The following is a 144179-nucleotide window of genomic DNA, read 5'->3' on the forward strand; positions in this document are numbered from 1 at the left end:
CCAATTAAAATAGGCATGGTGATCGGATATAATGAGAGTAGATGATGGAGGGGGGGGGGGGGGGGGGTAAAGCGCAGTACTTAGGGGCAAATCAAAGAATTATACTAAGACCTCACCTCATGTATGTTAGAAATTAAGAAGTTATTATCTTCTTTTGAATTGCAATATATCCCCGCACCTTAATTATAAGTCATGCATGCATGTTATTTGTCATATGTTATATATTTGAAAGATGGTACACGCAGAAACTATTCACCATTATGTCACTGTCATGTACATATTTTCTATGGATATAATTTTTCACGATCTCAACTCTTTACCACATCAGCGTCATGATGGATAAAGTGGAATATTTATTCTTCACCACCCTATACGCTAACTTTTCACCACCCTAGCGTCATATACATTATCTATGGATAACCTGGAGTATTCTTCACCACCCTACGCTAACTTTTCACCACCCTAGCGCCATGTACAGTGTCTATGGATAAACTGGAATATTAATTCTTCACCACCCTACGCTAACTTTTCACCACCCAAGCGTCATGTAACATTGTCTATGGATAAACTGGAATATTAACTCTTCACCACCCTACGCTAACTTTTCACCACCCTAGCGTCATGTACATTGTCTATGGATAAATGGTAATATTAACTCTTCACCACCCTACGCTAACTTTTCACCACCCTAGCGCCATGTACATTATCTATGGATAAACTGGAATATTAATTTTTCACCACCCTACGCTAACTTTTCACCACCCTAGCGTCATTATGTACATTGTCTATGGATAAGCTGGAATATTAACTCTTCACCACCCTACGCAAACTGTTCACCACCCTAGCGCCATGTACATTGTCTATGGATAAATAGTAATATTAACTCTTCACCACCCTACGCTAACTTTTCACCACCCTAGCGCCATGTACATTGTCTATGGATAAACTGGAATATTAATTGTTCACCACCCTACGCTAACTTTTCACCACCCTAGCGTCATGTACATTGTCTATGGATAAGCTGGAATATTAACTCTTCACCACCCTACGCTAACTTTTCACCACCCTAGCGCCATGTACATTGTCTATGGATAAAATGGAATATTAACTCTTCACCACCCTACGCTAACTTTTCACCACCCTAGGCGCCATGTACATTGTCTATGGATCAAGTGGAATATCAATTTTTCACCACCCTACGCTAACTTTTCACCACCCTAGCGTCATGTACATTGTCTATGGATAAACTGGAATATTAACTCTTCACCACCCTACGCTAACTTTTCACCACCCTATAGCGCCATGTACATTGTCTATGGATAAACTGCACTATTAATTTTTCACCACCCTACGCTAACTTTTCACCACCCTATAGCGCCATGTACATTGTCTATAAACTGGAATATTAACTCTTTACCGTGTTAGTTTGTGTTAGTTATGCCTATGCCTTCACGGTGACCATATGGTAGGAATACTCCCCAGCAGAGGCCTCCCTCCTGTGGGGGGGGGGGGGAGTAGGGGCACAGTGCCCCCCCCCCCACTTTTTCAAGCACCCGAAAAGTGCCCCTTTTTACATAGGAATAGTGCTCCTTTTACTCTGATAAGTGCCCCTTTTATTTTGACACGTGCCCCTTTTCCTTCGACAAGTTCCCATTTTCCATTACAATAAGTGTCCATTTTCCATTCTCGTAAGTGCCCTCTTTAATCTCTAGTACTAGGGTAGGTGTGGGGAATTGGAGACCCTTAAGCACATTTCATAATTTACATAAACATGAAAAATGTTACACATACAGAAAGTTTTGTTTTCTCTTTAGTAACTTCTTCTCTTTATTGGGAAACGAAATTGTGGTCATGATGTAACTGATTAATAAGATAAAAATAATTTATGACGTCATCACCAAAGGTCTCTCATTACCAACATGCGTAGGTAATAAGGAACAGTTACAAATCAAGACATTTCAAATCAAGACATCAAGACAAAAATGGGATTGTTATAGTTAGTTCAAACACTTTTTGAAAGAGATACATGCAGCCAATGAACTTACTGTAATTTTGAAACGATTTTGAAAGAAGAAATTAATCCCATGTTATCCGCTTGTTATGCTTTATAATTCATTGATATTACAGTATATAACATATTGCAATTTAGTATGGGCAACCAGCGCCAAAATCAAAATCAACTCTATTTATTTATTGCAAAAGAAAGCCCTTCGTATTATGTACTGGTTCACCATTATTTATCTCACACAAGTCCAATATTTTACAAACTGAAAACCCTTACAGTATTCGACATAATTTCGCTACAATGTTTACTGATCATGTTTAAGTATTTAAAAAATATGCTCCCTCTTTCATTTCAAAACTTTTACACTATGATTAAAGCTATTCACTCTTACCCTACTCGTAATTCCTCAAATTTTCATCTAGTATACCCGAAATAAATCCATAAGACACCATGGTCCTGACCTATGGAACTTTCTCCCAGAATCTATTAAATCATGTTGCTCCCTCTCAGGGCCGTAGCCAGAGTTTGATGTTTAGGGGGGGGGGGGGGGGGGACACATACATGTAATTGATCGACGTTCTGGGGAGGGGTCTAAACAATTTCAATTTTTGGGGGGCACGTGCCCCCCCCCCCCCCCCCCCCCCCGTGGCTACGGGCCTGCTCACTCTGCTCATTTAAGGCCAAAGTTAAAACGATGTTATTATCAGAATACTCAAGGTAGAATTTCTGTGTCAACTCTTTATTGTTTATCATGTCATCTCTTCTTTCATTCGAATCATTATCATCTTCATCATCATCATCATCTTCATCATCATCATCATCCTCATCTGCATTGTCAATATCACCATCATCGAAATTTGTATTTTCAATTACCTATCCGTATCTGCTTAATATGTGTTAATATATTCATGAGTTTTTGTCTGGGGTTGTCGTTTTATCAAGCAATCTGCTTACAATGACAGTCCTTCTTCCGCAAATAATTGTTTAATGTTTTATACTGTTTGAGGAAACTTTAAGTTTCCTCAAACATTATAAAACAAATACTAAGTTAGTATTTATGACATTTTATATATATATATATATATATATGTGTGTGTATTTGCTAATTTATGATTCATTCTCAGAAAAATACTTATTGTACTTTATATTATTATTGTTATCGAAAAACTGAATGATTACACGAATGCAGAAGAAAATATAATCAAATCAAAATATACTTATGTTAATTATCTAAGGTCTTTTCAGTCTTCCGTTATGAAAATGTACTTATAACCCTATCAGGATTGGGTTTTTTCCTCTTTATAAGATGTAATTTTTCGCACTGCGACCTCACAAATCTTAACACTTTTCCTCGCTCGCAAATAAATGTTCAGACCATCACACCCAACTGCAAAGCATGATGCATTATGCAATATCTTGTATGGTGTATAAAGTGAAACAAATATTGAAATCATCCCTGATAATGTAAACACAATGTAGGGTTATATACCGAAGTCTAAACAGTGTCTATTTTCTCTTTGAGATTTCCCTTTGTAGCCTAGGTGCCTTTTTTTCTTCAGAAAGTGTCCTTTTTTTCTTGGTGCCCCGCCCCCCCCCCCCCCCCCACTTTCGAAGTCGCTCGGCCGCCCCTTTTCCCCAGTGAGTGGAGACTACAAACTTGCGATTGATTGGAGGACTTACGATTGATTTGGATCAATCGTAACTCTATAAGACGGGGAAAAGCTCTCATGAAAATCTCACAATGATACACATCTGAAGTTTGAAAACAATATTAAGACTGCGGACACCAGAATATTTCGAAAACTAATAAACATTTATTGAGAAATTACAGGAAATGCCAATGCATACATGACCTTTTTTTCCTTTCAATTCTATTTTCTCTTCTTCGTTCTCGTAGACATAGCCTCTACGGTAATACATGGCAACATTAGAATAACGAATCAGTACTAGTACTATTATAGATCAGGCGCGCCGGAAACAGTTTGGGATGGGGGGGGGGGGGGTTGGGGGTGGCAAACATTCCAGGGGGCTCGCTTTCCAGGGGCAGTGACGTAATGAGTAAAAAAACGTTCGGAAGGTGGGGGGGGGGGGGGGGGGGGCAGACGAAAAAATCTGCATCACCACCAGTCTTACATGTTACATGCAGCTCCCGCGGAACGTTTTTCAAAGTGGAGTATTAACGATCAGGTAGAGCGTATATTGGCGTAGGGTCCAGGGCATGAGTCTCGGTAGGGGGGTCAAGGGGCTGAGCCCCCGGAAGCTCAGGGGTTTCAGGTATTAAATTACGGTTAGATGAGCATCCAGGGGCCCTCTTTAAGGCCATTGACGTGTTCCAGGTGGGGAGCCCCCAGAAGCCCAGAGGTTTTAATATTTAACTACAGTCAGATGAGCATCCAGGGGCCCGCCCTATAGTGGGTCCAGGGGGCAGAGCCCCCGGAAGCTCAGGGGCTTAGGTATTTAATTACGGTCAGATGAGCATCCAGGAGCCCGCCTTAGGGACATTGGTGGGGTCTAGGGGGCATAACCCCCGAAAGCTGGGTTTTTTTAGGTATTTAATTACGGTCAGATGAGCATCCAAAGGACAGAGCCCCCGGAAGCTCAGGGGTTTTAGGTATATTACGGTCAGATGAGCATCAAGGGGGCCGCCTTAAGGCCCTTGGTGGGGTTCGGGGCGGAGCCCCCTTAAGCTCTGGGGTTAAGGCATTTAATTACGGTCAGATGAGCATTTTTTATACCTTATTTGTGACATTGGCAGGTCACTTATTTTTTCTCTCCGTCTTTCTTTCTTTTTCTCTTTAACATACTTTTTCAAAAAGTGAGGTGGGGGGGGGGGGGGCTCGAGCCCAGCCACTTTGCAGACCATGACATAAAGGCTTCTAAATAAGCGTATTTTTCGCTCGACTGAAATTTGGGAATTTCTTATCGTCCAACAAACGTATAAAAAGGTAAGACTTACAAAAAAAAATGGAGAAAAAATACCGGAAAATCATGTCATAACAACAACATTTGTAAATCACTGGTATCGAATAAGAAATACACCCCCATCAGTACGCCAGCGTTCGGGGGCTCATGTCTTCTCACCCCTATAACAAAAAAAAAACAGACACGCTTTCCCATTCTCGCACAATATGTCCATGATAATTATACGCTATTATAAAGACCTCCGTTGATAAATACCGTATAGGTGGCATGCGCAATGTTTATGAAATTTAATTCCTGTGAACGTTTCTTTTCTTTGAATGGAATTGTATATGTGATTTAATTCAGGATTTTATTATTGTTATGTTCTTTTGGGTTAAAAATACAAACCATGTTTACTCCTTTACTGTTTTTTTTTTGGAGGGGGGGGGGGGCGTTTTTTGGGGGGGGGGGGGGGAATGCCTTTTGTCCCCCCCCCCCCTGCCCCCACTTCCGGCGCCTATGATATAGATGGTAATATCAAACTTATCTATTAGATAAGAAAGTTGCGACGAAAGTGCGTCTCTTTGCTCATTTACCAGTCTCCCTTGTGACTATGACATTCATAGTTAGCAACTGGGAAAGTATTACATTCAGATACTGTACAAGATTGTACATTAATTTCAATTTTAAAGAGATCATAATGATGATTGTTAGCCGACACAAACAGCCTTTTTACCATTGCAAATCGGCCTGCATATATGACGTACTATCAAGTACATGATCAGGAAACGTATTAACATGTTAAAGTACAAACACTTTTCCCATAATTATACACGACACAAATAAGATAAAACAATGTTTCAAACAAACAACATCAACAGAAGGAGCTTCCTTACATGCTATAGCATGTGTCAAATGAGCCTGTTGGTTATGGAAAAGGGATTAATGGTATTTGCCCATTTTATTGTATGTCTGTTTACGTTTATATACACAATCATGCATGTACGCTTTTAAACTCTCATACGAGTTTATTTTTCTTACTAGTATATTCAAAATGTTAATTAATTCGTTCAATAACGATTTATCACAATTAACTCCTCCCTCTCCATCTCATGTTTTACCACCGCCCTTGCAGACATTTAACAGGCGCGGATCTACGGGGGGGTTTAGGGGGTTTAAACCCCCCCCCCCCCTTGGGCGGCCCCCCCCCCCCCCCCAAAAAAAAAAGGAAAAAAAAAAGAAAAAAAAGAAAGAAAAAAAGAAAGAAAAAAGAACGCACGCTGGAGAGAAACCCTTTCAAGTGCAAATATTGTGAGAAGATATTCAACTCATCTGGTAACTTAACCAAACACATGATAACTCTGGATATAACTGTGTATTAAACTGTTACTTGATTTAAAAAGACGTTATCATGCACTGCTTTTTATGGTCTCCATTGTGTTAATAGATGCCAGGAAAACATCCCTTACGGGGTTCAAATAAACACCCCAAAAAAAATCGGCTCGCCGCTTCGCGGCTCGTGGACGATGCTCCGCATCGTCATTATTTTGGTCAAACCCCTGTTTAATATAGTGTTCTGTAGACCAAGACAACACAAACTTGTTAACAAATTCGTTGTTATTCACATTCTCTCTAGTATAATTATATGGGAGATAAATTCAATGTTGTACAGTCAGTTTACATCTCAAATGCAGCTGTGCAACATATTTAAAACATTAGACATGGCAACCAAGTCACAATGAAAACCACATATTATTAAAAACATTTACGAGACCAGCTTTGCCTTCGTGCTTCATTATGTTGTCATCCCTTTGGAATCAATGTGGAATTGTGTGGAGGTCCTACATAAACAGCACAACAATTTCGCCGTTCATTTCCGATTCTCTTGAATTCATAACGACTGAAATAAGATCCATTCAAGTTGCAAACTTCAGACGAATCAACAGTTTCCCAGTTGCATGTACCTGCATAAGGTCTTGCGGTACCGCAAAATATTTCGGGAACAAGGTGTAATTGCGCATTTGCCAGGTATATTGACGTTCATTTGTAAAATATATTCCACATATTACAGAATGTTACAATATATGTTTTCTCTACAGTTGTATTAGAAAAAGATATACAGGCTAGTACAATAGAATTTAAATTCTTGACGATAATATTTTGGAGAGTGCAATTTTTATAATTTGTTTGATAGTCTGTTAAATAAAGAGGACTGTTTCATTGTTTAAGGGACTATGTCCCATTTGCAGGCCAAAAAAATGAAAAAGTTAAATTCCAACTGCATTTGAAAGATAATATTAATTTAGAACTTCCCTAAAAAAGGTGGGGCTTGAAAATGTCTTCAAGTGGGAAAATAATGACTATTAGTTCAAATCGACAATAGGGCTATAGAGCCCAAAAGTAATAGTCTTGATTTTCAGACAATTGTACCGAATGGTCAAACGCCTTATGCTGCGCAAAGATTCAATCAGTTTAATCTTGACCATCACAAGAAGTGGGTTATTGATGTAGACAAATGCTCATGTACCATTTACAACTCTTTTCATGTATGTTATTACCAAAGAAGAAAAAAAGCCAGTCAGTCACTCAATAGTGTCTGACAGTGAAGTCTAGCAAGTAAATGGTTTTCCTTGCATAATTTGAATATGAGGACACTGCTAACGTTTAAATTTCACAGATAGGACATAGATGACATATTCATAATTCCTGTAAAGTTCTACAGCATTTGAGGTTGGCTGCAAAAGGGACATATTACCTTTAAAGTATCTCACCCGTCTACATATCAAGCACTATATATATTTTTTAAATTTATATAGGCGACAGAAGGGGATCGCAACTGTTTATTTCAGTTCATCCTCGTGAAGCAATTGCTTATACATAAACCCACCGATCGGAAATAATAAATCTCTTAAAGGTTTTATTTGAACCCCATGATCTCTTTTTCAGCCAACATGAAAGTCTGAAGAACTTTGCAGGAATTGTGAATATGTCACGTATGTCCTATTTGTCAGCAGTGTCCTATAGAATTCAAATTATGCAAGGAAACCTGTTTACTTTTAAGACTTGACCGTCAGACGCTATTGAATGAATGATTGACTTGCTTTGGTAATAAATAGAGCTGTAAGGGGTACATGAGCATTACATGCAGGCACGGATCCAGGATTTCTTAGGGGGGGGGGGGGGCAATTTGAAATCATGCGAGCCAAATATTGGTACGTTATGGTGACCAGCAGTGACGTAATTGGGAGGGGGTGGGTGCAAGTAGGGGCGAGTTTACCCCTCCCCCCTCCGCGAAGCGCGGAAGCTTTGACATTTCAAAAAATTATTAGAGAAAGAAGACGATTCGTTGTACCGTTATCGACTCTTAATCTTCGTCTAACTTCAGTTCCCCCCCCCCCCGTGCAAAGCGCGGAAGCTTTGACATTTCAAAAAATTATTAGAGAAAGAAGACGATTCGTTGAACCGTTATCGACTCTTAATCTTCGTCTAACTTCAGTTCCCCCACCCCTCCCCCCGTGCGAAGCGCGGAAGCTTTTACGTTTCATTAAATCATTTAATCATTAAATCATCAGACGATTCGTTATACCGTTCTCGAAAATAATCCTCGTCGGAATTAGTTCCCCCTATATCCCGCGCGAAGCTCGGAAGGTAACATTAAATCACTAAAGATTCGTATTACCGTTCTCGCCACTGAACACTGAATCCTCGTCTGAATTCAGGTTCCCCCCCCCCCCCCTCCCGCGCGAAGCGCGGAAGCTTTTACGTTTCATTAAATCATTCGAAAGAAGACGATTCGTTGTACAGTTGTCGACTCTTAATCCTCGTCCGAATTCAGGCCCCCCCCTTCCCGCGCTAAGCGCAGAAGTTTTATAATTTTCATTAAATCATTAGAGAAAGAAGACGATTCGTTGTACCGTTCTCGAAAATAATCCTCGGCTACGTGCCTGCAGTCAGATAAACACATTTTGATACCTTGTCCGACCCCGCAAGCTCAGGGGTTTAAGACAATAAATTGCGGTCAGATAAGCATTCAGGGGCCCGCCTTAGGGCCCCTGGTGGGGTCGAGGCGGCTAAGCCGGCTCCGGAAGCTCAGGGGTTTTAGGCGTTTATTTAAGGTCAGATGAGCATTTTTTTTTATACCTTATTATTTTATGACACTGGCAGGTCACTATTTGGCGTGGGTTCCAGGGGGCGGAGCCCCAAAAAATCTGGGATTTTAGGCATTAAATTACCGTCAGATGAGCATCTAAGGGCCCGTCGTAGGGTCCTAGGTGGAATCCAGGGGCAGAGCCCCCGGGAGCTTAGGGGTTTTAGGCATTTAATCACGGTCAGATGAGCATATTTAGATGCCTCATTAATTTTTAACACTGGCAGTTAACTATTTTTTCTTTCTTGCTCTCATTCTATTTTATTTCTCTTTAATATACTTTTTCAAAAAAGTGGGGGGGGGGGGAGGGATCTCAAGAATCATATTTATTGCCTGGCTGTAAATTTAGTAATTTGTCATTCTCCAACAAACACATACAAACGTATTTACTAAAAAGTGAGGAAAAATCTCGGAAATTATGTCATGTCTTTCCCTTTCCTTCCTTCTCTCTTATTTTTTTGATTGGGGGGGAGGGGTCAACAGCCTGGGAGTCAAGGCCCTTTCGGCCCCCGATCTCCTTCTTCCCCCTTTTCTTTTTTTCTTCCTTCTTTCTTTCCCTTCTCTCCTCTTTCCCTTTCCCTTCTTTTCCTTTCTTCTCTCTTTTTTTTTTTTTTTTTTTTTTTTTGCGGGGGGGGGGGGGGGGGGGCCAAGGCCCGCTCGGCTCCCCCCTGGATCCGCGCCTGGTACATGGCGCTAGGGTGGTGAAAAGTTAGCGTAGGGTGGTGAAGAGTTACTATTCCACTTTATCCATAGACAATGTACATGACGCTAGGGTGGTGAAAAGTTAGCGTAGGGTGGTGAAGAATTAATATTACCATTTGTCCATAGACAATGTACATGACGCTAGGGTGGTGAAAAGTTAGCGTAGGGTGGTGAAGAGTTAATATTCCAGCCTATCCATAGACAATGTACATGGCGCTAGGGTGGTGAAAAGTTAGCGTAGGGTGGTGAAGAGTTAATATTCCAGCTTATTCATAGACAATGCACATGACGGTAGGGTGGTGAAAAGTTAGCGTAGGGTAGTGAAGAGTTAATATTCCAGCTTATCCATAGACAATGTACATGGCGCTAGGGTGGTGAAAAGTTAGTGTAGGGTGGTGAAGAGTTAATATTCCAGCTTATCCATAGATAATGTACATGACGGAAGGGTGGTGAAAAGTTAGCGTAGGGTGGTGAAGAGTTAATATTCCAGCCTATCCATAGACAATGTACATGGCGCTAGGGTGGTGAAAAGTTAGCGTAGGGTGGTGAAGAGTTAATATTCCAGCTTATTCATAGACAATGCACATGACGGTAGGGTGGTGAAAAGTTAGTGTAGGGTAGTGAAGAGTTAATATTCCAGCTTATCCATAGACAATGTACATGGCGCTAGGGTGGTGAAAAGTTAGTGTAGGGTGGTGAAGAGTTAATATTCCAGCTTATCCATAGATAATGTACATGACGGAAGGGTGGTGAAAAGTTAGCGTAGGGTGGTGAAGAGTTAATATTCCACTTTATCCATAATTGACAATTTACATGACGCTATAGGGTGGTGAAAAGTTTAGATCGTGAAAAATTATATCCATAGAAAATATGCACATGACGGTGACATAATGGTGCAATAGTTTATGTGATTTGGTATTTAAAGAGTCAATGCCCCCTTTCCCAGAGAAAAGGCATATATATGCATGACATGCTTATAATTATGGTGCGGGGATATATTGCAATTCGAAAGAAGATAATAACGTTTTAATTTCTAACATAAATGAGGTGAGGTCTTAGTATAATTCTTTGATTTGCCCCTAAGTACTGCGCTTTACCCCCCCCCCCCCCCCCCCCCATCATCTACTCTCATTATATCCGACCACCATGCCTATTTTAATTGGTAGCCAGCCATCGTTGCACTGATCATGCCTGATGGATACAATACACAAAGAATATATTGCGTGTGTGTAGTATAGCGGTTGTACGTGTACAATGCGATCCTTACACTTATCAAATTGGCATTTTTTACACATAAGATGGGCTACCTTCATCTCCGATTAGGTGTGTGAAGAAAAGCTTCACCCACAAACTCCAGCTCCACTACTCTGTGTGTAGGCCTAGTCGTTTTACGTTGATATCGTGTGCGGTGTTGATGGCATTATTACTAGCTGGGCTCTCGTGAAATCATCACTTTTACCAACAGATTAACTTTTCTGCAACAGACTAGCGCCGGTACCAGGTAATTTAACGTTTGTAGTCGGTCTCTAATTGGGTCAAATCATCAAATTGCAGGAAGTAATCTAATTTTAAGCTAAACCTAGACCTAGATCTAATCATCATCAGTCTGTCTAATCATCATGTCAATGACAATTATTGTGGGGGTTGGGGCCTGGGCATGGGGTTGGGGTGGGATGCACGTCCGTACATAACACTCCTTTACAAACATATTACTAGCCCGAATTCACAAAGGAGGTTTAAATTCAACTCATGTCTTAAAGTTAAATCTTCATTTACATTTAACCCATGGCCATGGTCTAAAATTAGCGTAAAATAAACTTGAAACAGTCAGATGACATATGACCAATTCTTCTTCTTCTTCAAGATAATCTGCCTCCTTCAATACTGAAGATTCTTGCAAATGCTGTATACTCGGCCTGATTGGGGTGTGCAGGTGGACCATTACACCGGGGTTTCCCCCTACTCTTAGACGAATAGTGCAATGGGTTCTTAACGTGCAAGGGTGGTGACTCTCCTGTACACGGGGCCTCCATTTAACGTCCTATCCAAGGGACGGAGTGTTTTCCACTTGACATAACCTGCGTCTATGAACAAGGGGAGGGGCACGTTAACACACAACGCAGACTTCAGTCATCCACCTGGGTGGGAGTCGAACCCAGAATCTTTGGTTTGACAGGCAGACGCTTTACCGACTGAGCCAACTCGCCTCCTCAATTACTGAATTTGACTTGCACAATCGCAATTTTAGCAGGATTAGGCAAAGTAATAATTACCCTTAATTTGCGCTAATTTTAAACAATGGGTTATGTTAATGAGTTGGGGTTTAAAACTTGGGATAAATTTAAACCTCCTTTGTGAATTTGGGCCAAAGACTTCTCTTTTGCTTTTGGATTTAACAGAAAATATTCACCAAATAGCACTAACCATTCATGAATATTTGTCGTGTATAATAATTAATATTGTCCAACATAATTCTTAGAAGATTTATGAAATATTGCTTGTAAACTTCTTCAAATTGTTGTTATAAAATGTAAATCAACTGTCCGGACAAACAATGTCTGGATTAGACTTAGAAGTTAGACCAAAAGCTTCAGTCTCTGATATCGATGGTTCTTTTGCTGAGACTCTACTACGTCTGGCTCCACTGCTTGTCCGCCTCTATACATAACAAAGCTAGGAAGGTTGACAAGTTTCAGTTTTATTGAAGAATTAGCCATGCCAGATGGCTCCACTGCTTGTCCGCCTCTATACATAACAAAGCTTGGAAGGTTGACAAGTTTCAGTTTTATTGAAGAATTACCGATACCAGACGGTTATTTCTGGCAACGTTTACTCTATGAATACTTATGTGACGGGCCTACACTGTATGTAAGGGTAAACAGAAATAATCGTCTGGTACCCGTATGGGAAATTATTTAATCAAACTGACATTTGCCAACCTTCCTCATAATCAGACAGTGACCCTAGCCGTATGCACAACGAGGACTGATTAGCCGATTTTCACCATAAGTTGGCGAAAATTTATAAGTTTTTCTGTATTTAGAGTTTTTATAGACTTACCAGTTTGATTTCATAGATAAATAAATGATCAAAAAGAATATATATCTAATTTTCATATACTATCAAAATGCCATTAAAAACAATTGTAAAACATTAAAATATAAGGACTTACTTTCACTTTCAGTTAATCTGTCAATTTTTTTGTAAAAACTGTGCGCTATAAACTCATAAACTGTATTGCGTAACCTCCCCTCACTAACCCGTACGATGTACTCTAGTCTCATCAGTGGAGTTGGACGAACTAACATTTCTCTGCGCTTCCAAAGAGCTTTGGAAATTATTACCCTGGCTTAAGCTCCAGCAGCCATTATCAGCGCACAGTGGATTTCAAGAAATAATCCTACCAGGTACCCATTTACCTCACCTGGGTTGATTGTGGCAAATGTAGATTAATGTCTTGCCAAAGGACATTAGTGCAGGACTCAAACCGCGGATCTCATGATCTACAGTCCGGTGACGTATCCACTCAACCACGACACCTCTACAATGGTCTTTGTCTTGAGACTAGTGCTGCACTCAAACCTGTCTTGGTACATTTGGGGTAGGCTAACCATTTACACTAAATCTAAGTGTGCCCGGAGACTAAATTTGGTCCATGGTGGAATCGCTAAAAGGTAAGGTTGGTGTGTTTACACCTAAAATAAAAGGATGTTCGAGACCAATCTTAGGCACCCTGACATACATGTAGGTTTGGATCTTGGTGTAATGGGCATCTAAGACTTTGGGATGTTTCACAAAGATCCTAAGTTGAACTTATCTCTAAGTTGGACTTAACAATTATGGAAAGCCGTTAACATCTATGAAAATATTTTGTAAAAGTTATTTTATAAGGCATAAAGTGTTGATTCAAATCATTCATGTTTTCTATTATCAAGGAGATTTCATGTTCTTGATGTGGAATTTATAAAAAGTCTAAAAAATTTGAATTTTTTTTTTTGCTTTTGAATATATTTTATTTTAAGACTACAAATGGCTCTCCATAATGTTTAAGTCCAACTTAAAGTTAAGTTTGACTTTTAATAGGATCTTTGTGAAACAGGCCCCAGTAATACTCGGGCCTAAAACTCACCCAATGCTCATCCCATATTCTTGGCAGAAAAACTATTCACCATGGCTATGGACGCCCAGGACAGATGCTACAAGAAAGTGGCCTTCACGATCGGAAAAGCCCTCTCCCCTGAAGAAATCCATGACTTCAAATTTCTGTGCAAGGACATTCCAGGTTTCACCCAAACAGACATTGATGAGATATCCACCGGCCTTGCCCTCATAACCAAACTCGAACAGTTAGCCGTCCTCACAAAGGATAAAGTGGATGATGTGATTGAAAACTTGAATTTGGTGAATAGGAAGGATTTGCAAAATGAACTGGAGCAATATAAATTACAATTTATTACAAGATCAACAGATTGGCAAGTAGGGGGGCCAATAGCCCAACCAATGAGTGCACAGTTTCAGCAGAATAACGGATACCAGTCGGCAGGTAAAGTATCATTCTTTATCAAAAACTTTAAGGCTTTGGAAAAAATTGAACCCTATGCCTTTCAAATGGCCCCTATTTTTTAATTAGGGGGGGGGGGAGGGGTCCATGTGATTTGACACTGAATAATCTTACTCTAAATCAATCGTTAACAACTTCTATAAATTCTGCTTCTGAGAAATGTTTTCAAGTTGCCCTAAATGAAAAGCTTAATTCAAGATGGGGATGAATGTGTGCATCTGACACATGAGAATCAAATGTATATACTGCATTTAAAAACATTTTCAAAATGCAGAAATTTGTTATTTTGATTTCATTCCCAAAAGAGCTAAATCCAAACTGGTTTCATTCCAAAAGGATTTAAATCCACTGTGGCAATTACAAATTTGCTCATCTGAACCACATTTCCTAAAGCCAAGTTTCACAATTTTTGTTGTATAAATTGCATTCAGTCTCTGCATTCAGTGCAAAAGAGAAAGCTGGTTGACTTAATTCCATACTTTTGAAAAACTTTTAGTTGGCAATTTAGGAAATTCCTCTAGGTAGTTGCCATCTCAATGCCATAAATTTTTCAACAGTACAACATACTCAAAAGATGTACCATAATTTATAACCAGAAATGTATGTGTGCATGAAATGTCTGAGAATTTCGCAAGTAGTTCAGATTCCCAAAAGTTTCACTATTGACACAAGACTATATATTTTTTTGGAAATGCCATCCTTTACAATTCATGAAAGTTTCATATTAAAATAGTTTCTTGTTTTACAATTTCTGTTCAAGTACATGTGTGTAATTATGATGTCTTTTCATGAAAATATTTTTGGTTGTATGTAATTGTTTATTTTCAATCAATTTTCTCTTCTGTAGCTTACAACGCACAAAATCAGCCGGTTGTAATGGGAGACGGTAAGTTGTAAACATCTTGTGTTTGGTTATTAGGAAAATTAAATAATTGTAATAATGATATTGGATATTTTGTTATGGTGCACATATCCAAACACAGAAGGTTCTCACATCATTCAAGGAATAATTCCTTCCAACTGGTACCCATTTAACACCTGAGTGGAGAGTGGGAATTGTTGATTAAAGGTAATACATAGTTTTGGTATGGGGTCATGAATTTGGTTCGAATGAACATATTGGAAGTATATGCGATCCTACAATATTCAATGATCGTTGTCGTGGTTTAAATCGAGTCTAAAGTTATGAAATTGTAAATAATAAACTATTTATGTTGTATAGCTCCCTCTCAAGATATTAATTAAGCTATAAAACAATGTTTCTTGACTAAAATCGACCGATTAGCTATTCCCGTTTGGAAATTATATATCACAACTACATATTCTGAGCTTTTCATGGTCGCAGCTACCATTGTACGGCCGTAGGCGCTATTTGAAATTTTATCAAAATTTACTGGGAGCAGCACTGGTAAATTTTTATATTCAATTTTTCTCGAAAGCAGAAGTGTTTTAGGAGCTATTTTCTAGTGCTTATAATACATCCACAGGGGCATCCAAATAATAATAATATAATAATATTTAATTTTTATATAGGGCTTAATACAAATGTCTCTAAGCGCTTTACAAATATACTATTACCCCGGTTATTGGATTCAGTGCTTGCCCGCACACAATGTGTGCACAATCTCCACTCCCTGGGGAGCATTCCAGCCGGGTGTTACTTGACGCTCACAAGCTGTTTGACCAACAATGACGGTCACATTCTACCGGGTACCCATTTAAAGAGAAGGTTGAGTTGTGGGAAGAGGTGAAAAATAATTTGTGAGCGTAATAATTCTTATTATGCAAGTGTGGAAGATCATCAGATAGGACATGTTCCCTGAAAAGCGTGGCTCTTCAAATGCCTTTATATTCTAAATATGTCAGTAACATCGTAAAACTCGGGGGGTAGGATTTTTACGCCACGTGTTCGTGTAGTCCTATATACATCTTTCTGTGTACAGAGTTTGTAACTTTACCAAGACTTGGCCAAATTTCTTATCATTTTGATGATTCTAGAACCTTGCAATACACACAAATTCTTATATGCTAGATGATCAACCTTTTCTGGTCGATTCCACACCGTTTCTTTCACAATGCAATCGCATGACCAGAACTCAACTTCATCTTTAACACCTGGGTGGAGTGTAGCAAGTGCAGGTTTATATCTTGCCAAAGGATATTAGTGCCGTGTCGGGATTCGAACCCTCGACCTTCGCATCTCCAGTCAAGCGCCTTAAACCACTCGACCACAACACTCCCACAAATATATCAAAATTGTAAAGAATCACTATCCACCCAATTTTCAAAATTTCCCAAAACTTTTATTACCTTTAATATCTTGCCAAAGGACATTAGGGTTGCATGTTAGTTCTTCATGAACAGCATTTAAAAAGTATTGTAAGGCCTCCATCTTCTCAAATTTACTACATGTACTTGTTAAGGCAAAATTAGTGCTCCAACCATAACAACTTACAGATTTTTAAACATGGAGCAAAGATGGTGCCGGTGAGGGGGTGGGGGGGGGGGGGAGGGGGGGGGGGGTGGATGATTGCCCCATATGATTTTGCTTTTTTTCCCTTTTGCCTGTTAGAGGTATTTCGTTTTAATGCTGTAACAAGTACTCTGTCATACCCCTTGGTTGGGGAGGGGGGGGGGGGAGGGGGGGGGGGGATGATTGCCCCATATGATTTAGCTTTTTTTCCCTTTTGCCTGTTAGAGGTATTTCGTTTTAATGCTGTAACAAGTACTCTGTCATACCCCTTGGTTGGGGAGGGGGGGGGGGGGTTGATTTCATGTAATGAGAAGTTATTCACAGGTTACCTTTTGGGACATATCTTCTGAGCCTTTCATACATCAAGTGTATGGCGGCGGGGCGGGGTACATCTGTTATGCATGCGTAATTGTCCGTAAGCTATTTCTAGGTTCCTCAATTTTTTGATGGCAGCTGTGAAAAACAAGAGAAAGATATTCCAAATCTTATCGACAACCAGATTGATACAATAATAAATAATAATATTCAGCATTTATATAGCGCTTAATACAACTCGGACGTCTCTAAGCGCTTTACAGATATGCAATGGAAGGCCCTTCTCGAAACTTCAAGAAAATGACAGGCTTAACTTACGAATACCCCACCAAAACATGGTATGTTAGTTAGTCGTCCAACGAGCCATCAAACCCTTCATTATAGTTTTCGAGCTTGCCAACAAACACAACCAAAAAAAGTTGACCATAATCATTTCTATGCTTCAACTTGCTTCTGCCCATCGCACATCCAAACATCATATTTTTAGTATGTCTTAGAATATTTTCATACGTTTTTTTCGTAATGATCCACTCCTAAAATTGCTTGAAAATGTTGATTAATTGCTGTGAATACTGTACAAAATAAGATAAAGTACACACACACACACACAATCGACACTGGCATGCACAGCGCAGCCACGCGAAATAGACCAAAAGCAAGTTGGCCACCAAACTATCTCATTGCTACCCCAGAACGGGGGACCTTCACATTTTCAGTGATTTAGTTTGCCTGCCCCATTCCTGGCAACTTGTAAATGCTCATGGGGATCACGATAATGCATTTTTAAAAATGATTTTCATCCTTTGTTTTGTATGATTTGTTCTTCTATGTAATTTATTTGTACACACTTTGTTTTGCCGATTAAATAATAATGATAATAATAATGACAATATTTTTGTCCTTTCCAATCCACTTCTTACAGATCTTAGTACAGAGTTTGACATCATTGTCGAGAACATCGGCCGTGACTGGCGACAGCTAGCAAGACGTCTAGGTCTGAGTGAGGTCGACATCGAGTGCATCACGGAGAGCCATGGAAGGAACCTGAGAGAGCAATCAAGACAGGCCTTGTGGACATGGAAAAACAGGGTGCGCAGGGAGGCCACGAGGCAGGCCCTTATCGGTGCTTTAAGGAAGTGCAGGATGAACTACATCGCTGACATTGTTGAAGGGTTCATCAAGCAGTGAGGATATTGTCAAAGAGTTTGTCAAACTTTGAAGACGTTGTTATGGGTATATTCGTTCGTTCGTTTATGTTTCCGTAGATCAAGATAAGTTCAACGTTCCTAAATTAAATTTTGATCTTCGGAGTTGTTGCTACAACCGCCCGTGTCAGACATGTTGCCCAGGGGTGCGAGATAGGACTCTTGGGTTTATTAGGCAGTAAGACTTATTTATTTTGATGAAGTTGTGAAGGCACTGCGTAGACCTGGAAAGCTTCATCAAGTCATTTGGACCTTGATAAAAGGTTCTTCCAGAAATAAAGATTTTGTCTGATGGAGTCAACAAGCAGTGAGGACATTGTCAAGGAGTTTGTCAAACCTTGAAGACGTTGTTTATGGCTTTATTAGGCAGTAAAGACTTATCAAGAATTTTTTGGTGATGTAATGAAGGCTGGAAAGCTTCATCAAAACATTTGGACCTTGATAAAAGGTTCTTCCAGAAATAAAGATATTGGTTGATGGATTCATCAAGCGGTGAGGACATTGTCAAGGAGTTTGTCAATCCCTGAAGACGTTGTTAATGGGTTTATTAGGCAGGCAGTGAAGAATTATCAAGGATCTTATTTTCATGATGTTGTGAAGGCACTGCGTAGACCTGGAAAGCTTCATCAAGCCATTTGGACCTTGATAAAAAGTTCTTCAAGGAATAGAGATATTGTCTGAAGGATTCATCAAGCAGTGAAGACGTTGTCAAAGAGTTCATCAATGGTTGAAGGCATTGTCAGGATGTTCCTCGAGCCATGAAGTCATTGCTGAATGGTTAATGAGGAGGCACAAGGCATTTCATACAATGCTTAGGAGTTCAGGGAGCAGTGGAAACATTATGAAGGAGGTCATCAAGCTGTCGAGACCTTGATACGGGGTGCTTCAAGCCACAAACGAAGAGAATGATCTATCAGGCTGTAAAGACATGGTCAGCGAGTTTCTTAAGCTTTGAAGACCTTGTTATAGAGTCTATTTAGAACCTGGGGACTCTTATCAAGGGATTCTTATCAAGGGATTCTGTGATGATGTGGTTAAATCACGAAGCTGTGCAGATATTGTGGAAGGCTTCATCAAGCTACAGTGAAACCTGTCTCTGAAGACCATCCAAGGGAGACCAGAAAAGTAGTCTTTATAGACAGATGGTCTTTATGGACAGGTTCCTTCAGTACATGTTTCAATGAGAAACCATTTTCAAGGGAAACAAAAAATGTGGTCTGTGTAGACAGGTGGTCACTTAAGCAGGTTAGACTGTATTTAGACCTTGGTAACTAGTTCTTCAGAAAAAAGAGAAGACATTGTTTGATGGATTCATTAATATTTGTAGACATCATTGAGGGTACATCTTTCATCCAGGCCTTAGACAGCTATAGCTCATCAAGTACTGGTTGACCTTGAAATGAAGGTCAGCTGCCAGGTAATGATTTGGGATACTCGGAGAAAGTGACTATCTGAAAGGATTGGACACACTACAGATCAAGATGTTGATCATAGCTTTATTATAAAGAGTACCTAGAAAATCCTATTTAATTTTCATATTAGATAGATTTGATGAATATGACTTAAGATTTTCAACAGAAAAGGATTTAGCTAATCCATACCGATATTTATGATCAACTCTAAATCAACATTAAAAAACCATCGGTCATCAAATTATATGGCTATTCTAAGTCGATACTGCAGGGATTTTGGCACATTGCAGTGGATGTGCTGTGTCGTCCGATCCAGCGTCTAGCTGTAGTGGCTACCGCAGCGTTCTCTGCCGCACGTTACAAACTTTATAGAAGTTAAATCCAAACTTAATGTTTCACTAAAGATTATTCATCGTTGTGAGGTTTACCAGCATCCTTGAACATGGAGAGATTAATGGAATGCCCATGTTATACTATGAGAGTAAGAATTTATGAATTTACGTGTATTAACAAAAATATTTTTTCTTCGTTGAGAATAGCGATGAGTGCTGACACCGTTCAAAAGTTTACATGTAGCTGTTGATCTTCTGTGTTATGATATCGCAATCTACTCCTTAAAGGCAGGGTATTCTACTGACACTACTTAAAAATTTACGTATACTGCCATCTGCTGCCCACAATGTCCCAATCTGTCGACAGCAATGTCCCATAATGAACCAACTGCATGAGGCTTGCGGAATGATGCTTGGGTACAGGAACCGGAAATCATCATGTGTTCGTCTTTACAGAAAGATTGCGCAATTAAAAATACATGTACATTACAGCAGTGGTAGCGATGTCGGTAAATACCCTGCCTTTGTTGTGGAACAGCAGTTTAAGAACTCAATTTTAATAGAATTTTGACTCTAAACACTAACACTTAAAACCAACACCTAACACCAACACTGTCCCTTGGAAATGATTTTGTAAATTAGATTTGAACTACATTTTGAATTATATTTATCCATTTTTTGTTAACATATGATGTTTAAAGGTAAAGACCAGTTATGGTCATGCGATTGCATTGTGAAAGAAACGTTGTGGAATCGATCAGAAAAGGTTGATCATCTAGCATCTAGCATCTGCAAGCTTCTGGAATCATCAAAATAGTAAGAAATTTGGCCCATTCTTCGTAAAGTTACAAGCACTATACACAGAAAGATGTATATGGGACTACCCTATATCTCTCACAGACCATGAGAGAAACAAATTTACCAAATATATGAATTAGTAGGCGGTTTCCCGGCAAATTTGTTATCATCATGTATTAGTCAAAACATATTCTTTCACATGATTGGTAATGAGAGCTTCCATTTCATTTTTTGAAACTGGGGCGTTTCCAAGACTGGTCTTTACCTTTAATGATAGGTATTCAATCATTTCAATGAATAAGATATTTTGCTAAGTTTGCTTCTAGGCAATTAGTACACTTCTTGTGCACCATAAAAATCGAGCAGAAGACAGCTGAATTTTGTATTCAATGTATGCTTACAAACCATTGTCCTTTTGGATCTACTGTAAATCGAGGGTTCAGTGACACAAAGACGTAACTCTATATTTTGCCAAAATGAGTATTTGATATCAGAATGTTCAGAAAAATGTTGTCTTTCCAGGAAACACAAAGACTTAACTCCACCCAACACCACACTGAAGTCAATCACTAGTGAAACATAGACTTAATGTGCTCAGTGACACATAAACCACCTTTTCTCAAAATGGCCAAAATGGAGTTAGGCCTTTGTGTCACTGTACAAAAGTCTTTTGCATTTTATAGAATATTTTCACATGGTGCCAAATATTTTCTTCATACTAGTATTTAGGAACACATATTTTATCAACATTGTGCTATTTATTTATCTACTTCAATATTCATGCTGGCTTCATTCACAAGTGTCAGCCTTTCCATAAAAATACACCGTAAGAAAAAAAGGGACATTTTGCCTATTTTTAGTAAAATGACACCAAGATCATCAATTTTGGGACAATATATTTTGATTATTTGGCTATTTTTGTGAGGAAATGTCGTTTTCAAAATATGCTTCTTTTGCTTATGTAGTCATGCTTAAAGCAGCAAGACATTTGTGCATGACATCTTTCTATACCATTAGCTGTGTTGAAGAGAGCGGTCATGCATTTGTGGTACCTTTCACCCCTAAATAGTGAATTACTCCAAATGATCTTTGATTGCAATTATAGTATTGCATGCATCCAAATGTTCAAAGATTGTTTATGATATAATCGAGTCAGATAATGTCAACATGTCCATGTTTTCTCATAGGGAATTGCCAACAGCAAAGCATTGCTGTACCGGTAGTTTTATTGTAAGTGAGGCTGTAGTTCAGTTAATCTTTGTTCTGGTGAGGGTTATACAAAATAAATTCCCTTATAGAATCCCAAAAAACTTCAGAACTATGGAATTGTCAAGAGGCATTGATGAAGAAGAAATGTACTTACAACTGTCTCAATTGCTGAGTAATCTGCAAAATATATAGCTTCACCAAAAGCTGTAAAGCATTCAAAGTCTATGTCACCTGTTCAATCGGTTTACATTTCAATGATGTGTGTTACTTTCAACAGCACTTTGACTGCATGACTGGACAATTTTATATTTTTATATTTATTTATTTTTGTTCTTGATTACAATCATATAGTATCTGTGAATCCTTATGGCTATGTATGATAGTTATATGAAGCCTCAACATGCATTCAAATGCATCATTTGTATAATTTCTTGATTTATAATGACTTCACTGTAACGGTTTACTTAGCTCTTTCCACATACAGTACCAAATATTTTTAGATGAAATCTATGGAGATAAAATCTGTCAAGATCCAAATCATGCTTGTTATGTGTAGTAATTATCATAGAGATGTACTAATCTAAGTCTAACCCTTGATTATAATTTTTTTTATTATTATATACCTAACCATTACATTTTTGTATTATTATTTCTTCAAGGGCCTAATCTACTTGGTATTCAATTGTACTTTTTATCTCATGTTTCCACTGTATGGAAATAATGCAGTTATAAAATTGTCCTTTAACTAATACTATATATACTGTTATTGTGTATACCGTTGAGGGTTGTAAATAGGAATGATATACCATGGAGTGTTTTAATATTAAAAATATTGTCACTTTAAAATGTCTGACTAATTGCCTTTTAATTTCAGGGACTAACCATTTTATTTTAGTTCTTTTATTGATAATGTGTTTTATTTCAAGTACTAAATAGTTTATTTGAGAGAGGAAAACTTATAGATTGCAAAAGAGTTATAGGAAATTAATAATAGGAATAGGAAATCATATTGGAATATAAAGAGTAAGGATAATTATAAGAATGGGGAGGGGGAGTTGAGAGAGAGAGAGAGGGAGGGGAGAGAGAGAGAGATGTAGGAGAGGGGGAGACAGATGGGAAGAGAGAGAGAGAGAGAGAGAGAGAGACGGATAGTGAGGTGAGACATATTGCACAGGAGTTAATTTAGATAAAGGGGAAAATCATACTGGAATATAAAGAGTAAGGATAATTATAAGAACGGAGAGGGGGAGACAGAGAGATGGGAAGGGGAGACGGGGAGAGTGAGGTGAGTGAGGTGAGACATACAAAGGAAGAGATGGTAAGAAGATGGGGGATTGACAAAGGAAGAGGAGAGTTAGGGAGAAGTAAGGTATTGATGGTGTGGAGGGAGAGAGAAAGAGAGAGAGACGGGGGTAGAGATCGTCGAGAGAGAAGGGATGGAGAGAGAGAGAGAGAGAAGGGGGTAGAGAGGGAGGGATGGAGAGTGAGAGAGAGATGGGAAGGGGGGGGGGGGGCAGAGGGAGGGTCAGAGACGGAAAGTGGTGGTGGCAGTGGTGGTTATTTTACCTGACTGCTAAGAAAGCATAAATGCTTGCTAGTAAGCAACCAGACGGCCAACGGCTTTAGGTCCTCTCCGAGGGACCTGGTAATGAGGTGAGACTGAGACATACAGAGGAAGAGAAAAGGTAAGAAGGATTGACAAAGGATGAAGAGAGAGTTAGGGGGAGTTTAGGTATTTAGGATGAGGAGGAAGAGAGAGAGAGAGAGAGAGAGAGAGAGAGAGGGGGGGGGGGGAGAGAGGGAGAGGTTTACACCTTTTTTCTACCTCCCTCTTTGGGCTCATATTTTCCAGTTTTTCTCTTTAAAAAACGGTAAAAACAATACACTTTTTTTAAAAGCCAACCGTAGATTTCAAGATTGTTCGGTCAGTCACAAAGGGCAATACAACATCTTTTTTTTTTAGGCCTTAGGCTACACTTAGGTAGGACAATAAAGATGAGATTTTCAAATCGTCCTATAATTCTGCCAAGAGGTGGCGCTATACCTCTAACAGAGAGAGGGGGGGGGGGGTGGGGGTAGAGAGAGAGAGAGAGAGAGAAAGAGAGGGGATGGGGACATTTTTTTTAAAGGTGGGGTAGAGAGAGAGAGAGAGAGAGAGAAAGAGAGGGGGTGGGGAAAAAAAAGGGGGTGGGGTAGAGAGAGAGAGAGAGAGAGAGTGAGAGAGAGAGAGAGAGAGAGAGAGAGAGTGAGAGAGAGAGAGAGAGAGAGAGAGAGAGAGAGAGTGAGAGAGAGAGAGAGAGAGAGAGCGAAAACACGAAGGGATTGGGAATTGAACCAAGTGAAATAGAATTCAAAAGATAGGCCAAGGTAGAGCGAGATACATGAATGCGGTTGGATTATGAAGAGTATATCAAATCGGAATTTCTCTTCGAACCACAAAATCCCTTGCAAATATATTTGTTTAGAGAATAAAAGACCAAACAGTTTTCATGACACGACATTTTAATAGTTTAACGTGACCTTTATTCACGACCAATACAATGAAACATTTAATATACAAAATAAACATGATACATGAATATTCAAAAGATAAATTCTTTAAAAAAGGGAATATTATTATTTATTATTCTTTTTGAAAGAAGAGCGATCATCATTAAATAAACCGTCGGCCCGTGCAACTAGAAAAAAAGGTAATATTTAATCTTCAAACTCTTCATAACACCATCAAATGGAAGTGGTAGTGTGCAAAACTGCATATCAAAAATAATGGTAGCTATTGTAGAAGCCAAAACACTTTATGCAAAATGAAAATCACCCACTTTTTCCAAATAATGTTTTCATGCGCTCTGGTAAAAGACTCGGATCAATGAACTGCCGTACTCAATACTTCCTAAATTCCGATTTTTCCTTCTTTATTCGTACATATAATCAGTCTGCTAAGTATTATCAAGTTCTTTGTATTTTGCAGGTCATGTCACATCATCCCTTTTCACCTTTATTTTATGTCAAAATATATATCTATGTCATTTGCTATGATATCTATCTATAAGTGTCATGTTAAGTTTTCTGTAAAATGTGTGAGCAAATCAAATTTCCATTGGACAATAAAAATGAATTTGAATTAAAATTGAATGAAAATCGAATATCTCATAGAATCATGTTTGTAAGTGAAATACGTCATTGTAAAGTTCGAACGTTGCAAAAGATGATTGGCGGAGCAGAGCCATTAAAATTGTCTTGTTGATTTTTCAAGAGTATATTTTCCAATGCTCCAAAGGGTTGAAATGAGAGGACCAATCATCGAGTTCCTGGCTCATGATGTTCATTAAGTTTCTTGAGGAACCGTTTAGGTTTCTTGGTGGTATCTATAGATAGCTTCTTCATGTGGTTGATGAGTGGTTGGTCTTCGTTTAACTTCTCGACCTTCTCCTCGTCATCACCCCACCGGATGTACCGACACTTCCTCATCTCATCGAACAACTCCCCTTCTTCAAGATTCTCAATGTTGGGGATATCATTCTCCAGGACATTCAGGCTCTCCCTCTTGAACTTTCGGAAGCTTTGAAGGCTCTTGACCTCGCCATGAAGGCTGTTCATACCGGCAACCGCCGCCATGCTGGTCCGCCTGAGCCTCTGACGGAGACCCCGACGCTTACTGGAAGTAGACGTGTCCGCCATGAACCCCACACTTTGGCTTCTTTCGTCGTCTTCGTTTTCCTCGGTGATCGGCGGGCCAGCGGTGCGCGGTCTCTGTTCGGTAGCGTCACCTGTAGTCGATGTCGCCTTTGGTGCGCGCTTCTCCTTCATTGCGGACATCTTTCTCTGTTGCTTCACCATCTGCGTCTTGTACATGTCTAGGAAGTTTGTCCTGAGGACCTTGTTGTTCGGATCCTGCGCTTGTGCGATCATCAAGGCCGTGGCGTTCGGAGTGGACTCGCGTTTCTTGCGCCTGGCTGCGTCTGGTATTGATGTCTTTGGTCGCTCTGGTTGACTAGTTCTACTGCTCGATGAAGCAGGTATGGCCGTGTTAGGTCTTATATTAGTAGGGATAGTCGTGGCCCATTGTTCACCACCTCCACCAACACCGTCAACTTCCTCTTCACCTTCCTTCTCGTGAATAATCTCGCTATAAAGCGGCAATATTTCTTTCTCTCGCATACTCTCCAAGGCTCTGCGGTAATGGATGATATTCAAATCCACTGACTGCATGGAAGACAACCTTCTCCTGGAGAGTTGCTGGTAGTTGCCCGCTGATTGTGTCCTCTCCTTCGCCTTCTTGTTCGGCAAGAGCGAGCTAAGCTCCTGAGGGGTCGGCAGCGTCGCGTGCGCTTGTTTCCCAAGATACGACGGCACCTCCTCCTTGGCGTTGGAATACTTTGGCGCGTGAAGCCCAGCCCCCGTCACCATCCAAATCTTCTCCTGGTCGCGACGGATGCTGACGTCACGACTGGTCGCCAGGCTCTTGACCGCCGAGTCCAGCTGCCGGTCCAAGGTTCGGTTCAGGTTCTGAGCGCGGTTGAAGATTCGGGTCGACCGGGATTTGAACTTGTCGAGGCGTTTCTTGTAGTATGCTTGGGAATCGCCGGAAGCAGACATGGCGGATCTTTGGTTTACTCTGTAAGGGATGTGCAAGGAATATGAATTAGATAGGAAAACGAATATAGTATTGCAAGATTATGTACATGATGAGGAAAAAAACAATAATGGACATGTTATTGAAGAGCGCGACCACTATTTGCACGAGAATATATAATTTCATTTTATTCTTCTTTAATATATTATTTCAATAATCATATCTAGATTCTACATTATTTAATGTTTACAGGCTAAAACCTCTGCATTAAGATGTCAAGTTCCCTTTTATTACATTTCCTCTTTCTTCATCCTTTAAATCTAGCGATTAGGCCTATGTCCATATTTTTTGTAATTGTATTTTCAGTTTCATTCAAACAAGATTGCCTCTTCAATTAAAAAAGAAAGAAATAGAGGGTGAGAATCACTGTCATAATTATTTGAATATGACGAAAAAGACGAGGAAATGATTTCCAAGATGGGCCCAGTCAATGAAGGGCAACTCTTCCATGGGGGGGGGGGGGGGGGGGGGGGGGGGGGGGGGGGGGGGGGAGTAGGTAGGGGCACCAGTATTATTAGGTGCATGAAACATGACCATCGAATGATGAGGAGAGAGCATGTGAGAGCATCATAATGTTATCCTCACGTTGCTTTCCCCACCTGCCTTGATCTTTATTTCTTCTTTATTTTCATTCATTTTTGTTCTTACTTTTCATATCTCTCTCTTTTTATCTCTCAGCAAGTAGGTATACTAATGATTGACAGATCTGGAGCATTATTTTTAGGGTGTAGCTTAGCCGGTCTGAGAAAGAAAGAAAAAATACAATCTATGCAATATATTTGGATGTTTGATTATCAAAGTAGTATGAAGCCCTGCAACAGGAATCAACTTATATTTGGATGTCACCCGACCTTTAAACTGAATTGAATTGAATTGAATTAAATGTGATGATTTTATTATGCGAAAGGTTTGATGGGTGGAGCTGAATAACAAAATAAGAGTTTTATAAATGTAATGCTTCCTGGGAGAAATTTCAATTATTTAAACAGACTTGTTTTTCAATTACAGATCGACGAATCGATCTTATTTACTGGGTGTAAGCCACATATATGTTTAAATAATTAAAATAAGAGTTGTATGCAGCCCTGCACATCTACATGAATACACTTATATTTGGATGTCACCCGACCTTTAAACTGAATTGAATTGAATTAAATTGAATGTGATGATCATTATTATGCGAATGGTTTGATGAACCTGCACGTTGCTATGAGCTGGTGCAAATATAGACAAGGCGGGAGGCATTGCTATTGTTGTACGAACAACGTGGTACCACTCCGAGCATGAACCGTGAGCAGTTTACATACAAATATGAATTATTATCACACCGATAACAATATGCCTTAGATGTCTATTCAAACCAAAGGATGTTTTTACCGGCAGGCATTTCCAATGGACCATTAGACCAATATAGCCTAAATATAATGCATACGTCTTTGTGAAGTGCCTCGATGTGAATCATTGCATTCATCAGTTACCATTAATTGTAATTCAGTAATCAGAATGCGAATTGCATACATTAGTTGTTGCCAGGTAGGACAAATATTATGGCTTGCCCTATACCCAACAACACTTATTATGTGCATTTTGAATTTTGACTATTGAAATAAAATTATTAATGACAGATGAATGAATATATGCATTAAGGCACCTCACAAAGAATTATGCATTAGATTTGGTTACATTACGACAAAGGTCCATTGAAAAGTATATTCGTAGTAAAGAATGAGTCTACCCAAACTGGAACTACATTTAATCTTTATCATATAAGGGCCGCAAGAACATATCTACTTTATTTGTTTATATTTTTGAACAACAAAAGAAAACGAATGTAGCCTATATCTCGATGTATAATTATCAACTGTGAATGAGCTACACACATACATGTAGATATACAATTAATCAAAATGGATATCCATGGAGCAACTATATTTATAAAAAGATATTTGCTGATGGAAATGAGAGATAACAAATGCTTGAATTACTTTTTGAGATAGAACGAGATAGATTTTTATTTTTAATTGTTTGGTAAATGGTGTTGATTTTGGTTCCTATTAGCGATGAATATCTCATTCTTTTCACAGTATTTCAAACGTCATGAAAATCCCTTTCACAAGACAGTATTTAATGATGCTGTTATACTTATTATAGGGAATCTAAATTATAAGCTTTGTTTTAGAAGGTTTCCTCCACAACAGTATTTATTTACTTCCCACTTAAATGATAAATATCATTTATATACTTTAAACTTTATTTGTATCCACAGCATTCTTATTTTTTTCTTCTATTACATGTATAATAATACTAATTTATATCATAACAATTTGTAAAGTGAACGTCTGTGTAAATGTATTTGCTATTATCGTGGAAATACAATGAAATGAACTTCAAAATACACTAGGCTCTACCATAACAATAAGGATTCCATATACTTACTATGATATAATATGTGAAGATGAATATTGCACCTGGTGAAAGCAGCTCGGAAAACATTCTGCCAGGAGCAGAATATTTAGGTCAAGTATCTTCCATTTTCTTTGGATGAACAGTTCACTATATGTTCCTTTGGAAAGTCGACGAATAGTTATTTTAGTGGCGTGGTTGCTCCCTCAGCGATTTTCCCCCACTTTATTTCTAACCTCATCACTGAAAGCGATTCAACGAAGTAACACGTCCAAAGTCATTCTGAGGGGAGTCAAAAACATCCTTAACGGTGGTGTAACTGTTCAAATTTCCTCACTGCATCCATGGCGACAAAGTCATAGACTTGATCTCATCCATAATTAAAATTCGGAAGCTTTACTTTTCTATGAAGAGAAATTTCGAAGGATGTAATCTGTCCAAATTATATTCAATTCGTAGGATACAAAATTGCGACTGAAGAGAGTTGACGTGACACTAAAACCTCAAGTGAAAAGTTAGTTCTGTTGAACGGTTCTCAGTTGGTAACATGGCATGTAACCCTTAGTAAATTGATGATCTTGGAGGTTATCAGTTCATGTTCTCGAACACTCTCGACCGGCAGTCTGTCTTAGCCCCAACCGTTGAGAACTTTAGGAGCCGCCTTTAGCATGTACCACCTGCCATACAAGTTGACGACATACGGAATACCTCAATTTCAGAAGATTTCAGAAGATTCACGTTCGTAATAATCCACTGTCTGCTTGTGTTGGGGACAGCTAGGGGTGTCGTCAGAGTGCCACAGCTTTAGGTATTCTGAATGAGTCTTCATCCAAGCAGAGATGCCAGAAGAGGTCTCTGATCCAAGCCGATGACTGTCTTCATCACATATGCAAGGTCCAATTAACTTGTATGTTCCGATCTGTTTTAAGATGAAACATATGCCCCCTGTCTCGGTGCAAACCGATTGGGGCTAAACCGCTGAAGATTTGGTTATTAGTATAATTCAAATAGTCTAAGTTGGACTTATAATACAACGGTCTAAATTAAGACCCAGGTGAAAATATCAATAAAATAACAGAGCACTACCGATACGTGTGTACCGCGTTGCCTGGCTCTTTTCTCCAGCAGCATGTCAATAACATTACGAACTCCATTCGGCACGATACAATACAAAAATCAATATGATTGGTTTGAAAGAGAGAAGGTTGGAGATTAAAAGACCTGCAACAACGTTGGCTTTGTGGAGGCGCTTGAGAGTCATTGTGAAGAATCGATCAAAATTTTCCCATGTTTTTTGTTTCGCGCGAGGGTAAACGCTTCACCGCTATTGATCCAAGGTTAGGCCCGTCGACGGAAGAATGAAAATGAGTATCATCATGACCATGTCGGGACGGAGGAACAAGGGAGGGTATAGACCCATAGGGGTTCGAGGGCGTGGTCGAGCTTTGTGGACTGGTGGTGGTGTTGGTGGTATTGGTGGTGGTGGTATTGATGTTGTTGGTATGACGCGTGGTGGCGAGGGAGCTGGAATGGAGACAGTGGAGGTGACGGTGAGAGTGATGAGATGGGCGAGAGGACAGGTGATGAATGGTGAGGGTAAGGGCGTGGTCATGAGATGGAAAATAACGAATGGGTGATGATTAAGGGTAACGTTAGAATTATTACCATTGTCGCATGATGATGTGGGTTGATGGTAAAGGAAAAGGGTGGTGGTGAGAGTCATGATGATGAGATGGGTGAGTGCGAGATGAGATATGTTGAGTGGTAAGGGTAAGGGCGTGGTCGATGAAAAACTACGGTTAGAGGGATGATGATAAAGGATGACGAACCTCATCCTGGTGGAGATAAAGCGTGATGCAAAAATAAAGAAAAGCAAAACAGGAGAAGGATGATGGTTTGGATTAATGGTACGAGTGGTTTTAATGGTAAAGGGGGTAGTAGTGCCAGTGCTGCTCCCGATGATGATGATGATGAATAGGTGATGGTTAGAGGAGAGATGATGAGTGGTGAGGGTAAGGGCGTGGTCATGTGATGGGAAATACAGGTTAGAGTGACGACTAAGGATGATCGTAGAAAGGTTTAACATTAAGGGATGATGATATGGGGTGATGGTAAAGGAAAGGGGTGTTGGTAAAAGTCACGACGATGAAATGGGTAATAGTTGGAGATTTGTTGAGAAATAATTTTATTTTGAGGGTAAGGGCTTGGTGATGATGGTGATGATATGAAAAGTAACAGTTGGGTTGATGATATAAGCCGTTTGCTAAAGTAGTCACCTGAACAATCATAAGTCTTTTGAATTAATGCTAACATTCATTTCATTGCGAAGGGGAAGTCTTACCGATCAAATATAACAACTTCCCTCTTCAAAATATAGTAATCATCTCTCAAAAATGTTAATTTTGAGATCCAGATTTTCTGCATTCAGCGGTCCTCCGTATAGAGCGTCAAGATACGTGACGTCGCGTGCTTGACACAGCTAGCAGCAAAAATTGCATTTGAAGTTGCCATGACATCTGTATGATTTTTCAGCAAATTATTCATGTTTTTTCAAGAGAAATCTTTCCATCCATAAATAATTTGGCCATCATTATCAGTTGTCGTGAATTTTCTTCGGGTGACTAGTACTTTAAGGGTCGTGGTGACTCTGATGGAGGTAATGACGCGTGAGTATAAGAAGAACAAAACACCAAGAGAGATGAACGATTTAAGGTAAGTGGTGAAACTCTTTCCTTTCTCTCGCCCCTCTCTATCCTCTCTTCATCACATTCATCCATCTCCCCCATCATTCAATAAGCAACATTCTTTTATTGCTTTTACTAATCGATTCCCCTCTCCCACACAGAATGTATTTCGACCTTATTACACTGTATTCACAGAACGCTCTTCACATTCACTCAACTTATAAATAAACAAACACATTAATCAACGATGATTTATTATTACAAGTGAAACATATTTTTATTAATAATGCATACAAACATCGAACTCCTCTCTATACAATAACAGACATGTTATTTTAACTTCTATCTCCTCCAAATATTTTCATCAATCCAATAATTATTCGTTCAGATCAGTCTTCCTCCAGACAACAAACTTTTTGTCAGTGTTACCTCAGTTGACCAAAAAAAAATCAAAGAGTAAAAACAAAACCAAATCAAACCAAACAAAACACAAAACATAGAAATGGGGAATGACAATGTACATGCTCTAGATTAGTCCTGTTTAAATTTCTGACATAATCTATATTTCAATAATTGTTTCCCTTTTTTGTATAGCACCAACTGAAAATGGTCCGGGGGGGGGGGGGGAGTATTTGCTATATAATTGTATTCAGTTAACTTCGTTTTGCTTTCCCTAGCGTTCCAATGGTTGTATATTCAATTTTACAACAATTCTGATGTTTTTCGCTGCTGAATTAAATAATAAAGATAGAAGTATATCATCATTGGTCATGGCAGTCTCATAACGAGTTGCAAGGATTGCTTTAAAATAAAAAATGTAACCTTGCATCGAATGATTCAAATAATCGATGCCAAACTTCCACATACTCTACTAAATATTAAACTCAAGAGAAAACTTCATGTGCCATGTCATTTTACTTCTTTCTTTTTTTGGAGAAGGAATTTGAGAATTCGTCGCTGTTTTCACGAAGTGACGGTAGTGAAAAAAAATTGCATTCACTTTGCGTTACGATTTTCCTCTCTACCGTCACTTCGTGAAAACAAGGACGAATTGTCCTATTATTTGGGAGAAATTTGTTTTACAGCATTCCAATGTTTTTTAATTATACTGGACTATCAAAGTGAATGCATGTTTCATATTTTGTAATACAAATAAATGATCAAATGTCCTAGCCTTAAACTTTTCTTTTTCAAAAACAAGAGAAAGAAAAAGAGAGAGAGAGATGGAGGGAGGGAGGGAGAGAGGAAAGGAAAGAGAGAGGGAGATAGAGATAGAGAGAGATAGAGAGGTGGCATGCAATTTAGAAGTGGGGCAAGAAACACAAACAAAGCCAACTTGATTAGATCAAAATGTTGTGCATATACATTATCTTTAATCTTGCAACCTTTATTTATCACCATCAATAATCTTATGAATAGACGCAGTAACTGTTCAGAGCCAAAAGAGCACTAACACTCTTAAAGTATATGAGTTAATGCCCTTCTGGCTCCTAACAGACAAATCATCTTGCTTAACCTATCCGAACCACTTGCCTGTTGCAATTGCCTGTATCTTGTGAAATGTCTAACAACAAAAAGCCAGATAAAATCCAACCAAACCGAAAACAAAACAAAATGTGAAACACAAAACTTATAAAAAAAATGGCAAATGTAATCATTAACACAGGCCAACCCTTGCATAACATCATATCGTTCCTGTTTTCACAAAGTGACGGTAGTGAGGAAAATTTGCATGCAAAGTGTATGCGATTTTCATTCACTACCGTCACTTCGTGAAAATAGGGACGATATGTTATCATCAACTGAAAATAAAGAAGGACTATTGTATAATGTAAGAAGCTTTGATCCGGTGTCAACTTGTGTAGTCTCTTGAGACTGTTAAGAAGGGCATTCACTAAACATTCACAGTAATAGGTGGCAATGGCATGCCCATCTGGCTTTCAACATGTGATTTGCTGGGTGAAATGTTATACAGTAAAACCCGTCTATAGCGACCGCCCAAGGGAAACACAAAAAGTGGTCTTTGTAGACAGGTTCCTTTAGTACATGTTTCAATGAGAAACCATTTCCAAGGGGAACAAATAATGTGGCCTTTGAAGACAGGTGGTCACTAAAGCAGGTTTGACTGTACAATGTAGTTCAGAAGGTTGATTTGAATGTCTCTTTCTCTTCCATAATTTTGATACATTTCTACTTTCTAATAATGATAATCCTTTAATAGTGGAAGGGAGTCATGTACTTATGCAGCTAAAAAAGAAAAAAGTACCATTTTTGAAAAGTATATCTTCATTGACAATGGTCATGCGAATGTACTACTGAAGACTGTTGTAGTTTAAAATGATCAAATTTGTCATGCTTGGAATCATGCATAGTAAAAAGTTGTAGTAAAAACATAAAAATAGAAGACAAGTATTAAAGTGGTCACATAACTAGTGCATAATTTACTGATCGAGTAGAAGACCAACTGACATAGTTATAAAGAAAAGTACCTGGTATAAGGAAGTAAGTACTGAATATGAAATATTGTAGTTATGTTTCTTTGGAGATTGATACTGAGGTTTATCAACATGGCATTTAAAAAAAAAATGGTTGAATATCAAAAGGGCGTTAAACTAAAAAAAGATTTGACACCATCTGACTCTCAATTCAAGATTGTTATGCCTACTAAATACATTTGTGTAGGCTTTAACCCATGGCGGACTTACCACCATCTGCCCCTAAATGCTACACATGCGTAGCCCATCTGAGCGTCCTTTTGCCAGGCAACAAGATAAATAGGAATGGGTGTACACACACCTATACAATACACACTCAACTTATAAATCCTTTTCCCAATTAGATATTTATAGGTAAAACCCAAGACCATTTGAAATGTACATCAAATTAGTTTGTAAACAACTCAAATAATGCCTCTGGCTACTTTGTAGCGAAGGCATAAAAATCTACAAATCAAAAACTTGTTTATCAATACCATACATGCTTACAGAACATAGTCTTTCTTAAAAAGTGATTGCAAGAGGGAAAACAAAACCAGGTTTTAAGACTTTGACAGTAGCAGAATAGTTCAATAACTTTTTTCATACTGAACTTGAGCATGTTGGTATGTTACTGAAGATAGAACCTTTCAATATTTTGAAAGAATGTTCACAGACAAATTTGCAATTGCTAAAATCATTGAGAAATTAAGGTTGATACTATCTTTAATTGGTTTCCTTTAGACCCCCTAAGCCTGTATTAAAGTTAGACATAATAAACCAGAACCATGGAAAGTAGGAGATTGGCTTCTTAGGCAACATTAAGCCTTCTGTCATTAACAGAGAATAATTACTTGTAATACCAATCACCCTGTATAGTATATACAGTAGGATTCATTATAAACTTTAAAAGCATATATTAATAGTGTCCTTTGCAAAAAAACAGACTTATCATATATATAAAGACAGATATATATGGAGGAAATACATATATGCACAGAGATAGACTTGAAACATACACAGTTTTCCCATGTCCCAATATCTATCGTTTTATAAAAAATATCATCACCATTCATAAATAGGATCCGCATAGGGGGCGGGCGTACACACAAATTACCAACTTAAAGAAACCCCCACACTGATATAAATCTATAATCATATTTCACGTAGATTAAAGTGGGTACACTATTCATTCATAATCATCATCATAATCCCACCACCTTCCATAATCACAAATAGAAGACTCGTTATAGCTTTTTTGTAATCGAAAAATCCTTCTGCTCTCTTCACAAGATTTCGTATTATTATTTTTTTTTTACAATAGTTGTTCACCAAAGTGATAGGTATATTATATTTGTACATTTTCATTTACATATTTCACAATTTACACAATTATGGAATCATGCTAACAATTGAATCACAACGTTGCTCATTTTCGGCCGATATTCCCCCAAAATCATTGCATAGATGACTTCTTAAGCCAGTGAAATAAAAAATGAAATAACCAAACTCAATAATGACAATTCTGTAATAACCCAAATCACAAAGTTCTCCACTGAGGAGAGATAGTATTGAAGTATACATCAAATGTATTCAGTAATACTAACAGCCTTTTGACATTGATCCCAATTTTAAAACATCAGTGCAGAAAGGACACAAAGGCCAAGTATTATCAATGGCTCTTATGTCATTTTGCGTTCAGGTTACTGACTAGTGATATCAAAATTGCATTAAATAGCTTTAGTGCCATGCTATGAAGTGCGGCTTTTACGTGCAGTGGAAAAAAGAGAGCAAAGGAACGTTAGATAGAGATAAGAACTCACCAAATAAATCCCAAATTAGAGTACCATATCAGAAGATACCAAAACCAGTTAAATTCTTGCCAGTGTTTAGAGATATCGGAGTTCGTATATCATGGAAAACATCTCAGAACACCAATAACACTAACAACTCATAATGAGAATGTGAGTTCTTACATCAATGCTAAATTAAGCCCCATATGTGATTGTTTTTCTTTCCTTCTTTTGGTTCCCAAAGTAATGGAAAAGTTTCCAATTTGTGATTCTACTTTGCGAATGTACAATTACCATCTTCGCAAACATAATTTCTTTTCAATATATTAACACATCTTGGAACATAAAGCATACACTTGGTGCGAACATAAATTATGCAACAAACAACAAACCAAATAGTGCCTTTAAGTTTAAAACAAAAATCAGTGGGCGAACAGCGTCATTACAAACAAAATATATACAGCATTGCCCCCAAAAGACCCATGGCTGCCCACAATTTGTTTATTAAGTGAACGAGTGTTCTGAGCTTGTGCAATACATCTAATTTCCATCTCTATGAGTGCAAAAATTGTGCTGCACCAATGCTTAACATGCACAGATGCTAGACAATAGACATGTACATCTGCTTAAATGGCATTAAAAGCTTTAAATCGTGAAGCAACGTTTGAACTAGACTCTTGAATTAGTGTTTAACTTCTTATTCTGTTATTTCAATTACAAGAACAGCATGATAAAAGGCATTACAATGTGAACCCTGCTTACAGTAGGCCTACATGTATAATATATTCTTTCCACAGAATATTTACACTTTCATACCAGGAAAATCCATACTTTCTGTACATTACATTAAACTCTCAATCTTGCAGCAATAACAGTTCTCGCTTTCTTAAAATGTATTTGCCTTCGATCATGATTTCTCACCTTGTTTTAATAGCTCCCTAGTTGGGGCTCAAAAAGAATCATGCACAGCTAGGCCTTCAAGAATACAATAAAGTATATCCTTTATAAATACTACACTTTTATATAGTGGATTTAAATTGCAATAACTTTAATTTTGTCTTTGTATGCACACACATTAGTCAATCTCTTCCCATTCTTGGCTATTGAATATCCTGTATCATTATTTCTGAAGAAAATACAATTATTTACCAAAAAAATATTCAATACATCAATAGTCATTGCCCCTTTATGTTATCTAATAAATAATTGAATGAAACTTTGTGGCACAATGATAAGATATACTGCATCTTTATGGTAAATTAATTTTTTAATAAACAGTCCATTTGAGAACTGAAATGCAAAAGGATAATTTAAAGGTGTTAGGATTTCTGAATTACATATCCATGTATGTACGTTAAAATTTTCAATAATTTGTGAACTGATTTACCTACAACCATAAAGCAAGCATGACTATCAGCTTCAGAATATTCCAATCTGGTTGTGTACCAACTACAACACAATATATATTTTTCTAGAGTGACAACGAATTGGGAAACGTGAAACAATGCGTTATTTTCCCTTTCTGATGAGGACGGGAAGGTTGATTCTTTCATGTGCCTTTTCCAAGAACTGCTGAATTATTGTTTGCAGTGATCTTCTGTAAAATATGATGATTTTTGTTTGAATCCTAAGCTATCTATACAAGTAAGCAGGCAGTAATGAAGCTTCGTTGTGCATCCAGTGAGCAACATGATAAGCAAGTGAGCTTGGCTAACAGTTCCTTCCTTCTGCTTGCAAAGTCTTAGGGTAGACCTAAGTTGATTCCTGCAAGATGATGCCTTTGATAATCCTGGATGAAGGTGTGAAGCACAGCAACCGCTTTCCTCAAACCTTGAGCTATAAAGCAGGACATAACCACTCAGAGAAGCCATAGACTGTGAAAAGATTTTAAAAATCAATGTTCATCACAGTTCTTTACCGTCTCAAAGTATCCTGCAACAGATTGGAACAGAGCTGTGCATAATAGCGTTGCATGCTGATAATTCTGCTAATTCTGTTCCTATTAGGCTAGATGTGCTGCAAGTGCAATCCAGGGTCCAACTTGGGACCAAGTCCCTGCAAGGACCAGGAACTCAAAACCCAGCCCCATCAGGAGACCAAATAGTTGCATGCTGGTAATTCTGCTAATTCTGTTCCTATTAGGCTGTGCTGCGAGTGCAACCCTGGGTCCAACTTAGGACCACGTCCCTGCAAGGACCAGGAACTCAAAACCCGGCCCCATCAGGGGGGGGGGGGACCAAATAGTCCTAGCTGCTAAAACCATCCATCATCCATCCATCCACGCATCCATCTTTAAACAAAAGACGACTATTGCCATTGAAGCACCAATCAGAGAGTGTCAGATAAAGTTTTGATCGCTTTCGCTTTGATCGCACGTCACCCGTCGTCACATCCATGCAGCCATCTGTTTCTGGACTATCGTGACGGCGTCGTGCCGGCCCATCTCCTGGAATGCTCCTGCTAACCTCATGAGAGCGCCCTCCTCGCTGTCCCGCGCTTCCCACATGTCAAGGATTTGATCGGTCGGACTTGGTTTGATGCCAAAGAAATTAAGATATCTGCAAGATAGAGGGGGAAAAGGAAATTAAACTTATGATATCTTTTAAAGCCCCACTGCAATACTTATAGCTACTGGCACCCTCTATATAGCAAACAATGCCTAATCGGTGACTTCTGGTTACCCATGATCCTCTTTTTCTTATGTTAAATGAGAGCTGAGATGATAAGTGTCAGTGACCATCCTGGGCAGTCTAATCCCTCCTAGCCAAGCTAGTACAGATGGGTTTTAAAGTTCATTGATTTCAAGCACCCATATTCTTACATTTTAAAAAAATGGTAAAACTAGTAACCTATTTTCATGAAGGACTGAAGATTGTTTCTTAAAAAGTGTTGTAAAGGTCAATATCTCAAGAATAAGGCCTAGGGCATCACTTTTGGTGGCAAAAAGGCATAACATGATAAAGATGACCCCCTTGCCATCTAACTATAACCTTTAATTGCACAATAGGTTGTAACTAAACTACCATCAAATTAATGATAACAATTTTCATATAATAATGCATTCATACATCTAATATCCTAACTTAATATCACAGATACTATCATCTACATGTAATAATAATAATATTCGGTTCTTGTATAGTGCATATCACATTTAAACATCTCAATGCGCTTCCAAATTTGGAAATTATACCCCGGCTTTAGCCTAGCTACCATTAATTACGGCGCTCTAGCATTTCAAGGAATTAATTCCTGCCAGGTACCCATCACCTGGGTCGAGTGTGGCAAATGTAGTACTACACTTTCCAAAGTTGGATAAAGCTGCTTGAATTTCAAGAAAAATTAGCATTGTGTTGTATCTCTTAGACGTACCCATCGACACCTAGTTTGGTTGCGAGTAGTTTCCAGTCATTACCCTTGGGCTGGGGAATATCAAGGCATTGGCACAAGGCGGTTCTGACTGGTTTAGACAGGTGGAAGGCGTTCTGAGGCGGTACCATGTGGTTAGGGCTGTAGCCGTTCAGTCTCAACTCCTGCTCCACAACCACCTAGAGATGGGTATAATATATAAAGAAATGAATTAGGGATATCAAGGCATTGGCACACGGTGGTTCTGACTGGTTTTGACAGGTGGAAGGCGTTCTGAGGCGGTACCATGTGGTTCGGGCTGTAGCCGTTCAGTCTCAACTCCTGCTCCACAACCACCTAGAGATAGAGAGAGAGATGGGTATAATATATAAAGAAATGAATTAGGGATATCAAGGCATTGGCACAAGGCGGTTCTGACTGGTTTAGACAGGTGGAAGGCGTTCTGAGGCGGTACCATGTGGTTCGGGCTGTAGCCGTTCAGTCTCAACTCCTGCTCCACAACCACCTAGAGATAGAGAGAGAGATGGGTATAATATATAAAGAAATGAATTAGGGATATCAAGGCATTGGCACACGGCGTTTCTGACTGGTTTTGACAGGTGGAAGGCGTTCTGAGGCGGTACCATGTGATTAGGGCTGTAGCCGTTTAGTCTCAACTCCTGCTCCACAACCACCTAAGAGACGGGTATAATATATAAAGAAATGAAATAATAATAATGATAATATACTGTACTTATATAGTGCATATCACAATATGTCTCTATGCGCTGTAAGAAGGAAAGGTGGATAGAGTAACATCAGAAGAGTGAGATATGCTCAACATACTTCCTCTCGTTAACATTGGAAAGTATTTTGAAAAGAAATTTTGAAAAGTAGGATATCTATGTTGTGGACACAAGTTAAAGGGATGTTTCATGCTTCAGGTGGTGGGGAGGGGGTGGGGTGTGCCCTCCTCTCCAGCAAAACCTAATCTGGCATACTAATAGTACACAGCAAAACAATGTGCTTACTAACTTGTGTGACTAATTCCCTGGCAGCAATGTTTGACTCAAGGTATGACAAGGTATACAATGAGTGTTTAAGGGAAGCATCCCCTTGAGCCTTCTATGAACCGGGAAATGAGACAAAAGGGTTCCTCAATAATAAGTCTCCTTGAAAAGTCTAGAAATAATGGTGTTCTTAGATCTTCATTTTTCTGGTTTCTGCATCAAATAATAATACTTTTCTGCTTTTATATAGCGACCAATACATCGATACAACGATGTGTCTAAGCGCTTTACAGATATATTATTACCCCGGTCGTCAGATTCAGGCTTCACTGCACACAATGTATGCACATTCTCCATTCCGGCCTGTCGCCATTATCAAATATTGAGGTTAACTCATAAAAAATCTCTCAAAGTTCTACAAAATAGGTCAACTTGAAAACCTGGAAGAGCCACAAGTTACAAAGAAAGGCCAACCCTTGAATGACTTACCCCATCAATGATCCTCTCCATGACCTGCATACTGGTCGTATAGGTGCCTTGGGTGACCTCTAACCTGCAGCCAATGGGTCCGATACCCGGCTCCGTCTTGACCAAGGCAAATGAACAGTGCAACGTGTTGGAGGTACCGCTCCATACATGGTAGAAAGGAATCTCCTTGGAGAAAAGAAACATGGAAGACTTTCTCACTAAAAATCGCTCATACTTTTGGAGGATATACTACTTTAAGAATAGTGATTACTTCTTAATTTATTCATAAAATTTGAAAATACTTTAGTATTATTAAGTTTAAGATACATTTTCCAGTGATAATTGCTCCTCTGTCAATTTACTAATCCTGGTCCCAATACCACATCTGACCCTACTCCAAGCCTAAAATTGAACCAAACCAAATCATGATCCTCACTACTTGAATTAAACTCCAATTTTCTCAAAGGGTAATCAAAGGTTGTGATATCAAACACACCTTAGTGGAATTCAATTAAAACAACAAGAAAGTTAACATGATTCTAAAAGTTGAGATAACTACTTAAAAAGTAAATATGAGAACTATATAATATAGTAATAATAATAATAATATAGCGCTTAGAGACTTAGGTGGTAAGCGCTTTATAAGTAACGTTTTTATTATTATTATTATTATATTATTATGTAATTATGCTGACTGAGTTTGATGCATCCAGAGATATATAACTCCATATTTTGGCAGAATGAATATTTGATTTCAAAATGTTCAGAGAAATGTGTGCTTTCCAGGAAACACAAAGACTAAACTGAATTGAAGTCAATGGCTAGTGAAACATAGACTTAACTCCTGAAGGCCCAAGTGGACCTCTATATTTAAACCACTTTTTCTCAAAATGGCCAAACGGAGTTACGTCTTTGTGTCACTGACCCCTCAATATGTAGCTATATCTGTTTGTAAGTAGGTATACTGAAATGTGACCCTCTCCTGGACAAAACATTAGTTCATGTTTAATTAAGGTAACTTACTTGACAGTTCTTGGCCAGCTTGCATTGCCAGCCAGGTACTATGTTTTGGATCTCCAATCTGAGATTATTGCCGTTGTCGTGGTAGTCAAATTGGCAGCCACCCTGGAGGGGTTGTCCTCCAAGTCTCCTCTCAACATTGAGGATATGCTGCAAGATGACAAAGATGAAAGATATAGATTTTTCCTATTTAAAAATACATTAGGTCACATATATATAAGTACTATTACGCCATTTATTTTAGGCATTCCATGTACCCCATTTACCTATAATGTACAGCATGAGTTATATTTTATTTAGAAACTTGCTATATTAGGTTTTATATATCTAAATATTCAGATTTATTATGGTACATTATATTATTTACTTGATGCATTATGTGTCACGTTATTACAAGAAGAAAATACAGTGTTTCTGCTGTACATAATTTTTCTTTTGTTTTGCTATATACACTGCATTGTAAACTGATTTATATGATATATATGTTTTCAAACAGAATATTGATATGTAAATTGCATCGTGTGTACTGGAAGGTTCTGGAATCATCAAAATGATAAGAAATTTGGCCCTGTCTTGGTAAAGTTACAAGCACTGTACACAGAAAGATGTATATGGGACTTCACAAAAATGTGGCATAAAAATCTGTCCGATTTTTGAAGAGCCATGCTTTTCAGGGAACATTTTTAATCTGATGTTCTTCCACACTTGCATAATACAATGTTAACGCTCACAGATTAAGTCAACCTTCTCTTTAAGCACAGTTTTGCTCAATCTGCTTACCTCTATAGCATCTGGAGTGTCTTCCGAGATGTACACTTTGATATGGTAATCTAGCGTCGACCGAAGAGCTGGACCGAAAGCTAACAATTTTAACCTCTTTGCTGACTGTCTCTCTGGCCTTGACTCGCCACTGAGGGCATACCACCCTAGCTGGTCAGTGACGATGCAGGATAGATGACTATCCACCTGGCAGAAGACTTGTAAGTTGATGGTTTCCTCTCCGACGGTTGTCTGCTTCTGAATGCGACAATATAAATTAAGAATATTATAATTTTATGGGAGCATTAGTAGAACTTCATTTGTGATGACTTCTATTAACATCCCCCTATCCCAAGTTTTTTATGGTGGCTTATTTATTTATTTATTTTTTTTTTGGGGGGGGGGGGGGGGGGAGGCAAACTGCCCTCAACCCATGTTATATTTTTTTCTGATTTCCTTTTTTTTTGCCTTTTGTGAATATCTCCTTCCTGCAATTTACTTATTCTAAAATGTGTAAAATGTTTTAATCATACTAAACCTGTTTGACGAAATGGCAAAATAGTACAGTTTTGCATTTAAAAAAGAAAGTAACCTAAATTTGTTCACCCCCCCCCCCTTTCGAAAAAAGAATTTATGTTATATTCACCTCCCAGCATTTGTCATCTGTTGGATGTGTACTGCTGGCGATGACCGAATGCCTCCAGTCATTCTTGCTCATCTGTGCGCAGTGCGGTAACACCAGGACAACTGACTTGGCAAGGACTACAGAGGGCGGGCCGCACAAGATGACGGGGCTGAGTAAGGTCTGGTTATGTTCTATGTGCGGTCTGTCCATAAGTTCATGTGAGACTGCTAGGTATATTTCTACCGTCTGGCCGCGTGCTATGGCACCCTCAGGTATCATCAAGCTAACTCCTACAAGAGACAAACAAAAAATACTTTTAAAGCCAGTCTGTACTAGTTAAGCCAGGAGGGATTAGACCACCCAGGGTGGTCATCAACTCAGGTCTCTATTATTATTGGAAAAAGAGGATCATGGGGGACCAATGGTCACCGATCAGGCATTGTTTTCTATATAGAGGGAGCAAGTAGCTACAAGTAGTACAGTGGGGCTTTAACCCATTGATATTGTAGGAATGACCCTTCCAAATTACAGAAAAAAGGGGAACCATATTCCCAACAGTTGAGGTGTCGTGGTGTAGTGGTTCATTCACTTGACTCTCAATCCAAGGGTTGAGGGTTCCAATCCCAGCCCGGCACTAATGTCTTTTGGCAAGGCAATAATCCACATTTGCCACTCTCCACACAGGTGTGAATGGGTTACTGGCAAATGCCGGGGTAATACTAATTATAATAGCAGGGCCCCTTAGGAACAACAGTATTGACAAAGTTGAATTCTTTATAAAAAATCCTGATTTGGGGATATATTCATAATAAATGCACAAAGCAATATCCTTCAAATTCACATCTTGGAACTGAAAAAGTCAAAAATGTCACAAAGCTGATTTCTATATTGAAGTCTCTGATTTTTTGATAAAGTTGTGAGGATACGATAAAGAAATTTCTAAGAAAGGAAACAGCTTTCAATGAATCTAAATATATCACATTTGTGAAAATTATTATTTTTTCCATCACACAATTCTTTTAAAGTGCTTAAATTACAAGAATTTCCATTTTTGTTGTTGCTAGATCACTTGTGGTTTTCCATAGCCGACAAAGAAGCTACAGATCATTTATGTCCCCTACAAATATCAAGAGACATCATGTGAAAGATTATTCAAAAGGAAGGTAGAGGACAAACCTGAATCTGGTAGCACTAATCTGCCCCCTCTTGATCCCACATGCCCCGTTGCTATGCTGTAATCCGAGTGCATTGGAAGCCCTAGAGCGCTGCCCGATAATGTCCTGCCTGGATCGGAATCACACATAGACTGAGGCTCAAGACTTTCCTCCGAGGAATGTCCCTGCAGCATGTAGTTTTCATCTGCCTCCTCCATAATGTACCCATCATTGTCCTCCAAGTCGCCGTAGCAACGGGTCTGACAGTACCTCGGATCCTGTGGAGGTGGTTCTGGAGGATTCAGCGTGGCGTAGATGTGCTTCTCCTGTCCGGGTCCTACCAGAGGAACATAGGTGTGGCTTTTTGTTGGCGACAGCGACCGCGAGTGCGGGTGCGAATGCAGGGATCCGTTATTTAACGAGTACTGTGAGATATCCGACGACCCCAAGCACCCGAGCTGCGTGATGGTCCCTCCTTTTTTGGGCGAGAACTGAACGGTGAGCTGATGCGGGATCTTCCCGCCAGTCAGGTCAGGATGGGGCGGATGCGTTGGTGTCCCGGACATGGGGATCTTCTCGTTGTGACTCGAGAGGGCGACGTGGTTGGATCGCAGCGAGGAGTGCATCGTCTGGGTTGTGATGTCCGGTGGTTGTGCTGAAAGCATAGCCAGGTTACAGTCCTCTGTTAATGCGGGTTTGTTCAATGAAAGGTTGCCATGGCAGCAGGGGGAAGCAACATACAGATCAAAAGGAAAGAAGACACAAAAAAAGAAGCAAACTGAATTCTCATGCAAACAAAAATACAAGCAGCAAAATACAATACAATGCTTTGAAACATGATTGATTTCTTTTTTTAAGAGTGCTTTAACTTTAAAGTGCATGTTCTCCAAATGTTTGCATCATTTGGAGAACACTCTGCATCTCATGACTGTAGAGTGTAGATCCACAGAGGCATCAACGACAGTCACTGCCCTTCTAAATCTCAGCACAATGGATAATTTTCAACAAAGAAATGCAGCAAAAATATCAACTGAGACAAACACACATGATATGACAATGAATTGGATTTTTTAATAAGCAAACATAAATTCAGGCATTTTGAAAGTACTGGAATAAAACAATGACAAACGAAAAGTCTTAGCAATTTTCCTTTTCCATATAAGGGACATATAGTCTAGCAAAGTCAATTGACTTTTCTTTTCCTTCAATTTCTCATGCATGTTAACCCGAAATATTACTGCTGTTTTCTTCTATGGCATGCAACACATACTCCCTACTTTTAAAAAAATTGGGGGGGGGGGGGGGGAAATCCATACAAATAATTTTGACAAAAATGCTTTTATGTCTTTTTTAAAAATACATTGACATGCTTGTATCATTCATGCTACACCATTACTTTTGATATTTCTGAACAAGAATTTAACACTCTGGTATGAACGGTAAGAAAATGTTTTACAAATGAACAAGGAATATCACAGGATTCACACAATACTAATATCTTACAAACTTGAAATCGACTTTTACATTCATAAAAGTTTATTCAAAGATTAAAGTCAATTTAATACGAGCAATTTTGAATTAAGAATAACATTCTGAATACAATTTAGAGTCTAGTTTACTAAAAATGACTGTACATTAATTGTAATGGTGACACTGAATCTGGCGTTGTAGCTATACCCTCTCATCACTGAAAGGTGGGTTTGTGTGTGTGAGAGGGAGAGGGAGAGAGAGAGGGAGGGAGAGAGAGGGAGAGAGGGGGAGGGAGAGAAAGAGTGAGAGAGATAGAGAGAGGGGGAGAGAGAGTGAGAGAAAGTAAGAAAGAGAAAGAGAGAAAGAGAAAGAGAGAGAGAGAGGGGGGGGGGGGAGGTAGGTAGAGGGAAAAGCAACATGAAGAGAAGATGATATATCCACCAACATCCTCCCACACTCCACACTCCTGTTCCCTCCTATTAGAGGAGGAGGTGCACCTTACAAGCGACCACTCTTATGTGCTCTCTCGTTTTCTGGTAAATTAAGTGTCTTTTTGTGATCTTCGTTATTTTATATTTACACCAGTGGAAGAAGTTTGTACCTGGAACCTACTGGAAATTTGTTATTTTGCTATATGCATCAATTGCGATTTTTTAAAATGAAAAAGCGCTCAGAGACTTTTGTGGAAAGCGCTAATGTCCTTTGGCAAGACATTGATCTACATTTGCCACACTCAACCCAGGTGATGTAAATGGGTACCTGGCAGGAATTAATTCTTTGAAATGCTAGAGCGCTGTAATGGCAGCGCTGTAATGGCAGCACAGCTAAAGCCGGGGTAACAATCTCCAAGTTTAGCGCTTAGTGATTATAATAAGCGCTATATAAAATCTGAGTATTATTATTATTATTATTTATAAGCACTGTTTTATTATTATTATATTATTCATCCACTTTGCACATCGATCACCGGATCGCATCATTCATTCTCTTACCGGTGGAGGTGGTGGTGTAGCTGGGGGAGTTCCCCCTTTTCCTCTTGGTGACCAGGTAGATAGCGATGAAGAGGAAGACCAGGAGGAGCACGACGATGGCTAGAGAGATGCCAATGTAAACGGGGATCTGCTTGGAGAGCCCATTCTTGCCGCCAGCTGAATATTTGAAGAAGAAAAACATTGTCGCACTGGTAACTAAATATTCCTAGAATAACCCTCATGGTTTACAGATAGGCTACTGGTACTATATTTCGTTCAACATCAGTGATATACATCAATATTCTGTTCACAAGCATAACATAATTTAGAGCAGAGAAATCGTTCTAAATGACCCATATATTTTCAAAATTTCATGTATTAACAATAAATTTCTGTGAAACAAGTTGTGAACCAGTGTCTTATTTCATTCATTATTTTGATACAACAATAATTCCATGTCATCTAATTTCACTCATGAAATTATGTTGAATTTCAACAGGAATGAGGCAAGTGTTCTTTGTCAGAAACTGTTTAATGTAGGTACAAAATCGAAGCATGTTTGGCTTAAATTAGCTATTAATTGTTAAGCCTTTGCATTTTAAATTCAGACCAACCCGGCCTGGGACAGCACCAGATGAATGATGGATGATGTCATGCTTGTATTGAGAGTGTAATCTGAATAATCAATTCTCAGGTTGACAAAATCAAAGCGGAAGAGAGCCCTCTCTAGGTGAGAATTATATATCAATTGAACACATTCCACTGGTCCTTGTATCATTCAATGTTTTATGTTACAAGGGTTGTACACAGAAAAGTATAATCAAGATATATAAATGTACATTTAACATTTATAAGGGAGGTATTGTGAACTAAAATAAATAAATGTGTAAATTAAAAGGTTAATTTCATAAACGAGGTTGAATTGAGCAAGAAGGGGGTAGATAGGCAATACACAGGAATCGATATAGATGAGGATATAAAATGTAATGTAGTAAGAATAGAGGATTAGGCAGCAAAGGTATTATGGATAAGCCCAGACCATTTTTGTATAACTAGCACAGATATTCATTATGCACACTAATTTTCTTTACTGATTTTAACCACAGAGTTACACAGCTTTTCATATATATTTTTTTCTTCTTCACAATTATAATTGATGCAAAGTTTCCTGCAAACATTTACTAAAATAGCCTGACTTACATTTTGCCTGAAACTTTACAATAATTGTATGATCAAAATGTAGGGCCTACATATTCAATTAAATACACGCAATCAGGATTTAAAAAAAATGGAAAACTTAATAAATATTGAAGTCAAGAGAAATTGAAAGTTAGTGTGCAAAGGTAAAAGTTGGGCAAAAGATTATAAAAAGGTCTAGACGTCCCCTTTAAGAGATTAATTTTCAGAAAAAGAAAGAAAGAAAGAAAAAAGAAAACACTCTCTCACCAGCTGGGTTTTGAGACGTTGTGTCTCCAGCACTAGGAGAAAATATTCCGGGATCATCGACAACTACTATATGAGGTAAATCATAGGAAAACATATATATAAATGAGTAAATAATATAATACACAATAATGATAATATAAAACAATCCAACTCAAATCATGCAAACTTAAACATGAAAGTTGTAGCATTCATTTGCATAGTACATTGCATAGTATTGTACATTACAATGTTAGTGACTTAAAATTTGGAACAATGTTCTTAAATTTTTAGCCCAGATGTATGTGAAACAAAAAAACTTCACAAAATAGCCACTTTTATGTGGTATAAACTATTAATTTGCTGTGAAGGGCTACACAGCCTACACTTTTAGGAATGAAAACTGCAATTAGTTTTCAATGATTGCACATCAGGCAACAATCAGCCCTGCTAATTTCAAAAACATTTTCTCTAATCAAATCAATGCTACAACTATGTTAATTAAAAAAAGGTTATTTCAACATCCAAATGGGTTTACTGTGTGGGTGAAAAAGAAACAAACGGGGAATGAAGGGGGGGGGGGGGGATACCTACAAGACAAGTATTATAAAAGGGACTGGGTAATATTGAAATGAATCCCATTTGTAACTATTCTCGGAGTACACAAAAATTAACACTGGCTTAAGGGATCATTTCTTTGAACTACTTAAAATCAAGCAAGCATTCTTATGAATTATAAGCTTAAATCTGAAAATCAGTGTAAGAAAATTATAAAAGTAGAATCCAAAAGTAAACAATGGCCAATTTGAGAACATACTATCAGCTGAGAACCAGAATGATATAAAAAGATGATAATAAACCTCGAACTCAAAACCATGAATTTGTTGGTCTTTTTAAACAGGTATCAACTAAAATATGTGACAATCTGGATTCCAGTGTATACCCAATTTAATATGGTTTACACCATGTTTGATCTTCTACAATCACTTTGGACTTTGGGCCTTGTTCATCTTCATTTTTCTCACTTCAAAAATTCTATGATCAGATCTTGGATAAAATTGTCAGTGTTATAATATTGCATTTTACCTCAACATGCCTTTAAGCGAGAAGCATTGTAGGTCAAATTTGTAAGACACGCTGCATTTTCAATTACAGAAAATTGATATAAATACCAATATATCAAGATTGACATTAAGATTAACCATGACTACAAGTTCTTGATTATAATGACCCCATAAAACTTGCAGATGCAACCCAAAATACACATAGTTTGAGACAGATATCACTTAATCTCTCTAAAAATAATTGCAAAGTCAAGGACACTAAATTTTGATTAAATATATCTCTTTATTTTCAACAAAGGCCAGGTGCACACTTAAGTTGTCTGTTGATTTGTTTGTAAATTTGATAATCCATTACTTGTTCTAGTTTTCAGAGGTCAGGTTGAAATTCTGTGAAAAGAAATAATTTCATAATGCATTTTTCTTTATTAAAACAGAGATGAAAAAAATATCGACCTAAAACTTCACATTTCATCAAGAGGAGCGCAGTTAGATACAAGTAAATGGGTGTTTTTTATTGACTGATATTTGGAATAACAGAAAATAGAGAGAGGGAGGGAGAGAGAGAGAGAGAGAGAGAGAGAAAGAGAGAGAAAGAGAGACAGACAGAGAACAAAGGAGAAAAAAAAAAGAGGAAACAGAAAAAAGACACGACATCTTCTTTAGTTTTATTTTATATTTAAACAATACTGATTGCAAAATATGGTCTAATTTCTCACCCCCTTACTAACTAATCTTGTAATTCCCTTAATTATCTGTCTGTTTCCCCCTCTGGTCTCTTCTCTTTTTCTCAATCTCTCTTTCTTTCAGTCTCTTCTTGTTCTGCTCTCTCTTTATTGTCTCTACATCTTCATACACACCACGCATCTATTAGGTTGTACTCTGTAGTAATATTGCATGGAACATACAGCATACCATCTGTCCGGTTATAAAAATGCATTCAAAGGATGAGCTAATGACAAGCCCAACATCTGTTCATCGAGTAGTCCATCATGCCCTTAGATAAATCATCCCATTCATAAAAATTTCAATGAAACTCATCTTTTCCAAAGCAAAACTAACGAAAAGGCCAAATCACACATTTGAAGGTGCAGCTCCATCTTTCTATTCATATCAAATGGGGGCTGTGGATCTTGATTTTGATAAGATAAGAATGTCATTATAAATGTTTTCAATGGATGGGAAAGGTTTTCCCAGAGATAAAACTTGAGAGGTTACAAATGCAGCTGAACAGGTTATCAAAATCATAAACTGACATGCAGTCAGGAAAAACACTATCCTTATTTTTTCTTTATTGTCATAGAAAAAGCATTATGATATTGTATACTTTTTTGAGATCTGACTATTACAAGATCAAAAATTGATATGCTTTTTATACAAAATGTCCATGCTTGTGCTTTGTTATATGGAAAATAGTTTATTAAAAAGAAATCTACCTATCTATTTATCTATCCATCCATCAATTCATCTGTCTATCCATCTATATTCATGTTTCTTTCTCTATGAATCTATCTGTTCATAGGAACAGAGAAAATTATAAGATAGGGAGGGAGAGAAAAAGATAAAAAATGAGGAGATTGAGACAAAAGAAATATCAAGACTGAGAGAAATGGAAGGAAAGATACAGAAAGACAGAGAGAAAAGGGAAGATAGAGAAGTTGAAGAGAGAGAGAGAGAAGGGAAGAGAGAGAAAAAGAAAGAGAAAGAGAGAGAGAGAGAGAGAGAGAGAGAGAGAGAGAGAGAGAAAGAAAGAGAGAGAAAGAGAGAAAGAAAGAGAGAGAAAGAGAGAGAAAGAGAGAGGAAGGGGGAGCTGAGGGAGGAGTGAAGTTAGGAACAGATGTTCACATACTTCATCCACACACCAGCCGTTGATGCCATCCCATAGAAGATGGGAGAGGACGCATTCCTCTGCTGTTTTCACTTTCCTCAAAACTTTCATGTTGAAATCTAAAACAAATGTTACACTGCAACTTAGGTGACCTGAGATAATACATGACAGAAGTGGAAGACAGTGCTAGTCTCAAAGATGAAACTCTTATTCCCAAACAAATGACAATTTTCCACTAATAAAAGTGATTTTAAATTGCAAAATCACAAGAAGACCAATAAATGTTAAGACCTGACATTATTCGAAGATGTTTTAAAATCACTTAATACTAGGCTTAATAAAATAGACATTGCTTGGTTTTTAAGTGAGTTAACAGTAATAGACATTGCTTGGTTTTAGTGAGTTAACATTGTAAGGAGAAATGTCTGAACATGAAGGCTAGGAGAAACATGAGGATGATAACATTAAATAGGATATTAGGATAGGAGAGAAGCAATTGGCTCTACTAAATTGATCTTTGTTTGGGTACGAGCATCTGGGGCTGATTCTACAGCTTGGTGTAAATATGTTAACCTATTGTACAAATAGCTTTGGTACATTGATAGATAGTAATCATTAGGTATGTGTTTACTGTCTGTCAGTCATACATGAAAAGATGTACGAGGATAGGCCCCTGAATGTCAATATATATAAGGTCAGGCTATCATTATGATACAATGATTACTGTTAGGAAATGTTTCTGTTCAAATGATGGTTCTAATTCATCAGAGAATGGTTTTCATATAATTTACATCGACATTTATCTTATTGATATCATAAAAATGACAATTCTTATAGTTTTCACCATTATCATCATCATTGTTAAAAGCCTTGTCATTGCCACTGCCATCACCACCATATCACAACTTATCCATTACTACGTCACACTCTAAAAACTGAAATGTTAAATCACCATTTAAAAGGGCCGAGGAGTGACAACTCTTTCAAAGTGTCAGATTGATACTTTTAACCTGCTAGATTCAACCTTTATAGTGTTGGATCCAGCATGTACAAAGTGTTAATCTACCATTTTGAAAAAGTGGTTACTCCTCGGCCCTTTTAAATGGTGATTTAACATTTCAGTTTTTAGAGTGCACAATCCACTGACAAAATTGCCAATTTGAGATTTGCATAGCTGTAGTGATCTCATTTTTCAAACATTCATAACTTTCTCTATAGTGGTCCGATTTGTGTCAAACTTTCACCATTCTGTTTCTCTCATTTTTCTGCTTTCATTCAAACAAACTTATTATAAGGATTGGATTGTCTTTTAATACCAGGTCCCCTGGTTCTAGTAAGTAATGGGTTAACGTATTTAACATTTAAGATGATTAAGTATGTGCCTACAAATCCAGACAGGACCAGACTTTTGGTCAAACAAAGAGCTTGTTGAACAAACTTTGCTTTATATGATGTTCATGTACAGATGTATGGGATAGGCCTCATTAACTCAAACATAAACAACAAGAAGGTCAACTTTATCATTATAATACAATGGACGAGGGTGGTGTAATAGCTCCAACTAGCTCTCTAAAGATCTTTAGAGAGCTAGTTGGAGCTATTACACCACCCAACTAGCTCTCTAAAGATCTTTAGAGAGCTAGTTGGAGCTATTACACCACCCTCACTTGTATACAAGTAATCACTAGCACTGGCAATATGGCAAGACTAGCTATACCACCATCAGCATTACCATCATCAGTGACAGCTAGCATCATCACCATCATCATCATCATCATCATCAGTAAATCATCACCATCATCACTGTGATCTCCCCCATCCCTTAAAGTTATTGTAACATGACATGTCAACACAAATTATACATGTTGATTCATTAAGATCCAAAAGTCCCCTTACAACATTTTTATGTGTTTGTGAATGCAACTATAAAAATCAATACAAATCCTATTAAATGATTCTCCATTTCTTTTAAAGATATTAAGACTTCAAAAGATATACAATTTTTGTTAATATCAAGCCTTTTTCAAAGTAAACTGCATTGTCAAAACATTGGTCTCCTTTACGATCTGCGATGCTACCCTAGATGATACTTCAACGAGCATATACGAAAATAGATAGACAGGACTTTAAACAAGACGTCACTTCTGAAAGTCGATGATGGTCGAGTCCAAAGAGGAAGTTGAAACCCAATCTTGTAGGTCATTCTTACATGGGAAGGGTTGTCACAAGAAGGCTACAGTGACATTCTGTCTGTCAAAATACTCTGTATTCTCTGTTCTTCTCCCCCCCCCCCCACGTCGAGTATCAATATTAGCTTCCTACACTTGCTCTTGATCTTGAACTCATAAATTAGCATAATCATTTTATTCCATATATATCAATATTAGCTCTACACTCCTTTTAAAGGCAGACTTTACTACTTCAGCCAGAAGGGATTAGACCACCCAGCCAGCCAGCGAGGTCACTGTGACAGGTGGCTATCTCATTAACTCAGCTCTCATTTAACATAAGAAAAAGAGGATCATGGGGGTCCAACAGGCACCGATTGGGGAAGTTTTCTACATAGAGGGAGCAAGTAGCTACAAGTATGACAGTGTGCCTTTAAGTATTTATACTCCTCAATTTAGGGTATCCCTTGAATAAATTAGCATCCATATTGACTTTATAGCCCGATGAAAATTATGTATTTTTGCAAAATAGCTAGCTAATTCCGGGCGCGTTTTCATCATCACAAAGTCAAAGTGGTGATCGATGGAGCTGACTTATCAATCCCATCATGTACGACTCTTAAGTGCACATGTGCCAACATCAGGCTGAATTAATAATGAAACTTGAGCTGGTTCGGTTTTCTGTACTTACGGTTGATGACGACGCATTTTCAAACATCGAGACAATATTCCCGGATTAACAAAAATAGCGCGATAATTTCGCCAACTTCGGGCTGATGGATACACACCTATAGTGAGTGAGGCCTATTAGCGACTTGTTCAATCTCATCGGGATGCCTACACTGACTTTGGGTTGATGAAGTCACATTTTCAAACATTGAGAATATTCTTGGATTTAAAAAGCGCGTTAATTTTGCCAACTTTGGGCTGATGAGGACACACCGATAGTGAGAGAGTGAGGCCTATTAGCGACTTGTTCAATCTCATTGGGATGCCTACACTGACTTTGGGTTGATGAAGACACATCTTCCAACATCGGGATAATTAATATTCCCGGATTAAAAAAGTAGCGCGTTAATTTCGCCGACTTTGGGCCGATGGAGACACAACTGGCCTATTAGCGACTTGTTCAATCTCATCGGGATGCCTGCACTGACATGGTGACCTGATCCCATCACAAATAAACATTCCCTTGCATAGCCTAGATGACAAGGGGGACATCATACAGCGTGTCCACACACAAAACAATTTATCGCGAAACTCTATAACGATACGTCGTATTAAGAATCATCGTATAAATTCCAGGATGTCCACACACAAGAAACGTCGTCACTAAAGAATCATCGTATAAAATGCCCCTGTCCACACACAACATTTTCCGTGATTCTTTATAGAGTTTCGCGATAGTGATAAGAGGTCTGGTCTCATTTCGCTCGAGGTCACGTTAAGCCCCGCCCGCGCGCCCCGCCCAGTTAGTTACACTAGTTACACTCCCCCAGGGGGTCCCCCTGTCCACACACAACATTTCCGTGATTAGGCGTGATTCTTTATTGAGTTTCAGTTCGAAACGATGCCCAAACCTGCGTTTCGTTAGACTAGTTTCGTTATACGACGTATCGTTAGTGAGCGTCCACACCTACAATTTTGGTCGTAAAACTATCGCGAAACGGTATCACTATCGCGAAACGGTATAGCTAATCATGATTAGTCACGGAAAATGTTGTGTGTGGACAGGGGGATAGACTCTTATTAGATGTCATTAAAGACATATCATATCAGGCTCAAACTCCTGACCTCAGCAAGTCATTAAACAACCATCGCAGGTGACATGCTAGGCCGTATCTGTTGCCCTGTTCAAACTCATCTCCACTGCTTCATCTTGAACTCGGTTCTATTCATTAAATAGTGTCTCTTGCTTGTTTGAGCAGGGGTGGTAATATGGTATACTGGTCCTTTTCCTTCAGATAGCGGTTGAAATTACTTTTCTTGCTAAATCTTTGTGCCAACGATATAGATCGTAATGTCGTGAAGACTGCTGACACTTAACTATAGTTTAAACATTGCACTATGTGTCATCTTAATTATGCGATCATACCAAAAGTGCAATAAGAAAGACACTTACCTTATATTAAATACTATAATAACTTGGTTTTTAATTTGCCCCCCCCCCACGCACACACACAAATAAAAAGAGATACAAATAAAATATTAACTGGATCTTAAAGCATATGTTGTATCTGCAGTAAGTTTTCAAGTCCACCCTACTTTCAATTTAATACTTTCTCTTTGCCAGGTACTGTAATTCAAATAACAGACTATGCCAGGCAAAAATAACACCTTATTTTGGAGGGGGAGGGTAGTGATCTCAACTTTAACAGGGAACGATATAAGTCTGAGTAAAGTTGGTTTAAAGTTAGCAAATCTAACATTGCCATGTCTTACAGCCTTTTCACACACAGCTAAAATTCTATAAGCATGATTAGTATAAACGTGTTTGAAACGTGTTTAAACTAATCACGAACCTTTCACACACAGAAATTTCAGTGCGATCGTTAATTGTTTCGTGATTAACTACTGCTCGTAAAATGCGCAGTAGTGCCATTGCGCATTGAAGGTCATGCCATATCAATCAAAGTGCACGCTCCATCCAGTTTAAACACGTCTGAAACACATTTAAACACGAATAACCTTTCACACACAAAATTTCAAGCTCTCTAGATACGAACTTCGTATCTGCAGCCTGCTTTTAGGGGGATATGAATCGCGACTTCGTATCTATCCCAACATCGTATAAACGATGTTCACACTGGGAAAATTTTCTATAAACATTTTAAAACTGTTGAGTTAAACACGTTTATACTAATCATCTCTGGATACGATGAATTTTAGCTGTGTGTGAAAAGGCTGATACACTTATGAGTCTGTGGCATTTCAGCATGAGACTGCCCCATTCATCCTCTCACACCCCCCCTGGATTTACTTCACATACACCATGTAAACACAAACATTCCGATAGCAACATTAACGATTGAGATGCCATCCTGCTTGGATTAAACATAATCCTTACATGATGCTGATTTAAAGAGTACCCTCGGATGTAGTCAGAAATTTATTTGTTGACTTTAGAAGTAAAACGTAGGGATAAAGTGAGAGAAAATATATTTACTTGTTACAAAAAGAGCACCGATTAACAACAAAACAACAACTAAGATAACTGAAATATACAATTAATAACTACATCATTCATACTTCTTGTAAATTCTATGTTTTTCTTGTGTTTTCTTAAATCAAGATTGAAAGGTGGACTGGTTGAATCAGGGCCTTTGTTGAATACTTTTAGATGTAACCTTTAACTGGTAACATTCTGGAAAAACATAAATCGGGACAAACCAATTTTTCACATGCTTAAAAAATTGCAAACTTGGTAAGGGTATGACTAATTTAGTTGTTAACTGTAGGATTCATGTTCATAATAAATGATTCATAGTTTTTCAGAAAATCTCTTCGCATTATAATGATCTTGTCTACTTAAAATTTGCGTAATTACTATTTCAATTAAAAAAGCAGTCTGAGCTGATATGGGGGTACAGGTAAAAACAAAAACAAAACTAATATACACTCTTCTGGTGAAGCTAAGATCACAAATCGAAATTGACAGCTCCCATCTTCATCACTTTACATGCTGAGCAATGCTTTATTAATATCCCTCTTCTAACACATTTGTGAGTCTATGACTCAGACATGTAGAACAAATTTCTCAATTATTCATACAGATGGTCAATCTATTAAAATAATAATGTTTTACAAAGAATATGGTGTACTTTTTCTGTTCTTTTTTTTAATAAAAAAGGGGTCTATGTTTCTCCCTCTGTATGGATAGGATATTATGACTCATGCAGGGTTTTCATTTCTGGTTTATTTATATGAACAACGAGATCAACAATGAATTGATTTGTGGGATTTTTCGTCATATCCGTGTACCCAATGGCAAAGTTATTCTTGTGGTTTTGTAGTAACTAGTTTTTAGTGGTCGCTCGTGAGGGTATAACTTACAGCTCACTTCATCGGAGGAGATCAAACGTGCTGCCGACTGGTATAATGGCAGGAGGGGATTCGACAAATGATGGCAATTTGTACGATTATAGAGACTCAGAGCTTTACGCAATTGTGGAGAAGCAAACACGGAAAGCCACAAGATCTAAACTTACTCTATTCATGGGGATTTGTATTATTACTAGCAATAATCTCAACAACTTGCAGATATGATTTTCTGTAATGTAGAGGGAAGTAGAATGGTGAAATTTTGAGCACGAGGGAAGGATACAGAAACTATTCAAAATAATGAGATTCATACAATTCAGAAAGTATGCAGACGGATCAATTGAGAAAATGAACAATAAGTGTATATAAAGGAAGAAAAAGGAGAGAAAAAAAGAAGCCTATAGTATACAAGGCAAAGTTGGAAAGAGAATACGACAGGATAGGCTAACCGGGGTTTGAAAGTGTACGAAAATGAAATAAACTCAATATAGAAGAGCTGTCTTCAATAAGCAAAGCACAAAGTTAAAAAGGTGAGAGAGAGAGAGAGAGAGAGAGAGAGAGAGAGAGAGAGAGGAAGAGGAGAGACCGAGGCAAAGAATACAAAGATGGATAGACAAGTTATCTATCGCATTTTAAATGGGAACATTCCTTAGAGCAGGAAATTCGGGAACATGAATTACACAATTAGCCCAAAACATTTCAGAGAAATGCAACTCTCTTCAACATAAGTGACTGTAATAAAAACAGGAATCATTAAACTGTGTGTGCTTGCTGCATCGAAAGCCCGAGGCGTTCTCCAAACTCCCGCACAACGCACGCGCCAAATCAAAACAGACACACACGTGTAATCGTCCGCAGCCTCTGGCCACCCTGCGAATCCATCACACGGAGGCTCTTCATCGGTAGACGCTACATCATTTGCATGCCTCCAAGACGCTCCCCTCCTACTCTACGCGCTGCGACTGGCGTCCACCGGACTTATTCCCCGCCTAAATTACATCAATAATCATAAAGACTGTCTCCATTAAGCCCCCTTCATTCTCCCCTCCCATTTAGGGGATTTGACGAAGAGAGACAGAAAATCAAGGAATGCTTGCATATGAGCTTGTCTTTTTTCTGGGGCCATAACTATAATTCTTGCATTAATATGGAGCCTCTGCATATTTAGCCGGTTGTCTTTTTATCGTTGCTGAGATTCGACATGCTTGTCTGGCATTAGAGGAAAAGAAAAACAGATTAAGGATTTTTAGAGAATCTGGGTTGAGCTGGAAATGAACGATACATAAACAATGTGGTAAATTTGTTTATACAAAAAATGAGTATTTATATTTATCTAGTGTTATTGTTGATGCAAAGGGAAGTATATTACAGAAATTGAATTGGCAAATAATGTCAATCTTTATTCATCCACTTGGGCCAATTAAAACTTTTTCATAAGATTACCATTTTTATCATTTATCCATTAATTCCAGACTGTTTCACAACTGCTATCGCATGCCAAGTTCTCAACTTCATCCACAATTTAAACATTTGAAATAGATTGTGACTCTTGTGATAACGAGTTAGATTTTAAGAAGAAGCTGTAAGTTCAAAATAGAATTCAAAGGTCTACTCTAAAAGGCAAACAATTGCATTCTAATTTCAAAGATATTACGCTTTTTAAAATTACCTTTTTTACAGAAATTCTAATGTGAGCCATTTTTAATGTTAAGGGGACAAAATTAGCCCTTCATTTTTCTGGCAAACAGATCAGTAATAATATAATAATGTGCGAGTTTGCATTTAATAAGTGAATGCAAACAAACCTTTGTTTCAACCCAGTCTGCATGTAGTGTAGTCACTTATTTGCGTTTCACTTCAATACAAGCAGTGCATTCATTAAAGTATGAAGTGACTTAATTTCCAATTGGAGGGAAAAAACAAACATAAAGGGGCACCATGGCTCAGTGGTGGAGCAGTGGTCTTGTAACCGGGAGGTCTTGGGTTCGCAACCAAGTCGATGCACCAGTGCCCTTCGATAAGGCATTAATCTTCATTGCCCAGTCCCCTGGATAGGACTTAAGACATTGGGCTCCCTTGTTGCTTAACAAGCATACACATGTTTTTTTTTTAGCAGTAAGGAAAAACTAACCAACAAAGCCAAACCAATATAGCAAGTTATCAGCAACACTATAGGTAAGAGACATATGTCTACACAAAACTCATCAATGTTGGTTGTTGAAATATATAATTAAGCACTTTGGAAACATCTTAGCTTTTCATTGAACTCCCACAGAATCCAAATAACAGATCCTACATACGTTGGAAATGCAGTCTTTCCAATTAATTGCAAAGTACATTTTAACCATTGCTGTTGAATGACTTCTGTTAATGCACTCATGCTTTACATAACCCAGCATTTCATTACGTCTAATTTCCTATCAAAAATTTAGAGCAAACCTTTTCCAATTCCTTGCGCTTCACGACCCAGAATAACTAGGGCAACGCAAAGTGCAACATTTGCCTACACTAGATTTTTTAAACTAACCCGAAGCGAAAGGCAAGCAACTGATAGCGTTTGAGCTGGCCATCCATTAGGGTTTATTGCTACTAGAATTATTAATTGTAGTACTCCCAATCTTTCATGCACTGATTCGAGAGCGGCTGAATTTTTTAGACGGATTGGACAAATAGTGAGTACGCTTCAATCATTTTGGACATAGGGGGAACGACCAGGGGTCATCAATTCCTCTGTCCACTAGAGGAATGAAATAAATGACCGATCCCTCTTGTAGTTGTATTAACCCTTAAACTACTGGGTCAGAGATTTTTCATGTTCAAAGCTTATGAGAACCTGAAGTCATTGATAGATGAACCATTGCAGACAGCCGGGTTCCTTTTGGTGTATATGCATTGCTGGCATGAACGTAATGATATGTGAGTTGAAATATGAGTCCCGTCAGTTGAAACAGATTAGTATACAGATGTAAGATCTTTCACATCATCTTTTGCTTTTCTTAAGCAAAAAGTGATTTTTATTTTGTTCTTTATCAGAGACAGCAGACTGTTTTGTTTTCTTGATTTAAATTAATGCACCAAAATTTTGATAACAGATCATTTACAAGTCCATGTAAATCCGTTGTGACCTCTTACAAAATCAAAAACAGATTTATAATTGCAAAGGCAATCTAAAATAAATGTATATTTTTTGTTATAAAGATGATGACTAAGCAATATGACTTTCAAGGATGACTTTTAAACCTGTCATGGTAGTTATTCAGCAATATCACAGCAGTAAGTTTTTAACATCTCACACGGATGACGTGATGTATACATATATAAGATCAATTTACAGCCGGTGTATTTTGTGCTTGCTGATAGCGTGCAAACACATCATAACTATGGAATTACAAGCAGTTCCAGAAGGTGAAAATATTAAGTGTCTTAATTTTTAGCTCAAACAAATTTAAATGAGGTTCATAGAGAGGACAGTCCCTTTTAATCACGAGAAACAAACTTTAATAAAGGCTGCTATTCAACTTTTGATATTGCAAAAAGAAAAGAAAGATGCCCTTTTATATTTTTCTTCAAATATTGCTTCTAAAGGTTGGGAATTAAGGTGACAGGCGGAGTTTTCTTACCGGTGTTCTTTTTTGGGGGGAACTTCTTGTGGCCCTCATACTCGTGAATTATGAATAGTTGGAGATTTATGTATGTATTGATCATTAACTGCCTGCATGTTTATACTGGGTGCCGTCTTTGTTGCCGTACCGTGGCTCTGATCTCATTTGCATATCTATAGCCCTGAGCAAAACCAAATGGGGGTAGTGTTGACTTTCAAAATAATACTCACTTCAATTTCTATACTTGGGACTAATGGCTTTTCTCTGCAAATCAATTTGGGTGTCAATTACAATATTTCAGGGCTGTCTTTATTATTGATGTTTCCTTGCAAAAAAGCTTTTTGTGATTTATTTAATTGGTGCAGAGGGGTGAAGAAATATTTTTAAAATTATGTTAAGAAATTGCTGTAGGTAGAAGCTACATTGCATTTCCGGCAAAATTTATTATATCTATTAAGGTGAGAAAGCACTTTTCGGTACCGGATATCTCGGATACTAGCTATCAATAGGTGTTTATAAATACTTTAAAAAAAAGATCATGTCTTACAGCTTCAATCAAACATAGAAAAACATATGTTCTATTGAAAAGCAAACAATAGGTTTGGAGTAGAACATTATGCGACCATAGGTGGAAACATGTGATGTCTTCTAGCAAATATATCACATGCTCATACTTAATATTTTAGAATTACATTTTTCCTTTCTCATGCTTTTAGTCCCCAAAACATGTTTATTTCACATTTTGAGTTTTCATATTTCTTTTTCATACAGTCAGTCCCATGCACTTATTTTCATGTGTCCTCATCTAATGAAACCACAATGAGGCAGCATATACATTTACGGCTATCTGATATCACCAACTAGCATTCTCTCTATATACACTTCTTCAAAGTGGCCCCATTGGAAGTACGATCCGTGATTCACGCATTTGCGGAGACCCAAGTCTGGTTAATATTTTTCATGCTTCGACCCCGTATTTGGATGGATCTTTTGACCAAACAGGGAGCATTGAGAAACGGGGACCTGACGTGGACCGTGAAGATAAAGTAGACACTTCTTGGCTTTCGTTTAGACTCCTTGCTAATAGCTGACAAGACAATTGGTCTCCGTGAAGATATTAAGCTGACGGACGGACGGGGGAAAGGAATGGGATGGGAGACAGAGAGTAAGAGGGAGAAAGAAAGGGAAGGTTTCAAAAAAAAATAACAGAGAAAGTGGGTCAGAGATAGAGAGAGAGAGAAGAGGGAGAGAGAGGAAGGGGGGGGGGGGGGGGAAGAAAAAAGGTCAGAAAAAGGACAAGATGATAGAGAGACATTAACAAATTAAAACAGGGAAAGAGAGAGAGAGAGAGAGTGAAAAAAAATGAAAGAAAGACAGAAGGAATAGACTGAAAGAGAATTAAAAAAGGATGGAAGAGAAAATGATGGACAAAAAGCAAAAGACGTACAAATATAATGATAAAAGAGGTATAATATAAAGAGATTATAAGAGAGGAGAAAGAAATGAGACCGACAGATAAATAGAGAATGAAGGAAATACAATAGAAGAGATGGAAATGAATAAAAAGAGATAAAGCAGAGAACGTAAGAGAAAAATACAGAGAAAGAGAGGAAGAGAGATAGAGAGGGGACACTATCAGTTGTGGACAGAGATGTCTGACATGAGATGCTTATGGAGAAAGGATACGCAAAATATCTCCGGGGCATCGGATCAAATTTGGTAAAGTGCACAGGCAATCTGGGAGAATCTATCATGTTTGCATGCCAAAAGACACCAGGATTTATTCATAGATGTGTTTTTTTTCATTATGTCTATCTTGTTTCGGGAGAGGCTTGCATTAAGCGTGACCTGTTGCAGCGCTGCACAGGCAGGCAGGCGTTGCTCCGCCCGATCATGTTTTTTCCACGACTGGGAATAATATGCCTACAATAATGACAGCTTGTCTGGTGAATCAACGAGATTGCTTACAACTCTGGGGTTACGTTTCATAATGGTAATAGCCCTCGTGTTCTTATCGGAAGATTTCATATTTCATTACTCTGGCTAATCCTTGGAATAAAATGGAGGCATTCTCCAGTGATTTCCTCTTCATGAAATGTATCCTTTCTCTTTCGTTTTTCTTTTGAAGAGTACTGGAGCCATGTTCTATTTCTCCTATATATTTTTTTAAATGTGTCATTCTCTGAGGGAAATATTGCTAAAAGGGCATAAAAAAGCAAATATATAAACTTCATTTAAAAAACAAAAGTACACAAGAGACATTTGTAGCATTTGCTGTGGAATATGAGGGGTTGCATGGAGGGGGACCAGGAGTTACCATTATCTGCTCCAAGCTACAATTCGCCAATACTATTACACGCATGTGTCCTTGGCAAAAAAGGTGTGCCCACTGGGTGTCAAATTTCATAACTTTTTTCACATTTTTTTTTAAATTGTCAGATATTAAGGACACATACTCATGCCCCCCCCCCCTCATCAAAGAACCCTGGATACGCCACTGACTTGGCACAGTGATCAATAAAGCAAAAGATCTCGTTTTAATCTCAAAGCAGATCAATGGCCATTCTATGAGGAGCTTTCCCTTGTACCTATACTCCATGCCGTCAATTTATGATAATTCTCAAAATATGAAAGCATACCCTTCAAGTTTTTAAACAAGTTTCAACCTCTCAATTTTCAAGGCCTTGCTTTTAAGCACTCAAATAAAAAATATAAGGAAAATCATGACTATGAATATTGGCAACCCGGTGACATGTTTACAGACACCGCGGTAATGTGTCGGGCAGCTCACGAGAAACGTAGCAATTTTGACACTTAAACATAACAGCTGAAGCACCAGCAAGAGTGAGGTTAGTGTACACATGACTATACCACGACTGAAGTCCTTTAGACACGCAATGTTGGGGTCATCTAGAAGATGACAATTTGCTTGCTTTTAATGCCTCCCGCATTGGACAAATTGGACAAATAAACTACAAAGCCATGCTTTAAAAATGTGAACAATCAGCATGAGTACTTCATTGTAGCATGTCTGGTGATTATGACGGTGATTATATGACGGAGAATAAATATATGGGGGCGTGGGGACGTGATGGGCACAAATGAGGAACAGTAAATGCTATGTTTTCCTCATTTAAGAATGCATTTTCTCTCCAATTTTCATGGATATTTCCTGTGATATAATGGGATATCATATTTGCAATGAAGTTTCAAAAGCTTACCATATTTGAGAGAGAGTGAGAGAAAGAGTGAGAAGGAGGGAGATGGGGGAGATGGGGGAGAGAGAGTGAGAGAGAGAGAATAGATAAGAGGCAAAAAGAAAATTAAAAGCTTTTAAAAATAACAGGAACAATTTGAAAAAATAGATTGATAATTGGAACCCCAAATTATCACCATTAAATTTGCGAGACAAATATATTTAAAACGCTATATATAGGTCCACATACACTGTTACCTAAAATAAGAACCCAATCTCAATGCAATGCCAATAATAATATGCACAAAAACCCACCCAAGCAATTCCAGCAATTTCAACATCATTAATAATAGAAGAACCCTTCACATGATGAATGGTGTCCAAGATATGCCACCACCTAAATTAACCCAGATCTAGCAGGAATAATCCGGTCAATGACCTCGTAAAAACCAAGCAACCCAAGAAACCGATATCGTTGTATACTAATAATATAGCTGGAGCTTACATGCACTGGAGTCTTTGATAATAAAGGCATGATATATCAATATCTAACTTCACCCAATGGGTTAATATCATATATTGTCTGTTTGGAAACAGAAGGGTGTTAACTCTGTGTTTAAATATATGTGTTAATGTTCTCCAGGCTCCAAGCAGATATGATCTCTTTATGTGGTGATTTACCAACCATATGTCGCATTGCTCTGTTTGCCATGTCTGTCATTTTTTCTAAACAATCAACAATTAGTGATTGATGGAAAAAGTATCATCGTTTTCATTGCACCATATAGTTATGAAATCAGCAAAATAGAAGTCATCTTGATTCAAGTGCAACCATTATCGCCCATGGTTATAACCATCACAATTACTCAATTTTGCTTGTCGTTAATCAGACAAATATCACATTTCAATATTGCTAGAGTCAAGATAAGGTCGCGCTATATGCTACTTTTAGACAAATGATTGCTATAGAAGATCCTTTCAAATGCAAGCTTTTAATTGAAATGAATATCACAAAAATCACATTTCAATATTGTTAAGAGTCAAGATCAGGTCGAACTATATGCTACTTTTAGACAAATGAATGCTATAAAAGATCCTTTCAAATGCACGCTTTTGATTGAAATGAATAACACAAATATCACATTTCAATATTGCTAGAGTCAAGATCAGGTCACGCTATATGCTACTTTTAGATAAATGATTGCTATAAAAGATCCTTCCACAATAAATGCCAGCTTTTGATTGAAATGAATATCATTCTACTCCTGTCAATTCAGAAAGGATTCAGTGACATGATCGAGAGATATTTTCAACTCCTGAAATTTGTTCTAGGAAGTATCACATGACCAAAACGCATTCATCGTCTCTCGTTGTGAAAGTTACATTCCTAGAAGTTATGAACCAACAAATCGCAGTCACCATGTTGCCGGAGTTTGCTCTGTAACGCGAGACTTTCTTCATTTAGCGAGAGCGCGTCAGACTATTTCAGGAAGTGATGGAAGCTATCATATACCAGCCGCTGCCAATAACTTTTCCGATGAATGAATACCTTTTTTTTCTTCTTCAACAGCTCATACAATGAAAACGTTGGAGGATGAGTTTATATTGAAGGTGTTGGTGGTGGTAGTGAGCTCTGTGAATCATTCATCAAATATAACAACCACTCAATATGTGTCTCTTTTGTCAATGTGTATCTAGCTTTTATTGAAGGATGATTGGGCGTTTCTTATGAAATTTAAAGTATTATAGTGCCAAGAAGTGCAATATATTACGTTGGTGGTTTTCAAATTCTGTTTTTTCCTGCATTACCAAACGTTGTTCTTACATCAAAATATGGTTATTTGTTAATCTTTAAATGGGTTTGGTCATTATCATATGCCATTGCTCTTGCAATTTTAGCACTTTTTTGCCAGCTTGTCATTTTTCTTGAAATGGGAATACATATTCAATCTGACCATGATATTGAAATGGTATTTATCACATCTGAACTTAAAACACACATACTCTCACGTATGACTTTGAAGGAGTTTTGAATATTCCTTGTGTTCATTGTCGTAGCCTTTGCTCGGTTACTATCAATATATATATATATTAAACATGTTTAATTTGTATTTAGTTAGTGACATTGCATCACAAAATATCAGCACTAAATGGCTATTGTACACATATCGTCGCTGTTTTCACGAAGTGACGGTAGTGAAACAAAATTGCATTCACTTTGCGTTACGATTTTCCTTACTACCGTCACTTCGTGAAAATAGGGACGATATGTTACCTTAAATAGACTTTTAAAAGTGACCCTCTTGTAAGTCTTTATCTATATTTATGGTTTAAATGATATAAAGATGACTTTAGATAGAAAAGGGAAAGAAACTAGAATCGATATACGTCGGTGATCCCACTTTTATTTCACTTCTTCCAGAGTGAAAATGGTCCTTTTTTGATAAATTCTCTGAAACGCCTTCCTCTAGTGATCCACATCCTCGAGAAATCATGAATGACAAGAGACTACAGGCGAGACCCTAAAAGGTTAATAGTGTCACGATAATATGCCTGAAAATGTGTGTTTCGTCTTCATGCGCTCCGAGCGTCTGTACTAAGCCGCCGGTTTATTACCCAGTCCCACCCAATAAAATCCATTGGGTGTTCACTCAAGTTCTGAGTGCTGTTGATGGTGGCAATGATCCTAATAAAACTTTCGGCATTACATCTTGAGGCGTCGAAATTGAATTGTGCAACATCAATCACTGAAAAGAGAGCTGTATCAGAGAGCTGGCCAGCCTACTCTGTGTCCTATCCAATTCTGACACATCAAAGGCAAAAAAGAACACTTATGAGCTATCATGATGTACTTCATATAAATGTTTCGGGCAATGATATTGGGCGATGAAACATTCGTTGAATGAAATCAAATGCAGTGAGAAAATAGCCCTTAAACGGTGACCGTGAGTCATATATATGGGGTGGCCTACTTCGAAAAGTATGATGCCCTTGCCCTTGTAAAATCGCAGTCTCGTGGTGATTGTCCAATCAGATTCCAGCAAAAAGTTGTCTTCAGACTTATGCTAGAGAGTGCATGCATATATGTAGGTGTAAGTCCTACATATTAAAACCCCAGTGTGTTAGGGAGTGAGTAGTTTCAATATCTGCTCAAACTTATAAATAAAATTCAACGACCGCATCCTGGAAGACTAGAGAAGTGAGCGTACTTTCACCTGCATCCCTTTTTTCCATTAAAAGCAAAGGATTATCTCATGAAAATGCATAACAAATGATATATGTTCTTATGATATCCTATTTCTTTGAGGTGATCACTATATAGCCAGTATTACTTCATGTTGTCTACTCAAAGAGGATTAAAAAAAAGTATTCCAAAACACTTCAAAAATATAACTCATTTCTTATATTGGGCCTTACCAAATTTAATATAACTGATCAAAAGCTCGAACAGTAATACTAAACAATGATGGGAGAAGTCAATTTGATCTCTAGTTTCCGTTTTCTTCTATAAATTACCTTGATAAGGTAAAAAGCGACCCAAATAAAAACGATGATATCACTATATTTTAAAATAATACCACAAATAAAAAAAATCACAGGATGCAATTGAGGGATACCATTTACTTATTTGGTGATAAATAGAGCAATCTTAGATATGAACTTAACAATTTAACAGGGGGAAATAGTATTGTTCGAGGCATTGTACAAGGAGAACAAAGGGCCTACAAGAAGAATGCATTCTCAAAGGGGTAACTGACTAGACTTTACAATAAGACTGATTGGGTTCAATATTTGACAATGGATTGAGGGGGGAGGGGTGGGGATGGGAAGGGGAGGGCGACACTAAAAAAACGGAGGTATAAGATGAAGCCTACATGTATGTACAGTATTGGCAAGCCTATAACAATTGGTAACAGTATGTCAAAATTAAATAGACCAGATCTTGAAAACAAGCCCTGTTCATTGCTTGCATTCAACCTAAATTTTTGCTCGTTTTTCTTTTTGTTAATGATACTTGTAAGTGAATTTTAGTAAATAGATTTTTTACAAATTGTGTATAGGCAAATGGTAATTGGGTTCTTTCCCAGAGCTGCAACACTCGCCATTACTGTACATATGGCCCTTCAAATGAAATTGGTATAGAGGGAGACACATACGTGGTGGCTCACTTAAACAGAGTCCTCCAGAGCAGTTCCTCCGTTGCTGCGGTTCGCCCGAACATTGCCTGGTGCAGGTCCTGGTTCTGATCTGTACACACTCGTCCGTGCAGCGAGACCACATGCTCCATTCACTCCAACCGATGGCTGCAGCTGCAGGTAGCAAAGCAGTGGGAAACAGTGGTAAGGACGGTAATGAAGATGATATCGTCCGCTGAAAGCTAGAAGGGCATTGGCTTTGAAGAGATGATGCTATCAGCACATAATAATAATACTTCAGCATTTATTTTGCGCCATCGATCTAGTAAACTATTCTGAGGCGCAGAGGGAGATTATTACCCTGGCTTTAGCACGGCTGCCATTACAGCGTTCTAGCATTTCAAGGAATTAATTCCTGCCAAGTACCCATTTACACCACCTGCGTTGAGTGTGGCAAATGTAGATCAATGTCTTGCCAAAGGACATTAGTGCTGTGGCGGGACTCGAAATGCGGACCGTGTGATCGACAGTCTGGTGACGTATCCACTCGACCACGATACATCAAGTTGTTCATTTCAATGCATTGAAAACAAATGAACTTTTCAAAGGTCTTTGAAATATTTCACGGCTTGGGAGGATATTGAACTAAGATTTCCTACCTGGGCAATCGATTGAACAGTCTTCGGTCTGCACTGCCTTTCCCACGCAGTTAGCTCCGTCGATGACAGGGGCAGGGTTGGTGCAGTATCTCATCCTCCTCCTGGTCCCTCCGTCGCAGTCTCCGGTACAGGTGCTCCATTCTGTCCAGATCGTCCACGCTCCATCGTTTGTATTATCTACAGGATGTCAAAATAAAAGCCCATTTGGAAAATGTTGATGCTGTTGTTGATGATTCTCTACTTGTTGGTGTTGGTGGTTTTAAAGCGCTTGACTGGAGAAGCGAAGGTCGAGGGTTCGAATCCCGACACGGCACTTTATATCCTTTGGCAAGATATTTACCTGCACTTGCTACTCTCCACACGGGTGGTAAATGGGTACCCGGTAGGATGCGACCGTCATTGTTGGTCAAACAGTTTTTGAGCGTCAAGTAACGCCTGGCTGGAAGGCTCCCCAGGGAGTGGAGATTGTGGGCAAGTATTGAATCCAATGACCAAGGTAATAGTATATTTGTAAAGCGCTTAGAGACATCATACTCATAGATATGTATTAAGTGTTTTATGAAAGCGGAATTAATATTATTATTATTGATGTTGTCTTAGCCAACACCTAAAAATGTATGACTGTTGATGATTACAGGCTAGGAAGCAACCAGGAAACCTGCAGCAGTTGGTCCTATCCAAAGGACTTGGTGATGAATGACCAATGACTCTAGTATTCCCTCCCATCATCTATTCGGGAAATTGACAACCTGGACCACTTCAAAGCTTCACTCAAAACTCGCATCTTCTTCAGACATTTAAATGCTAATTTTATTGGAGGAGCTGGCACCTTTGAATGTTTTTTTAAACAAATATATGGTGCCATACAAATGCTGTTCATCATCATCATCATCATCAAACTAACAGGCCTGGACCTACCGATTCCCAGAACAATTCCTTATCTACTGACTCATCTGCTTCCTCATGAGCTTCTGGGCAACAACTCTTGAGAATCTGTAACTGTTTTTTTCGGCCAAACTTGGTTAGGAATGATTTCAATTTTTGCAAAATAGTGGAAACTTGATTAACTGCATGATAGATACCCAACTAGTACAATTAAATTAATTTAAGGTTAGGGTAAGGGTTAGCATTAAGTGATGCATCAGGGTGATAATTAGAAGTTAGGGTATTCTGCAGTTGTTCTGAAACAGAAAGTGTTCTTACCGTATACAATGACACGAGCTGGATCTGTTGTTCTGTAAGTGGCAACATTGGTGGCCACGCAAGTATAGTTGCCGTTATCTGCCAGTGTAGCTTCATTGACGATGAGGGTCCCGTCGTACGTCACCACGTAATGAACGAGGTTCTCGTCGTCAATGGGCACTCCGTCCATCTCCCAATGGATGGTCGGCTCTGGGACGCCCTCTGGTGCCCGGCACAGGAGATGGAACTTGTCGTGGAGGGGCACACTGTGGTCCAGTGGCATCTGGAGGAACTGTTTACGCAGGTCTGTAGGGAAACAGAAGCAAAGTGGACTGATAAGAACCAAGGCAAACTGGTTGACACTGGTTAAAACTGGATTGAATTGGTTTTAACGGGTTAAAATCATCACTCGCGCTTGTTTACTAACAATAATATTAATAATATAAAAATAACTGATTCTTATTAAGCGCTTTTACAGAATACTGATCAGAGCGCTGATACAGCAAACACAAAAAATATACATATAACCCTTAAAAGTTTGGTGTTATCTTATACTAGACAAGGACCTTACATCTAGTATGCACTAAGACACAATAGAGCAACTATTTTATATGATATTTCATTGAATGTAAATATTCGAATTGATATGTTATTACTGAATGCGATGTCGTTGAGTTATATTTTCAATAAAAACAAAAATACAAAAAAGAAAAAAAAAGTAAATATTTGAGATAACCATATTCTACAACTAATTGAAATATATATAAGTTGCCTCATAAAATCATTACTGGTATAGACTTGTGTGTTGTATAATGAATTTACTCCTTTATGTTTTTCTCAAAGAGACAGAGAGAGAGAGAGAGAGAGAGAGAGAGAGAGAGAGAAGGGGGGGGGGGAGAGAAAAATAGCATGACGTAGATACAAGGAGGAAACACGAGGGAGAGAGGACAGGGAGAGGAAGGGAGAGGTAATGATACTGGGGGGGGGGGGGGGGGGGAGAGAATAAATTCAATTTTCAATAATCTTTTTACTGAGAAATGAAGAAGACAGCTAGACACATTGAAATTAATAATCACAGGATGAGTTTGGTCCAGGTCTTTGCCTGAGCGCTTTCTCTCCTCAACAAGGGCCTGTCGGCAAGTCTAAAATTACTCCCCTGAATAAAATTGTCTCTCCATCATCAAACCCCCTTCAAGGAAAAAAATGGCATATCATATTTCAAGGCGACAATTGAGTGGTAGCTGGGGTAGGCCTACTTCTTGCTATGGGGGGAAACTACGTTCACATTTAACCCCACATCTCTCCCTGATGCATTGTTCTGAACTGTGGTCATCTGAATATCAATCTTTATTTTGTAATGGAATATACTTTTGTCTGTTAATTAAGAGCCAGAAGGGAGTTATAAATCCAAATTTAAATAGAGTTTAGACCCTCTTCTAACCCTGAAAGTTGAGGCTTTGATCTGATCGGAAGATCGGAGCGACACCTTCGCACCTTTGGTTGGTATCAGCAAAAAGTATCGGGTCAAAATGATTTTAAAAAAAAAAAAAAAAAAAAAAAATCCAGACATGTCACCCCTGGTTTTAACTATAAATGCTTACACTAAAAAGCATGAAGCAAGGTAAACTCTGAAGGTAACACTGCGTTTAATTACTCAGACCTTTTTCTGGTGTGACACAGAGTGATACGGAATATACACAGATATAAACAGGGTATCATTTGATCGATAGCCAGAAGAGCTTTAACTCTGTCTTTAAGTACACAAGCTAACATTCTTCTGGCTCTTCATATATATATATATATATACATCTATCGAAGCCTATCTGCACTAGTTTGGCAAGGAGGGATTGGACCTCCCTGCATGGTCACTGACATGTGGTTATCTCATCATATCAGCTCTCAATTAACATAAGAAAAAGGGGGCCATGGGGGACCAATGGTCACCGATTAGCCATTGTTTGCTCTATAGAGGGCGGAAGTAGCTATAAGCAGTACAGTGGGGCTTTAATAAAAGGTCTGTGGTGACTGCAAAGACCGGAGCTTATCATTTTCATTCTGGAAATAAAATAAATGAATCAAACTTGCTCCATCTCGGAGCTAGTCATGAATTATCAAAAACTCCATTTCTGAGCTTTAGACCATGCTGTGATCAAGTGTGAACTCCCTGGGATGGAAAACCATAAGCCTCCGGAGCCTTGAAGGCCATACGCATGATGTCCCTCCAGGCAGGTAGGTATTTAGGGTGCAACGTAGCATTCGCTTGTTAATATCTGGACGGTGTGAATACATTGACTTCGCGAGTATCAGGTTCCTTCATCATGGATAGATGCGGGATTTGTCGATAGAGTGTGACAGAATTTCCAAGAAAAAAAAATGGTGGTTTCGGAAAAAGGTAGGGCTCATATATTGAAACGACCTGTCCTATGATTTGATACTTTAGACTGGTTGAGGTTTCCCTGACATATCCTAAATCAGTATATACTGAATAAAGGCACACTATCCAAAGGCACACTATTTCAAGGATGATCTTCAGGTTAACTTTCTCAATTTTCAATTCCTAATATTTTATGAAAGTGTAGATGCTTTGAAAACTCACTCTAATCATTACCCGGAGTGACATTTTCATTTCTTGTAGTCAACTTAAACCAATCGTATTCAAGATGCTGCTAAATGGTAGGTAGCATGTAATACAAAAATAACTTAAATGCAACTTAAATCCTTGAAGGTTGGAATTTTTGTTACATTAGCTTCTTAAAGAGCCATCTATACAAAGAGATTAGCAAACTTGGTTTCAGCTGGTCACAACATGGCGTATATTCTTTGTTTTGTGCTTGACCGACAAAGCATTATTTGCAATATTGGCTCGAACTCGAACTGGGTTGGCCAAAATCTGTATATACATTTCTCTGGCTTCTTGCAAACTGAATACATGTGAATAGAATTGAATAAGTTTGGATTTTTGGCTGAGAGGGAAAAAAGAGCGAGAGAGAAAACAAAATCCCAGAGTTCTCTGTAGTGTTGAAAGCTATTGTATATTGGTATATGTAAATATGAATATTTATGATCGATAACCACAACAACAATCAAGCTCTGAACAGATCCAGATATATTTTTGTTCGAATCTAGAGGTTAAAAGGTCCACACTATATTGCCGGGGAACTCAACATTTCATCCCTCCGCAAGCCCCCGTCATAGCTGATAATGAATTCTTAACGAGGCGATGTCTGGTGAAAAAGAAATGGAAAGTGTAAATAAAGTGACCACAGAAGAAAGTCAGACGTAATATCCCTAAGCTCTTTTTGGAGGGTGAAGATGTTTGAGAAAGAGCAGATGAAATTAGAAGGAGAGAAGAAAATAAAATGACCATTGAAAGGAGTGACAGTGAAGAAGATAGTAATAGTGCAGTAGAAAATGAGAGAGAATATGAGAAAGAGAGAGAAAGAGAGAGAGAGAGAGAAAGAGAGAGAGAGAGAGAGAGAGAGAGAGAGAGAGAGAAAGAGAGAGAGAGAGAGAGAGAGAGAGAGAGACAGAGAGAGGGACAGAGAGACAGAGAGGGGGGGGGGGGGGGGGTGAAGTTGTTTGAGAGGAGTGAGCAGATGAGATTAGGAGAGAAGGAAACAAAAATGACCGGTAAGTTGAAGGAGTGACAGTGAAGAAATGCTGCAACAGATAGCATAAAAGTACAGTATATGAATGAAGGACAGGTATATTGATCATACCGGTAATAAAAATGATAATGATAAAGATGATAATGATAACGATGATGATGATAACGATGATAATGATAACGATGATAATGATGATGATGATAACGATGATAATGATAATAATATATGGAGTGAGAAATAAAGTGAGAGAGGGCGAGACACATGTACACGCATACTATAAGGGTGAAAGAGAGATAGTTAAACAAAATGAAACAGACATAGAGTGAGAGAGATAGTAATAGTGCAATAGAAAATGAGAAAGAGAAAGAGAGAAAAATTGGAGAGAGAGAGAGAGAGAGAGAGAGAGAGAGAGAGAGAGAGAGAGAGGGGGAGGGCAAAGAAGCAAGAGACAGTGTAGTATGACATGACAAACAGTAAAAAGATGAAAAGAAAGACACAATTGTGAACAGAAAAGGTGATAGAAGAAAAGAACTGTTAAGTATGAGTTCGGCTACAATATAGCAAAAGAAAACAAAATCAGATAGCTGACAAGATAAGGAAGGATGAAGGCAAAAATAAAAAGATGAAAGATGGATAGATATTTAGATTGATGGAGAGAGACAAGAGAGAGATAGAATGAGAGTGAGAGATGGAGAGAACAACCATGAATAACAGATGAGGGTTCCACCTTCCCACAATGCCCTGCGGCCATCATTAATATACTATCGCAAGGCACAGGTTCCATTAATCAACATCCTAAAAGTCCGCAGGGCGCACACTCCACTGGAGTCCCAAGTACTACCGGGCGTTAAAAAACTTCTTCTCGTCTCCCCGACTCCGAGAAAGAAAATGTCATGTCCTGATTGCAATGGACTGTTTCCACCCTGCTTCCAATGGGTCTGATGAACAACAAGCTCAAGTTCAACCGATGGAAGAATGCTTTTTGATATCACCAGGGGAATAATAATTACCCTTGGTACATCTGGTTTGAGTTGGGACAACTAATGAATTACGGAAATTGCCAAGACAACCGTCCAATTCACGGGTAAGCTACATGAGACAGCTTTCGCTGTGTGTTACAGAGGTACGACCTAGGGCTCTGGTTTGTCTACTGTTTCAAGTTTGTTTCGACTTCTTGGCATAAATGACAGGGCCACCCTAAGGTATTATCACAGAAATGAATATGGGCCATGCACTGAGACGAAGTGATAGCTCAATTTTGGTTTGTTAAAGTTTAGATCAATCTTTTTCACATGATTGTTGTTTATCACATGGGCATGAATGCAATGGTCATGTCAAAACTTTATGAAACTTCAGTAGTAACTATATGGTCTAATCAAATCTCATTCTCTATTGTTGAAAAAGAAAAACTACCTTTGAACTACACAGAATAACATCACAATAAAGTCTCATGCAAAAGTCGGTCTTGCACAATGCTTACATCAGTGTTTTAACTTCAAAATAAGGCTATAGTTCTGCAGTCATTTTCATAAAAGATAAATCACATAGAACCTGTTAGAGATATAGCTACTGAATCCAGCTACAAAATGTAAAATTCCACACCAGCTTTCCCTCACATTACTATGTTCTCTAACCCAACAACCTCCAATTTAGAACTGCATTTCGATGCAAACATTGCATTTTCTGTTCATAACTTCTAACCATTTTGTGTTTAACTCAATCCAGCCTTTAAAAAGCGCCTCTCGATCTTTCCTTCGTATTTATATCGGGTTCCTACCCTTTGCCGATCACAGTTGAGCCTTGTTACCACAAACTCAAGTTGTTTGGTTGCCCAGGGCAAGATCGGAAAAGTGGCTGTGTAGCACCTCGTTATTCTACTGGAGTGTGGGCGCTCTCGTTAAGTCTTTGGGGTCGAATGTCAACAACAGCTTCTCCGAACATTCTGACTTTAGGATGATGCGGAAACGTGGGAGGAAACAAGATGAAGGGAATTAGGCTTGTTTGGCAAACTAACCAGTTTGCATGTACCTAGGGATTTATTTATTTCTTTAAAAATATGATTTTAAGTGAATCAAATCGAATCAAAATCTGATGCTTGCATTTTGTAGCTGTTACTATGATTCCTTGTACATTCCAATATTCATTTTGACTTGTAATAAGCACTCTGACATGAAAGATAAACTGAGTACATGACAAATCACTATTTCTGAATTAACCATACATTCAAAGTTTACTCATAGTTTTTAAAGGCTTCTTTATTCTCAATGATGACGTATTAAATTTGTATACCAAAACTAGGTCTAAAACATCAACGATCACTTTCAATTGGATGTTTTTTCAAAATATAGATTATTTAGTACACTTCATGTTTTGCCTTCTATGTATTTTCGCTTCTAACTTTGTGTAAGTTACCAATTTAGTGACATACTTATTCTCTTTAACTTGTCACTGGAGTTTGGGGTTGGATATGTCAGTCAACTTCAGCCAGGGTTTTTCAGGCTTGTTGAATATCAACAAGCCATCACAGACAGCCATTACTGTGATCAACATCTAGTCTCCCAATCGCAGACTTTCTCTTTCTTCAGTTCAGTTCAGTTCTTTGGATAGCATTAGGCATTACTCCATTTGCTGCTTGACGTGAGCTGGACGTGACAGAATTAAGCTTCCATATTCTGTGGGCCTTAGCTGCAACTTCACTGACCACCCTAGATCCATTTTGTTGATGTCTTTCTGAATGGTTTCTCTCCATGGCATTCCTTGCTCACAGAAAAATACCATTATACACTTTATGTGTCCTAAAATTACAATGATTCACACTAATGATACACGCAATGTCAATGCAAGTGATTCTTTTGCTGGATCTTTTTACCTTCATGACACTTTCTCATATTTCCAACTCACAAAATGACAATGGTAGTTGAGACAATTGTATCTACAATATCATATGGGCATAGAGCATTTCAATATGCAGTCCCTCAACTATGGAACAAAATTCCTATTAATATCAAAGAATGTTCTTCTCTTGATATATTCAAGCCTCTGTTAAAGTCTTACCTTTTTCAAATGTAATTTTGTACCATTCTTTATACAATACAATGTTTTATACATGTAGTTTCAGTTTGGATATTCATCATGCTATTATGTTCTTATCATTTCATTTCTTCTGTACTCACTTCTTGATTTTTTTCTATTTCCACAGCGCTTAAAGACTTAATTGTAATTTGCGCTATATAAAAACTGAGTATTATTATTATTATTATTATTATTATATAATCTACCAAATATTTTAATTCATAATGCAATTCAGATGAAAAATTATGTAAAATTTAAGAGACATAATATTGGAAAATCGGGTAACAATCCTTTGAAAAAAATGTTTAAAAATCATAATGGGGTTGTAACTATCCTATTAATATCCATAACTTCTATCAGGAATTTGTAAATAATTTTTGGTTACTTATCAATTTCAACAGTGCTCCTTTTCACAAAACATTTCTTTGCAAGTTTTGAACTGTCGGTAGTCTAAACTTTAAGACATTTTGTTTGCTATATGGGCACCTCCTGTGCATTGGCAGAATGTTATGGATCAATCTTGATTAGAAAGTTTGCAGAGTTAGACTAGTCAAGTTGAATGTCACGAGAGATTCAGTATCCCACTGCAAGTGTAATTAATTTTGGGAAATTGACCATAAAACCTAGTTCTCAACGCAGCGCACATTCACTTAGCACCATGACAACGCATGCCCCCCAAACCCCGATTTATCCCATGGACTTCAAAAAAAAATTCTATGACAACCTTTTTTCTTTGTATTGTCATGTTCATGATATATTCTCAAGATTTGCTGAACAAATTTAGTGCATGAGATGCACTAATAAATCTACAAATATATCTGTTTGATTTGACCTGGAAATATTTTCTGCTTTCTTATGTTCTATCCTATTTATGTTGTATTTTTGTGTTTGTGCATTCATCTGAGACGATCTTTTGCACAATTATGTCTTGAGCATTAGATTTCAAGGGGAATATATTGCCTTTTATTACTATTGTTTCATGACTGCATTTATTTGATTATATTGTTTGAATCCTGCCAATTTTACAAATATACACAGCCTTCAATTTCAACGTCTATGTATCTCAAATATATTTGTGCTTTAGAACTACTTGAAGTAGTGATGAAAAAAGGGTCACTGTATTTAAACCAAATTTCTGGTAGTTAATTCATTTCGAGTTGTATATAATCACTAGCTATTGCAGGATGATTGAGCAATTCATGCAGTAACAAATACGGGAACAACTAAAAGAGGTATACAAAATGAAGCAGTGTTTATGTGGGTAACAAGTTGGACCCCTTGGTATAATTATAACAAACAGAGAGCAAATGCACAATCAATAAAGCTACCTTGCGATGTATCAGGTAAGCTTTTTGCCATTGATGCAAGACATTCATCACGCTTAAACAATAATTGATTGAAATGTCACTTTTCCATGAAACAATTAAATTCTAATTTTGATGGCAATAGGCTTTCGGTACATCTCAAAAACTTCAGTGGGAAATTCAATGAAAGCCTGGTCGCATGGAAACACCCGTACAATCACTTACCGATTAGACAATCACAAGGATACACTGGGACCCTAAAGCAAGATGACATTAGAAATATGAAACCATGGACTTATTAAAACAGATACATGAAATAAAACTCTGATTCAGAGTATATTCAAACTGTAAAAGGCCATTTGTATCAATTAGGCAAGTCATAGTCATAGGCACTGGAGCTTAGATTCGGCAATCAGCTGTGTTCCCCCGTATGTCGGCCAGCTAATTGGCAAAAAATGCAAATGTTAAGGATCCTAAAATGGACATCCTATTTGCCAGAGGCATAAGTAGGCACAAGGGAATTATCAAGAAGTCTAAAAATTTGCAATGCAGGAATACAAAATCCAGATTGATGAGGCAAGGTTTCGCATCTTCTTCGATCACAAATGAGCTCACAGATGAGATAAATTAAATTGCGGAATAGCAAGCAGAAAAACATTTTGAGCTTTAAGACATAACTCGTTCCTGAAAATCAATCCATTTTGAGACTCTATTGGGCAAGGCAATTATGGAAATTAAGGGGGCACATGTATATGAAAAATTACAGATAATCGCACATACTGGTGCAGGACATTCAGGCTTCCTAGCTTGTGGGTCTAACAGATGGATGTTTGAATATTCAAATGGCTTCAGGATATTACTTCTGGCGGCCTGTCCATGGTCATAAACTACTTCATAATGTCTCTCTCAATGGCTTTATCCATCAAATGCTTCATTGTTGGTGGGGGTTAGCTCGGGAGAAAAGGTCGATTGAAATTGCAATAAGGTACAAGACACAAGGCCAGAATAGGCATAATTGAATAATTGCTCCTATTCAAATAGATAGCGATTTCCTGACCAATTTATCTAACTGGATCAAATAAGCAATACCGATGGACAATAGTAGTTAGCTTCTTAGAAAGAAAGTAAGAAAGTGACCAACCTTCTTGAAAATGGTCCTAAACAGATGGCCAATGACCACTACAAAGTCTAAATAAAACAATTATGACCATAATGAGATTAAATTTATCTCGATCTTGAGACTGATTGCATCACTAGGGATAATTGTGAGGGTTTAGAATTTGGCCAATGGCCTTTGTAATATCCATGAAAACAATTTAGGTACTAACAAGTATATACATCTATCAACATTTGGAGAATGATTACTATAAGTCTAAATAGAGATAACTTTCACCATTAACAAAAATAAAATAGGATTGGATAATGATGGGTCAAAATAAAGTTTGGTAACAAAAGGCCTGGGGCAAAAGTTGCCAGAGCAAATGCAGGATCACCAATTCAATATAAAAGTTAGGAAACTTAGCAGCAATCTGTTTGGTTATTATATTGTCTCTTAACCCTTTAAATTATCACTTCCATGATGAATTCCACACTCCTAACATCTGAGGTAGATGTGAACATGTTATTGCATAGATGGGACTAAGACTGTGTCTGGGACTTTAAAGACCATCAATACTACTGGGCAAGAAGGGATTAGACCACACGGCGAGGTCACTGACAGGTGGCTATCTCATTAACTCAGCTCTCAACTAACATAAGAAAAAGAGGATCATGGGGGACCAACAGGCACCGATTGGGGAAGTTTTCTATATAGAGGGAACAAGTAGCTACAAGTAGGACAGTGTGGCTTTAAGCGTAACCCGTTTGATTTCCAATGATCAGAGACATGCCTTCACTGCCCTGGTTAACCCTTTGTATGCCACACAAATAATCCCCCTGTGCCACATTGTACAGTGAAACCTGTCTTTAAAGACCACCCAAGGGAGACAAGAAGAGTGGTCTTGAAATTGATGGAGGAAAAAAAAGTTTTGAAATGTCACGACGTTGCCATTTATATACCTACAATTTTTTAAGAGAAATATTTATTTTTATCAGAGAGGGGGAGAAGGGAGAAGGGGGGGGGGCAATAAATATAAACTCTTCCTTATTTCCCATGTTACACTTTGCGTTGCTTAATGCAATCGAGTTTCAAACTTAATCTTATATTCAACCAATCTAACAAGTTTACCTCATGCCTTTCTTATTGATCAGTGTCAATGTACATACTGGTTTTAAAAGGTCACTAATAATACAACACATCTGCAAACATTTATTTCTTCTGATTAACAAGAGGCGAAATATATTACAGTGAGAAAAAAAAAATCACTGGAAATAGCCTTTAACCTCAGGGTTCTGGGCTTGATGAAAAAAGTCCATACAAGTCACGAAAAAGTACAGAGTACATTAGACTACATGTACATCATCATTAGCGATGTAGACACAGAGCTTATATCAAGAAGGCGTGTCACTTGATGCTGTATCATGGTAGTAAAGTCCCCTGATACCAGTTTTTTTTTTTTTTACATCTTTACAACAATCCTTCTCGCTCTAAACAAATCATAAAGGTCATTCCACAAAGTTGGGGCAATTTTTGTGACAAACCAGAAGTGAGAAAATATGTCTCCTATCAACTATAACAATGTCTGCTCGAATTGAGTTTTGCATGAAAAGCATAGCCAACTATCTTCAGAAGTACTCAAGCTTCATGTTGAATCAATAATATGGACCCAAAGATTATGTAATGTTATATGAATATGGTGTCCATGTAACGCTGGTAAAAAGAGAAATGTGTATCAAGCAAAGATTTTGAAGAAAAGCAACTGAAACAGGAACGATTCTGACAGGGCACTGCTACATGTATATTCATTGCATAAAAATCTTCAACGAATAATTTCATCTTCCATGTGTAGTAGAAGATCTCATACTAATGGACACTGTCATATTTTTTGCCCCAATTTCATGGAATGATCCATAACACTATTTCAAGATGAGAATAATCTCGGCCACCGATTAATATCTCTTCCAATATCTTCTTGATCATTCAAACTATGATGAAGAAGTCATAAATATCTCATGACACTCTCGTGGAAAAAAAAACTACTCAAGACAATTTGAATGAACAAATGAAGGGATAAGAATATCAGCCGGAGTATCCGACGTTCTCTTTTATTCATGGTAGAGTGCGATGTTAAAAGGGCAAATTAGGAAGCAAATCAAATTCTGGCGAGTATGTACACAGGTTTCTCAATGACTAATGGGTAGTGGAAACAATCCATCTAGCTGCCCAAGCGTACATGAAACAACTCATCAATTTGATTATTCATAATTTATCGAGCCTGTCCATCATGCAAGGCATGTCGTGAAATTTCCTGGGTCAATAGTCATTATGGAGCGTTTCCCTTTTTCCGAAACAGCTAGTTGGCTACTATTACCGAAGCTGATGATCAGGGAAGCCCAGCATAAACATATACTGTGATGACAACTAAGCTATGTTTTTGGTCTTATCCATACGTTGCTTTTCCTCCTTCACTTAATGGGACAACTATTAAATACTCCCCCACTAACAGTGGCGTACCTGGGGTACTCCGTCAGGGGGGGCAAGCGACCGAAACAAACAAAAAAAGGCAATGCTAATTTTCACTTCTGGCGAGCGAGCGAGCAAAAAAAAATCTTTAAGTAACGTTTGGTATATAAATAATAATAATAATAGCTAGTTCTTATATAGCGCTTTTCAGGACCGGAGGCCCTCTCAAAGCGCTTTACAGATGTATATATTATTACCCCGGTCATAGGATTCAGGCTTACCCGCACACAATGTATGCACATTCTCCACTGGTATTGTTGCAAGTTGGGGTGGGAACATTCACTTGTTAGCGACGTTAATTTCATTTTTTTGCAAAGGAGCGTAGCGAGCAAGAAAAAAAAAATCACTTCTTTTTTAATAATTGCCACTTAAACTTGGTTCAATTGTCCCATGCAGGGCGCGGGAACAATATTGCGTTTAGGGTGATTTTATACCCATTTTAGCTAGCGAGCCAAAATACATCTTTCTCTCAATGAATTGCTATATAAAATTCGTTTCATTGTTGCAGGTCGGGGCGGGCACAATCGTGTTTAAGACAATGTCAATCCCATTTTGGCGGGAAGGCAACCCTCTACATTTCTCTTTTTAATGATATTGTAGCAGGTTAGTGGTGGGCACATAATTCCACGAGCTAGCGAGCGTAGCGAGCGACCGAAAAAAATCACTTCTCTTTTATAGGGAAAATATGGTACATAAAACTTGGGTTCTTGTTCCATGTCAGGGACGTGATTATTAAAAGCGGTGTTATTTCTAATTTGGCGAGCGAGCGTAGCGAGCGAGCGAAAAAATCACTTCTCTTTTATAGGGAAAAATATGGTACATAAACTTGGGTTCATTGTACCATGTCAGGGACGTGATTATTAAAAGCGGTGTTATTTCTATTTTGGCGAGCGAGCGTAGCGAGCGAGCAAAATTTGTAATGATAATTGGTTCATAAATTTCAGATTTTTTTGTTGCAGGGCAGGGCTTACACAATGTCTGAGCTGATGTTAATTCCGTTTTGGCGAGCACGAGCACACCAAAACTTCTTTGAATAACGTTTGGTACATAATTATTAACTGGTTGTTGCAGGTTGGGGCGGGCACGTTAGCGATGTCAATTCCATTTCATTCCATTCCATTCCATTCCGAAAAAAATCACTTCTCTTTTATAGGGAAAATATGGTACATAAAACTTGGGTTCTTGTTCCATGTCAGGGACGTGATTATTAAAAGCGGTGTTATTTCTAATTTGGGGAGCGAGCATAGCGAGCAAGCAAAAAAAAAAAATTCTCTTTTAATAGAAATTAATAAATAAACTTGTTTTTATTGGTGCAGGTCAAGATGGACGCAATCGCGTTTAACATGATTCAATTCCTTTTTGGCGAGAGGGCGAAAAAACTCTTCCATTTTTAATGATATTGTTGCAGGTCAAGGGTGGGCACAATTGTTTCCAAAGCAATATCTATTCATTTTATTCGCGAGCAAGTGTAGCGAGCGAGAAAAATGAATTACTCTCTTTTAGTAACATTTGGTACATACACTGTGTGTTATTGTTGCCATGGTTGCAGGTCGGGGCCCGTCGGGGCAGGCACAATTGTATTCTAGGCAATGCTAATCCTTTTCTTTTTTTCAGGGGGACGAGCCAGTGAAAACATTTAATACAAAATAGGCTAGCAAGCAGTTCGCGCCAGCGAAGAGTTTCGAATTTGTTATATAACTTATATTTTCCTATTTTCATTTGTCTTAATTTTTCAGGGCCGTAAGCGGAATATTTTTCTGGTGGGGGAGGGGGAAAGATGCGTTAAAAGTTTTCGAAGAATCTCAAAAGCAAAAGGAGTGAAGGGAGTTCGAGCGACCGAACTGGTCATGAGGGTACTTTTGCATTTTCAAAAGTAGAATTGAAGGATTTGGTATAGGCCTACACTACATTTTCAGGAAAAAAACTGTACGTTTTCAAAATATCTGGGGTCAACTGCCCCCCCCCCCCTGGTGCGTACGGCCATGGTCTTTTTTTTTTTAATTTCCCCATTTTTTTCCTTTCCTTTTCTTTTCCCTTTTTCTTCCTTTTCTCTTCTTCTTCCTTTTTTCTTTCCTTTTTCTTTTTTTCCTTTTTTCTCTTTTTTTCCTTTTTTCTTCCCTTTTCTTCTTTTCTTTTTCTTTCCTTTCCTTTCTTTTCTTTTCTTTCCCCTTTTTCTTTTTTCCCCTGGAGCCCGTCAGGGGGGGCACTCTGCCCCCCCCTGCCCCCCCATAGGTACGCCAGTGCCCACTAAGGACCACTTTATAACAATCTTCTCGTGGGTAGGTTTGATGTCGGTTGTAGAAAGTTGTATAGGAGTATATCGTCTGTTATAGGCCTTCTCTTAACTACAATATGTTTTTACTCTGCCTTTATTATTCAATGCTTTTAAATATCCTCATGGAGTATATTATGGTAGAGGCGTCGGAGTCGAGTGGTTTAAGCAGTTGCCATATGCCCTCAGAGTGACCATATGGTAGGAATACTGCTCAAGGAGTGGAGATGGTGCACATTGTGCATAAGTGAATCTGATGAATGGTGTAATAATATCTGTAAAGGGCTTTATTGATGATTTTCTTCCAAATTTCCATATGTTGTAGCTAAGACAATTGTCTACAAGCTTAGTCACCACCATTTTCATTTTGATGACGTCATCATAGTGAAAATTTTGATTAAAGGCCATATGTTAGAAATTTCTTAATTTGCATGCTATGCCTAGGGAAGGTGAATTTCGTTCACATCATAAATCTATATGACATTGTTTTTTTTAGCAGTAACATCGCTTATTTTTGCTCTATTTTCGCCCACCTATACTTGTTCCGAACAAGTATTACATGTCTAGTTATTATAATATTACTTACATGCTTCTCTGATATAGGCCTTCTCTGTCCTGATTGGCTGCGGTTCAGCAGCGGCTTCGCAGACGCACCAGAAATCCTCATCGCCAAAGTACTCCTGCACCTCATCTTTTGTTATGGCTAGACAGAGAATCAAGGAAAGTATACAGAATAAATCCCCATGACAACCATAAGATCTAAAAAAATTATGATGATGATCGTGATGGTGATGGTGATGGTGATGATGATGATGATGTTGATGGTGATGATGATGATGATGATGATGATGATGATGAGGACGATGAAAGTGATGATGATGATGATGATGATGCTGATGGTGATGATGATGGTGATGGTGATGATGGTGATGAAGTTGATAATAAAGATATGGAGATAATGCTCTGTTATATCGATTTCTATATTTTGTTTTGGTAATCATCTAAGATACTTATTGATTATTTTTCCATCGGCTAATAATTCATTCATGATAATGATTGGGAATTATTATTTTTGGTTCATGTTTTGGTATTTTATCAGCCAGTGATTATCTTATCCTCCCCATCAATGAAATCTTATCTTCCAGCTTTAAGAACTGTAAAATATGACATTAACATAGTTATCTAATGAAAAATCAAACCCCCTAAAAAAAAGCAAACAAACCTATGAATGGGGAGAAGGCTTCAATACTTAATCGTTTTTCAGTATAAAAATAAAGAGATGTACTACAATTCCTTATGCAGTCTTAATAATATTTGAATAACCAATAGACCAATAACTACCAAGCATTTGAAAAGAAGTATTCATGCTTTTTGGCTACAAAATGTAAAGACTTATATATCTTGGAAGTTATATATAACTAATAATAGGACAGTAGAGAAAAAATGCAGAACTTGTTTCTGTATTACAATTCATGAGCATCACAAAAAATAACTGTTCCATGAACAGAGATGACATCATTTTGCATGGCCATGTTCCTCCATCAACACAACTGTTTCCCATCCAATATTTCATAACACGAAGGTGAAAACAAATGAGTTCATTCTTGAGCGGTCAAAACACACCCAAAATACATTGTCGTACAAAAGCCTGAATTAAACTTAATTGTAAATTATGTGGGCCTCAGCTGCTCGGCAATGCCAGGCAACCTTACCAGCCAGACACGATCCCACGCAACAGTTGCACCCTTACTGTGATTTACAGCTATGCAGGGCGGGCCGATCGTGTGCTCTGCCACGTTTGGCTCATACATGCCAGCCCGACCAGTAAGGCCTGTCCTCATTAGCTTGAGATTGCCAAATAGCCCGCTATTTCTGATTTGGGAAATAATCCCAAAGTTGCAAATCGTGTCATCATCAGCTCGAGACTTGAACTTAAAACTTGAAACTTGATATTTTCCTCAGTGTTAATTTGTGCATAGTGCAAGCCTTTGGGCTGGTGAGGACGCACCGGACAAATAGCGGTATATTTTACAAACTAGCCCAAGATATCTTGGGATGATTATCTCAACCAAATATCCCACTAATTGCAACTTCAGGCTGATGAAGCCGCAAATTAACTGGATAATTTGCGATCGGGATAGTTAAAAAAGCGGGATATTTGGCAATCTTGAGCTGATGAAGACATGCCTAGTATGGTATGAGTACAAGTTTATTGGCGTGTGCTCAGAGTGAGAAGTGGATCTAATTAAGAGGAACATAACTCTCAATTTCTTCTAAATTGAAAGCCTGTCTGTGAGTTGCCTCTTAGTCTTAACAATGTAGATTGATGAGAGAGAAGCGCACTTTAGTATCTCAAAAACAGAATCCAACCAATTAAATGCTCCATTAAATCTTCTCCCCCCTAAAAAGCATTATCATATGTTCCCAAAACTTTCAGAAATATTGATATCATGAAAACTATGAATGCAATCGTAATCAGATCACACCTCTGCTTAATTAATTTGTTATCAGTGACGCGCGAACGTTAATTAATGGGTTAAAGGCCAAATGAAGGATTGATTGCCGTATGACCTCAAACTAATCTATTTATCCCAAGCACAAATTAATCACCATTTTTTTAAAATTCTTATCATGAACATCAAAGTAGGGGGATATTATCCATTTGAAATGAATTTGATAACCTCATTTTCAGAAGTAGGTTTCGTTTTAGGATATTAGGAATGGTCAACTCTAATGCACTTTCGGGGTGATGGATTCGAATTTTGTGCATACAAGCAAGTTTGACACAAAATCTAATGTTAACTATTTAAATAAAGGTTAATCTGGTTGTCAGAGGATTGTTCATCATAGCAACCAATACCCTAATATACTTGAAAAGTAGCCATTTTGTAACAGGTACAAACAATTTAAACTGACCATTGAAAGTTATTGAATTGATTAAAAGAGTTAAGAATAATTTGGTTCCAGAATGAATTCGCACAATGCAATGTTAAAGTGGAAAACTCTTTCAACTTTAAATATGTTGGGTCTTTTTTTTTAGAAATATTTCAATCTTTACTTGTTGGCACAGTTCCTTTGGCTCTTCATACAAGATCTAATCTGATTTTTGTCAAATCTAAAGGAATATTCAACAGCACCTTTAACACCTTCTAAACATTTCATGATGCGTCTAATATCCCTATACATGTATGTCTTTTTAGATCATAAGACATCCAACTTAATATTTGCTTAATTAATAAATAATATAGTAATGTCACACAATGATGTATTTGAAATACTTACATAAGGCTATATGTCTAATATCCTCATAGTATTCATCAAAGGTACCAATAGAATGTGTCCTGCCATCAGCTATCTTCTCATCATTGCATATAAAGTAGACATTGGGAGAGGGACCGGCCTTGCATTCTAGATCCACGCTTCTTTTTGTAATGTAAGAATCCTGTGGAACGATGAAGAACTGCGTCGGAGGAAGAGGGGTCATGGTTGTTGGGACATCTGCAAGGGAAAAGAAAGAGAATAAAATGAATATGCAATTTAGTTGAATGGCAGTGGTTAATATTAGAGAATATTATAAAACAGGGTATCTGTGAGGGAATAACCTATTAGCTGAATATGGGAGGGAGATTTCTAAACTAATTATCTTCAGAGCCACATCAGATTTGAGAAATTCATCCAGCCATGGTTCAACACAATGATTTTTATTGGGGGGGGGGGGGACTTGCTTAAATTGATTATTAACTGAGAATGATTTTGCAGGGGACTTGAATTTTTTTTTTTTTTTGGGGGGGGGGGGAGGGTGGCAATTGCTTTATCTTCAGTAACAAATTTATAAAACTGAACCTATTCAGAAAAATGTAAATAATTCCTTGAGCAGGATGTATGTTATTTGATTATAGTTTGACAAAGACATAACTTAGTCTGTAGGCCTATACAAACAACGACTTCTTGCTTATGAAGATAACAGTCCTTATGTTTCATGGATGTAGTTTATCATAATCGAAACTAAGTAATGGATGACTAATATTGTAGCCTTTGCTTGTAGACAAGTTGAATTAGGGTCAAAGCGTCAAATAACCTGGCAATAACGTAAATCGCTTGTCAAGTGTACTTTGCGGATATTCTTCCCAAAATTGACCTTTGACCCAAAGTGCCAGGATGCCTGCATTCTAGGGTGATATCCAGAGACAACAAGGAGTATCTGCTTTCCAGACGACCCTCCCTTTTCTTTGATCTCTGTCGGTAAGAGATCAGATGACTTGGGCACCAAAGCCTCATCTTTCATATTCACAACCTTCGCACTGATCTGGAGGATGCTCAATGCGATTACGGGAGTGTCATCACTGCCCCGGTTGCACCACCGCAAGTGGTGCGAACCACCCTTGAAGCACTGCACAAACGGTTGTAAAGCACTCGCTCCTGTGACAACTGATTTGCAGTCAATTCCTACACTTACTGAATTCCCAACTCCAACCCTGGACCCAGCACTACACCTAACCCTATAACAATGCTAGCCCTAACCCTAAACCTAATCACAACCCTAACACTAATTCTTTACTTCTAACAAAGTAAAGCCCAGAGCAATGCTCACTGGAGCAAAATCTTATGTCGAGACACACGCCATCAATGAAAGCTATGCACAAGCCATGCGCGCACAGTTGTAACAGTGTGACGAAAATTGTGGTAATGTATGAAAAGATTCAGCTGTGGGATTGATCTAGAGAGGATGCAGAGAAAGAAGGGCTCATTTTCTGTAAGCTTTCATGAAGCACAGGACTGGAATGACTAGTTGTGCAAGGATATTAAAGGAATCTGGAGAAACCATCTCAATATCTGAGGCAGGATTTTTGTCATCTTTTGATGCCGAAAACAGAATCCACAAAGTGATTCCCCACACACTATGGCTCTCTGAGTTTTCTTATTCAGCTAATGGGGATGGGCTTAAAATAGATCAAAGAGAATATAGGTTTGTTTTGATGATTATATGGCCATGATGTAATCTTCACATGCCTTGTATTCTATTCTAGCCTTTCCCCCTTTGTATCGATTTGCAGGCCATCTATGTGATGTTTACTACTCCCTCTCTTGTTCACTATTTATATCACTGTTTATCAGTACTCTCCTCTCTTTTGCTCTTGCTTTCTTTTTAAATTTTTCTACCTTTCTTATTTTGGGACTTTAATTGATTTATCTCTCTCTCTCTCTTTCTCTCTCTTTCTCTCTCGTTCTCTCTATCATTCCACTTTCTTTTTTTTCTCTCTCTCTCTCTCTTAAAATATTTATCCCCCCCCCCTCTCTCCTCTCCTGACTACTCATACTTTACTACTCCCTCTCTTGTTTACCTGTTGTTTCTTTCTCTACATTCTTCCTCTTCACTCTCTCTCGCACTCTCTCTCTCTCTCTCTCTATCTCTCTCTCTCTCCAGGATATGTCTCTCTTTCTGCCTTTTCCCTGTCTCCCCTTTCCCTGTCTCCCCTTTAAATTGTTCTCCTACTCTTTACTGTACGAAGAAATAATATCCCCAAAACACCACTCCATGATCATAGAGATACTGCTCCCAATATGAGCAGAATTGACATAATGTCACTTCCCAGTCGATAGAAATAAAAACCCGATGTCACAAACACTCTCCTAAACCACACACATCGCATTTACTATCCAGTAACTAACCCTCAGATGTTGCTTCCATCAAACATGTCACATAACATGTCACAAAACCTGGAAGACGGAGGAAGAGCAGGGACTATACTTGGCTATAAACACAGCTCGACTTCTCAACCCAAAAGAGATGCATGTGAAGTACATTAAAACTAACAATTTAATACGACACACTTCAACAGAGCATACCGATTTAAAACATGCAATTAAAATTATAAAGAAAACAGAAAAAGCTTAAACTGGCTCTTACAGGAGAAAGAAAGATATAAATCTAGTATTACAGTGTGTTGTTTTATTCCAGTTCTCTCGTGATTTTGATTGTATATGTGATATTCATCACTTAAATGTTTTTACCCGACTTTAAAATAAATATAAAAAGGTTTTTCCTAAAGCTATCTTGTAGCTTTCCAGTATGATACTTTTCAATGGACATTGCATGGCAGTATTTTTTGCTACGAAATAAGGAAAATATCTTATGAATACTATTCATATCTGCTGCCCATCCTCACCGAGACAACAAAGAGCTTCACAAAACCAGATATTTCACCTTCAAATTGGCAAAAATTGGGATGATCAAATACAGCGTGTAGGCACGTGCAGCTAGCTAAATAAAACTTTTCACCACATTCCCCTTTTTCTTCCTCTCTGCCATAAGTAGAATACCATACATAGATACAAAGTGCAATAGAACTCATCAAAGTTTGTCACAGAGGATATCTGCACCCCCCCCCCTTCGTCCTGTGCCCCCTTTCATAACTTGCCTTCTCATTCTCCCATCTACCGCAAAAGCTGGGTTTACGTTTGCACATAATGGTAGATTTGCCCACGATATACATTAAGAATTTCTTGAAAGCATTCACAGCTAAAGCTGCGGTTAGATGATAAATCTAATCTAAACCAAAATGTAATTTTTCAAGTAATCTCATGTGATGAAGTTATGAATTTTGTTACTTTATATTTCTCTCTAAAGCATTCAGTTTGTCCCTTTTTTTCTAGACCAATTAACTAAATTAAAGTAATAACTTATATTATAAAATATCTACTAATTATAGTCTGAACGTCATATCATACAAAAATCTGGGCGGGGCTTATCGTGAGCGCTCGCAGATGATTGGCCAGCTGTCATATCAATTGACCTATTAAAGATTAGTTTCTCTATAGGATGATTCTTAATACAACGTTTCTTGATTACCCAACTTTTGTATAATTTCCTACAGTCTGAACAGACCTGCTAACGGATCCCTTAGGCAATGGGTTTAAGTACTCAGTGTGAACACCGCCGCTATGAGCGATTCCAAAGATGCGAGATATAACCTGAGCTTGTTGACTGAGAACTGGACAAATGAAGTGTTATATCATCGTGATCCCGACAGTAAAGAGACCTGACATGAAGAATGCTATGCGGGACTAAGCGACCCTCTGAGAGCCACACACAGCTCAATTGCTTTAACAGAGCTCAGTTTACTCTTCATGACTACTATAACCCTCTTTGAATTTTGATTGTATATTTGAAGAGGATAAATGGCCGTGCCCTATATGGTAAACAAATAATTTAAAGTTACATATATACCAATATAACACAAAGTACCAAAAGTGCTGCACAGGATGAAGTATAGACACAGAAATTTGAATAGATGGGTCTGCCTAGAAATTAAAACTTGGCAAAAACACAAGGAAAAAATCGGTAAGAAATAAATCCTTGTAAAGATAGGGAAGGTTACCTGACCAAAGAGATATACTTCTTGGCTTCCTTGGCTAGACCCAAAAAACGCTAGATGAAGCCAGTTTCATAAAGGCATAGAATGATTGGATAGATAGAAATCTATTCAGCATATAACATTGTATTTCAGTGAAACACAAATATAGTCCATTAAAAGATACAAATAGCCTTGAACTTTTGTCCTTTGCACGTTTTTGTATAAAATAAATCAAATCATTTAATTATAGGTAAATACAGATAAGTGATTAAGATTTAAAGTGTATTAATGATTGGTGTATAAGTTTCCTTTTCCTTGTCGAGTTTGTTTGAACAAAAATCTTTTAGGTAAAATTTATTTAATTTCTCTTGAATAGAAAATAAAAGTGGCTCTGACTGTCTGACATGAAACTAAAAAATACTGAATTTCATTCATAAACTAAAATCCCTCCTCCTTCAAATATAAATGAATAGAACTATCTCTGAAAAATGAGCTATTCTCCCAAAGTCTCTGGCACAAAATGAATACACAAAGATGTGATTCAGAGAAAAATAAATACAAATATCAGAAATTCAATGCAGCATTTAAGGCTTGTTTGAGAATGAGTAACTCTTCAAATTTTGGCTTTTCGGCATGAAAGCCTGGAATCTGCTGGCTATGTGAGATGGCTATCTCAATTTGCTTCTAAAATGAGCTTAAATAAACCTTTTTTATACCCCAATCCACAAAATTGGTGACAAAAGACTGGGGTTTAATTTCACCTCCAATCTCGTATAATCTGAGGGAGTTGCATTGTGGTGGTGGTATTAATACCCGAGAATGATATATACACAGTTCATTGTTGTTGCCGTAGTGACTCACTGGCCCCCCACATTGGAAACGGGTTCCTTACTTGGATATATATGCTCCGATTGAATGCACCCCAATCTAAGAGTAGCAGGAGGAGAATAATGTTGACTGAGAACGAGACGGGGTCGAGAGTGTTATGAAACCCCGACATGAAATGCAACCTGGGAAGATACCACGAAGCGTTTGTTCGAGGTGTATACACAGACGCTTCGGGTTACCGCCCGCCCTCGCTTGGTGGGGGAAGAGGAGGGCATGAGCGCAACGACACGCTCGCTTCAACGAACGAGTGGGAACTGAGCGGAGAGAAGATAAAAAAGGATTGAGCTAATATTAACTCTGCCAATGCGGGCGGAGTGATAAGACCTCCCAACAAAGTGGCACAATAGTCATTTATCATCAAATCTGATTTGATTCACGGAGTCAGACGAGGAGTGACCCCCTTTTCATCGGCCGAGGACTGAATTACAAATGATGCTAGGGATCCGAGGAGATTTCTTTGCTTTAGTGGAGAGAAAACAAATTTATCATGAAGGGCTAAAAGCCCAAATTAATCATTCCTCATTTATTTCCTTTCATTGGGGAAACAATGGTGAAGAAAGGAATATAGGAAGGGCAAAGATGTAAGGTAACGTTATTTGGGAAATTGCAGTGCTTGACAAATTTATAAGCATCAGAATTTCAGACTTGGAGAATACATCTAACTACTTATGACATTTTAGGTTGAGAGTGTCAGTATCAGTGAAAGATGATGCCTGTTGAGGTCAGTAATGACTAATAAATTTGCAAATATTTCTGGAATATTTGCCCCAGTATGGACAATCCCTTTATATTACATTTTGTTACTGATTTTTACTCTCTCTCTCTTGGCCTCTTCAACTATTCTCCTCTTCTCAATATTTGTTTCTTTATTACATGAAAGTAAGGCTGCGACGTGTAGTCGAATGCTCGAGTACCCGCACGGTTGACAACTACTCGGGTACGATTTCTCGTACCCGAATATTCGGCCGCAAAAAAAAAAAAAAAAAAAAAAAAGTCCAGGCCCACGCTTATCCGTGCCAGGGAGAGCGCTGGCCGCTGGCATGGTACCGTCGGTAAAAATGTTTCCCAACTCGAGCACTGTCAAACTCACCACTCTGGGACCAAATGTCCAGATTTTTGTTTGGACTCAGAGGACAATGGATTATTCTGCCATCTTGGGTTTTTAAAACAGCATTGTTTACTGTTATTATTATTATTAAATCAACGCCTTCAACTGCAACTCTAAGTAAAATTGCATGTGTTTTCGGCGAGGGACCTGGGAAACTGCCGAGTGGTATGGTGGTGGCAAAAAAAGAAAAAAATTCAAAAAATTCAACAAAATTCAAAAAAATTCAAAAAATTCGAACAAAATTATAAAAAAACATGGCGTCCGAATATTCGAGTATTCGCTTGTGAGCCTGGGAGTGTATTCGGGTACCTCATTGCACTGTTGTGCACAGCCTTACATGAAAGCATAGCAGACTTTTATTTGAGATATTTTGATACCAAGTAATTCTTCCAGCCTAACTAGTTGCACATAGGACATGACAATGTCATCTGAGGTTAATTTGAGTAATACAAATCTTTTACAGCTCCACAAAGTCTTTGAAAATGCAACCTCTTTCATTATAGAATATAATAAATAGATATTTTAAAAAAAGGTTTAAATATTTGTCTGCCACTACATTAGAGAGATATTACCGACAGTGATTACAACTTTACAAAAATTATAACTTTCTCATTTTTTGTCAAATTTCATTCAGACTTTTACCAGTCTAACTTCTCTGATTTTTCTGCTTTCCTCTAAAGTGATTTGCTATGAAAATTAGATTTCCTTTTAACACAGGGGTTTACAATTGTGAATCAAACACATGAATCAAAGAAAATGCAATTCTGTCTCTCATAAAACTGGATTATTGGTAAAAAAATTGCATGTAGAATATCAGAAAATTGTTATTTTGGGGCAAAAAAAAAGCAATCACCCCCAACAACATTCTCCTCCCCAATCCATCACACATATACAACAAGTAACGAAGAGACAAGCATGATTCATTTATTACACCAATGTTATCTGTACTCTACTAATAGGATCAGATTGGCAATACTGAATGAAATGACGTTTTACTCTCTTTAATTGATGAATCACGTCCAAAATCATTTGGATGTCGCTTACATAGTTAAGAAAAACAATCCTGGAGGGCTTTTTAGTAATAACTGTCCCATATAGGGCTTTCATTCCTCCATTGTGAGTGGTATGATGTTGCAATAGCAGGGCGGGAAGAAGAGAAGGGATGGTAATTGGTGTATGTATAGCGTAAGTGGAGGGAGTGTTTTGGTGAAAATGGCCAAATTTTGCTTTAATGCACTGGATAAGGGTTTGATGTTGATGTGCTGTTATTAGCAACATCTTTTGGAATGTCAAACATTCAGCTGAAAAGGCATCAATTTGGGTCTATTTTTTTTTTTTTTTACAATTTTTGTATTTATTAAAAAAAATGCAATGTAGGTGTCGAAAAATAAATGTTCTATCATCGTTTTCTAGGTACTCATTCCCACTCTTTGGCACAATAAAACCCCTTCCCTAAGAAACAATAAAAGCAGTAAAAAACATGGAAACAATCAAACAGAAGAGAAAACAAACAACAAGAAATAATGATGTACGTATGTTTGTTATATGGCCCTATACCAAGACTTATCCCACCACCTTTGAGCAAAGAGTCGATCTAGACAGTCATTGATAAGAGATAAGTGCCAAACATGTCATGAACTAATTGAATACCACCACAGAAAGATTGCATAACACTGATAACCATCTTTGGGTTAGTACAAGAGTTGTATGGCACGACATTTTGTTTTTATTGAGGTCATTGAACTATGGTAAACAAAGGTCACTGACCTCTTAGCTGTGTCCCTCTGATATCATGAAATGAAGACTCTTGATGGTAGCTTCCATTAAATATAAATAGTAATAATACATCTGATGAAAGTCCCAAAAGGGCATTGGCTTTAATGCTGTATTAAAAGATATGAAGTATATTGCCCTTCTGGCTTTCAGCTGAGACATCTTACTTGTATAGCGTTTCATAACGATTATAAATCCCCATCATTGGATTCAATCTGACACTACCCCATTATGTGCACCATCTCCACTCCCTTGGGAGCATGCATTGTCTTTGAATTTTACCATTATATACCGGTATATGCATTCAAGCAGGGCAATGATAATATGATAATATAATTCACAAAGGTGTTGTGGTGCAATGGTTTATTCCCTTGGCTCTTAGTCTAAGGGTTGAGGGTTCGAATCCCAGCTGGGCACTATTGTTGTTTGGTAAGACTTTAATCCACATTTGCCACTCGCCACCCAGGTGTAATGGGTACCTGGCAACTCTTTGAGTAATAAACATTGCAGGGTCAGCGGGAAGTGCAGTATTAATACTCATGTAGCTACCCCTCAGGGTGAACATCCAATCATTACTCATATTTATATTTTCTATCAGGTTTCCTTTCTCTAAAGTGGCAACTAAGATGATGTGAGCACTTTAGCTGGGATTAAACTATAGTCCAGTCTATATAGTCCAGTCACACATCCACTAAACCCCTTTGCTCTTGTCATTGGCTTTATTTATATCCTTTACTGGTATCAATATTCCAACTGATGCCATCTTACACCCTCCCTCTTCCTACTTGCATCACACTTTCTCTTATTCAAAAAGAGACATTTCTTTGAGTCAAACATCAAGTGAAGGCAATTTATTTCCCAAATCTGCTCTCCTCATGCTATTAAGCGCATCTCTAACAACTGACTTAAGATTGGGATACATGTCCGCAAACAAGGGGTGCGTGAAGAGTCCTCTCCGAGCCTGATTCCGGAGTGATAAGCCCCATTATGTACCCCGATACCAGATACGGCTTATGGCACCTTCAAGCCGACTTTGCACCTCTTGGAAGACAGCCGGAGAGGGAGAGAGAGAGAGAGAAAGAGAAAGAGAAAGAGAAAGAGAGAGAGAGAGAATGCCTTTGCAACACCTTCTCATCCTTTAATCTTTAATCCACAATATTCTCTTTCTTGAATCTTCCGGTGATATCTGTCCGTTCGCCAGTTTCAGTTCAATCATTACACACTGATATTCCTATAGTCATGTTTTTAACATACCTCCATTTTTATGTTCACTAAGTTTTACCCCAAAACACATGATGATCTTGCCCTTCTATTCTTCCTTTAAAAAAAATCAAAGTACCTTTGCTGATTTGCTTGGTATAAACCATTTCCTTCTGTTTAATTCAGTTTTAGGTCTACCTTGTAGAGCTGTTGATGTTCGACAAAAGTAAGATTCATTGGATGTTTCTGATTATATCTTTATCCTGAGCTCTAAGCCTCTAACCTGAAAGCTTCATCTATCTTCTTTCATTTCTTACTGACTTTTGTTCCCCCTTCTTGCAGTATTTTTTAATAAAACAGCTCAAATAATAACCCCATTTGCTTTCTATACACTTCTCACATTTATCCTTTCTTCTCTTAAATATTGTCATTTAGATCCATCCTCTTTCATACAAGCAATTGATAGAATATGGTGTGAGATTACACCTACATGTATGTCTGTGATTAGCTGTCAAAGGAACTTTATATATCCAGGTGTGAAAGTGTTAGAATCCTGTCTTAATTTCACGTTGCAAGGACTCAGAATTATACCAATTTCCCTAAGATGCAAGTGGATATTACTATTTCACTTAAAAGGTCCATTCTTCCCTTTTCCTCATCATACCAGTGAATATTATCGCATTACTCTAACATTGAAATATAACCAGCTGTGCATCAGTCATTAAAAGAACTATTAATTCAAAGGGATCGAGTCATGCAAATTAACTACAGTGGAAGTCATCCGTTTTATGCATGGCTTTATATGCTTGTAATTTAAACATTTACATTCAATGCTGCTTTCATTCTTGGTAGGGGAAGGGAAATCATCACTCAAACTTATCCAAGGTGGGGTTGACCTTATAAAAATGACAATATATCTTAATAGTATTGTACTCTTACCTTGAAGGACAGGGGGTAATGGAAGGGGGAGGACAACTATACCATTTCTGCTGTGATTTGTACTTGGGCCCTTGGGGAAGGAGCCATTATGTACCGTTATTTAGAGGTGGGGGACCATAAATGACCATTTGAAAGGTCAACTGAACATGATAAAATAAGTTCCACTGACAGGTGTATTGCACTTTACCTAGCTGGAGAAAGGGGGAAGAGCCACACCATTACACCAATCTTGCCATGATTTGTGTTAGGAGAGGAAACAATTATTGACCACTATTCAAGGTTGGTTATTTGGGATCACAACTGATCATTTAAAAACTTTAACCCATAAAAATGACAAATTACCACTTAGCAATACATTACCATTTACCTTGGTTTGGGGAGGGGGGGGGGGGGGGTTGTAGGGGGTAACTATTATACTAGCCCTGCTATGATTTGTGTGAGGGGAAAGAACCATTTTTCACCATTACTGAAAGGTGGGGGATCACAAACGACCATTTGAAAGGTCATTGTGGTATGAACAGGACCCCAGAGACCTGAATGGCTTGCACTCTGATGGAACTCCCCCGCCCCCATTCCAGTGGTTCAGAAACTCAAGACCAAAGCCCTATTCACACCTAAATTTTGAGGTTCATATTCTATTGAAATTTAAAGCCAACAGTGGGGTTAACAGTGTTGAGTCAAGTTTACTCCCTCCCTCCCAAAATGAAATAACCAAGGTATAAATCGTCCCTTTGTTATTGTTGTATATATATTATACCCACATCTATATATCATAGGATTTCAAGTACTATTAATCATGGATCAAGGAGTAATTTCTTTGTTTAAATCCAGCTAGCAACTCGTCCACCCTGCTATACATTGAAGTGCCACTTGCATCAATCCAATTATTACTTGTGTAAAAATACACTGGAATCGCTGTGATCTCTTTCTCTCTCTCTCTCTCTTTCTAGGCCTATGGTAAAAGTACACATGAACTATAGCACATCTAATTAATGGGGGGGGGGGGGGGGGGTAAGGTGATGCATTACGATAATTTGCTCATCTTCATTTCCCATTTGAGTCATGATACAGAATGGGAGAGGATAACAAGTGCATTACTCAACTTTACTCAAGCATTTCATCAATTATTTCTAGGCCTACTTTATATGATGAGCATCTATTCATAAGTTTGTAAAGCTCTACTGTTTCTAAAGGTCAGGTGGCCACCTGCATAGAAAGACCACCCTCTTCCACTTCTCATACTAAAATCTATATTAAAGGAATGTGGGAGGAAAGACCACCTGTCTTTAATTCTAGTCTCTTTTGACTGGTCTTTATAGACAGGTTGACTGTAAAACAAATGTATTTGACAATATGAATGATTTTGATAAATCTACTTGGCATTTTGAAGAAAAATTCAGTTACTATATTGGTAGTTTTCACCATTGTCTCTCTTAGCCGACTTTTGAGATGATAACTCACCAAGTCTAAGTGGGAGCTTGTTCCCTCAAAATACATCATTTGCAATGTCATTTGTAATGATGGGTAGTTGTATGAAAGCAACATGATGAGATTGATGATTTTAATACCATTTCCCTTTGATAACAATCCATTTAATCACAATGTTTACATTTAATCCACTTATCCTATCTGCCAATTACAAAGGCACAATGATTGAATGAATCATAAAGATTAATTTTTATATGGGAAAAGGTGTTTTTGACAGAAACCAAATGGTATCTGCTGTGTATCATAAATCACAATACTGTGTGTGGTAGACCAAGAAATATTCCCTAAAGACAACAATAGGAAGAGGTTTCTTCAAAGTTATTCTCTGGGCATTCTCAATCGCTACCCATACCAAATTACGGAAATGCTAGCTAGCTCTGTTTGTATGGGACCTTTGTAGTTTTAATTTTTTTTAAAAATTAGGTTAAGTAAAGTTTACTAAACCTAAATGTTTTTAACAATGGTCCACTGACAATGAGGATAATTCACATGAGACCGAAATTTTGAAGTTAATTGATGAGGACCCCCTCCCCCCACTCCCCTTTGTTCCTCATAATAATTAACACGTTCACCAGAACATCACTTGTTGGATAAAACTTCAAATAAAATTCAAAATATGAAGCCACAAAAACGCCTGGATGGTCCTAACTACACAATAACCTCATATTTTAAAAAGGGCTAAATTTAGTTTACAGCAGATTCTCGTGTGAACCTAACAATTTGACATATAGGATAGTGAAACCTAACAATTAATTGTTTCCATTCCATACCACAAATAACTTAAAGTAAACTGTCAGGTCTTGTAACCAAGAGTCTGTGCAGTCCTGCTGTCTACATCAAATTACAGAAACACTGGCATTTGTGACCAGAGGAATCTTTTGGAAAAGATGCGTTCAATCCAACTCTTCCAAAAGTGACCACTGGGCCTGTTCAGTATCAACTTCCAAAACCAAAACGATCATCAAACAATCTATCCACAGTTTACCTTGTAGGATAAACAATTATTCAGAAATCAAAACCAATTTAATGGGCTGTGGGATGAATCAGAGCTTTGAATGGTCTTTGGTCCATCTCTAAACCTATCTGACCACCTCCACGATCTAGTCATTATCTCTCTCAAGTGGATGATATCATAGGCCTACGAGAAAAGAAATTTTGGTAGCCAGACATTACCGTTGATAGGAAACACTCCTTTATGATTAAACTTCTTCAAGGAGTTTGTTTAGAGAAAAAGAGATAAAAACAGGTACTTGAGATTAAAGAATCTTTAAACAAAAAACAGATCCATGGCAAAAATCTTGAAGTTAGAGTTCATGATCCCTCATTTTTTAGACCATATAATGAATTATGAGCTGTCAATCTTTTAAAAATACGACAAAACATTGTTTGTTTAGATGGAAAATAACACAAAAATTAAAAATTAACAATAAAGCACACATAACAAAAATTAATCTAATAAAACAAATCAAAACGCAATCATCATAATCTATTCTTAGATTCTTGTTATATTGGTAATGGGATAGGGCCAACATATATAGTCAGTCAGTAAATTGTTGTTGGGGATTATATGTCAAGGGATATTTGTTGTGATATGATCATTTTGTGTGATATTTATTAATGCATATGATTGTTGTTGTAAACCATAGTTCCTCTTGTCAAGTACTTGCTGCTTCTGCTCCCCGTTCGCAAAAATTGTTTCCTATTCATTGTAAGTTATTGTAAATCCAAACTTTACATACATTTTAAATCTCTTCCCTTCTCCCTCGACCCTTCTCCCTAATCGCACCAACCGTCTGTTTTGCGATCTCTTCTTTTCATTCTGTCTGCCATGCTGAATTGCCTCTGTCTTTTCTTGACCAACCCCCTCACCAAAATAAATGGAAGCAGAGTGCCAATGAGCTCTAGAAATCTTAGAAAAGAACTTTAAACAACAAAAAGAAACATTGGATGCTATTACGAGGTCTTCGACCAATCTTGCTAGTGTGCCTTTCTCTCTTTCTATGCTAGTCAATCTCTTTCTGCTTATTTTTGGTACCTAATCAATATCATCAAATGATGTATGATATTGACACAGTTCCATATATTTCCATATACACCAGATAATTCCTTGAAACAAACTCATACAACAGTCAATCATTTTTCATATTTTTTGTTTAATTCAAATTTATTCTCACAAACACATCTTTGGCCATCAGTGAACTTTGTATCACCCTCTCTCTCTCTCTCTCTCTCTCTCTCTCTCTCTCTCTCTCTCTCTCTCTCTCTCTATCTCTCTCTCTCTCTCTGATTAAATCATTTTCTTTTCTATTATTGTTTTTAGCCCAGCAGTCAATCAATCATTCAGATCATACAGGATGTCAATCTTACACTTGATACTGATTGTAATCAAAGTACTTCTTCTATCAATGATACCAGTAATAAACCAAACTTTCACTCAAATATTCCATTCCTCGCAATCGTCTCCGAAAAATAGATACATCAGTATAATAATTTCAATCATCGCATCTGCATCCCTCTCTCTCCTCGTTAATAGAATATTCATCATGTGACAACAGAAAACCAATCCAAGGATAATCAGCCTCGAATTAATGAAATTTCATCGAGCCATTGTTTTTGTTTTTTGCGGTGAGTCACAGCTTAATATTGGAATGAGTGCCAATAGAGGGAAGAGCTCAAATTGAATTCATTTATTATTTATGGGCAGATGTTGTCTCAGCATCGTACACAGCTCGTTATCGATGCACTCATGATGATGGTAGTGTTGATGATGATGGTGGTGGTGGTGGTAGTGGTGGTAATGGGTTTGTAACAGAGAGAGAGATAGAGAGAGAGGGGGAGGGAGGGAGGCAGGCAGGGAGGGAGAGGGAGGGAGGGAGGGAGAGAGAGAGAGAGAGAGAGAGAGAGAGAGAGGGAGAGGGAGAGAGAGAGAGAGAGAGAGAGAGAGGGAGAGAAAAGGGGTTTATCTGAGTATCTCCTAAATTAACCGCACATTCCAAACCGGACATTACGACGAGGGTGGCTATCTCTTTCCAGAACCATCCCATGATGGGTTTCATCCACAGGGGGATAAAAAGACATTGTGCACTTGATTGTGTCTCCTTGTGAGAGCTTCCCTTTCAATTACGACGATGCTGGATGATACCTGGTTGCCATGCCAACTAATTTACCTAATATACTGTTCTCTCTCTAATGAAAAGTTGATTATTTTGTGCAATATCAATTAAAGCCTGGTATAACTGTAGGATTCCCATTGTATTGATATCTTCATAACTCAAAGTGCTAGGACTTTGTCTAAGCGAGAAGCACCCTGAACTGAAAGTTAGTCATAGGTTCACACCCGGCGTTCCATATGAATTTGGCCGGCTATCACATTAGCAGAATGGCGGATGGGGTATGCTGACACGAGAAATTAAATCATAGAAATCCAGCTCTCTCTCTCTCTTCAGGGATGAAACGAACGTGCGTGCCTCCACGCGCCGTTCCTCCATTCACGACAAAATACACTAATTCAAGAGTGTTTGCGCAAGGTACTCCTTTACAATCAAACTCCTCGGCTGTTTGCCTAGTCCTATCAAAAAGTATCAATACTTATGAGTGGACGAGAGACCTGGGGAGAATGAAACGTAGAAGATACAACCAGAAATAAATGGAAAGAGAGGGAGAATCTACCTCCACTTTCTCAGGTAGAAGAAATTAGTCATCTTCCAAACACTGCCGTCTATTGTTACCAAGTGTCATGAAATACGGCGGGTGAATTTCACCCATTGTTGCCTGTGTTTGAGTTTAATACCCTCTGCCTTAGACCTCAGCTCCTGTAATTATCGAACAAGCGTTTGCGGCATGAAAAATCAGGTTTTGTGGATTTTTCCTCCCGCATCTCGCATCTCTAATGGATCTACCAGGTGCTTCGTTCTCCCGTCCCCTTCCCCTCTCAGTTGTCCACCTTTCCGTACCACGCTACAAAGATTACGACTCCTAGATATCGCATTTCGAGTCGATATATTTGTCATTTTTTGGTAACATATTAACAAGTCTAAAGTGGTTCCTATAGACCCATCTTCTGTCTGGTGTATTTCGGGATTTAGGTGTCGGCATGGGGGGCAGGGGAGCCAGGGAGAGTATCAAATTTCTTCAATTAGCGGTATCTCGCTACTCCGGGATTAAGTTCCTCAGGATGTGTGTTTTCGTCGTCCTAACAGTCAATAACGGACCGACATCTCCCAGCCTGTATAATCCATTCCCCAGAGTATTATGAATCCTTTTACGATTCCAATCATTCTTAAAAAAGAGCCATTCATTAGCAATATTGATTACAGGAGTTAGAAATTTAGTACTTTTTCATAGCGATCAAAATCGAGAGAAACAGAGCAGAAGAGAAGCGGTAGAAACCTTCGATTTTTAGAAGGAAACTGTACTAATCTTTTCAGCTCACAGTCGAGGGTATAGTAACACATAATCGGTCCTACAGGATTAAGTCATTGCAAAGAAGTGTCATAAAAGTACACGCAAAATCGCTAATTTCGAAACAAACAATACTATGACTCACAAAGGAATGCCGAATGGACAGAAAGCATCCCCCATCTTTCTTCTTTTTCCATTTTGCTATACCCCTCTCTCATCTTCCCCTGAAAGGGTGGTCAATACAATGTATGCACAACCCAGTTTGCAAAACATGGACATTTTGAGTGACTGGAAGTATGCTCTGTTTCCAGTCTATTTCTTACCAAAAAAATGAACAAAGGAACCGGTTTTGGGACATTTTTTCAAAGGTATATGATCAATCTAACATTTTATCTCTTTTGTTGTCATAAAAGTGGTGAAAAGCTCGTGGTTCAAAGTTCAATAGAATAAGGCCTAAATCTGTTCTAGATACTGTAAACCTTTTAATATGGTAGATCTAGTATACCTTTGTTTATAGATTAACAAAGCTCCATGGGGTTTGAACTGTCAAAATGAATGATGTCTTTGATTCGCATAATAATATTTTCTCCCCTTCTTCTCCTCATTTTCAGTCAAGGATTATCGATCTATGGTTTGGGTTTAGTTTGTTTTCCCACCATTTTACTTCACTGAAATGATAGCTAGCAAAACAAATTTTTCTTAAAAACATTTTTGAAACGTTAGGACAGTGCAGTGACTTTTGGAAGTATATTTTTAATCATATGTTGTTAACATGCAGTCGTAGCCATTCTACATCAGATAGATATAAATTGTATTATGGGAATCTAGGAAAAGGACTAGGGCAGTAGGAAGGATAAGGTGGGGAAGAGGAAACACCAGGGATGCCAGGGAAAATTTGTCTATAGGGCCTGAATTTTTTTTTTGTCAGGCTCCACTCTGTTAGGTTATGCACGCAATGCAACACTAAAAAGTTTGATCTCCAAATACATTGGCACATGTACTGAACTCTGAACGCCCATATGTAGTCATACACTATCGAAACAAAGATTTCTGTATGTTCAATAGATCAGCTTTATCCAAATAAACATCTACAATTGGTTTATGCACAATAATTTCAAACACTTGTCCACAAAATCTGACAGAGAGGTGAAAAAGGAGAAAGAAAGCAAAAGCAAAAGATGGATAATGACAGCCTAAATTTAAAAAAAAAGAAACAGGCAAGAAAGAAAATCCCAAAAGAAAACAGAAATGGAAGATATAGCAAGCCACAAAGGAGAATGAGCAGGATGAGATCAAATTGATCTAGGGAGCCCTCTGCAGGACGTCTTCATCCAAATGCCCGTCTTCATTAGCAGAACCAACTTCTCTGGCGCTAGAGGCCAAGGGGGTGCTGTAATGGGTGTGAGAACTTGTGTTTACATTGACACCTTATGTTAGGGTCCTCCAATTACCACATTAGGAGCATCCCTAGGGGGTGGGGCTGCATCCTCACCATCTTAACCCCATTCTGGGTCTAGACATGACACCCTATCGTGCTCCCCTCCCCCTCCCCCTCCCCCTTCTCCCAAATCTCATTCACTGGTAGAACACATCCCTATTAGTATTATTGTCTGGGAAATTTAATGCATAAGGTAAAGTATAGCCTGTAGACGTTATTAGAATGATCTTCTTTTTTCTTGTCATTTAATTGAAAGATTGTGTAGAAACATGTATGATACATAGTCGGTATAGGCCTACATATCTAATTGACATGAGGGATTAAAGCCAAAATGTTTTCTTTTGGAGAAAAGTGGATATCTATCAAATTTTTAGTAGAAAAAATTGGGGTGCTGAGCATAAGGCAAATATCAAAGCTACCATTTTGTAATTGGTCACAAATAATAAAACTTTTATAGTTTTTATCATTTATGGTACACAATTTTGTATAATTATAGACATTTTCAGATTAGTTTCCTAACTGCTCCGCTTTCATTAAAGTGAACTTATCGCAAACTGGTCTAGGCATTTGTACTTAAAATGAAAATTATGTACTTGCGTTTGCAGACTCCCCCTATCCCCTTCTCCTTCTCTCTCTCTCTCTCTCTGTTCATTTCTTAAAATCTATAAATGTTTACACAGTTTATCGCATGTTCATATGTAGACACCAAGGCTGGTCATGGTCCTAAAATCTCCATAAATATATTTATTACAGCTCACAATCACTACCAAAAGATGTAAAATTTCCTCCTAAAAAATTACACCCATTTCTAGTAGGAAATAAATACTACCCTGACCCTGCTCAGAATCTGCAATAAACCTTATGTTGAAGCATAACAAAGACACTGTAATACCATGTTACAAAAAAAGAAGGATGTGATCTTCTCTCCTCTCTGTTTTCTTTTTCTTTCTTTTGCTTTACTTTTGTTCTTCATCTTTTCTATCACAATTCCTCAAATTTGATGTTTGCTATTGTTTCACCGTCCCTAAAAAAGTCGATCATTGTTCTCTTTCATTTGCTTATTCTCCCTTCTTTCTCTCTCTATCTCTATCTCTCCCTCATTCTCTCTCTCTCTATCTCTTTCATCCTGTTCCCATAAGTATTAGTTTTCACTTTATTCAATGAACCTTTTCTTTCTTTAAAAGCTTAATTTGTTTCTCTCTTTTTTTCTTCTTCTTTGTTACCTTTTAATTTTCTTTCAATGTTTCTTTCCATTTTCTTTCTTTTCTCTTTCTCTTCCCCCCAAACCCTCTCCTACATTCTAAATCTACTTTTTTCACTGGTTCAGTGAGTTTTAAAATTACCCTTGAACTTTACAACTTGAAATACATACCTCCTTTCTTTATTGCATTTCAAGCATAACTAGTACTTTTCTCTGATTACAAACTTCACAGTTTATAACAAAATAGCACCAGTATGAACAAATTGAAAAAGGTACACTTTCACCTCAACATTCAATTTACCCAATGGAGAAACTCCAAGACATCTCTACTCTGTAAAACCAGGCATGTACGCGTCTGGTAAAACGAAGTCAATCTTTGCCTGTAAAATGTTTCCTAATTGGGGTAGCTATCAAGTTCATAGCCGGCAGATATCACCTATCATGGCGAGAGTATCTGTTACTCTCAGTCATGTCGAACCTTCTCTGCTAGAAGCCATGACTTTTGCCAAACCAGTTACAGATGCACTTAAACAAATAAGCTACCTTTATTATAGGATTAAAGGTAAAATGTTTCTCAAGTACAGGAATCAGAATTTAATATAAGTATTTCATATCAATGTTTGAATCATAGATACGCTCATTTTAAATTTATTGGAAGAAATATGTTAGATTGTGTACTGAATTTGAAGACAAAAAGGGCAGGTAAGTTTTTTTTGTTCACTTATCAAACAACAACAGTATGAATATGCTTGAATCAGCATATTCATTACAAAAAGAGGCATTCACTTTTAAGAACTGCCAACATATTGTAATGAAACTGCATGAATATAAAAGATACTGTTTTGAAAGTGCCACAACTAAATTAAGTTAATTCTGCTTTCAGACAACCTCTTTCTATTTTAAAATATAATTTATGATACAGTAATCGGTTGGAATGATACATGTTTCAAACCACTCAATAGTCAAAATGTATCCAAATTGGAATGAAAGCATTTAGTTACCTGCGTTAAATTTGAAGACATCATGTACCTTCAAAACCAAACTAGAATTGCATGAAACGACCTCTCTACCAAATTATATGACTCAAACCTGGAACTCGATGGACATCTAAGATTTCCAAGTTTGCATTTGGCATCTTCAAGTGTGTCAAACACTCAATTCTAATACTCGTGTACACTTCAAGACAGAGCTAGGTTGTCAGTGTCTTTTTCTCTCATTTCTTACAGAGCAAACTTTTAATATTGTTTGACTCTGCTAATTTACAGGTTTAAGCTACCAAGTTTACAAACATGTTACAAATGCAATATTTATTTTGCTACAATGAATGCACCATGTCACGTATTACTTATAGCTTAATTGGTTCAAAAGGAAAATAGCTTTTCATGAAGAAAACATTTCTTTATCTAAAAGCACTAGAGACAAAATTAAAATTTGAGTGCTGCAAATCTCCTTCAGGAGAAAAGATGTAAAAAGTAGCACTATTTTAAGTGAAATTTGTAAAAAAAAGAAACATTGTATGAAGAATCATTGTATAGCGAAAGGAGAGTACAGACTAGAGAATAACATCATATAAAAGACCCTAATTTTTACTATGTCAGTTGTCGTGACAGCTAGCCAATCATAAGTGCTGCTCCCGATATGCCCCGCCCAATTATAAGATTTTCGAACGAAATGATGCTTAAACATGCGTTCTGTTATACAATGTTTCGTTGTATGACGTTTCAGACTACGAAATAATACGAAGTGATATCCAACAGAAAACTAGACATTGAGAATATACCTCGAGGCACTCTGTAAATACCATCACCTCAGCGATACAAGACAACCAAGCTGAAAAATCATCAGTTTGTTCTAGCCAGGAGTTTGCAGACTAACTCCTTGGTTTCTTAACCTCCAGGTGAAAGCCCAGAGTGAAGACAAATGCTTCAAATCCGATAATGTAACAGTTTGGCGAACTAATGCACCCCTGTGACATACCTCAGGGCTGAGTTTAGGGGCAAAATATGGCTATCATACCTAAACATAATTGACATCATGAAAGGCTGCTTTGTTCTTTAATTGTTATCGGGGCGGATGATCTTGAACCTTGGGTAACCGAATCGGAGGTGGCCCTTGAGGGAGCACTCGTCAGGAGAGAGGAAAGTGACAACTTACAGCTTGTTTACAGAGAGGGCCTGCCCAATTGCTGCACTGACTCATGGATGGGGAGTCAAGGTGGTAGGGTAGAGGGTGGAGGGAAGAAGTTGGGGTTTCGGTGGTGGTGGTAGAGATGGTAGAGGTTGTTGTGGGGAAGGTAGACATGGTTGTGGTGGAGGGAAGAAGTTGGGGTTTTGGTGGTGGAAGAGGTGGTAGAGATGGTTGTGGGGATGGTAAACGTGGTTGTGGGGGTGGTAGTGGTGGTGGTGGTGGGGTGGTAGTGGTGGTGATGGTGGTGGTGATGGTACATGTAGCTTATAGTTTGAATACTGAAATTATCTTCCTGACTTCCCTGACTCATGGATGGATGAGGAGAGGGAGGAGGGAGGAGGAGGGAGGAGGAGGGAGGAGGAGGGAGGAGGAGGGAGGAGGAGGGAGGAGGGGGATGGGGTGGAGAAAAAGAAGAAGGAAAAAGTGGGGGTAGAGATCAAAGATGGTGGTGGTAAAAGTGGTGGTGGTGTGGTATTAAGTGTCGTTCTAGAGGTGGCGATAACCCACAGCTTTCCATTTCTGCCTGCCTCCCCGATTGATGGATAGGGTGGATGCCTTGATGGAGAGGTGTGGCAGTTAAGGTGGTAGGGTAAAGTAGAGGATGGGAATGGTGGTAGTGGTGGTGGTAATGGCAGTGGTGAAAGTAATGGTGGTGGTAACTTACTCTATGTTAACATTTCTTTACTGAATACTCATGTGACTTGACAAGAAGACTGCATCCAACAACATTTGCAAAAATGTCCAACATACACTAACATATCATTAAATTGTAACAAATTTTAATTAAACAAAGGATTACTTCATAATTATGGGGTTGAAGAAAGTGGTTGAAGCTAAAGATCTACAAATCCTTGCAATCATGCTCCCTTCCAAACAGTAAATTACGAAATGATGAGGTAGTACCACAAACAAAAACTCTATTCCTCACATCACGCAATCCCATTTCAAAGTGAGATTGAGAACAAGAGGATTAATATTTTCCATCTCCATCTACATCTCACTGCCTGTGGGTGGGATGCAGTTCTCAGACACCCACAAGAAGGTGGTCTGGAGTCTGGAAGAAGTTCCTTCAGACAGTCAAGAGTCAAGATGACATGCGCTCGATGGAATGTGTCAATGATGGGAGCCCTAATCAAACAGACCCTGAAATAAATACATCCAGGATACTTGATTTGCCCGCTTCCATTTCATCCTCCCATTCATGCTGGGAGTCACAGGTGAGAGGGAGGGAGGGAGGGAGGGAGGGAGGGAGGGAGGGAGACAGACAGAGAGAGAGGAAGATAGACAGACAGACAGACAGAGAGAAAGAGACAGAGAGAGAAGATACAGAGAGAGAAAGAGAGAGATAGACAGACAGAGAAAGAGGGAGGGAGTGAGGGTGGGGAGGGAGAGGGAGAGGGAGGGAGAGAGAGAATGAGAGAGAGAGAGATAGAGAGACAGAGATTTTAGTCTCATACTGCAGCCTTTTTGTAGGATTCACAGAAGATTGTTTTAGTCTCAGCTAGCCTTCAGACTCTGCATTAAACTTGCTCTAGTCATTTCTCTGTTCTTCTGCATGAGCGTTTGTTTTGATTTTTTTGTTCTTTCCTCTTTTTAACATATTTACCTCTCTCTCTCCATGTCAATAGAACTCTCTTATCCCATATCCCCTCAATCTGTCTTGATATTACCCCATCTCTGTGACTGTCTCATACTTCTTTCTCTTACATTTTTTTTTTCTTCTTTCTGCCGCCTCCTGTATGTTATCTAAATGCTTCCCTCTCTTTCTTCTCTAGTCTTGATCTTATAATATATCTAAATTTCTGCCCATTTAACTATAGTTCTAACCCAAATTTAGAGTTTTTAGTGAATGCCTCTTTTAAATCTTTTTCTATTAAATCCAGCCATAAAGCAGAATACATAAATGATCGACTGATGAGCAATCCAAGCTGCTTATAGCAAGGTTGCAGCTCAATTTTATCCAGTATGTAGAAAAACTGAGCCCAGAAAAAGAATCAACTAATATGAAATGGAAAAGAAAAATATTTATCCTAGGTGCACAATTCAATCATCTCATTCTAATGACCTGAAGATGCGCTTTCTGGATAACAATCAAGCGAAATTTGTTTTTACAAATCTTTGATAGAGTCCTCAGATTAGTGTTGGTCATTTTGACCCGAGGTCACTTCTCCCTTTGACCGAAATAAAGGAGGTTTGACCAACACTTCTATGCCCTTCCCCATAACAATGGAAAGGAAGATAGATGTTGGTTTTTCTTGTAATCATTAAACTCTTAGGATCTTTTTCTAGGAGCGCGTTTATCTAGGCTTGCCACTAGATATGTACATATCGTACCCCACTATCGAACCCCACTATCGTACCCCACTATACGATCGTGATTTGCGGGATGTCGCGTTTATCGACCCTTCACGATTCAAAATAAAGGCCTTGTGTCTGCCCAGCTGTTTTGACCCGGGACGCAGACAGTTTCTCGGAGGTCAACTTCACACGTATGCTTGTACACAACACCTGGGCGGTCTTATTTGTATGTGAGGTACAAAACAGCTTTGCGTTTATCGATCATTTTGAAACGTGATTCTGGCTGTATGTGACATACAAAACGCACCTTTTTGCGTCTTTAGATATGCCCATATCTAAAGACGTTTGAAAAAGGCTTTGCGTTTATCTACTTCTAAATTTGCCTGAAAGACGTTTGAGAAACCTGATTCTAGCCAAAAATTTCCTAGATAAACGCAACCTAGGTGTCGGCAAAATGGACACTACAGAGGTAATCAAACGTTAACAAAGGGAGGTTGTGATTTAATACCAAACAGGGATAAAGGCAGAATAAGATAGAGACCTCGGATATAAATACCGATGGATTCTTTGTCGGAATGGATATGCTGCAGCTGATAGCACCAATTGTCATCATCCTGGAAATTGGGTCCCCATTCTTCTTTTTTTTTAGGACGTACATGCTGATTTTGAGGGCCATGTTTGTAAGGATTGGGTCTGGATCATTTGTCAGATTAGCTCCAAAATGTTAGAGGATTATGTTTGCTGTTACCTTGGGGAGGGTGAGGGAGGGTAATGGAGGGGCACATTCATGGGGGGATTAGCGATTGATAAGTCGTGTCTTATGATGACCTTTCCCTGATAACTATACTCAACGTTCTTCCATATTTCTTTCACACCAGCTTGTTATTCAAATAGAAATCTAGTTCCTGTGCGGGGGGAGGAAAATGCAATTTACTGTAGATTCAGTATGGATGCGGAACTTTCACATTTAGGTGGAATATATAAGAATCTGGACATAGTTAAAGGTATATATAATGCAAAGTTTTGGAAAATTTTGAAAATTGGATGGATAGTAATTCTTTAAAACTTTGATATATTTGGATGCCGCTGTGGATGGATTATAAGCAGTAGATAAGTTAGCTGCCTAATTTGAGATCGGGCTAGTTAAAAATAGCGGGTTATTTTGCAACTTCAGTCTGATAAAAAATAAATCTAGGACAATACCAATAGCCTTGTATGTCATATTTTGAAATACACAAATAGTACAATTAATTGAACATGATTTTCATAGACATTACAAAAGGTACCACCCATAAGTTCATTTCTTGAAAATCCTAGTGATCATCTTTTGGTTGATGGGTCAAATTAGAGTCTGAGCTTGTAGACTGCACTCTGTCTACCAAAGTCCAGGAGATGCCCTAGATACCAGTGGACTGTGGGATGCACTCCTACATCATGTCCATGGTGATTCACCACCGTTTCCAAGCCCTACACATCCAACACTGGTTCATTAAACACAAGTTTTAACTCCAAAAAAGATTCACTTAATATGACTCATTCTACTTTCTCCAGAAAGAGATTAATGCTAATTGCATCTTCTTTCGAGCAAATCTTAGTGTTTTTGGTAACAACCAAAGAATGCTCAAAGCCAAGGTCATTGGTTGGAATTGGAAAGGCAATGCGAATATGGTATAAATTGTGACTCCCTGATGATGCAACCGTGGCAAAATAGCAATGAAGTGTGTGTGTATATGCGTTGATGGATATTTTCATTAAAATTAAGTTGTAGAGGTGTTGTGGTCGAGTGGATGCGTCGCCGGACTGTCGATCACAAGGTCCACGGTTCGAGTCCCGCCGCCGCACTTATGTCCTTTGGCAAGACATTGATCTACATTTGCCACACTCCATCCGGGTGAAGTAAATGGGTACCTGGTAGGAATTTATTCCTTGAAATGCTAGAGCGCATTATGGCAGCAGTGCTAAAGCCAGGGTAATAATCGGGAGCGCCAGGAGGGTCAAATCTGACTGACATGAGCAAGAACCCACTATTATTATTATTATTATTATTATTATTATTAATACACACATTAATACACACATTGTATGTAGATGTATATGTTTTTCTCTTCCTTTAATAGAATCAGTACCTATAACCAGATTTCCCTTATTTTCCCCAAAGACCTTATACGGGTTTGAGAATATACAGCATTAAATAAGACATGCATTCTATAAATGGCGGACTTGCCGGTTGAAATAAATTGGGTCATTAGTGCACTTGTGTGCCTCCAAAAGCAAGTTGTCATATTGCATTAATTGTAGTTAATAAATAGCAGAATATTTGCATTTCATAACCAATTCATACTGAGATGTTCAGAAAATTAGCTTTGTTTCATCTAGTGTGGAACCTTTATACAGTGGATGGTTTATAGGTGACCTTTAAATATACAAATGACAACAAAAGATAAACACCATGACTATATATGACTTTTAAACTTGGTTGGTTCTATATTTATCTCTATGTGCAACTGACCTCCTTCCATTCCAATTTATCCTTATAATGCATTTTAAAAAGGCTGAACTATCTGAGATGTAGACTAGTCACATACAGGCACAGTACTATAGCTGTTCCCTATACATTCACTGGCGAGCTGGGTTAGGCTTCACTCAAGACACCATATATTGTCAACTCCCAAATTGTCAACTGCACTTGAAGAAACCACTACCCCCTTTCTGTCAACTCTTTTTCATAAGATGACACCATCCAGTAAACACAAACAAAGTGATGAAACTCCTTCCACAAACCAGACAAATAAGTCAATAAGAATACTGAGATTCTCTGGATACAATCTGAATTGACTATTTTCATCACTTCTTTATATTCGGGCTCAAACCACAAATCACAAATGCTAACATTTCTTGGGAAACAATTAGTCATTCATCCAGGTGTAAATAACTGAATGACTTCTGATGACTGGATCGAAAGACAAAGGCATTTTTCTATCATTTCAAGCCGGTCGTAATTTATAAGGAATGTGATTAACTATGTAATAGACATGATAAAGCAGGTTAAATTGTTTTTGTCTCTTGGGGCGAAGGGTACTTTATCAAGGATGACAGAGGATTTAATGGTATGAAGAAGATAAATGCTAAAATAATTGTGATTGGAAATGAATCATCCGTTTATATAGTTGGTTCTATTTTCTTCAGGAATAGACCTGCTAGAGAAGGGAAGCCTAACAATATCACACTCGTATGAACACAAATATTATTTCTTGCAAAATAATGCAGGCCAAAGAATCTTGAGTAAAAGTATATCATAGACATATATACCTGTATTTTATATAAATAAATTATATTTTAGTGAAAAGTGGGTCTAAAAATTTAAATTAATTACAACATACTTGCCACTGTATCACAACTTAGTGTGACGAATCATATTAAAATACATCATAACATGTATCTTTTCTTTTGAAAAATAGGCCATTGAATATAAGTAACAGTGTGTCACAGAAATATATCCAATATCAATATATCTTTCTGCAGTGGAAATATATACTTTCAAACCATGCCTTGGTGAACTACAAAACTACATTGTCTAGGGAAATGTAATCAAAATTGCCAAGTTTATATTCTTGGGCAAAACAAACATCAATTCCATTAACATATACTTCCCAGGCACTTGTGAGATGTAATACCCCAAAGTCACTTTTCTCAAATCAAATATTCGTAAAATGGGAGAGCGTATAAGAAAAAAGGAAGCATAAAATGAGGAAAATGAGTTTTTGCAGCGTCTCCAACTAGCACCTTATATTTGTTCTAGGCTATGGTCGAATAGTGGAAGTCAGTCATATTGGAAATGAAATAATGCTGAGTCTGGCTTCTAATTGCTTTGGATTTGGAAGCCAGCTCTCCCGAGTCGATGACTCATATTTAGGACATCTCCGTTTTTTTGATAGAATTGCAACTATGATTGAATCAATCTCTGAGGAGTTTCTTCATATTTGATGTGTGATATTTGAGGATGCGGGGAGAAGGGTTTACAGGCCACCCCCTTTTTTTACTGGGTCAAACAAACTGGTGCTTTTATCGACATTGCGGTGTTTATCCGTTTCAAATAATTCGAAACCAAACACGGGTAGATTGGTGATATATGGAATAGCTTTCAACCACTCACATCAAATGAACATTTTCTGTAACTGATGCCCTTCCCCTGCCTCCCTCTGTCCCATCCCCTTCTCCTTCTTCAAAACAAATAGCCTAGGTCTACCCCCTCCCCCACACAGTCACACAGTTATGATGAATATTTTTCAGGGTACAGGGGCTTCCGTCCCTATCCAATCATTTCACTTGGAAAAAGTGTCAACGGAATTGAATTCCTATATTTGCTAATAATGCCATTACTCATACACAATTTCATATCCCATATTAGAAATAGGAATGACCCTTCCATTTCATTCCTACTGGTAATTTGTTTCTCCTCTGTAATATACTGAAATGGGGGAATGGGCACTTGACCTTATATTTCCGTAGACCCCCCCCCCCCCCCCCCAAATGTGAAGTGGAAATCACTTGTAATATCCAACTGACAATATCAATGATGTACACCATGCCTCTCTAATATTGCATTTTATAAGAACACCTTTTTCATATACCGATAGGCAGTAGTGGAAAGAAATACAGTGAAAATGAAATATTATTATGGGCTACTTTCAGGTCAAACTGGTTATAGCCATCATTACCTGGTGGTATTGTGCATTACAACCCATTAGAAGATCTTTTTCATGGTCTCTCTCTTCATTAACATAGGCTATCATTAATAAAAAATACAGTTTTATTATATAGCACTCTTCCATTAACTGACCAAAGCGATTACAGTACTATTGTCACCCCGGTCACTGGATTCAATTACTATTCTGTAAATCACAGTGCACATTCTCCACTCCCTGGGGAACATTCCAGCTAGTCACCCTTTTACTAGCATGTACATGCTAATCCAACCACAATGACTTCAGAGTTCATAAGGACATTCACCCCCAGTCTGCAATTTTATTCATTTGGTATGTTTTTCATTTTATTCAAAGTAATATTATTATTTTTAAAGCAACAAGAATTAATCTGATTAAGAGTTTGAAATGTGCTAGTTAATAGAACAACATAATTGTAACAAAAAACAAATATCTGCCTTTAAAAAGAAAATTAAAAGAAACTTCAAGTCTTTGAACATTGGTAGTTTGACAGACTACCATTTTCTCTTTGATGTCTTTTGTCGGAGAGGGGCAGGCAGTAGTCTGAAAGCGATACATAATTCCTTACATACCAGAGTGATTTCTAAAGAAAGATATCTCTTTTTGAGATTAGGGAGTTAATCCCTCAGTAAGGTTAATCCAGTGTCCTCCATCATATGGTCCCCATTTATCATCATCAAGATCATCACAAGTGGGGGTCATGACCCCCACCACATAACCCCCTGAATTCAATGATCTTAGCTCTCTTTATGCTCTTCGATATTTTCTTTTTTATCCCTCTCTCTCTCTCTCTCTCTCTCTCTCTCTCTCTCTCTCTCTCGATTCTTTTTTTTTCTCTCTCATACTTTATCATCTCTTGTTATCTTCCTTGAAAATTTGTTATCCTATTTTGGGGGTAATCTACAAAGTTTAGTAACTTGATTTTTGTTCTCTGTCATCAATTGTGGGACATTTTCATTCTCTATCCTTGCATCTCTCCACCTCTCTCTCTCTCTCTCTCTCTCTCTGTCTCTTTCTCTCTCCCTGTCTCTCCCTCCTGTTCTCTCCATCTCTGCCTCTCTCTCTCCCTTTCTGCTTGCTTGTTGAATGCACTTTCTACATACATCATTCTCATATCCTTTTCTAGTTTCACGACCTCCTCTCCCAATCAATTCAACAAATCTCTTTTTCCATCACCAGCCCTTTTAGTTTAGCTGAAAGTATCATAAATCTAAATCTATGCAAACCAATTGACATTCTGTAAGACCTTTTTTTCGTGTCCACCAAGCACTTTGCTCCATTCATTACACCAGCTATTTATGACTTCCGTTAAAACAAAAAACAAACATGGACCATCACTGGCTACAAGCTATGAGTCATACAAATTTGGACAAAATATACCACAAGTCTAATGTTTTAATGGTAGGCAGAATTTACCCCCCCCCCCCCCTCATTCAGATTACCAAAATCTACCGTATGGTTATGACAAATTTAAAGTTATACAATAATAAATAATTATTTCCCTGTCTGATCATCGTATCGCACAAAAAACCAAATAACTGGGTGGGGCTTATATCGTGAGCATACACTGATGATGGGCCCGGCTGTCAAGCCAACTGATCTCTTCAAAACGTTTTCTTCAAACAATGTTTCTTTATACGATGTTATCATCTATTGTGCATGCCCTATCCGTTATCCTGTGATGCATTTACCTTTCTCTAAATAGCTTGTATAAATTTCTTCCAGTATGAACAGGCTACTAATTTCTCTTGAGACAAAAACCAAAAGTGACGTCCTGACTTTTGGGCTGGCTGAGGATGGAGGGCCTGCCAAGCATTCAGGTGCTTCGAGTTTCTGAGCTCTTTCCCCGTAGTGGGTGGCTAAACTCTATCAAGCTTGCCAGGAATGCAAAGAATGATGAACATGCAGACAAAACACAGGCCGGGTGGCATGAAATGTAACATTTTTTTATCGGTCATACTCATAGCTTGTATAACATTTTGACATGACGTTCCCCAAACATGGAATGTTACCTTTTCCCTGGCTTTGGTACCGGAACTTCCTACTTCAAAACAACATTCTAACATGGCATATATCACTGAAATGTTACTTGTTCCTTTTTCTGTCTCAATAAGGAGCCTGTCTACATGACATCTTTCATCGTCTATCGAGGTGTGCATATATGTACGATCTACAGTAGATTTGAAACTGAAGCATTCTTCCCATTCAGCACAGCACATGATTTCACTGAATGTTTATTTGTTCGCTCCATCAAGAGAAGAGTATGGTTTAAAGGTGGTGTAGCATGACGAGACTAAGTGTCTTTCCCGTGGCCTGACTCGGGGCCAATCGGGTATAATACGACTACGGACGACGCGACCGCAGCAATCACGATGGCGTTAACCAGTATTTGCCAAGCTACACTCCCTTTAAGACGAAGGCCTTCTCACTGACAAGCCATGTACTAGGTCTATGCTACATTTGCATCCCCTTCTTTTTCATCCTTCTGGTTCTATAATCTTTGCTCTAACAACGTCTGCTCTATGGTCAACATCCTATAAAAGCCTTTTCCCTAAATTTAACCCTGGACCAAACACTAACACTAACCCTTACCCTATGATTTAATCTACAACCCTTAACCTAACATAAAACCCAATTGCAAACCTAACCGCACATCTTTAATATAATAAGCCCAGAGCAATACACATGGATGCCTCCGCTTCCCATTTAATGTAAAGACATGAACTATTATCATGAAATTATTCACAAATTCTTAAATCATTTTAGTTTTCATCGGGTACTGATGGGTTTAATATACCAAGAAATATAGCAAGAAATGATGATACACAGGTGCAACATACATGCACATTTGTCTATCTATTTCATGATTCAGGATAAAGAGAATTTCATTCAGTTACACATGGTGGATTAGAAAAAGTTCCAAACACATTCAACTTCTCCTGTTGCATGTTTGATGGTGGGAAAAGAACTCGCTATCAACGGATCGGTTGAAATAGCGATGTCCTTGTTTAACAAGTGTGGAGATGTCTTAATAAACTGCTCAGGGTTAGAAGTATGATGAGAGTTTATGATCCATTTGCCTCTTTCTCATGCACCAATAGAAACTGGCTGTCACTGCCAATTCACATCAGCCATCTTTCTTCATGACCATTCACAGTGTTGGTATGAAAGGGGAGACAGAGGCATCTTTCTCATGGCTAACTCGCTGGTAAGATGATGTCAGTTTTATCGGTCGGCTATTCTACGAACATGGTCATCTGATGACTTAGCAAGCTAGCATGTTTCGATGCACAGTAATTTCCAGTTAAAACTAATTAGCTTAATTATAAGAGACTACAGTTTATGCATCATCGTGTAGGCATACATATAGAGCCGATATGTCCTGTGTGGTGTCCTAAATATTCCAATATTCCACTACCGGTATCAAAAATTATGTAAGTGCCTTGTCTGGCCCAAAGACTTTCCTATAACGCAATATCCCACTGATAAAGTACATAGAATAGTAAAAATGGAAGGGGATAGAAGGGCTAAAATATATGTCCTTAAACAAAATTGGATCTGTTAACAGAACTTTTTAATTGATTCACATCAAATTTAATTTAGTCTAATTAATCTACCGACAGTAAATCACGCTTAGATTCACTATCGAATAAAACATTAAAACGTTCAATAGCAATAAGAACGCCCAATGCATTCAAGTTACCATTGGAATCCTCCTCGCTTGGTTCCTTACGGAACGTTGAGGAGTATACCAGAAGAAGAAGAAGGTACCCTATAAGTACCTGGTGAGCCTGACACTTTCTCTCTTCTCTTATCATCTTACTCTCACACTTAAAAACAAAATACCATGCCTGACCTAGCATTGCACACGTCTCTGACAGGGCATGGCCAAATGGCCTCATGAATCCTGGACCTTGTAATGGAAACAGGCTTTTAAAACGCGACTGGTATCAGATACAAGGGCTCTTGAGTTTATCAAATACTTGAGGTCCATCAGCATGGAATTCAAGTCTGTAAAGTCTAGCTTTTTGAAAGGGGGTCATTCAGACCAGCGATTTCTGAGTGAGGTTGTGAGAAAGAATGTTAAGTACCGTACATATTATTTTCACTCATAATCTGATCAAGACCAGGCCATGAATAGCACTGCTTGCATATTGGACCACCTATCGTTTGGAAAGCATAGTTTTTTTAAAAGACATACTGCAGATTTTCCTGTTCTTATGACCACATATTTAATTTTTTCTTGTACTTCAAACAATAGAATGTATGCAAACCAATAGCATGTATATACAGGAATTATTTTTTTCCTCAGAGAATAAATTTCTTTAGAATGGGGGTCCTTATTAAAAAAAAAATCAGTTAGAATGCATGAGCCCTATGTAAACATATTGAAATTTGGGGTGGGGGGGGGGGGGGTGGTCAGGAGAGGAAAGGACAGTTTTTTTAGAGCCAATAGGAAGTTATAGCTCAAAGCAGACAAGGCTTAATAACTCAGAAGGGGGAGGGAATTATCAAGGGGTAATTTGGGAAAAGGAAGGGCGTATCTCATTTGTGGTAGGTATGATGGGGATTGTCTTCTTACCTGTTCATAGGTGATCAGCATCAATTGGAGGCAGAAGTTCAGATGGGGTTTTGCACAATCCATGAGAGAATGATCAGCACAGCCACAGAGAAGGAAATAAACAGGAGAGAGAAAAGAGAGAAGAGATAAGTTAGTAATCAAATGCAACACTTTTCTTTCAAGTCACCTAAATTACATTGATAAGCATTGAAAAGGCACTGAAAGATTAAAAGATTAGTTAATAAGCATATCCATAAGTTTGATCCTTTAGATAATTCCCATGATTTACATAACAAAGCATTAGAAATGCACTCAAAGTAACTTTATACAAGTCATGCAAACTCCTTTATCAAATGAAACTTTCCTGTATCAAAACCTGAGAAGACAAAGTTTCATTGTGCTGGAACATACTGGAATGCAACAATCTATATTTTATATCAAAGCATGATCAATTTGACACTTCAGTGAAACAGAATTTAGTCTCTTAGACTATGGCTTATTCTTTGTGTGAAAGTAATAATAAGTTGTTTTTTTTCTAGGACAAATACCATGTGTAAATGAAATTCATCATCAATAGAAATCAGAAGTCGGCGTGAGGTGATAAAAGTCTAATCAAAGTAATGAAAAGCAATAAAAAAAAATTTTTTATTCATTTACACAGACAATCCAAACCCTATATTCAGAATAAGAGCATGAAATTATCCTTGTACTTAGCATGATAAACTGTGGCAAAATCCCATAATGGGTCTTTTAATGGATGTTTGCACAAAATCACTGATTGTTAGCGCCCCTCACAATTACATCCAGAACACCATGATTACACCCAATTTATTACTCAATCAACCCAAACCACAAAGTCAGGTTTTTGTGCGGAGAAAAAAATGTGATTTGGAAGATGAAGGTATGGATGTACTGAATAATAATTTTTATGTGATTGCTTTTTACATAGGCTTTGCGCAGATACCGAAACCTTTTGTGACAGAAGAAATGTACCATAACATATTGAATAATTTTCTTTCCATCACATTTTTTCTTAGAAAATGTATCCTTGCAAAAGTCGTGAACCATTTCAAGTTTGTAAACAGCAGTTTGGAGTCTATGAAATGTAATTTATGCACTGAAAAAATCAGAAACTATGTTGAATTCAGTCAATTTAAAGACATTGAATAGAGTGTAAATCAACCATTCTTTTGCCATTGATTTCTTTTGTCTGCCAAAATTGAGTAGATAAAAACTTAATTAATTGGTAGGTGCTCATGATATGTACAAGGGGAGTAGCAACTGCTAATGTTCATTGACTACCCAAGGGGTAAAATAAAGTAAACCTTCTTTCACAGATTTTTTTTAAATGATTTTTTTTTAGTCATTCCTCTTTTCTTCTCCTGGGTTCCTTCAATATGATATTCCTATTGGAATCACCTGGAAACTTCAAACTAACAGGTGATTTAAACAAAATAATGCAATATTAATCCTTATCTCATCTTAATCCTTCATCCTGTCAACAAAAAAATTTGAGCCTAAAATTAAAGGAGTAATCCCACAATGACAACTATCTACATCGTCACAAAGCTTGTAGAACCATGGCATCTTCAAGACATTTGCTATCTTAACCAGATAACAAACCATCGGTGGTATAGAAAACAGTTAAATATTGCCTTCTCATACTTAAGCATGTGGTTGGTTAAAGTTCCTAAAAAGTAGAATCTATTCAAAAGCCTGACACTATATTACTTCTATTCTCATATTAATCCTTCATCTGGACACTATATCATCCATTTGTTTGTTATCTCATGAAGAAAGCAAATCACTCATGCAGTCTTGGTATCATATAAAACTCAGTTTCTCATTATACAAGCTATGCTTCTAACAAGTGGTCTGATCTTCTGTAGTCAAGGTGACCTGTAGTCAGTATTGGTCATCTGTTTATAGCTTCTTTATCCAGACATCAGCTATCTTCTGAAGATAGCCAGTTTTCATCAGCATGGGCAATAATTAACATCAGTTGGTCACCCTATACAAGTTGAGCTTTTAGCAAATGGTCTGGGATTCTTTGGTCAGTGTAGGTCACCAGTATTGGTCATCTCTTTATAGCTTCATTCAGACATTGTAATGAATGGAGATAGCAAGATAGCTCGTTCTCATCTGCGTGGGTACCAAGTAAACACCAGTTTCTCATCCTACAAACCCAAGTGGTCTAGTGTTCTTTGGTCAGTGGTGGTCACTAGTGGTCATCTGTTCTTTGGCCCTTATCAACAAACCACCAACTGATTCAATATTTTGTCTGGTGGTCAAGTTATCTAACCTGGTCTCAAAGGGTAAACAAATGACACAAGTGCACGGACCGGATCACTGCTTTGTTTTCTTCCAAAATATTCTTCAGCTTTTGTCCCCATTATCATTAATATTAACAATAACGATAATGATAATAACAGAATGAAACCTTTAAAGATAACTTCACCTAATTTTAAATTGTCAGATAGGGAAATGATAGGCATCGGTCAAGTGCCTAGAGATTTAACACGCCAATCAAGAAAAAGAACAATATATTTAATATTAGTGGTCAGATTAACTCATACGGTCAACACAGATAAAAACAATGACCCAAACACTAGATTAAAAATTGTTATATTAACTTTGACTTAAATAGGCATCTAATACCGACCTCTTAATAACTGATATACCAGTAAGCGAGTTTAAAGTCGCAACAAATTAATTAAGCGGTCATTAGATGGTCGGTCAACAATGGTGATGGATGCAGAGTGGACTTTGATTGACCATTCCTCATCATATTGCGGTGTTGTTTTGAGATGGAATCTAATTTTGAATGGTTGTTAGGTACACTAAGTTCCATCAGAATCAATTACAGGAATGGGGGCTATACCATAAAGGTCGCTGTGTGAGAGTTCGTTGACATTCAGAGGCTGAAGGATAAGAGTGCAAGATTGGACCGCAACCAGATTTTGGTGTACCTTCTACCTATCCATGCACATAATGCCAATCTGTCCTCATTTTCTTCCTATAATCCTATTCAATAATATGAATTGATTAAGCCATTATATAGATGGACATAGATTTATTGGAGTCCTTATAATACAGATGGGTTAACACTTTGGTTGCATTCTTTGACTCTCTACACAGTTGCTTATTTGCCACGAATGCAATTTTGCACAAAAATGTAGGCACCAATTGATGAGAGGATTACATAATGGCTTTGCAAAATTACACATTTCCGGTCTTGATTAGCTCCATGACAACCCTTTTAACAACGTAATAGTTTAATCTTGCTCGGAAACAGATAAATAAATCTTGAAGTTTTGGGGATATATCTATCCATAATAAATAAATGTAGCACAGGGAGAGTATATGCGTGTCATATGAAGAGTTAAAAAGAAATTTCTCAGAATTTGTGAATATACAGATTTTCAGAAGATTAATGTTTAGGAATAAACTTCATGTTGTATTCTTTAAAGTTTTTTTGCCAAAAAGCTAAGAACAATATGCAAATGTTTGATTTTGCAATTTCTTATTTGTTTATCTGTTTACTGTCCCCTTTTTCCAATAACCCCTCCCCCTTTCCTCTTTTCATTGGTACTCTTACACAACAATGTGGTGGTACTAGATAACTGGATTATTATCCATGCTGGGTTTCTACAGTAATTTTACCAGAAACTTACATCTTCTCTTCCTCCCGTTCCCCCCATCAAACCCCCCCCCCCCCCCCCCCCCATTTTGCTCCATTCATTGGTACTCCAAACAACAATGTGGTGGTCCGAGATAACTGGGGTATTATCCATGCTGGGATTCTTCAGTAAATTTACCTGAGCTAACTGTTATCTCATTCTGTAAACATAACTGTATCCTTAGTCTAGCACGCAGATTCTCCACCAATGTCTTATTCTAAACTTCCTGCAAAATATGATTTCAGATCTATCAATATGAACACACACCTTGTTAATTCAACATTGACATCATGTGCGGACAAACCTTCATACCTTGCCTCAATCCATTGGATCTGAACATGATTCATAACCAAGTTTACTGTCTAAACAGGGCTTTTCTCTAACAGGGGCTTCAAATGAGACTAGAGGGGCTGTGTTTACACTTGACTGCTCTAATCCTGATGATGTGTAAACAAAGAGAGACTGATTGAGACTGCTGTGTGAATAGGCCTGCTACACAATAGCACCCCTCATTAAGTGTTTACATGTTGTGCTTGATAATAGAGACCCAAGCAGGATTGTTCGGGATTATTCAGACCAGCCGTTTCACAAGGCTGGTCACCTAAAAAGTCAAATCTTGAGAAAGAATTTCGGCATCAAATCACTGGTCTTTATTAACCTTTAGATTTGGCAGTTAAGGAATAGGCTTTTGTGGGTCCATAACATCAAAGGAATTTAATTTGTTAGATTGTAAATTGGAAGCTTCCCCTACCTCTAAAAAACACCTTTTATAACACTTCTAATAAAACACTTTTAGAAACTTAACTGATAAATCACCACGTAAATGGGGAAGGAGTAAACAGTGTTTTTAAAATAGAAATCCAAAAATGCTGGATGCAACCTTCATAGTGTTGAATCCAACAATACAACGGTTCTCAAACATTGCTATTCCTAACCCCTTTAAAATGGCATTATCAGATGACTATCAATCCAAGGGATGAGGGTTTGAATCCCAGCCCAGCACCAATGACCTTTGACAAGACATGAATCCACATTTACCTCTCTCCACCCAGGTGTAAATCAGTAAATGGTACCTGGCAAGTGCTAGGGTAATAATAACTACACTTGTAGCCTGTAGGGCTCTCAGGAGGAGAGGCATTAATGCTGATGAGGTTTTTCGGGGTAAACATAAATATTATTATTAATATTACTATTTCAATGTCATATTAGAATGAATGGGAATAGTACTCATAAAGTATAAATCTAATTTCATCACTACATCAGAGATAGCAGCGATAGGTGATCAAATTGTATTCTTTTGGACATTGCTATCTTTCAATCTCCCATCAACGACTACATTTGGTGAATTCTGTAAACTGTGAAATGTTTGATATATCACCTGTATTCTAGCATGGACTACTACGACAATATAAATCATCTGAGGAGAACTAAAAGGGGTTTTCATCCACTGTGAAAAGGTAGAGTTAATGCCCTTCTGACTTTCAACAGACAAAATGATCTTATCAGAACTAATTATTGCCATTTCAGAAACCACTTAACTCTTCCAATCTGGTAGTTGTGATTAATTGGAAAACTATTTTGCTTTTATCAGAGACTTGCCCTCATCTTCCCACAGTCTTATCAATGCTCTAATCAAAGGTGCGCAGGTGTTGAGCAAACAAGGTGAGAAGAAAATAGCTTTTGAAAGGACAGTTAGTAATGCCTCTGACTTCAACTACAACTGCAACTACAAAGTGGTTTTTATAGTAGTACATACAAAATGTGGTACTTTTGCCTTCTTTCAGTTAGATCCCATCAATTACAAGAGTTTAATGGATTTAATCGAAATGACATCAGGAGAAATTAATATTTTCCTTTCATGAGAAACTCCATTTTGATGTAATCTTTCAGACTTAGGCACTGATGCACTCAGAGCCCCAAAAGAGAACTATTCTTTCTTTTGATGAGATAAAAATTTGATACCATAATCTGTCCACTGACATCAAAAGATAACTATAACTACAAAATCTGTTTCTTTTTTAAAGTGAACCTGAAGTTATATACCACACCCGATCTCTAAGTTAGCATGATAACTACGGGCAGTAATATGCCATGGGGAGGTAATCAACCTACAGCAGCTTGAGTTAAAGGTAAAGACCAGTTTTGGAAACGCCCCAATCTCAAAAAATGAAATGGAAGCTCTTATTACCAATCATGAGAAAGAAGATATTTTGACTAATATGTGATGATACAATCGATACATTTGGTAAATTAGTATATCTATTTGGACCTAATAGATATCGTGCACATGTCGTGCATGTGTCACGTAGTCCCATATACATCTTTCTGTGTACAGTGCTTGTAATTTTACGAAGGCTGGGCCAAATTTCTTGTGACTTTGATGATTCCAGTACACACCAATACCTATATGTAAGATGATCAACCTTTTCTAATCGATTCCACAATTTCTTTCACAATGCAATCGCATGACCAGAACTGATCTTAATCTTTAAAATGAATGCTTGTCCGGCTTAAAGATATAACTTTGATTATTTATTATCTCAGTCCCGTGTGAACCTTTGTCGTTCCCAGTAGATCGATGTTTATAACTGAGATTTTGCTAACTTTTAAGTTTAAAACTAAAATTTGCCCGTGGGAACATAGCCATTGCAGTCATAAAAAGCGGCCTGCTGTTGGGCGGAATACGACCACCACATGTTTGGTATCAAGCCCTGCTTGAGCTCGAGATTAAATCCAAGCTTTGCAAATCGTAACAGTTGCTGTGGGAAAAATGCCTATCATAAAAAATAAATAAAGTTATCTCCAGACAAAGATATGCTTGAAACCATGTCTTCAGCTAAATTATTTTTCTCTTCCTGCTTTTTAATAGCATCATAAAATGTTTCACATGTGAATGAAACATTTATAATAGTAATTTATTTCTTCTTACAACCCCCCCCCCCCTCCCCCATTGAAAAAAGGTTGACAAAGGTTGACAATTATCAAGTTTTTACCAAAATAACTGAATGAAATCAATATATTTTCAATTCCCTCCATAATAAAGTGTCCTGGAATCAAATTTAAAAAAGTAATCAAGCAGGCAATGAAGTAAACTTGTAGGGCATTCATAGTTCAAGCATGGTTCAAGTATACCTAAAGATTAAAAATCTGTCATATCTCAGGAATGCAAATGACTTTTGTTCCTTTCCCAGCTTCCTCTCTTTGCTTCAAGCCGAGCCAATTGCACTTTCGGGCACTCTCACTCTCCTCAACACTGTTACGTAAGAGTCCACTCAAATGCTTAGAAAATAACAAGTAGAGCAGTTTATCTTATTGATATATTTTGTTTTTATGTGCGAGAGCGGTGGCAGAATAAGACTTTCTCTCTTTCTCCCTCTCCCTGTCTCTCTCTCTTCTTTGATACATCTCACCGATGTAGGAGGTTTAAAGGGATTAGTCAAAACTGTTATTGCAGGATTTATATATTGGGATTTCAAGAGGATTACATTGAACTGGACATGTCTGGACACGGTCTAGAGTAGGTAAGAAGAAAATCAAAAGATGTTTACGTAGGCTATTCTGAAAGAATAGACCAGTTAAGTGATTTTACAAATGGGCCTCATTTTTTATTTTTATGAATAGCACCTACAAACAACATCAAACAAATTTGCCTGATGACCTGGTGACCCCAAAGCTTGTCTCATGTGTGCCACCCAAAGAGACAACCATTCAATTTAGAGATTTGTTCTGAGGGATTCTGAGAAGAAACATTACAAAACCTGATGACAATACTAGTAAACTGGTTATATATGTATTCTTTCTCAATGGATTCTTTTTTTAAGAGCTGCTACAATTGCAGTCATGTATTTGTAGGCCTTCTGCACCAGAATCTTGAGAGTATTTCAGTTCCAATATACTCTCCATTTCTAATGCTGTGAAATTTCCAGGATCATGCCAAACCCTTCATTAGACTTAGAGATATTTCATGAAAGCAATGGAATATTAGAAATCAGAGAAGGACAATACCTTTGCAGTAATACATGACAAGCAACACTGCCATAACATGATTTCCCCCACTACCGGTATATAAGAATTGTGAGTGTGACTGTAGTGCCTAGACACACTCCCAAGAAATGGCCAAGGATTAGAGTTTGTTGCCATGGCTCAAGTCTAAACGGGCCCCACCCTACAGGAGCTTACTCCAAATCTCTCAGATACCCTTATCATCATCTTTCGGACCGCATCTCTCCAGCATCCCTTCTGGATCCATCTCCCAGCAGGTTTGCCCATCATCCTCCTTGAACTGACATATCAAAGAATCCCTCTCGACGGTTATGGCTTCCAAAAACCCCTACCAGACTGATCTCTTGCCGCAGTTTTGACAGAGGTTTTTGTTGGTATTCTACCGTCCTTGTACTTGGAATGCTGTGGTTTCGTGATTCAGGGGAGAATCTAACTTGAACTAAGTTTGAAAGTACAGAGACATTGTCGTTTATTTCTGTTACTGATTTATATTTTAAAAAGTTTGCTTAGAAACAAAGAGGGAGCCCAGAGGAGAGGTGCTGCATCCTCCAAATTGGATGCATCCATTTTTCTTTTTATTCAGACCATTGTCTAGAGAGTTGCCCTGGGTAAAGCGATTTAATCCTAATCTAAACCATCTCTGCAGTTTTCTTTTTTAATCTCCATAAATCCAGATCTTTGTTTGGTCACATTCTCTATTTCCTATTTCAGGAATTGCCATTTAGTTTTCTGGATGTTTTCTTATTAATTTTTACCATAATTCCATTACCTTCCCCTGTTCAAGTCTCCCTACCCTTTATCAAAGATTCAATCCACTTCTCCTGACCCCCTCCCTTTCTGTATTTTTTATCCAAAAAATCTCTCTCCTCACTTCTCTCCTTCTCTCCATCATTCGTTTACTCTTTCCACTACTTCTTTCCTCCATTTCTCCCTTCCTCCTATCAACAGCATATAGCCCAGTCATCCCCCCTGCTGTGAACATACATATGATTAGCGGTTATTTGAAAGGCTGCAGCTGTGAACTGGAACATGAGGCCTGTTTTCATCAGCTCGAGTTTGCCAAATAACCGGCTATTTTCACGATAGTTGCAATTAGCAAGATATTTGGTTGAGAAAATATCCTGAGAATCTTGGTCTTGTTTCCAAAATATCCCGCTATTTGCGAAATAGCGAGCTTATATGCACCCATCCAAGCTATTTTGTGATGAGCGTATCAGTCTGGTGAAGAAGCAATTTCGAGTTTCGTGATAATATCCTGAGTCTGAAAATAGCGGGATATTTGGCAAACTCGAGCTGATGAAAACAGGCCTAAAGTGTTTTTTCTCTTCTCTTCATGACTACCAGCACCAACCTAGCACCAGGAGAGGAAATGGGAGTAATGTATTCATGAAATTGGAATCACACTAGGTGAACACATAGGGCTTTATTACAATGTGAAATCATTTTAGATGAGGCGTCATTACAAATTCTTATGCAGTAATCTGTGTCGGAGGTCGTGTTGGAGGTCAAGCCGGCTGATATGAATCATAATTATGATACCTCATAAACATTGAAGAAATTCAAGACCTAAGAAATAAGGCCCTTCTTATTCCAAACCACTGTATTCATGGCTTGTTGGAGAGCAATAAGAGAAAACTATTAGTATTAAAAGACATCAAATGAACAAAAATAGGCTTTGAGAATCACTCACAATTCTCATCTTTTGTAGATATAATATCATACAGTAATTCAACATAAATTGTTGCCAGACATTGAACTGAATGAAAATAGATATGTAACCATGGACCTACTATGATATAAGCTGCATGCTCAAAAATAAAAACAACATCACAAAAATACCCCCCAAAAGAGTGAGATGTTTTAGTTTTATTACTTTTAAAAAGCGGAGGGGGTGTGACAAGATTAGCATAAAAAGCAACATATGTTCCTGAACATCGTGGAGGAATATCTACTAAGTTGCTCCTAATTTTGTTAATCATATTGAGCATTTCCACATGCTATTCTAAAATAAAGACTTATTTTGATCAAATAAGATGAATGTGCAACTATTTGACAACAGGTATGTTTTGAGCATTCACTCTTCAAAATAGAGGAATATTTAAAACCAAAAAAATGCTTTGGGTGACGACCATCACCCGGTACAATGTGGCGACCAGATGGGCTAAGCTATGAGGTTAGTACACTGGGGTGCACGGGCTGGTGCTGTGAAAGCAACGGAAACAGGCCATATGTGGGACTAAAGGAGATTCATTGTAGCTATACCTCTCAATAAATTCCAGGTGTGTTGGCCCAGCATGTTGCTGAGACCGGGTAAAGCAATGCAGCAGTGCCTAGACCTCGGCGTTGCGGCATTCCGCTTACTTCCAGTTTCACATTGGGCTACTTTTAGACCACTTCAAGGGATTCATGCTATGTGAAAATGCAGACAACATACCTTTCATGTGACAATCATAACCTACCCCCACCATACACACTTTTCACAGCCAGTAATACCCTTTTGTTGTCACTCTTACCCATGAAATCAAACTGACTCGGTACATGAATGCCAAATTTTTGCCTGTACTCTGTTTAAGCTTCCATATTAAAATGAAATTATGGTTGACTATTACATATCTTTCAAATTATGTGCATATATACTGAAACAAATAGTGTTCTTCATAATCTGATTGCTTGCATAAGGCTCAACCAACATAGCAACATATATCCCTACCACAGAGATGTCATATGTGACACATGAAAAAAGTCTGTTACCAATTGATAAGGTTAGATTTGGGATGAACGTTCACAAACAAATTTAGATACGTATGTGAGCTGATAATTTTCAAAACACTGGTTGTTTCTGAACACCATTACAATTTGATCTGTATTGTTGAGATAACGTTGCAAGCCTAAACTTCAGGTCTAATTTCAATCAACAAAGCCCATTATATATTTCTTACAGCTAGCAACAAAATATTTCTCTTTCCTCTTCCACAATAATACACGCAACAGTACAATTCACCTTTGCCAGAGCCAATTATCACCCTTGCAAACCTAGCTAATTAACACTTGTAACCAACCCAGCTCCACCATAATCACCCATCTCCTATTAAAATTACCATAGCAACCATATTCCAATATGTCTGCATCCTCCCCTTGTATCCATACACTGCATCCTTATTTCTCTCTATCTCTCTTACACTGATCAGTTCAACCTCAGCGTGGGGGGTCAATGTTCTTTTGTCCACGCTGAGGACATCTTTACTGAATCAGGCATCTCAGCTGTTTTACGTTGCGCCCGGCCTTGCTCTCTTGGTTCTTTGGAAGACACCGGGTCTTCGTATTGGACCAACAGGGTCCCCTCAGGTGGTTAGAATTAATTTATAAAATGATGGAATTAGAAGGGGAAGAGGAGAGCTAGAATGTTCCATCATTTTCCTGCTTCTTTGTTGTAACTAAAAATCTAAATAATGCTAACTTGATCCTTGTGACGACCAGAACTTTGTTTGTTTGTTTGTTTTTAACCCCTTGCGAGACAATTTCATTTTTTTTCTCACTTGAAGTGCATTTACACTGGTTTTTATTTTGCAGTATTCAGGGCTACATACCTCATCTTTTAAAGGATTGATAATAAACAAAATATAACAAGGAAATGATATAAATGAATTTACTGTGGTGAGAAATAGCAGATTTTCCTCAACATATATTTAACAAAAAACTTAAATACATAATGTGACTCATTCGCATTTCTCCTCGAAAGTACCTAACAAATAATTTAATATTTTCCATACAAGAATGAACTATGTATGAGAACGCTGAATACTTGAGTTACTCAGCTAGCTCACAAATACTCCATTTCATTATCATTCCCAACATTAATGGCATGAGTAATCACACAGATACGAAGAGAATGACTTCCATAAATTGATGCTTGACTTTCCATCTCATATATGTTTCCTCCAGTCATATCATCACTGGGGAGATGCATCTGTCTCTTTCTCTCTAGGCTTGCCTTCATCAGCTCGAGTTTGCCAAATACCCCGCTATTTCTGATTTGGGAAATAATTGGGAAATAATCTTAAAGTTACAAATCGCGTCTCTATCAGCTCAAAACTTGACCTCAAAACTTAAAACTTGAGCTCGAGAAATTAGCTCAAGATATTTAGCTCAGTGTACGCAGATAGTGCGAGTCTTTGGGCTGGTGAAGACGCACCTGACAAATAGCGGGATAGTTTGCAAACTAGCCCAAGATATCGTGTGACGATTATCTTGACTAAATATCCTGCTAATGGCACTTGTGGGCTGATGAAGAGGCAAATTAACTGGATAATTTGCGATCAGGAAAGTTCAAATAGCAGTTTATTTGGCAAACTCGAGATAATGAGGACAGGCCTTTTCTCTTGGCTAACAACACACCCTCATCCTGCAGTATTTGCCCATGCTTCTGGAACTGGCACCATTCAGAGAAAAAAAATGTTAAATATACGCTCTCTCACTCTTGGGCAAACAAAAACGGAGCAATTTGTAAATAGAATAACAGCGCTGAGAGAAGGAGTGACATTTATGGCTACATAAATCTCCCAAAAGCAGGCAGAGTTCTTTTGGGTTTCTATAGAATCTTTGCATATCATCATTATAGATGGGTAATGTGCAATCAAGATGGGGTGAGAGACCCAAAAGGACAAATCTTTTTTAGTTGCCAGACAAGGTACAGATAGAAATGAAAGAGTTAATTAAATAGAGATGAAAGAGAGTCAGAGATTGGTAGGCTCAAAGTGCAAAAAAAGCATCGGGGTTGAAAATGGCAAATATGGAGGTGGAAACTGTTGTAATTGATTTATGAAACTGGAAATTTACAAGATGTGGCAAGGTATAACCCTAAAGCAATGTCTTTCATTCTGTTTGATATATAAAATGGAATGGATATTGAAAAATGTGGATCTAAGGTTTGGGGTAAGGGTGAATTATTGGACAACCTTAATGGAATATTCATAGATTATAATTTGGGATATAAATCATAATAATGGGGAAGGGGCGATGTTGATGAGGTACGATTGAGAAGTGAATCGAAAGGAAATAAAGGCAAGGGTGAATATATGGTGTGTTGAGAGCAAGAAGGGTCTTAACACTTCATACAGTGCCGTTTTGCATTTGATCAAAAGATATTAATTATACAGTTGAATGAAAAGGAGATAGGAGACACATATGAAAATAACACTACAGGAAGGAGAGGAGTGCATCTGTAAATTGATAATTTAACCTCTGACTCTGAATGGGAGAGAAATTAAGAGAAACAGAACATTTAGAATGAAAGAGAGAGAGAGAGAGAGAGAGAGAGAGAGAGATACAAAGAGTGAAAGAGAAGGAATGGAGGTAGAGTGGTATGAAAGCAACTCTGAGTAGAACAGAATTGGTACGAAAAACATATTTTGAAATAGAGAGAAAGAGAGAAAAGATTGAGGCAGAGTAATTTCAAAGTGGCTCTGGGCAGAAGAGAATACTGATAAGTAAGATTAAGAAGAATATTAGTGAAAAACAAACATTGGAAATGAGAAGGGGGAAAGAGAGAGAGAGAGAGAGAGAGAGAGAGAGAGAGACAGACAGAGAGAGAGAGACAGACAGAGAGAGAGAGAGAGAGGGAGAGAGGGAGAGAGATGGACAGAGAGAGGGAGACAAAGAGAAAGAGAGAGCGAAAAAAAAGTGGAAGAGAAAGGATGGAGGTAATGAGAGGAAATAGTGTGAAGCGATTTATGCCCACATCATCCATCACCCACCAATAAATTGGTCATTGTGGAGAGAATGATGATGGGGTCCTCAGTCTGTTGATGGAGCTGCCCAATATGCCCTTCCTCCCCCTACTTCTCCTGCCTGCCCCAAAGTCTTTGTTTATTGGTCTACAGTGACCCATACTTGAAGAAAAAAATGAACTGGAGGGGGGAGGGGCGGTGGGAGAACGATGGATTTGATTTATAGTGTTCCTGTGAAATGTACACACCAGTGGTAGGAAGTCCCAATTAGAATTCAAGAATATGTATTGAAGTGTATAAACGTAACTGTGGCACTAATTCCTGATACCTACAATATAAACCCTTTTTGCAGAACTTCAAACCCACTTCCAATGTATGATAATTCGGGAAGGGTACATGCAATACAGCCAACAGACATTAGGCCTGTCTTTATCAGCTCTACTTTGCCAAATAACCTGCCATTTTCAGACTCTGTATATTATCCCAAAGCTCAAAATTTTGTCTTCACCAGACAGATACGCTCATCACAAACTAGTTCGGACGGGCTCCAATTAGCCCGTTATTTCCCAAATAGCGGGATATTTTGGAAACATGACCAAGATTTTTCCAGGATATTTTCTCAACCAAATATCCCGCTAATTGCAACTGCGGGCTGATGAGAACAGGCCTTCTGTCTAGCCTAAGTCAAACAGGAATAACTGGATCTTACCATAGACGTAATAGAATGGACTATCGACGAAGCAGTTTCTTTGATCCTATGAGTTCCACCGGCAAGGTTTAAATTTCGCGCCGATGCAAAAACCCAGCGGTGGTCCCACCGCAAGCCGACAGCTGGATGCGATCACTTGCGCAATCTTTCATAATCGCAACAGCAAGCTCGCGATTTGGGGTTGTTCGCTGCTCCTTCAAATCGTTGAGAACCTAGTGTTAAATAGTATGAGCGCTCTCCGCCATGCGGTCGTAGCGAACATGTTTTCGTCTTTGTGCCTGACGATATTATTGTTATTGTTTTCAGCGTTGTATTTATACTAACAATTATTATTTATTTTGATGTGTGTATTGTTCCATAATACATATTTTTCTCGTACTCATGAGTCATGTGTTGTTTATAAAGTAATTAGAAGGGCAGGATTATCATTAGATGACATAAATGAGGAAGAATTTGTGATTATGATGGGCAGTCCATATATCGACATAGCAGACGACGGAAATGTTGAATATTTTGCAATGGTCAATTCCCAAATTTACGGACACAGATATTTATCCTAATTCCTAGATTCTCAAAAAAAACGTACACATATATAGGCCTACATCAAGATAAAATAAGATAAAATCTGAGGGAAGAAAAAAAAAGCAGTCACTCTCGGATTAACAAGTCCAAAATATAACTTGAAAAAAACATGCACCCGCCGATCTTTATCAATGGGACTACGTGTGCAATTTGGATTAGACAAAGGCACGGCAATTTAGTGGTCATGATGCGAAGAAGTCACGCATTACCACAGATTTTCTGAGCACTCACGAAAACAACCCCATTCTTCCAATGCCTATAAAAAAAAACGCACGCAAACGCAACAAATAACGAATGATTGTATTCGACCAGCGAAGGATTTGTGATCACCACAACGTCGTTGGTTTCACAGAGAAATTAACGGAAACAGGAGAAAAAAACACTTTTTAAACTGTATTTTGTAAGCTCTTGTGGTGACTTTCCTTGCTTATATGATGAGTTTGCTACACACCAACACAAATTCGTAAAAAATCGAAGAAATCACCGATTTCAACGGCTTTTTTTACAGATTGGCGAGCATGAACAGGACGTAAACCTCATGTTTACATCCGGAGCATTATTGACGTAGTATTTAGCTGCGCATGGGCAGAAGGCTCTCCTGTCACGATTCATTCATGAAATGAGAAGCGCAAATCGTGGGAAGCATTGGTCAGTGCGAAGCGACTTGGCCGATAGAGGTCGGCAAAATCCCGGTGGATCTCATAGGACCAAAGGACCCTTATCGGAGCTTATCAAAACATGCCCGCAGCGTTGCGGTCAGACTTAAAACATAGAAGAAAGTAAGACATAAGAACAGGTGGTAGCTATCATTACTTTTACTACTCTTGCCGTCAAAAGTCCATTTCTATTACGTCTATGATCTTACAGTGCAATTTGTGAATGAACATGAGATGAGTACTGCACATGGCACTATTAGTTTCATTGATGGAGATGGAGATGGAGAGGCAGTTTCATTACCTATAAATAGATTTGGTCTCATCTCCTTTGAACAATGTTCCAGCACCAACTACATGAGTGCCTTTAAAGGTATAGACCAGTTTTGGAAACACCCCCCCCCCCTCTCAAAATATGGAATGGAAGCTCATGTGAAAAAATATGCTTTGACTAATATGTGATGATACAAATTTTGCCGGGAAACCGTCTACTAATTGATATATTTGGTAAATTATTATATTTATCCAGACTGGATATATATCGCGTAGTCCCATATACATCTTTCTGTGTACAGTGCTTGTAACTTTACCAAGACTGGGCCAAATTTCTTAACATTTTGACGATTCCAGAACCTTGCAGTACACACCAATACTTATATGCTAGATGATCAACCTTTTCTGATCAATTCCACATCGTTTCTTTCACAATGCAAATGCATGCCCAGAACTCAACTTCATCTTTAAAAAGTGGTTCAGCATCAACTACATGAGTGCCTTTAATGTGACTCTTTCATGAAAGATGGAGCGTGGAATCAAAAGGGATCAGGGATGAGCGAAGGACTTCCTTGAGCATGAGGGCTGATCATCTTCCCCAAATCTGTGCAAATTATTGGAGCAAATTTACACAACCTTGATGCGGGAGGTTTAATGGAGCACGAAAAATCAGGCCAAGAAGCAGGACATGGAACACTTTTTCAATTTCCCTTTTGTCAGGACCCGGGCTGACAAAGGCGGTGAGGTCGGAGGTCATTCATCATAGGAGAGTGGTTGAATGTTGTGGAGGTCGAGTTCATATGGAGATAAGTGACGAATGAAAAGAAAGTGATCATGAATTCTGCAAAGTCATCTGTTCATATTTTTTTTTACATGATTCCTCACAGCTCAAAGCACTTGCATTTCACCATGATTTCACTAATGCCTCAATTCCTTGGTATTTTACAAGGGATGATACAGGCTACAGATGTGAGACTGTCACAAATTAGAAAGAAAACAGTGAACTGTAAATTGACTCAAGTAAGCCCCCCCCCCCCCCCCATCCATCAAGGTTCCCTCCCCTCCCCAGAAATATCTAATGACCAAATGAACTCTTTTATGTACATTACTAAATTAAATAGGGCACCTCATTGCCAATATTAATACATAATAAAGCAGTCACTAATATTGGGTGTGTCTCAAAATCGACATTTACTTCAAAATGTCTTTTAGAAGTACAGGTAACTTAATTTCTCTCGGGGGGGGGGGCATCCCTAGAGATGTCTTGCAGCACAACAGGGTGCCGCGGCATCCCTGTTTAAAAAAGCTGTTCTATTCTCCCTCTCTCTTTCATTATCTCCCTCTATATAGGACATATTTTCTCCTTTGTAACATTCTTTCTTTAGTTATCGAAACACCTCACATTATGTGAGTAAGGCCTAATCTGACACAAAGAGCACTTTAATGATATTCTCATATCTAATGGAAATAAATAATCATCAATCTCACATCATAATTCATATATGATTGAATGATACAATACGATACATTGTAGCCTGAGTCACTATGTGGCTTCACACAGGTCATTGACTTCTATTCTAGGTATAACAAGTATGTCTGTTTTCTATCACATAGTCTGAACCTCCAGACCCCAACAAAAACAAAAAGTCCATAAGACGTCTATTCACTGATTTATGACCTCTATATGGATTATGATAGTCTTATCTTGTAATTTTGTGGTAATATTGCAAGATCTAGACCATATCTAAAGGTTACAACTTCAGAAAGGAATCAAAACGATGACAATGAGTTGATGATGGAAAGATTTTGATCACTATTGAAGAACCTGCATATAAATCAGTCATCAGGTGATGGAAACCATCATCTCCAACCTTTTAATGAGCCATCAGTCTCATAAAGTTCATCACGCTTGGATAATCATTGTCTCAAGAAATTAACTTCTGACCTAGTTTAGGTCATCAACCTTCTGTCAGCTCCAGAATCAATCCCTTTTTGTCTCCATCTCAAAAATTATCTTGTTCTTCTGCTGACATCAATTGCATTTGATGATAACATGTCCTAATTTTCAGGATACAGACTTTTCTTGAGTATAGTAAATGATTGCTGAACCAGAAATCAGTGCATCAGTGCAGAGTTGGACTTATTTCCCACATGGTCTACATTTGTAAATGTTTTATGCTCCAAACTAAGTACTCCAAACAAATTAAAAAAGTTTCTTGCCGCAAAACAACCAACGTGTAAAAATTAACGAATAGATTAATGTCGACAACAAAAAATCTTTTGGTATTTTAGAATGCTTGCAGGACCATGTGTATCCTTTTAAAACTATATAAGGTATTCATTCTTATCCATGCTCTATACATGAATCATAAATTGAAAATTTATTGAATTTATTCATAAGAAGGTAGAGTTTGAAGACTATTATTATGGGTTGGTGAGTCGCTGACTTCTGTGCCCAGTGGACCTTATCCCTGAGTCCTACCTCCTAGCTTCGAGCCTACTCCGCAACCGAATATTTATTGCCAATGTCAGCTCATATGTTTTGTGGGTCTCTGGAGCCTGGAAAGACCTAACCAAAATGGGTATCATCCATACCGGGAGTCCAGGAGTCAGAAGCTGGGGCGCGCCCGAGCCCCCCACAAATGGTTCGATGATAGACACTTTCCAGAGAGGAGTTTGTTTGGGGATGGAATGGAAAAGAACATGAAGTTGTTGCCTTGGTTTCATGTAGATTTATTGGAAGATATAAGGTAAGGGATAGTGAGAGAGAGAGAGGGGGGGGGGAAGAAGAAGAAGAAGAAGACAAAGGAGAAGAAGAAGAAGAAGAAGACTAGAAATGCAATCGTGTCACAACGATGTGCGTGCAATGACGCCGTGTTTCTACGTGTCAAACGAAGGAGCTACTCTCGGACTATCCAGAGCAATATGAAAGAAGTCTGTAGCTTCTGTGATAGTGGAGATAGTTAGGGCGAAAGAAAGGTCACCAAAACGGCCCGAAACGGAAAAATTGGTGCCTGGACGGTCACGCATGAGGGTTTCCGGAGAACGAAGAATTTAGTGACCTTGAAGGAATGCTAGAGACTACGCCTACGAATTTTGAAGGGAATTGGAGTAGAGGAAGGGATCTAGAAAGGGCTCGCAAGCACTGCGTGCAAAACCAATATGACTTGGTGCATGATGAACATGTTACGACGCGTGCTTTGGCACGAACGGCCGCCCATACTAACACAACCGAATAACAGTCTTAACAAATGACGTCATGGAAACTCGGCGGAATTCGTACTTGTTCAAATGTGATTTACTCACAATTTTGTGCGTGAACATATACCATACTTGGTATCATTCGAAAGGGCACTTCAGTGCGGTCAGTTTGACACCATTGTCATCTGCGCAAAACGTACTGCACGCATCAAACGCGCTAATACGTAAAGCATAGTAAATTCATCATTTTTGGCGATAACTTGGCGAATAGGGCATTACAATTTACCAAACTTGGCAGACAGTTGTCACGTATATTGATACATGTGTATGCTAAGTTTCATTGTTGTAGGTATAATGATCGCAATTTTAGAGCAAGTTGAAGTTGTTTCGGAATTTTCTTGACAATGGCGAATTTGGAGGGCAATTTTCTCAAATTTGGTCAGTGATAGGGTATATAATTTTGTATATGGCTGGAAAGGGCATATCTTCAAGTATCTAAATCCAAAAAAGGGTACGGGTCTGCCAAGCCATAATGGAGATACGGCCACAGAGAGAAAGCCAATTCCCAGAACTTTAGAGGGCGCTATTTATGTTTTGCAAAGTCATTGGAGCGTGAAATTTGGCATGGCTATGTGCAATTGTGAGATGAAGATACTGTAAGATTTAAATACAAAACGGAATTTATATGTGAAAGTTATGGCAGTTTTAGATTATTTAGGGGTCAATTTTTCAAGAATTTGAAAGATTTTTGACGGAGTCGGTTTCAGATTTAAATTTTGAGTACGAAGATGGCATTTTGAAGGGCAGGTTATCTGTCGCAGATTAAAGAACATTTCTTAGACTATCTAGAGGAATATGTTAGAAGGATGTAGGATCTAGGATAGTGGAGACAGGAAGAAAGAAAGAAAGGCCTTAAAATGGCCCAGAAACGGACAAAATGGCGCCTGGACGGTTATGCATGAGTGATTTCGAGAAACGAAGAATGTAGTGACCTTGATGAGATGTTAGAGACTATGCCTATGAAATTTGAAAGGAAAAGGACATGAGGAAAGCACCTAACTAGGAATAACAAGCACTACGTGCAAAACGAATGGGGATCCGGACGACAAGAAGAAGAAGAGGAAGTAAGAATATTAATAAGAAGAATGTGAACGAAAACAAGGCAATGACGAAGGTTCGTCATTGCAATGAAGGAGAAGAAAAAGAAGAAGATGAAGAAGAAGACGAAGAAAAAGAAGAAGACGAAGAAGAAGAAGACAAAGGGGGAAGGAGAAGGAGAAGAAACGTTTGCTTGGGTGAGTTACAGGCCGAAACAGGATACTTTCTACCAACTTTTAACAGGCTAAGAAAAATACTTAGTAGAAATTTTTAACAATGAGGAACATCTCTCCAGTGAAAATTAATAGAAAATACAAAACAAAAACAAAACTGAAAATGACTTAGTACCCATGATTTTAATAGTTGTAAAGCCTACATTGTAGGTCACGGTCACCATAACCTTTAAAGGAAATTTAAAGTTCAGAGCATATACCATTATTATCTTTGCTCGGTAACCATTTCCATCCTCATCTCTCCTCCACCCTTCTTTTTTAGCAACAATGTTACCTTCTACTTGCTATATAACTCCGGAAAACTCTTTGTGTCCACCGAGACCTGTAGTCACTTAACTCCAAGGCAAAATGGACCGTGGAGAAAGAGCATAAAATATCTGAAATATTGGGAGATATATGGCACCATATGATTGCAGGAGAGTGCCCTGAATATTATCCAGAAATAAATTAGGATTACAGGGGGAACTTTTCGGTCAAAATGATGTCAGGTCGTAAATATTCAGGGCTGCGTTTTCTGGGTGAACTTGCTTAGAATAACAAGCCATTAGTTTAAGCAGATTTTTAAAGTGACTCGAAACATTGTCTCAGATTCTGAAACAAAATCCTGGATTTAGCTTGTCATGAATTCCTGCTTTACAAGAAGGGGGAAAATCCGACACTGAGCCACTTTTATATTCACCTAGAATTCATAATTCCTTTCTGTTAACTCTTTGTCAGCTACAGATTGAAATCCAAATGTTTTACGATTTCAATTCAATAAATTTGTCTTGGAGTAGACAATCCCACACTAAAAGTGTAACAACTGTTGACTATGGCAATGCACTGTTTGTTTCATCGGTCAACTGAAGCCCATCAAGGGTTTAAAGATGTAAATCACCTTTATTTAAATTTCATATTTCTAGATTACATTTTGGAACTAGATGGAATTTTGACTGCGCGCAGTCGAAAATGATGCCTCCGCCATAGAGCAATTTAAACAAGTTTGGAGTTTAAATCTCCAGTGGTTCTTGAGATATCATGATAACAATCTCAATGTATGGAATTTCATAAGTTGACCTCTGTGACCATTGACCTTTGACCTACGTGCTCCAAAACCTAATCAGATTGTCTTCCTATGGTGATACACACTATCATTAATTTTGAAGTTTAAATCTCCAGTGGTTCTTGAGATATTATGATATGGTGATACATACTATCATGAAGTTTGAAGTGAAAATTCTCCAGTGGTTCTTGAGATATCATGATAACAATCTCAATGTATGGAATTTCATAAGTTGACCTCTGTGACCCTTGACCTTTGACCTACGTGCTCCAAAATCTAATCAGATTGTCTTCCTATGGTGATACACACTTTCATTAAGTTTGAAGTTTAAATCTCCAGTGGTTCTTGAGATATTATGATAACAATCTCAATGTATGGAATTTCATAAGTTGACCTCTGTGACCCTTGACCTTTGACCTACGTGCTCCAAAATCTAATCAGATCGTCTTCCTATGGTGATACATACTATCCTTAAGTTTGAAGTTTTTACATCTCCAGTGGTTCTTGAGATATCATGATAACAATCTCAATGTATGGAATTTCATAAGTTGACCTCTATGACCCTTGACCTTTGACCTACGTGCTCCAAAATGTAATCAGATTGTTTTCCTATAGTGATACACACTATCACTAAGTTTGAAGTTTAAATCTCCAGTGGTTCTTGAGATATCATGATAACAATCTCAATGTATGGAATTTCATAAGTTGACCTCTGTGACCCTTGACCTTTGACATACGTGCTCCAAAATCTAATCAGATCGTCTTCCTATGGTGATACATACTATCCTTAAGTTTGAAGTTTAAATCTCAAATGGTTCTTGAGATATCGCGCTAACAAACTCAATACAAGGAATTTCATAAGTTGACCTCTGTGACCTGTGACCTTTGACCTACGTACTCCAAAATCTAATCAGATCGTCTTCCTATGGTGATAAATACTATTCCCGAGTCTTAAGTTTAAATCTTAAATGGTTCTTGAGATATTGTGATAACGGTCAAACGGGACGGACGTACAGACGTACGGACGGACGTACGGACGTACGGACGGACGTACGGACGTACGGACGGACAACCCGAAAACATGATGCCTCCGGCACCACCTTCGGTGGCGGAGGCATAATTATATAATTTTACCTGTACTTCATGATTGATTTCAATAATAAACAATGGCAAAGCAAGTCCTACTGGACGATATCATACTTTTGGAAAGGAAAGGGAGAGGTACTAGTCATATACCAAGAAATAAGAAACCCCCCCCCCCCCCAAAAAAAAAAAGAAAAAAAAAGATATAGATCAATAGTGGAAGTGGTCGATTTGTCCACATATCCTCAAATCTTTCAATCTGTCAGGAGTGCACTTCACATCGCACCTCATTTCTCGCTGTTTTCAAATGATTTTAATGAGCATAGCACCCTCCCCTCTCATGATTCTAATAGAAAGGACCAATGTTTCCATCATCAGCCCATTTAAACTTCGTCAGACCCGAAATCCCACTTGTTTTCGGCAGGTAACCTTTCCTCCGGTCCTCTTTAGACATTCTTTTCCAAGTAGAAGTCATATTTCTGCAGGCTTCATTTTAATCTTCAATCACTCTAGCTGTGTTTGCACAGGCACTGATGCAGTTTTAAATTTTGGTTTGCAAAACCTCAGTTTTAAACAATAACCCCCTAACAACTAGGAGCGCTTAGAGACTTCGGTAGTAAGCCCTTTATAAGCAACGTTTTTATTATCATTATTTCACATGGCACTGATACAATAATTGCTCAGGGTGTTATACTATATGCCAGGCAAGCAGTACTTTGATTAATGACAGGGCTTCCCTGTTTAAATAAAAACAGAATAAATAAACAAATAAATAAATAAATGACAAAGTCAAATAAGGCACATATTCAAATAAGGACCCCCCCCCCACCCCCCCCCCCTCCTCCACTAGTCTACTTCAAGTTTTCATGCACAGTAGCCCTGTAGATTGCTTGTGGTTTAAATTTGTTGATTAAAGACTTATTTTCTGAATTCCATAGTGTATCTGCATGGTCCATAACTAGCCCTGAAATTACACAAAAAGATTTAAACTTGCAGTTTACAGATTGTCATGTGAGCACAGCTATTAGACCTGAATCAGGGATGCCAGTTAGAAATGATCAGAGGGCCTGGAAATCACCTAGACTAGAATGAGTAAAAAGCCTAAACTATTGTCTGGAAATAACTCGACAGGGCCTGAATTCAGGCTCATGCCTGAAAACTGTCATCCCTGCCGCATGTAATATGGATTAATAGAAAATTCAAAGGCATATTTGTATCATTTAATAGTGATAGCAGAACTCTTTAGTATGTTATGAGATCATGAAGCAGACTTGCGTGACAATGAATGCTCATCATACAGCTAGTCCATGCATCGTCTGTGGTCTTCCAGGAAACAAATGTTTGTGTCACAGGGTTTGGGAGGGAGTAAATAGGTTCAATGGACATACCATGTTGTAGCTTCAACATGACCATGCAACAGTGCTGTCTTAGAGCGCGTTTATCTACGCTCGCCACTAGATATGTACATATCGTACCCAACTATCGTACCCCACTATACGATCGTGATTTGCGGGATGTCGCGTTTATCGACCCTTCACGATTCAAAATAAAGGCCTTGTGTCTGCCCAGCTGTTTTGACCCGGGAAGCAGACAGTTTCTCGGAGGTCAACTTCACACGTATGCTCGTACACAACACCTGGGTGATCATATTTGTATGTGAGGTTCAAAACAGCTTTGCGTTTATCGATCTCTCAGAAACGTGATTCTGGCTGTATGTCACATTCAAAACGCACCTTTTTGCGTCTTTAGATATGCCCATATCTAAAGACGTTTGAAAAAGGCTTTGCGTTTATCTACTTCTAAATTTGCCTGAAAGACGTTTGAGAAACCTGATTCTAGCCAAAAATTTGCTAGATAAACGCAACCTTAATCTATACAATAAAACAGTGGAATAATGGTTCTTGAAGTGAAGTCTACTTATGTCAGAGTTGGATGGGTCTATGGGATGGGATGGGAATGTGGGTGCTTGCTTCATGGAGGTGATCATACCATTGTTTATTTTTAAATACATCGACCCGATTCCATAAGGAGATTTGAAAGAACATAATCCAACATCTATCTCATGAAAAGGAAGGAGAAGAAGAAAAAAGTTTGTAGCCACTAAACAAAGTACAGGCCTACATGTGGATTGCACTTTGCAGAAAAGTTGTCTATCAAAAGTAATATCCATACCTATGATATAGGCTAGGATACAATCAAAAGCTTTACACTTACAGTTTTCGATTTCACCGTCCCTGGGACTCACTTACAAAGTAATCAAAAGAAATCATACGAGATGCCACTTTGAGTTT

At 38.1% G+C, this 144179-nt stretch overlaps 3 protein-coding genes across 9 annotated transcripts; 1 reads left to right on the plus strand and 2 right to left on the minus strand.

Annotated features, from left to right (window-relative positions):
- Positions 1-10873: 10873 nt before the first annotated feature.
- Positions 10874-18987, plus strand: LOC100887852 (FAS-associated death domain protein-like). Its single transcript, XM_030979302.1, has 4 exons — positions 10874-11256; positions 13912-14298; positions 15164-15202; positions 18027-18987. Exons 2-4 carry the CDS (start codon positions 13926-13928, stop codon positions 18290-18292), a joined length of 678 nt encoding a protein of 225 aa, XP_030835162.1. The 5' UTR covers positions 10874-11256; positions 13912-13925; the 3' UTR covers positions 18293-18987.
- Positions 18988-24649: 5662 nt separating this feature from the next.
- LOC115921634 lies at positions 24650-30197 on the minus strand. The gene is made up of 2 exons (XM_030979304.1): positions 29130-30197; positions 24650-26675 (listed from the first exon to the last, which is right to left on the minus strand). The coding sequence occupies exon 2, from the start codon at positions 26654-26656 to the stop codon at positions 25358-25360; it is 1299 nt and encodes a 432-aa protein (XP_030835164.1). The 5' UTR covers positions 26657-26675; positions 29130-30197; the 3' UTR covers positions 24650-25357.
- A 7465-nt stretch (positions 30198-37662) lies between these two features.
- Positions 37663-87564, minus strand: LOC100890997 (netrin receptor UNC5C). Of its 7 annotated transcripts, XM_030979311.1 has the most exons (14): positions 87328-87564; positions 84632-84748; positions 70189-70473; positions 68986-69162; positions 68348-68500; positions 48319-48384; positions 46894-47049; positions 44454-45113; positions 43299-43567; positions 42674-42910; positions 41897-42043; positions 40895-41059; positions 39420-39595; positions 37663-38605 (listed from the first exon to the last, which is right to left on the minus strand). In XM_030979311.1, the coding sequence occupies exons 1-14, from the start codon at positions 87527-87529 to the stop codon at positions 38434-38436; spliced, it is 2982 nt and encodes a 993-aa protein (XP_030835171.1). In that variant the 5' UTR covers positions 87530-87564; the 3' UTR covers positions 37663-38433. The 7 variants fall into 7 exon arrangements, with proteins under 7 accessions (XP_030835171.1, XP_030835167.1, XP_030835168.1 ...); XM_030979307.1 differs by lacking the exons at positions 37663-38605; positions 39420-39595 and adding an exon at positions 39622-39921 and having other exon boundaries at positions 68360-68500; XM_030979308.1 differs by lacking the exons at positions 37663-38605; positions 39420-39595 and adding an exon at positions 39622-39921 and having other exon boundaries at positions 44454-45086.
- Positions 87565-144179: the final 56615 nt, after the last annotated feature.

Source organism: Strongylocentrotus purpuratus, unplaced genomic scaffold (assembly GCF_000002235.5).
Source record: "Strongylocentrotus purpuratus isolate Spur 01 unplaced genomic scaffold, Spur_5.0 spur5_scaffold_10, whole genome shotgun sequence".
Taxonomy (NCBI): Eukaryota; Metazoa; Echinodermata; class Echinoidea; order Camarodonta; family Strongylocentrotidae; genus Strongylocentrotus; species Strongylocentrotus purpuratus.

Coding starts and splice junctions, on each gene's coding strand:
- LOC100887852 (XM_030979302.1), top strand. CDS start 13,926: ATGGCTATGGACGCCCAGGACAGATGCTACAAGAAAGTGGCCTTCACG. Junction 14,299..15,163: donor TAACGGATACCAGTCGGCAG/GTAAAGTATCAT, acceptor TCTCTTCTGTAG/CTTACAACGCACAAAATCAG. Junction 15,203..18,026: donor GCCGGTTGTAATGGGAGACG/GTAAGTTGTAAA, acceptor CACTTCTTACAG/ATCTTAGTACAGAGTTTGAC.
- LOC115921634 (XM_030979304.1), bottom strand. CDS start 26,656: ATGTCTGCTTCCGGCGATTCCCAAGCATACTACAAGAAACGCCTCGAC.
- LOC100890997 (XM_030979311.1), bottom strand. CDS start 87,529: ATGACCCCTCTTCCTCCGACGCAGTTCTTCATCGTTCCACAGGATTCT. Junction 84,749..87,327: donor TATTAGACATATAGCCTTAT/GTAAGTATTTCA, acceptor TTCTCTGTCTAG/CCATAACAAAAGATGAGGTG. Junction 45,114..46,893: donor CTACACCACCACCTCCACCG/GTAAGAGAATGA, acceptor CCGCATTAACAG/AGGACTGTAACCTGGCTATG.